The sequence below is a fragment of the Grus americana genome, chromosome 2 (genome assembly GCF_028858705.1).
Source record: "Grus americana isolate bGruAme1 chromosome 2, bGruAme1.mat, whole genome shotgun sequence".
Lineage (NCBI taxonomy): Eukaryota > Metazoa > Chordata > Aves > Gruiformes > Gruidae > Grus > Grus americana.
Genome location: NC_072853.1, coordinates 8757360 through 8901538, shown reverse-complemented (window position 1 = coordinate 8901538; position 144179 = coordinate 8757360). Strand labels below are relative to the sequence as shown.

At 44.1% G+C, this 144179-nt stretch overlaps 1 protein-coding gene across 2 annotated transcripts; it reads right to left on the bottom strand.

Moving 5' to 3' along the window:
* Nucleotides 1-34492: 34492 nt before the first annotated feature.
* Nucleotides 34493-115381, bottom strand: ST3GAL1 (ST3 beta-galactoside alpha-2,3-sialyltransferase 1). 2 transcript variants are annotated; one of them, XM_054815204.1, is made up of 8 exons: nt 115240-115381; nt 90719-90818; nt 60545-61330; nt 51181-51377; nt 47768-47947; nt 43042-43087; nt 39826-39945; nt 34493-38015 (listed from the first exon to the last, which is right to left on the bottom strand). In XM_054815204.1, exons 3-8 carry the CDS (start codon nt 60839-60841, stop codon nt 37842-37844), a joined length of 1014 nt encoding a protein of 337 aa, XP_054671179.1. In that variant the 5' UTR covers nt 60842-61330; nt 90719-90818; nt 115240-115381; the 3' UTR covers nt 34493-37841. The 2 variants fall into 2 exon arrangements, with proteins under 2 accessions (XP_054671179.1, XP_054671178.1); XM_054815203.1 differs by lacking the exon at nt 90719-90818.
* Nucleotides 115382-144179: the final 28798 nt, after the last annotated feature.

The following is a 144179-nucleotide window of genomic DNA, read 5'->3' as shown; positions in this document are numbered from 1 at the left end:
GTTTCTCCACAAGAGGAGAAAAAGATCTGAGGCTGCTTCCCTTTTAAATGCACAGTTCCCACCAAAGACTCGAGAGCCACAGACCAGTTAACTGTCAGTCTAAAAGGCAGCTGTGGTTTGTTAGTAAATGTCTGTGCCTGTGCAAAATACACGTTGTAAAAATAGCACTGTGCACGTGGAGTTTTGTCAGCAGATGCTCTGTACCATAAAAGCACTTGCATGCTGGTGGTCCTCAAGTCTTTCCCATCCTCCATCAAAACAGTCAAATCTCACAGCCTAGGCCAAGATTATGGACTTTTCCCTTATAATGTCCCATACTCCACCATGCATTGCAGCACTCTACCCTGTTCCCATCCTTTTAGCCCACGTGCCGAGCTAATGGATCCTGTCATTAGGCCATCAGCCACCCCAGGGAGTCATACCTGACTAATCAGGTAGGTGGTCACATGCAAGGTGTCATCTCTTCGAGCCGGGAGGGACCAGGGCAGTGTGCTACAGGTGAGACCTACCACTTCTAATCAAGCCCATTGTGTGAGACAACTCTTCACACATCTGCCTTGCCACATGGCTCTGTGTCCCACATGCCGCAGTGGGTCCTGTGGCACCTTCCATCAAACTCTTCTGCATGGTAACTGAGGCTCAGAAAAACTGCTCATTACGGGGACAACCACAAAAAAAGTGGAAGGGTGTGAGGGCTGAGGGCTGAAGAGAAGGATGGAGAGGGCACCAGAGAGGTATGCCAAGCAAAGCACCCCAGACAACATCCATCAATGCTAGAAGATGTCCAGAGATGCTCTGCTCAAAGACATGAGTGGAAGCAGACCTGTGGCTGCTGCAAACACAAGTCCCCTCCTGATGGCATGGATAGCCAGCTCAGCCAGGGCTGGCAGGAGGCTGCTGAATTGGTTGTAAGTAAAAAGGACAATTCAGCATCTCTAATTGTCTACCAGGCTCCTCTTGCCGAATTCTCATTAAGAGTGGCAATGCTTTGACTGCCTGTGTGCTCGGGAAGAGGCAGCTGGTGCTCCGAGCTGGCCAGACCTACTGGGGCATTGCAAACCTGCCATCACATGGAAATCTTCCCTCTGAGGGAGGGCAGGTCTGGTTGCGCCTCTGCTCTCTGATTCCATTCTCCACTCAGCGCTGGTTCCTGAAAAGGGATCACATGTGTGTGAAGGTATTATTATTAGTAAAGCTAACTACATTTTTTCCAATGAAAAGATTCCTTTGAAAAACCTCCTTTGCACACACACCTCCCCCCCTCCGCATATCTTTGATTAAAAATTTTCACTGATTTTCTCTTCTTAAATAGCAGAATGCTTCATTTTCAATTCTGGAATCCCAAAGAGTAATTTTCATTACATTTTTAAAACAAATATGATAGACAATGCAGATAATTTTGGGGGCCGGATCTGCTTGTCAGGATTATGTTGTATTTGTCCTACAATAGCTCATTTATGATCAGCCTGAGGATATCTCTGAAGATTGAAACTGGTGGTCCACTTTTAAGCTCTTTCACAGATGATTACGGCAGTACTGCTGAAAGAAGGATCTCAAGGTCTAAGCTAACAAAACTCATTTGAGCAAAGAAAAGCATAAAGAGCAATGTGACACAGAGATTGCTGTTTATCACTGGCGCTGATCAGGCTAGTCAAGCATACCTGTTGGATTTCCATGATGGATGCAATCAAGACGGTGGATCCCATCAAGCTGTAAACCAGAGTTGTGCAGACTGAGCTGGCTGCTGCCGGCAGGTTGAATCTGTGCAGCCCTTGGAGAGTTACCCACCTTCCTACAACCTTCAGAGCATCAAAGGGGCGCACACATTAGTACAAAATACATTGTCTATGCAAAACTAATAATAATACAAAGAATACAAATGTTGACCTCAGGTTTCAGACACCATGGGGAAAAATACTAGTGTCAATGGGAGATGTAGTGTCTGATCGATATCATTTCAATCACTGTACCAGGGGAGCAAAAATAAATCTATAATATTTGCTTACAGCACAGTTAGTCAGGCACCAAATAATAACCACTTTCAACCTAAAAAAAGCAAATAATCTGTGACTGCAAAGGCACATAGCTGCAACTTTAAGGCTCATGCTTTTGAAATACTTGGTAATTCCAGAAGAAAAGCAGGAGGACTAGCTGATACACACAGACTTAGTTCGTTTAGCCAGTGATGACACAGTTCATATTGGCAAAAACATTTGATCAAATCTCCTTCCATCTTGCATCAGTTATAAATATATATATATATTTATATATATAAAAAAATATATTGCATGTATATCTTGCCTCTCCATGGAGAGCTTTGTGGGTGATATTGCTATGTTAGTTCACACTATGATTCTTTCCCACTCTGCATCAATACAGTGACATCAGCAAATCTGTTCTGGAGACTGGGCGTAGCTCTCAGCTAACATATTGAAATTTCAGGTAAATTTGTGCAGACAGTTTCCGATGGCGTTCTGCGGTGCTGTATGGATCCAGGATGCTGGCCAGACAATGTCCAGCATTGACCAGAAGACCAACTCCTATGCAGTGATCTCATGACTTGAAAGAACTCACTCAAATCTATTTGTTACATGAAGCATCAATATGTAATTCTGTTTCTTTTGGATTTTGCTCCTCACGCTGTTTATAATGAAGATTAAGGAAAGAATATTGTTTTAGCCAGGCCACAAGGAATCTGAGATGCTTATTTTTATCATAGCCCTCCCTACAGGTTTGCAAATATTTTTGCTGGCAAAATTTGATTTAAATTTTCTTTTTAATGAAAGAAGGAAAAAGCCTATTGCACTTCACATTTTTCTTTGGAAAATGTCAAAAGCCCATTATCTTGTTCTACCTTCCTGCTACATGCTGAGAGTTCATGGTGAAAAAGAGTTGTAGAATATCAGATTTCAGGGAGAAAGTGAATTCCAGGTGCCTTAAATACTTTTTGCTCTTTAAAAGTACAAACCTGTCCTCTGATACATCATTTCTCAAAACAGGATAAAAAAGTTTTGGACGTACCATTGAAAAACTTCAGCTATTACCTCATGCTTTTCCATGCATCAATTAGTTTGCTGATGGAAAGAAATTCACTTTTTATGCAAAAACTGTGTCTTGCATAGGGTGTAGAGGTTTCTCAAATAGGCATGAAAAATCAAGGTCCATCACTTTGCCTCCTGTCAAGTGACAGGGTCATTTAAATACAGGAGCAGCACTTGCAGATAGCAGCCAAAGAAGTGGCCCTTATCCGAGCTGAGATGTGATGACGATTGTGTCACTGGCCCATATTCAGGTGTGTTCACTGCGGTTTGCCATGGACTGGCAACGCAGAGCATTGCTTCTTTGGGAGGATGGGTGCTTCCACAGCCTGTGATGTCCCCGATTTTTTCCTTGGTGAACTGATGACATTGTCCGTCTGGCAAACCTCACCTCTCCTCCAGCTGTTCAGCAGTTTAACCATTGCACAATGTCACCTTCTGCTCCAGAAGACCTCATTTGGCTTCCCAAAAGGATTTGCTCCATAGAGTGTAGGAGATAAAATAGCCAAATAGCGGACCAAAGACTACCAAACCAATGAATCACAATGTCAAGCTCTCTCTGTTTTAATGATAATTAATTATTGCATGTACAGTGTTACTGATTAAACATAATTGGAGCAGTTGTACAAGGGAATATCCTGTAGACTACTAATTAAAATACTCTGGGCAAGGGTGAACTCTTCTGAGAAAACAGGGGCACAAGATTAGATCACACTAATCAGTGGGCTTCTGGTTAAAGAGCAATGGCAGTTTGGATGTGATTAATTTCAGCAGTGTTTGACCAGCTTTTTAAGCTGGCATCGAGTTTAAAAAAGCCAAAAGAGAGAGACATTTCAATGTGATGATTCATGCCGAATTGAGGAGAGGAAACAGAGCAGAGAAATGAAGGGGGAGGTAAGAGCAAAACAGAGAGCAAGAAGTGAAAGGGACATCAGGAAAGGGGCAGAGCCAAACCGTAGGAAGCTTTAATGTTCCAAAAATGTCACAGGGCAAAGTAGGAGGATCAACCATGGAGAGGTCAGGGACCCTGGTTGGGCAAGTCCCATTGCAGACTGCCAATGCACGGCATGCATGGTCAAACCCCACAGCTGAGAAAAGCAAAGTGGGTCTTCATGGGGCTTATATTTGAAATGACCCGCTGAGCCCCTTCTGAGCAGAAGTCTAAATGGGACAGCAGGTACATCATGGAAAGCTTCAAGTGCCAGAAGCTCCAGGTGTCTTCAGACACAGAAAAAAAGTTTTTGAGTGTCTCTTGGCACTTGGACTGTGTTTTCTCCTTGTGTTTATAATCAATACATTGAAAGAACATCTAAACTTTAAAAAATATCAGTAGCCACCCTAAACTGTGGTTGCACAATCCTGAAGGCAGGCTTTTACTGTCGATGAAATAAACAGCTTTGCTAACTATAAACCCTCCCTTTACAAAACACTACCAAGAATGAACTGTTTGTGGCAGCCCTCGGGTCAGGTGAATCTATTTAATGAATAACAGCTATAAATATGCACTCAGCAAAATTTCACGTAAAGGCAAAGGGTTTAGCCCTTTCCAGGACAGAGGCAGTGGGGGAGTTGTAATGTTGACAAATGACACAGGGTCAGATGTTTTTCCCATATACTGCTGAGACAGCTGAGCTGCAGTGCAGAGTTGGGAGAAGTGAGAGTAGCTGGGCATTGTCTCTTTTTTGGACCTCATCTGTGTGGTTTAAAAGTGGGATTCGTTTCTACTAAGAGACACATCAGTCATTTGCAGGCAATGCGGAGACACCCATGCAAGGTAATCCATCCCACCCTTAAAGAAGTGTCTAAGAGGGGTTGAACTGTCCTCCCATGTGTTTACTTTCTCCACTGATTACAGAGGGAGAGTACAAGATTAGCTTGTATTAGATATCTCACGTTTAAGTAGGCAAAATTAGGTAATCGCATCCTTGAGAGTCCTTCTATGAACTATGGAGGGAGATAATCTGAACCCCTTTTGTGAGAGCAGATGTTATAGTGAGACCTAGCAGCTAGCTTATAAGAGGTGTGTGGAAAGCCTTTACCCACTCTGGCTTAAAAAGTCTAAGCATCCTACACAGTGAGAACAGAGTGAAGCCCACCAAGTCCTCCTCTGAATGTCCACGGTGAAGAAGCACACTGTGCCAGTCCAAGGGTGCCATCCTTCAGCATTTTCACCACAACTAGGCGAGTCAGATCCTGGGCTGTGGCTGGAACTGTGAGGCGTGACCTCAGTACAAATTAAAAATCAGGATCCAATCAGCCTCAGGCTCCAAGTATCTCATAAAGAAACCAAGCATCCCTTTCGTAAAGTTAGAAAAATAAAGAAAAGCCCAAGTGATGATATTAATACCTGTTTGTGCCTGTATTGCTACTGGCAAGAAAAACCAGAATCTGTCTGAATCAAGCTGCCAGAAGTCAGATTTTTTTGACTTTGCGCAGCAGGGAGTTGCGTGGATTTTTTGTGTCTCTGCATGGAAACTTACTTTCAAAAAACCCAAGCCTATTTCAGTTGCTCTTCTTCAAGTGCAACACTGCCCACCACTCAGGAAAAAGTAGATGAGCTTCTGTGTATTGACCATGGGATAAAAGTCACCATCTAGTTGCCACGGAGGTGCTGGAGTGCAGCACCAGCGCACACCTACGTGTGCCTCCAAGTACCAACCTCACACGCCCACCCGAGCTTGTGGCTACTGCAGGGCCAGGTGTCGCGTGGGACCTAAGGATGAACGTCTGCTAAGAATTTGGTGTGGTACCTCCCGGGAGGGGTCTGTTTGGGAAATCTCCTGCCACAGTCACATCGAGATACGTGGCTAGAATTAGGCTGCTGAAAGTCCTTCAGAAGCATTTTTATGTCCCTCTTTTTTGCAGGGAGTGCAGAATTCCCTTCCCCTCCCACTCTCTTTATGGTATTTGCACAGATGCCTGAGATGAGGGTTTTGTTAGATGCCACCTCTATAAAAAAACCACCCAAGAGTACTTATAAACTCAGTAAAGTTTAAAAAAGAGGAAAAAAAGTAAGCCTTTACCTGGACAAAATTAGAGTAACACATTCCTGCATCTTATCTCAGGTAGTAAATAAACAAGCACTTTCTTAACTTAATACTTTTAAGAAGATGAACAAATTTGAAAAAGAGAGAATGGCAGTTTGTTAATTTGTGATGTGTAATGTTCTAAGAACAGTCTAAAAACAATTGTTATCAAACCCCATTTTTTTACAATAGATTTAGTTTTTTAAATACATTTTGGTTTTATAGTTAATTTGTTTTATTTAAAGTATATTAAACACAGGATTCTGTAGTCCACTGGGGGGGAAAAAAAAAAAAAGTAAAACTAATGCATAGTAAGATTCCAAATGGTTAAATTAAAATTAAAGATGGATATGAACTGAAATCTTGGATCTATATATAATGGGCTGTAAGTAATTATTTTGGCTCCTTTTTTTCAGTAGAGAAACATCAGAGCAAATATCCTGAAATTTGAATTCCTTGATCTAAATATACCTAAAAACCTCTCATAGCTCAGACACTTAGACTGAAGAAAATTTGGATTTAGAATCATAGAATCATTTAGGTTAGAAAAGACCTTTAAGTCCAACCATTAACCTAGCACTGCCAGGTTAAGTCCACCACTAAACCATGTCCCTAAGCACCACATCTACACATCTTTTAAATACCTCCAGGGATGGTGACTCAACCACTTCCCCAGGCAGCCTGTTCCAATGATTGATAGCCCTTTTGGTGAAGAAATTTTTCCTAATATCCTATCTAAACCTTCCCTGGTGAACTTGAGGCCATTTCCTCTTCTCCTACCACTTGTTACTTGGGAGAAGACACCAACACCCGCCTGGTTACAACCTCCTTTCAGGCAGTTGTAGAGAGCGATAAGGTCTCCCCTCAGCCTCCCTTTCTCCAGGCTAAACAACCCCAGTTCCCTCAGCCGCTCCTCATCAGACTTGTGCTCTAGACCCTTCACCAGCTTCGTTGCCCTTCTCTGGACACGCTCCAGCACCAAAATGTTCTTCTTGTAGTGAGGGGCCCAAAACTGAACACAGTGCTCGAGGTGCTCAGGTCATCCTTTAATATTGTAATCCTGAATGGATACCTCCTTGTTTGACCAGTGAATGACCTCCCACTCCACTCTAAACAAGTATGAAGTTTTCATCTCTGTGGCAAGAGCATTTACTATTATTAGTGCCTTAGAAATATTGCTTTTGTTGTGTATTTACTTAGAGGTACAAGCAGAAGGGTGTGAGCAGGTATATGTGGGTATGCATGTGTGTGCATGCAAGAGAACTCAAAATTAATTGCCTTGGCTCACAAAACCTTCTGGATCTATTTACATTCCTGAGGCAACTTCCATAATATATCTATACTTAAACTGTTGCACAGCCTCTAAATGCACGGCTTTGGTATGGTACCCACCTTCCCTACGCAGGGAATTGCCGAGAACATTTAGTGCCTGCTGAGAATAAATGTGCCCCTGATGCAAACACAGCAGCAATGTGTTAATACGCTTTGCTAATGCTGCTTAATCCTTTGGATAATGTATTGGATTTTCTGCATATGATCTTAATATAGCATGGGAAGGGGAAATTGTTTGGTTTGGAGAGTGGAGAGGTGGGCAGGATGAGGAGGAGGGAAAGGAGTCAAAAGTGTTTAAATAGCTTCAGTAATGACCTCAGTGCTGATGGGGGACCCCCACTCACATAAGGAGCTATTCTGAGTGTTTGAATTGAGCAAGATTTGGCCCAACCTGTCAGATAATTTGTAGTGTTATGGGCTGGGCAGTGCTCATTCAAGATAGCGGTTAAGAAGCAGTTGTACTCCTACAGGAGAGCGGGTGGGGGGCTCCTTCCCCAGCCCTTGAGGCCATGTCAGTGCCATTTCCAGCGACCTTTCAAGGACAAAAGTATTAGCTGAAACGTAAAGGTTTGGAAAATAGCAACCAGCCTTGCTCATGCATCCCCAATTTTCTCACAGCAACCTGAGAGCTGACCCTTTTCCATATGGGTTTGCAAATCAGGACAGGGCAGTCCCATGAGGGCCATGATGTCCTACGGCCTTAAATAACTGAAATGGGGACATCCATCTGCATGGCTGTTATATGTGCAGCACAGGACAAAGGTCCGTATAGGTTCTTCTGGGTCTGGTGTATGAAAGAAAACGAAAGTCTGGAGAAGATGAAAGAGAAGCAAATCTACAGCTCCAAACAGTGGCTTGAAGAAAATGCAGGAGACAGATGCTTTTGGCAGAGTGCTGGGCTGGTAATGCAAACATGGGGCTGCATCCCTTCCTTTCTGACTCCTCTTACTTTGATATGTAGGATCACCTCTCAGGAGTACCTTGTTCCATCATCAGTGTGATGGATCACATCCCCCATTTGGCCAAACCTCTCAGGTAAAGCCAGTAGCAACATGTTACAACCTCTCAACAGAATACATATATACATCTGTTTTCTTTTCCAAAGTAAATATCCCATCAAGAGTCAGTTACGCAAGAGATATTTCAAATGTAGTAGCAATGTACTGCTGCAGATTATTGTATTCAGCTTACCAGGCTTCCTGGTGTTGGAGGCTAGAATTTGGAAATGTGATGTTCACCAAGATGGTGAGTCACTGGAGTTTATGCAACAAGTGCTTTACATAACACCTTGCCTGTTTTTTTCATGCAAGGTAAAGAAATGAAGAAATCACTTCAGCATTATGGATTATTTTGGGGAGAAAAGGTCACTTATATCTGAAGGGGTTTTCTGAGCATTTGTGAGACTAAACACGTTTTTACTTGGTATCGGTTATTTTTGTACTGGCAGAGCTCAGAAACTCCCACACTGCTGAGGGCTTCATGGTGCAAACTGCAGGAAGGGCTCTACAGTATCTCTCCAGGCCTTTCTGGTTGCTTCACTCATCATTGCAAATCCATGGTCCCATCTTCAGAAGCAGTGGCAGCCACTGGGGCTTTCGCGTATGATTACAGCTCCAAGCTGCTTCCAGCAGCTCCCTGTGCCTCCTTCACCCCAGCCTAGTGCTCCTTCCACTGCATCATGATGAAAATTGAGACAGATTGAACATTACCTGTTTACAGCAATCACAGCTTGGAATAGCACCATGAGTAGTATGGTTGGTCATAGAAAAAATACCACAGCAGAAAAATAAGCAACCAGGCCTTCAACAGTGATGAAAATCAACAGAACTGATGGACCCTAAATGTACCCCATGCGTACCTAAGGGAGGAAAGCTTCTCTTTCACAAGATGTGTGTTTGTAGCCACAACTTAAAGGACCTGTGCAAAAGGAGGAGGAGTTCACTGAGATCATGAATGAACCTGTGGAGAAGACAATGCTAACTACAGACTTGAGCCTCCTCCTTTTGGGAGCAACGTCTGCACTGCACATCTTCAAAATCAGAGCTGCCATCTTGACACCAACCAGGAGACAAACTACTGTTCCTGCTACTGTTCAGGAGACACTGTTTACTAGCACACTTGGACTCACTTTCTTGCATGTGTTTATTCAGAACAGTCATGTGCTTGAGCAAAGATCAGTGCTGATTTGTGATGTCTGCTGAAAATCCCCTGAAAATCAGTTATTGATTAAATTCTCATTATCGTTTGTAATAGATTGCTGTGCTGAGGGAGCTCTCATGCACTCGATGTGATTTGCCTGGGGATATGGCAAAGCTTGGTCAACACCATCCTGAAGTTAAGTACTGCTTTATTATACTTTGCTTTCTGCTCAGCAGGCATTTATGAGGTTCAAAATGTAAACATGAAATTTTTACTTCAGATAAGAAGAGCTACCCAGAAATACATGGTAACTACTCAGCCATTTGTGTGCATCTGCCATCCTGTTCCTTTGCCACTTTGAAACATATGTCTTTATCTCTCCTTTATGTTTTAATAATGGCCATAATAGTAACCGCTCAGCTCACTTATAGAGCTGTGTGCAAGGAGCACGTCGTTCAGTGCTGAAACACACACAGTTGTGCAACTGCAACACTGAGAGGGATGAACAAGATAGCAGAAAAATTAAACTCTAGGATAGATTTAAAATGCCACAACTCTGCCACTGGTGCTGCAACTTGGACCTGTTACCCCAGGACTCAAGCTGGGAAGAGATGAAGGAGGAAACAAGGTCAGATGGACTCCAATCTGAGCAGAAGCCAGGTTCACATCGGTCAGTGTCCCTGTCACAATGCAAACAAATATCAGCCTGTAGTCAAAAGCCCACGCCGCTTACCCAACCAAACTGCGCTGCTGCACCATTTGCTGGGACAGCGCTGCCTCCAAGGTCTCCATCATCCTGCCCAAACTGTCAGGGTCTGACCAAAGATAATCCTTCCTGAAGGACACTAGTATTTTGAAACCTTAGACAGCTGCTTGGTCTGCCCGCTGACCTTTGCTGAGAGGCCTGTTGGGAGCAGACACACATTTATTGAGACCTTGCACTGCATTTCTCAGAAGCTGCAGTGCCCTGTAGCACCATTCACCATTCTTTAAAAAAGCTGCCTCAGGCTGACTCAGTTAAGGGGAAGTATTGCTTCCCCCATGTTATTTTTAACTAAAACAATGAACATCATTATACCCTGTTCTGGCTCTGGTAAGTATGAGTGGGAGAAAGCAAGTCACAAGTTTTACGTACTAGATGGATTGTTTGATTGCCTCTTAAAAACACCCCTAAAGCTAGGATAGCAAAGCTGCAGCCACAGCTATCTTTCAGGTTTTGCATTCCTCCAGAAGAGGAATTATCACTTGCACTGATGGCAGATGGACAGGTCACCACTGAGACCCCGAGGATTACTCCTTTTGCCTTGTTTCCCACAAAGGCACAGGACTAGGAGGATGCTTTATGTTTTAAAGTGTGCCTCTGCGATTTGATTTCTAAGGTGTATTTTAGAGTTTAGAAAGACAAAAGTAAATAAGTAAATAGATAAACAAACAAATAAATAAATAAAACCAGAATGTGGGAAGCAAACACACCAGCTGAAGACTTCACGTGTGGCCATGCTGGAGCATTCATTTCTAGGTAGGGAAAGTGCTCTTAGGAGTTTCTGTGGCTACAAATGTCAGAGTGTCATTTCAGAAGTGATATGACATCCATGCAGGTCTTTGAATACGAGTGAGACAAAGCTGCTATGAAGAGGTTACATTTCTACCTGGTGCAGTTGGGTAAACCATACCAACCTTTGCAGTCCAGAAGAACCTTCTACCTTTTCCAGCTGTGTCAACTAACCTGATAAAGGCCATCTGTCCTTACACTCCTTGTCTCACAGTCTAGTTTTCTTCTTCCAGCATCCTTCAAAAACAGCTGCAAGACTGATCTTCCCTGTTTACCAGTCCCTGCCCTTTCCCCCATCCCTCACCCCATCTTCACGCTCCTGCCCAGAGATGTCCTGCTTCACAGGGCAGGGCAGGCTGAGACAGGACCTCGCCGTGACAGCTGTGTCAGTCTTGTCTCTGCTCCTCCTCCTCCAGCTGCACACCAATTGCCTGATGATTCATGCTTGTTCTACACTAACAGGCTGCAAAATGCTTCTCTTCCACTCCCTTCCGACAGTTTCTACCCAGAGGTCCCCCAGCCTGGAAAGTCTCTGCTAAAGTCTCAGTGCTGAGACACTGGCCAAAATTCAGCAGAGGAAAATGTCCCTGGATCTCCTGAGACCTGGGTCTCGATCTTTGAGGGCTTCCTGCCCAGGTGTTGCACAAAGCAACCCCAGCTCCACCAAACAAGTCTGAATTATGAGAGAAAAGGCCATTTGGAACTTGGAATCCTGATTTTTTCATTAGAAAATAAAAAAAATCTTTTCATTTGAGGTGATGTGTAAGGGGTCTTTTTCTTGGCACTTCTGTCTGAAATGACAAATTCTTTAATCACCCTTTCCTAGGATACATTTTTGAATTTATTTGCATCGGCATTTTCCCATGAAAGATGAAGATTTCTCAGGAGATTACCAGCAGGCTGTAAGCACAACCACACAGTACCTGAGGTCTGTTGCAGGTGCAGAGTATATGCAAACTTCCCCTAGCATGCATACACATACACACACACTCCCCTCTCCCCCACCGCCCCCCAAAAAAGGATATTTCTCCTATACACTACAAAGAAAGATATTATTAATATAAATTTATTATCAATTATCAGTAATTAATATTTAATGCCATGTCCTTGTGGGGTAGGACTGGCCTTAAAAGAAGCTTTGTAGATGTCTCATGGTAGGCTGGATTAGGAGTTGATGCTGGTGGACACATCCCACCCCAGTGGGATTCTTGGGGAGCAGTCACTGGAGGGAGGCATTACCCTGGGTAATATGGCACCAGCAGCATCTTCCTGGCTGCTTCCAAAGAGTAGGAAATCCCAGATAAGGTACGAGAGGAGAGCATAGATACCATACCCTACAGATACCATACCAGATAACGCTGGAATCCTTTACATATTCAAGCAGCATGGACCCCAGGATAAGTTTGATCCACCCAACAAGTATTTCAGGAATGCACTTGGGATCCTGCAGGGAATAGCCCAGCCCTCAGCAGAGGAGGCCCAACCTGCTTTTAGTGGGAAAAAAACTGAGACAGAGTCCCTGGGTGGGAGGCCAAGGCACTGGAGCCTGAAGAAAACATTGCAATGAATTGCAAAGGATTGCTCTCGGCAAATAAATCCTGTAAGGTCTGATGGAAAATTATACACCTGAAAGGAGGTTTTGAAATGTCTTCTAGGAATTTACCTTCTTGCTATATATTTCACAAGAAGCTGGATAAGATACTGCATTCTTGCCTTGCTGCAGAGAAATGCTCTTGAAGTCTCGGAGTTTTGTCAGGGAGGGCAAAAAGACAGGATTTTGTATCAAGTTATCATTTTTAGTGCACTACACAGTGTCCACAGAAGTGACTTGTTCTGCCACAGCTGGGCTTGGTAGGATGCTCCATGCTCCATGCTAGAAGACGTGGTAGGACCTGCCTGCTGGTGCTGAGTAGGACTGAGATGTCCTCAGACCCTGAATGGAAGGCAAACCTGCAGAGGAGGGTGGGGAAGAAGGATTTTTTTTCCTTCTCTTGACACAGCTTTTCAGTTTCTTTGGGTGGAGCTCTTAGGAGGGATGAAAACAGCATGGCTGCCAGAAAACTTGTGAGAAATCCTGCTGTAGGCTGGATTTACTTGCTAGATAACATCTAGTGTAGGTAACTTGCAGCCTTCCTTACACTGAAGGTTAAACATTTCTCTGTCTGTCACTGAAATTCAATTTACAGGAACACTAATTAATCCTAACTGGGACTCTCAATGCAAGCTGAGAGACTTGGGGCCATATTTTATATCTTTTATGCTCCCAGAGAGTATTTACATTGCAAAAAGGTCAGGCTTCTAACAACTAACACTGAGGAAACTTTGCATTTCTGAAGGATTTGAATAGTGCTATTCTAGCCCATTTGCTGCAGGTTTTGTTTCCACAAAAATGACATAATCATCATAAATAGCGTTTTTTGTATGGTATTGTGCATGCCGTGGATTCATATGGTAATTCCCTGAAGCATCTGTTCCTCCATATTCATAGGTCCTTTAAAGGGTCCCTGTCTACATGTATAGATCTTTGCATCCTAATATTTCCTGAATTCTGCTGTAGCTGAAGAGTATATTTCTCATATGCATATCAGTGAAATATGGAATATATTAAAGACACCTCAGCTAGACATCCTCTGAAAGATCTTCCTAAGTCTGTCCTCTTGAAAGGACTTTTTGGAGGACAGAGTAGAAGGAGTATGTAAAGTACTTTGTGAGGAGCTAGGTGGTATTAAGTCTGCAGCTGTCTTGGGAAAATCTGGCATCCAGAAGCAGTGTTGGCAATGCTGACACGGACTGATGCTCTCCAGAACCTAGTTAAAGTGCTTTTCCTCTCCAACAGACCTTTTTCAGGCACAATTTAGTCTGGAACTACTTGCATATTTAAAAGAAATCAGACTGCTGTGTAACAGTGACTTTCCTAACACCGGCTTCCAGTACAACTGCTGATTTATGACTTTTGGTAGGGTTTGTCTGGTTGGAGGCTTGGTCTGAGCTGGGCCCTGCAGTGCTTTAATGAAGAAACAAAAGGAAAGAAAACACTTGGCAACTGAAAAACTCCTCATACATCAGTTGTTAAAAGATAAGTTTTATGCCAATCGCTGAATTAATACAATTTGTTGTCCTGGGCTTCAACTTGTCTTCAATGGAGTTGGTGCTGTAGTTATGTGTTTGGGCACTTGTAGAGCAAGGGGAAACCTGGGCTTCAGCCTGGGTTCCACTGAGTGCTGTGCCGTTTTACATTGTCATTTCTGAATTACAGTAACAGCCAGTCACCCAACTAGTCTGGTCACAAGGCCAAGACTTCCCACCCCAACTCACACAGGATCTCTGCTTTTCAGTAAAAAAAGATTTTTAGTACAGGCCAGCAGCAGGAGTGATAACAACATGAGTTTCGTCTGGAGAACATCTGCTTTCCTTTCAGTATACAAGGACATAGAGCTGGGGATGTGAGAACAGACACATCCTCTTGCTCCATGTCTGGAGCATCAATAATTTTGTTATGCTCTGTTTGGGGATGGAGCATATTCAAGACTTGGAGAAGCCAAGAAGGTATTTTCTTGGTATGTGGAATCATGGCTGATCCACTCTAAACTCAGAGAGCTCCACTCATTCTACAATCAAATCTACAATGTGCTACTAATTCCTCAGGCTTTTCAGAAATCCCTTACTCCTCTGCCATACTCAGTCTCCCTGCTGCTAAAGCAAGACCCTACTCCTAGTTATGACCAATCAGGAGGCACTGTTTGTGTGGGGGTTCCATGTCTTCACTCTCCATTATCTTCTTTTTGCTGTTCTGTGAAGATGGTGCCAAACAGAACATTTCAGTTTTGGTCAACTGTTTTTCTATCAAGTGGTCAACTGTAATTCTTTGTTGTGAAGCCACAGCAGGGATTTCCCATTCAAATCCTGGGCAGGTCTAAGCTTAGCTTCTAATAGCAAGAGTGTTCAGAGCATTAAAGACAAGCTTTTCTTTCTTTTTTTTTTTTTTTCTTTTATTATAAATAGCAGCAAAAAAGGAGATGGTACTGCTATGTCTATGTGTGAAGGGTGATACTCTCTGTTCACTACTGGCCCCTGTACAATCCCTGAGATGTGGCTAAGAGACCTATATCCTGGTCCACACTCACTTCCTTAAGAAGATGATCACCTCTGTTCCCCTTTGTCATGTACTCAGACAGATTTTTTTCTCTCCTGTCCTCAGACCTGTAGATTTCAAAGAGGGAATTTCAAAAGTGACTTAATCTTGAATAATCCTAACTCTCTTAGTCCGTTAGCTCTGCGTTGCAGTGGGCTGTGCTGTTTTGAGTATCAGTGTATGTGCACCACGTAAATGATATGAATGGTTCTGGTATGAGGAAGCTGATATGTAAATCAAGATTTTTCTCCGTAGCCACCCTTAATGACAAAAGAGTGTCTTGCTTGCCTAGAGGAGCAAGGCGAGTCATTGGATGTGATGACTTGATTCTACACACACATTGTGGACACAGGTCTTGGTCTTTTCCTTTCCTTGTGTGCTGGAAGGCAGCTTGGATGGTGAAATATCTCCCACATAAGTTCAGGGGAATACAGGGAGTTATAAAACGGAAGAGAGAAGGAATTTACAGAGATTCATAGGAATCACTGAGCAGAAGAGGGAAGAGATGAACGTTGTCTTATCAAGACAACAAACTAGTATTAGAGAAGGTGAAAGGCATCTGGGAATTCAGAGAACTCTCATGAAGGACATAACCTGAAGCCACCAATTTTTTATTTCCTTTGAGTCTTAGTTCGCGGTTTTCATCATACCAATACATGAGGAGAAATGATGAATTCAGAAACCTAGTGTGAAAGTCCTGTGTGTTGGTGCACGTGCATGTGTGTGTGTTGCATACTCCCCTTGTGCACCTCCCAGAATGGCAATGGTGGTAAAAGCTATATTGAATGCACAGGGCAATCCGAGGGCTCCTCACCAGGCACAGCGGGTGGTTTATGTACAAATACTGAGATTATATTAGGCCTTTGCAGGTGTGCCTAGAGTCCAAGGCAAGGCTAATGCTGAATTTCTGCTGAGAATCCACTTTAGCCTAAATCAAACTGAAGCTTGGGGATACCTTGGATCTGGTGAGTGTCTGATCTGGGGAAGAGGATGAAAACTGGACCTGGAAATGCCCTTTAGGTTGTTATCAGGAGCATTCATCTCCAGACTCCTGCTCTTGTAGTCCTAGTCCTTGTAGGTGTAAATGCACAGTTGGGAAGTTCTGTGTCCGGCATTGGCAGGAACTGGAAACTTGTTGGTTGATCAGTTTTCCTCATGTCTGTTTTCAGGTTTCCAGAAATAAAGAAATGATTAGTAGCACAGGAGAGGAAGCAAGGAGAAAAGTGCAGGCAAAGTTGAAGGTTAGCAGATTATAAACCTTGCTAGGCTTGGTGAGCTCAGGGCTGAGCTGTGTAGTGTTAGGAAAGTAAAGTAAAATTTTAACCTAGAGAAAAATCCCAGTGGTGAATCAGCAACTCATTCTCCAAAATCACATCCCTGCAAGCACGTCCATCTAAAACGTCCCTGCAAGCACGTCCATCATGTCTCAGAGGTGTGGGTGATACCCTTTCCTGGGACACACACCTTTCATGTGATGTTTCTGAGTTCAGTGCTAAAAGAACAATGCTGCCTGGCGTGTTTCGACCTGCAGGAGCTCTGAGCACATCATTGCCTCTGATGAACTGTTCTGTGTCATTCTCCCTCTTTCCTTGATTGTTTTTGGAAATTGAGGTCTATGACCATAAAAGGTGCTTATGCTCAAGTCCTTTGACTACAGGTCCAGGTGTGATTTGTTTCCATGTGAACATATTGATATATTCTTGGAAGAGAATGCCTTTTCTTGAAATGCAGATAAAAAGAGTACCTGTCTTCAGGCAAGGCAAGCTATGAAACAAAACTTCCCAAACACAGCAGATTAGCTTTCCTGATTTGTAGGGATTGTGTGCATGTAACACCTGGATCTGCCATGAACACTGTTTATCAGATTTCAGAACAAGTTACAGTGTAAGGACATCTATTTGGGAAAACTTAGTGGGAAATCAGTTGGAAAATAAGGCACAGGGAGTTTACTGTCTTGACCCTTGGCTGTTGCAGCCATCCAGCCATTCTCCTATCTCCACTGACAGCATACAGTCCATATGTGCTTATCTCACCTGCAATCACTTGACCCACCAGAAGTAATGACATATCAGCAATTGAGCAGAAAAGATTAATTGGTTGCACAAGCACTAGCTGAATGTAGATAGAAATGTACAAAGTCATTACTAGCTTGTTAACAATCATCAAATAGGGCAACACGGTGGTGGTTTAACCACTGGACTTTCCCAGCCATCAGGAAGGCTGATGCTACATGCTCAGGGTCTGGGCACCTGGAGGGTCCCCATAGTTACAACCTCGAGTTTCTCTGAGTTTCTCTTTGCCCTTGGGCCAGGTTCTCCTCTCAATGCTGGTCCTCTCATTTCCTGCTGCAAGTCTTACTATAGGAAAGGAGAATGAGTGATTGGTTCTTCACCAACCCTGTACAGAAGTGCAGCCTCCTCTTCTCCATCCAAGTCCCCAAGAAGCAAGGAAGCTGCAGCGCTGCAGGGTGGCTTGTGCACTGTCACCCTCTCTTCAGATACTCTGCAGATTTTCTTGCAGTGACTTCTACCTTGGACAAGGAGGACACACCTGGGAGGCTCCACAGTAAACACACCAGCAGCAGCAGCCACTTGGGATATGGGCTGCAAGCAGTCTGCGTTGGGGTGTAGGCAGCACAAAGGATTTCACAAGGGCCTCAGCTTCTGCTGCCAAGCAATTTCTGTTGTCACAGGAATGAGGTGACTGACCCAAACCAGTCAGGGTGCTACCTCCTACCCTACTCCCAGGAGTGCTTGTTGGCCTTAGGTCCTGTCTTGCATTCACCATGCCTTGTTTTCCAGGGACCAGCCCAAAGAGGCAGGCAGTCACTTGCAGCACAATGGTAAGGCAAGAGATCTGCCTTTTGGCATGTTTTTGGGCACATGCAAACAATAAGGTAATTGCCAGTTCAAGCTTGGATGCCTCCATTCAGTGAGGTGCCACCTGGGTATATAATTAGAAAACACATTTCAGCTATATGAGAAACTTTGTGGTGCTGTCACTGACATACAAAATACTGCACTTCAGGTAAATGTGCATGCCCTCACTGTTGTCTCTTACCACTATGAATTCAAATCTGTAGGTAAATATGTGAAGATAGAGGCAGCAACGGTTTTAAGGTTTAACACCTTGGAGAGCCCGTACAGCGTTTTACACCTGGACAATGCGTCGGCAGAGAATACAGTATTTTGCAGTTGAGCACTTTGCACCTGCAGAAGGCTGGTTCCCTTGATTGCCTGAAGCCTCATAGAAAATGCTGAAGAAAACTTTTCAGGCAGGGATGACTTTGGCTTTCATGTGAAGCTTGTTTCTTCTAAGACCAAAGCTCTTCAGCCTGACCAATGACTTTGTGTGGCATTTGGGTGCTCAACAGTAGACACGCTAAGGAAGACCAATCCATGCAACACCATTAGCCTCTCACTGTGGTCACAGGTTTTCTTGGCATGTTCTGTGAAGCCTGATTTCTGCTTATGCTGCAGACTGTGGAGCTTTGCTTATTCTTTATTGTTCTGTTGTCTGTGACCAAATTGCTACTCCACCTCCAGAAAATAACAAATGGAAAATTACTGACCCCCTTTTTTGGTGGGATCTCTTCCTCTTGGTTCCGCTTTTCTTTTGCCTCTTTCACCTCACTGCATATTACTGACAGAATTAAGAAAAAAAATATAACATAAAAATATCGTTCCCTCTTGTCTCACTAAGGAGCTTGGGCTTTGCAGGCAGCTTAATAAATAGCACTATGAACCTAGGGCTGTTTTTGCAATAGGTGGCTTTAATTAGTGTTTAATTTAGGCTGGAAGGAGAGAGGGAAATTTCAGAATCGATGCTAGGAAGCTAATAACATCATTACCAGGTCAAGAGAGTTTCTTCTCTTAAAAGCAACCACAAAATTTGCCCTGTGGAGTTCCAGATTTGTTGTTTCTGGCTGTCTGTGGTCAGACTTTTTCAGTTTACAGGAAGAATATGTCCGTCAATCCATCCTTCGGTACCAGTCCTTTAAACTCTGCCTGGGCTCTTGGCATCCAGCTGTGTGCTTTCAGGCACAGCCGGCATCAGCAGGAGTAAAAACTGCAGAAGCACTGCTGCTCTCATTTCCTTTTATGCCCCTGGATTTTACTTTCAGTGTGCTCAGGCCCATGTTCACAGCCTACTTCTCTGCTGGGGGTGATGTGGGTGAGTGGAGGCTTTGGGGCAAAGACAGCCCTAACTGGGAAGATGGAAGTGAGTTAAAGAGAGCAGCTGTAGCACTTCTGCTGGGCAAAGACGAGTTAAACCCGGTAAGGCATGCGGCTATCAGTAGTGAGAAGAGTGGATTATGCATATGCACAGAATATGAACTTTTTTAGCAGTCACTTTAAGAGCTGCGTTTTGAACACACACAGAGAAAAGTGACCAAACACAATGAGGACTGTGGGAGAAATGAAACACAAGAAGGAATTGGAATGATAGGGTGGGAAGGGGCACGGAGAGGTCAGCACATCCCTTGTACAGGAAGAATTGCATAAAAAGATAGCAATGCTTTATATTGACTTAATAACGGTCTTTTATAGATGTCCAAAAACTTCATACTCAGCTGATTTACCATTGCAGTGCTCAGAGAGAGACCACATTGCTTCAGGTTACTTGTGAACAGGCAGGGCTGTGGACTTGCGCACATTCACACAGGTAGCAATGACAAAATTTTGAACAACAGCACTGTGTCCTCCCCTATAGAAAGTGCCTAGTCCCAAATTCACTGTACAACAAGATTTGTTCACTTCCTTGCTCCTCTCCCAGTAAATAGAAGCAGTGGTATAGAGCAAAGGGAAGATATATGGACCAGGTAACCTCCAGAGATCCCTCCGCTCCAATTTTTTCTGTGGTTCTGTGTGAACAGGTGGAAAGGAAAGGACAACAGCAGGAGATGTTGAGAGAGCATACAAGGCGTAAAGCCATACCAGGGTGTACAAGGAGACGCATGCCTGCAGAACAGCACTGAAGCTGGGAACATGCCAGACTAGGCGATAGTCTGTACTGAACAGGCTGAATTATTTTTTCTCTAGAAACACTTGAATTTTCCTTTCTATGTCTCAATGAATGTGGGATACAGCCGCTTACAGTCAAAATGGCAACCACCAAAAATTCCCAATATGTTGATAGAACAGGTGTATTTAATCCCCTTCCCAGTAGTTACTCATTAAATGAAGGTAAAAAAAAAAACAGGCTGGTATTGCAAGGGAGGAATAAATAGTTAAACATGCAGGTGATAAACATCTGAGTTACTGATTAACTCCTGGCTTTTGTAACCCCAGCAGTTCTTAAGTTGGTTTACCAGGAGACCAAAACACAGAGCTCTGCCAAAAAGGCTTCAACCCTTAATAATAAGTATTACACTTTATCTCTACTTGCAACACGTCCCTGAGCTTGACAGTGAGGACAGCACTGCCCTCTATTGACAGGAAGAATTTAGACCTGTTTAGGATTTAGACGTGCAACATTGGGAGTGGAGAGTCAAAAAAGCAAGATAAATCCATGTAGGACAGTATGGATTCAAATATAACCTCTTCCTTGGAGTGTCAACTGCCAGAGGTTGAGAAAGAAGAGCAGGAATAATTGACTTGCTCTGTGTGCACCTCCTCAGGCATCTGCTCCAGGACGTTCATTACAGATGGGATGCTGGGGCAGCTGAGCCTTTGGGCTGACACTCGGTGGCCAGGCTTATGGTCTCAGGGTAAAGCCTGGTTTGGAAAAGAAAGGGGAGACTTAGACATTTCAGGAGCAATCACAGTTAGTGAAAGCAATTCAGAACGCTTGGCAGGATGGAAAACAGGCTGATGCTCATCTGTGAGTAAGAAAACAGTGATTTCAGATGTCTTCTTCGGCTTCTTCCATCTGGAGTGGCTTGTTTACCCTCCTGTACCCAACCAGCTCCATCCAGTCTGGAGTGTCGCCTCAAGCAATCTCTCTCCCTCACTGTCATTCTTGATGTTGTCACTTGTTATTGCAGTCTGTCACTTGGTTTAACAGAGAACATGCTGGTTGCCATCTGCAGGAAAGACTGAGAAGTAAGGTGGCAATAATCACTGCAATTGGGGGTTCAGTTGAGCCTCCTCAGAAGCTGATTCTCCCTTGTGATGGATGACCAGGACATCCTGAGCTCTTGCAGTGATGTGAGGAAACTCCTGAAGATGTATGTCCCTAAAGAGGGACAGCTTTGGAGCAGAGGAAGTCCTTCCCAAGTTTAATAACTGTGTTTTTAACTAATACAGCTAGTGATTAAGCAAAATTGGTCTGGCAAGGCACTCAGCCTGCAACATTCCAATCTTTGCTTCACTCAGAGGAATTGGTACTACATGTAGGGCTTGATATATCCTCACTACGTAAAGAGGAGGGGAGCAGCTGCAGACTGGGAGTGGGTGATAGACCATGTCGAGCTGAGCCAAGGAGGGCCTGGTTGTGTCTCTGGGGACAAAGGCTACTCTGTGAATGGAGCCTGAAAGGATACAAGTTTGGTTTGGATTCTGTCTTATTTCTGCTCAGTCTTTAATAATACCCCTCATTGCTAAGGCAAAACCAACAACAGCCATTAAAAAATACCAAGTCTTGTTCATCACCATCAGCTGTCACAGAAGGCAAAAAACACCCATTTGCTGGGACCAGCTCACTCTGCTGCTTGACCTGCCTTTGCTATGCTCAGCTTTAATTTTTTCTTTAACAATTTCACAGTAAGGCTCTATTTTCCAGGTCCCAAACAAACAGCAGGGTGCATACTGAACAATAGTGAAGACTTTGGCAGCATGCAAGTTCCTCGGCTGTGCCAGAAAAGCTTCTCTGATGGCCCTGAGTTCCTCTTTATCCCCCTCTGCCAGGGGCTGACATCAGGGAAAGAGAAAATACAATTGAAAGCCATCAAGAGTAATGTCCTGTTTATTTTCCTGCTAACAGAATTATTTTCAGGACATCTCAGAAATGAGAATGGGGGTGGGGGGAGGTGGAAAAATCAGAACAAGCACATGTTGGGATTTCATTAGCTGTTAGAAGAGACCAGAATGAGGACCAAAATGCAGGTCAGGGACAGGATAAATGGAGCTGTGCACATGTCACGTGTCCTTGTTTACCCTCCTGGGAGAAGACCGTAAAGAACTGGAGAGGTTTCTGTGCTGGAAGCAAGACGACGTAATCTGTTAATTATGTTTGTGACCTTACACCAGTTTAGTTATTGCTGGCCCCTTATAACTGCGTGGGATGACCACTCCAGAGCAACGCTAACACCAGCATGGACTTAGCTGGGGAAAAATAAAAGGAGATTTGGGCTCTTCATGAGCAGTGGTTGCTGCTGTTTGCCCTTGTGTCAAATGTTGAGGTTGTGCAGCTGCACAGCCTCTTCCTTGCTATTAGGGTGAAGTTACACAAAATGGGAGAGCCAGTCTAGCATCTCTTGGCTGCTGAAAGAGGCAGGTCTCACGCCCCCTCTTTTCACCTCTCCTTCTTCCCTGTCCATAGTTGCAGCAGCACAGTCCTGCTCTCTTGCACCAGCTCTGGCTCTGCTTGGATGGGAAGGGGAAAAAACCAGCATCAGTGTGGTCAGAGCTCTACCAGCTTCAGTAAAAAAGAGCTTCTTTTTTTGTTCAGTAAGACTTCTGGGTTAAAACCTGCTTCTTTAGCTCTTAACAGTGAAGACCTTAGGCTGTTCTTGTTCAGTAAAACTGTTCTGACTTAAAACTTGCTTCTTTATCCCTTAAAAGGGAGGATCTTAGGATGCTGCGCTTTCTTATCCAGCACAGAGCAGCAGGACACATGGACGACCCAGCTCATCTCAAGGGTTAGTGAGATGTGCTGTGTGACACAAACTTCTTGTGTTAGCAGGGTCTTCTTGTCCAAATGCTATGTGGCTGTCAGACATGCTCAGTCCTGCCTTCCAGGACCTTCAATCAGTCCTTGGGAGTTCAACGGTGTTGTGTGCAGGCCAGGAGAAATGAGGTGGGACACCCATGTGGCAAGGTGTGGGGTGAGGAATATGGGGTGGCCTCTGTCCAGGTATAGTTTGCAAAGTGGAAATCAGAGGCCAAGTATGCTGACCATGCAGTCGGTGGACCACCTCTGCCTACTCCTGTACAGGAGATGTGCCTCTTCTGGCAACCACCACAGGTTACACTGTTCCCACTGGTCTAATTGCAACTCCCATCTCTGCAATTACAACTGCTGTAAGTGACGTGGATCAATAACAAACTGATGAGCATGAGCTTTTCCTGAGGCTACTGCATGGAGCAGGGGACAAGGAATGGAACGGGGGCTTTCCAGCTTTCAGTTCACTACCTCCTATCTAGCCAAGGTCAGTAACAACCCAAAATCAGGCAGAGGGAAGGGCTAACTCAGCAGGGACCTCCTGCTGGGGTTGCTGCCTGCTCCCCTCTGAGCCTGGCAGCAACCCTGCAGGTCTGGTGATGATGGGGAAGAGAAGGTGTGGGTGGACCTTTTACCTCCTCCTGATGTCAGGCTGATATTGGCTATGGACTCAATTGGGGATGGGGTCAGGGGCAGGATGGGAGACTTGACCTCTCTCTTCCACAGGCCAGTTCATGGATGTCTTACCACAGCTAAACGTGCTATGAAATGAACAAGCAATTTTCCAAGAGAAGTAGTCCTTTCCATAGGAAAGAGTGAATGAAGCCATGAAATGACATTTCTGTCCTTTAATACAGCATTGAGACCCACACCTCAACTAACATTTTAACACGGACAAACTGCTTTACTAATCTGTGTACTGTGAACTCCCTTCCCTTGCCCATTCCCATTTTGATAGAGACTGTGTTCACGGTATCTTTTTCTTTCTACAACTACTTCCTAGCATAAATCGCTTTCCATTGTTCCAGTCCAACCACCCAGTGGAAAAGCAAACACACACAGGCTTTGATTTTCATCTCTTGCTAGTGCAGGAGAAATGCAAAACCTGGTCTGTGAGCCAAAGCTAACAGGAGATGGCCAACACCTGCTCTGCAGCAGAGAGGAATGGTGGTGATGATGATGGTGACAAAGAACATGAGGGAAGCTTTACCTTCCTCTAGCAGAGTGGTCTTTCTCATTGCTTAGGAGTGCGTAGGTGGGATTTGGGTTTGAGCTGCCTCAGGTTGGGCCCATACTAATAAATAAAACAAAGCACAGACTGAAGCCCTGTCCCACAGTTGTCCCTTCTGCTTAGTTGCTTGCACATTTGCTGGCCTGGTTTTGGGGGTCATTCCCATGAGGCAGCCGTCTGGGTGGATGTGAGCTCTGCTCCGTCTCGTAGCACCAAAGCCAGGGAAAAGTCCATGACTTCTGTTTGCTGGCATCACCTGCAGTCCTAATCCAAACCCACTAAAGAAAATGGAAAGATCTCCCAGTGACTTCAGTAGCGTCTGTGTCATGTCCTAAACTGAATTCAGGCCAACATGGGATCAGACCAACTTCACATAAGCAGCTTTAGATTGATGTCAGTGAAGCTGTTGATACGAATTTTCAATAGCAGGGTTAGCGTTGAGGGCTGAGGGCTTCCTGGAAGCCAAGTCTGCACGTGTTGTATCAGGTCTATGAATTTATAACCGTGAGCATGACACAGTCCAGTCAAAGCAAGTTTTAGAAATGTGGCCTGGATAATGGTTAATGACTGACCTACAGAGCAAGAATAAATTATTGTAGGATGAAATCTGTTAACCCATGCTTAAAGCAGCCTTGCTGTACTCTCCCTCCACACCTGAGGATCCTTTCAAAAGGAAATGGGACTTCATAAATCATTAATTTTTTCAAGGAAATTTTTCACTTTGCTCCAGTGCTTTTTGCTACATTGTAAAAGCAGGTGCTTTTTACTTTTCTCTAACTTTCGAAATTTTTCTTAACTCCTAAAAATTTGGAATGGGAAAAAAAATTGGGACAACCTGTTAAAAAAAATCCAAACCCAAAAGATAGGTGGACATTTGGTGCGTAAATGCGTGTATATGTTTATATGTGTCATTCTGTATATACATATACATTAAGTGTAAGACAATTTTGAAAATTGTCTTGTTATAAATGCCATTTCTTGATTATTCTTGGAGTGGACATATTCAATACTTACCCTGCCTGTATATCTTGGGGAAAGGAATTAGTTTTGTCCCAAGTTTGTATGTCTCCTGGTACGGAGGACAGATACTACATTACTGAAACTCCTGGAGACTTGTGCTACCGCAACAAAGACTCACTATGTCACTATTATTTTAGTGATGACTTGTGCCCCTGCTGCATGCCATTCAGTGATATGATTTTTAGGAACCTGTTGAGGTGCAGAAAAAAGTTTGACTGGCAGACAGGTCTTGCTGGGCTTTTTTATTTTTCATGACTACTGAGCAGATCAAAACTCTCTGATCAAGGCTCAGACCCTCCCGTGCGAAGCACTAGATAGAGGCGTGACAAAAGACAAGCTCAAAGAGTTGAAGGGTGTGCCAGGGTATGGCATATCTATAAATCCAAGGCATTTACATAAATCCAAAACATAAGAAAGTTAAATTCACAGAGAGAGTGTTCAACTGTGCTTATTTTTTCTTCTGGGATGTAATGGAAAATCCTGCTGAGTGGTGTTAACTGATGTAGCTTTGACTTCTGGGAAGAGGAGCTGATCTACATCCACTGAGAACATGGCCAGGTAATAACATGCTGCCTGTAGAGCTGGTGAGTTTGGTTTGTTTGGGGGGTTGGTTTGGGTGTGCTGTATGATTGCACAGGAGAGGAGGGTCTGAAGGGCACTGTTACCAAAGGAAGTGATTACCTGAATCACAAAGAGCTAAGGCTGTTCGGTACCAGCCATGAGGCAAACCCTTGCTGTTGTAAGAACAGTAACATTTATGCCCTTCCTGAAAAATGCAGCTTCTCCCCAAACAGCTGGATGCCAGGGACTCTTTGCTGATGGGTTTAAAGAAATCTTTCTGTCTTCTTTTCAAAACTCTGCAATTTCAGCTGGCTCACCAGAGCCGGTCCACTCCCAGAAAGGCACACTGCCCAGACATAACCCCAGTCTTGCCAATCAATGGAAAAATACTGCAGAACTGCAGTTCACCAGAGATTCCTAGAAGCTTTGGCTGAAAGGACTCTCAGAAGGTCTCTAATCCAAATAGGAATCCCCAGCACTGGATCAGATCAGCCATAGCTTTTTGTAGCCAAGTCTTGACATCGTCCAAAGACAGAGGTCCCATTTCTTCTCTTGGCTGACCTATTACCTTCTCACCCTCCTAGTGAGAAAGACATCTTTCCTAATGTCCAGTCTGAAGTTCCCCAGCTGCAATGCATGGCTGTTGTTACTTCTACTGCCATTGGACACTACTGAAATGAACTTGTCTCAGCCATCTTTGTCTCTCCTTAACACAAGGGCAAGGACATCAATTCCTTCTCAGCATCTTTATATATTAATTTCTCTTATTGTAGACAAGAAGGGACAGGGTATGCAGACCAGGGACTAACTAGGACCAAGCCATGTCCTGAGATCATCCATGCTGTTTAGTTTGCAGTGTATTCCCTGGCACTCTTTTAGCCCCTGACATCTCACTGACAATCAGAGGGCTGGAGCACCTCTCCTATGAGGACAGGCTGAGAGAGTTGGGGTTGTTCAGCCTGGAGAAGAGAGGGCTCTCTGGGGAGACCTTATAGCAGCCTTCCAGTACCTGAAGGGGCCTACAGGAAAGCTGGAGAGGGACTGTTTACAAGGGCATGTGGTGATAGGACAAGGGGTAATGGGTTTAAACTAAAAGAGGGTAGATTTAGCTTAGATAGAAGGAAAAAAAATCTTCACTGTGAGGGTGGTGAGGCACTGTGGAGCAGGTTTCCCAGGGAAGCTGTGGATGCCCCCTCCCTGGAAGTGTTCAAGGCCAGGTTGGATGGTGCTTTGGGCAACGTGGTCTAGTGGAGGGTGTCCCTGCCCATGGCAGGGGGGTTGGAACTAGATGATCTTTGAGGTCCCTTCCAACCAAACCATTCTGTGATTCTCTGATTCCCTCCCAGAGGAAGCTCAGGCTCAGCATGAGGCATAGCATGAGCTAAACACTGTTCCCTAGAGGTAGTATAGATGAAGCCATCCAGTATTTTTAAGACTCAGAGGTTTAGCTGTACAGGCATACTCCATGGTACATCTGTGCCCTCAGTCACAACAATGAGACTTGACTTATTATATCCTATTTTTATGTTTATATATTTACATATACAAACATCTTCCAGACCATGCCTATTGTTAAATGCCAGCTGCCAGCTTACCCTTTGTGCTCTCCAGCACTCCCTTCATGCCACTTCTGGGGTTACAACATAAAACATTCAGTTTTGCGTCATAGCAATCCCAGTCTGATGGTGCTGCTGCCGCAGTCATGTTATTTCACATACTTTTACTTAAAATACCTATATATTTTAGTAATAATTTTTTTTAGAATACAGGGACAGTACTTGGGGCAGACAAGAGATGCAGGGTTAAGTGCCAAGCAGAATAGATGTGGTCAGTCAGCTGGAGAGTTGTCAGCACTGCGGGTGAGACCACCTCCAGGAGATGATGTACTGGCAGTGCTGATGTAGCCACAGGAATGAATAGTGGGTTATTCATGGACAGGTGTCTAGAATTGGTGAGTTGACCCTTATTGTGCTTTCCATCTTCATGAAGGAATCATTGAGCAAACAGCTCAGCAGGGTCGCCATCATGCATCCTAGGTGCCCTTAAATGCAGGTGACCCAGGGCAGGATTATTCTGAATGAGGTATACACTCAGAAGGGAAAAATCCCATTACAAACCTCAGTGCATCTTACCTGCTCTGTGATTTTGCTACTCATGGGCTACGAGCAAGGATACCACACCACTGAAAACAACTGGAAGCTGAGTAAAACAATAGTGGCTAGAGCATCTGCAAGCTGGGCTGGCCAATTTTGCCCTGGGCTGTAATCCTGCCTCACTCGTGGTCAGTTTTGAGGATCTGGCCAATGAGATGGGAGTTTTTTGTCTTGGTGAAGGACCTCACACCCATCTCAGAGATGGGCAAAGAAGGAGAATAACAAATAAAACCTCTACAGCTCAAAATGATGAGCAGACTGTGGAAGTTAGTTATTCAGCAGAGGACGTGAAGTGGAAAGGTTGTTCACTGTACTGATATCACAATGTTGAAAATCCAAGGCCTAATGAAGTATTTGAATAGGAAATTTTAAACTCAAGGCAGTGGCTGTTTCAATAGCACAATTTTAAACTGGAGGGCTTGCTGCCACAGGCCCCGGGAAGGGCCCAGCGTTGCCATGGGAGGTAAGTCTTTTTCCTATGCGGGCTGAGCGTGCTGCACTGGGTCACTCTCTTTCATCGGTCTCTTGTGCTTGGCACAAGCACCTCCTCCCACAAGGTGGGTGGGAGGCAGCTCTGCATCCATGTGAGGAGTGTGATGGGTGATGCCAATGCAGCCCAGCCAGCATAGTCCCTGGGACTGCCCGGGACGGGTACACTTTCCCCTGCAGCAGACAGGTGATGGGACTTGGTGTGGTCACCCAGAAGAGCCATCATGGAGCCCAAGGCAGGAGCCAGGACCCCTGGGTCACCACCCAATGTTCTGCCAAGTCGTCCCCACGGCTCCCCATGGGGCATTCCACTCTGCGCCGGCTGTGGAGCACGGCTGAGGCATGAACATGCACACTGCTGGCAGTCAGCAACCAGATAGGGCTTCTGCTCGCATTGAACCCAGCTAATTAATTTGCAGCATTGATTGCTTTTCAAAATATATCTACCCCTCATTTAACATCTGGGTGCTGCGGCTGAGAACAAACAAATCCAAAACTACACAAGTCGATTATATTGGTAGCATAACATACAAGTGCTGTTTGAAACAATTGAGTTGCCTTTATGGTCCACTAAGGACATTTTGATCTGCTATAACTAAAGCCTTTTACATCCCCAACTAAAAAGATTTGAGCATTACCACATCGCCAGGACTCCCAAATACTTGTCCCTGGTCAGGAAATTAAGTTTCAAAGGAAGAATAATTTTTTTAAATTTTTTTTTTTTTTTTTTACCCAATTACAACCATTTCTACAGGGTCAGTATAAAAGACAACACATACATAGCTGGGAGTGTCATCCCCTTTCAAAGCAGGAAAGGAACAATGCAAAAATGCACGGATAACAGCACTGATGCAAACCCTCAGGGCGTGAAGCTTTGCAGGACTTCTACCATCTCATGCTCCCCCATCCATTTCATGGCCAGGGGACTCCTGCATTCAGCTCTCATCCAGAGGCCAAAATACATAGATTTGGCAAATAAATCCCAAGCCTTAGAGCTGTGAAGACAGCAGTGTCAGGAGGGAACAAGCTCTGAGCCCGTGATGTGACACACACTGGTATGAGGGAGCTGTGTGCTCCAGAAGCCACTGGATAACTCATGAGAACAGGAAAATAGCACGCTCTAGTGGGGAAATTATTAAAATCTATTAGAAAACAAATCACTGCACTGAGTGCTCCATGTGAAAGCAGCTGTTGCTTAGTATTTCTGTCCAGTGTTTCTTCTCCCTTCCCTGTGCATCTCTGGTCACTTGTCACTCATACTCATTAGCCCAGGGAGGTGGACAACACCTCCAAGGCTGTCCCACCTACTGTCGTCCAGCTTGGGCTGATTTCTTCTCTGGCTAGCTGAGGTGTTTGGCAAATCCCACAGGTACCCATGCCAATGGTTACAAGGGGGCAGGGAGGACAGTTGGGTCAGTGACGGTGATGGCGAGGTGCCCCGTTAGCACAGTAATTAGAGGGCTCCTTCCCTCTCTCTCCCTTTCACCGTCACCCAGTGGAAAACTCCATTTCCATTAAGAAGGAGAACTCATTACTGGTGAAACAGAGCCACTAATCGGATCTTAGTTGTAACTATTAATGAAAAAGCTAATGAGGTGCTGAGATCTCCAGCTCTGACTGAAATGAGTTAATCACATCTCACTGCTCAGAGACCCATTAATCTGCATGCATGCTGATATTTCCCATTCCTTTGCTTATTATAGGAAATAAAAACATTGTTGCAGCTTCATTTACTTGCATCTGCTGAATCGCCCTGCGAAGCTGTAAAGTAGCTGTGGGCCAGACTTGCAACCAGTGACAAGCAGTGAAGTTCCCTTGGCCCCAAGGAGCCACCGTGGAGACAACTACCACTGGTGGGATGGCACACACCTTCAGGGAAGGAAGCATGGTGCTGACCCAGGGAGGCACGCAGCCACACTGAACAGCAATTTCTCATTGCCCCTGGCTGTTTGGAAATGATGGCTTAAAATACTATTCCAGCTCCTACAGTAGCAAGAATTAAACCACCGCCAGTGTCCCTGGCTTCTTCCTCCTGAAGAAGCTCCTGATTTTTTCAGTTTGGATCATGTCATTCCTACCAGTGGTGATTAGTGATCTCATCTGATTCTAGTGGGTTATCTGTGGGAATAACTAGTAACAGAGGAAGTGTGGTGTAAATTTGACCTAAAGATTTATCTCAGGTGTCATTGGTATTACCTGCTCTCACACTTCAGGAAAGGTCTTAGCACCCCTTGAATCCATAGACTTCTTTAAGTCTCTAGTTTATTTTGGTCTGGATGGAATGGAGTTAACTTTCTTCACAGCAGCCCATGTGGTGCTGTGTTTTGGATTGGTGGCTGAAACAACAGTGGTAACACCAAAGTTTTGGCTGTTGCTGAACAGTGTTTGCACAGTTTCAAGGCCTTCTCTGTTTCTCGCTCTGCCCCCCTGCACCCAGCAATGAGGCTGGGATGAGCAAGAAGTTGGGAGGGGACGCAGCCAGGACAGCTGACGTGAATTGGCCAGAGGGTTATTCTATCCCATGTACTGTCAACCTCAGCAATAAACTGGGATGGAAGGAGAAGAGGATGGGAGGTTGTCTTCCAAGGTGGCTGTTGCTTAGACAGTGGCTGGACATTGGTGTGCTGATGGGAGGTGGTGAGTGATCGGTTGCCTTTACATAGCTTGATTTTTTCTTCTTCCTTTACTGATTAAACTGTATCTAGACTCACAAGTTTTCTTGCTTTTGCTCTTCCTATTCTCTCCCCCATCCCATGGGGAGAGGGGGGAATGAACAAGCAGCTGTGTGAGTGCTTCACTGCTGGCTGGGGTCAAATCACAACAATGTGTGGTGCCCAAAAATATCACCAGCCTTATTCACTCCTGGCTCACCTACTTTGACGGACCAAGCAAATGGTTCTATTGACTTTATTTTTATTTAGCTTGTCTTGACCTTTACTTGGCTGGAGCACCTCTCCTATGAGGACAGGCTGAGAGAGTTGGGGTTGTTCAGCCTGGAGAAAAGAAGGCTCCGGGGAGACCTAACTGCAGCCTTACCAGTACCTGAAGGGGCCTACAAGAAAGCTGGAGAGGGACTGTTTATCAGGGAGTGTAGTGACAGGACAAGGGGTAATGGGTTTAAGCTGAAGGAGGGTCGATTTAGATTAGATGTGAGAAAGGAATTCTTTACTGTGAGAGTGGTGAGGCACTGGAACAGGTTGCCCAGAGAGGTTGTGGATGCCCCATCCCTGGAAGTGTTCAAGGCCAGGTTGGATGAGGCTTTGGGCAATGTGGTCTAGTGGAGGTTGTCCCTGCCCATGGCAGGGGGGTTGGAACTAAATGATCTTTGAGGTCCCTTCCAACCCAAACCATTCTATGATTCTGTTTATTTATATTTTGTTATCTACCTGTTGAAATCAAACCCTCTAATGACAGAGCCTGTCAGCTTGCAGAACTTCTTCCCACAGCCAACTCTCTGATGTCTCCAGAGATGAACCATTGGTCAGCAGTTGCTTCCATGACTGTGCCTGTGACTCCACCGCTGCAGGCAGAAGCTTGATGCCTCATCAGCATCTTGGGGATCTTGCTCACACATTCCCACTCTCTGAAATCTGAACATGAGGATGTGTTATACAAAGGAGAAACAGGAGTGGAAATCACTGCGTTATTTTCTACCATATGAAACCCACCAGGCATGTGTGCAGGATCAACACATGAGGTAGCTGCAAACTGGACATGCTTCAAAGCACAGATCAAGTATGGCCAGTCAGTTCAAATATCCAGCCAGTCTGCGGGTTTGGGGTGGGGCTGGGGGAGCAATGTGCAGCTCTCCTGGATGGCGACAACTCTGTGGGGCCAACCCCAGAAAAGCAAGGAGGGGAACAAAACAATCCACATGGGGAGAAACTGCTGTAAGGGATTCCTTGATGTAACACTTGATTTGGAGGCATCCTTGGAGGAAGGCAGGATGCAGCGTTAGTGGTATAAGCCAGGATGCTTTCGTTACTGATTTAGTGTCTCGGTGGCCAGGGAGGCAGCTGGTAGTGCAACTATTGGCATGGTGTGTAACACTGGAGTCTCTGAATATGTGGAGAAAGCAACTATTCTGGGAAATGTCCTGTCTTAGTAGGAGTGTTCATGTCACAGGTCTGGCCAAAATCCCCTATAGATGTATTCATATTCTAGCAGCCAAAAGTTACCTTAGAAACTAAAGAGTAAAGCAGCTTGCTACGTTTCCTATAGGCGAAAATTAAACTGAAAACACAGAGATTTACCTTCACACAGAAGTACCTAACCTTGAAGAACTTTTCACTGTGTGAACCACATTTTATTTCACATTGCCTGAAGATAACGAAATGTAATGACATCTCCTCCCTGAAAGTCTGGAGGAAAGACGAGTGAAAACAGAGATTTTAAAGGTGGCAAGGGACTCCCTTGCCTTTTCATTTGTTGGGTTTAATTGCTGTGCTGAATGTGAGCCATCAGAGGAACCCATGCCATGAACTGCAGCCATATTGTTCCCCTGTGGGTACTTTCTTTCTTCATTTGATGGTATAAGCAAAGTCCTTTGTCCAGCTCCTGTGGTCGGTCCATCTGTCTGGATGTTGCTGTTGTCGCTGCTGCATGTCTTACTGATCTCAGGGGGTCTTCAGATTGTGATTTTATGCAAATTACTTTCCTGACAAAATAATTTCAAACCTGGAAGCTGCATTTCAGTATGCTTCTTGTGAGTGGACATGAAGCAAAATGCAAAATGATTTTCAAGAACAAGCTGTTCCCCAGTATTATTTTGCTTTGCTGAGGATGACAGAGGATCAAATGCTTTGCATCTCCTCTGCACAGTGACAAGTCTGAAGGTACAGAGCCACTGTGAAGCACAGTTCAGTTCCGTAGCCATCCCAGGTTAGCACTCCTACTTTCTCTCTTTGGAACAACCCTGTGACCAGCCTGGTTATAGAAGCTCTGGGCAGAAAGCAGGCTTGGGAACCTGAAGTGACTGGGATAGCTCTTCAGACCTCTGTGCCTCCACTTCCCACTCATTTTCAACAAGTGTGATGTTGGCCGGGCTATATCCATTAATGGTAGTTAATATCTCACTGATGCAGCTTGTTTAGAGCCTAGGTTGAAAAGCAAAGTATGAAGCAACTCCTGAGAGCTTGGTTTTCTGAAGGTTCCACTGGAGAGCAGTTCTTACTGTGACCATCAGGCCTTTGCCTATAACTGAACAGGAGCTTCCTGAGCTGCCCTGTGATAACTCCTTGAGCTCCTACCACTAAGCAACCAGGTTGGTTGCATTTCAATGGGAAATTTGCATCCTTGCTACTCTGCGTACCCCACTCACTCCCTTAAATAACGAATGGAAATGATGCATAAGGAATCTGAGCAGTTTATGAGGTTCACGAGAAGTAGTTAAGGTGGAGTGTCCCCAAGTAAAGCCATGGTCACACAGATGAGGCAGTGTGGCATGCTGAAGTGACACCTGCTGACACCAGCACCCACTAAGGGCTGGGTCTGTAACACCAGAGATGTCTATCTCCTGGACTGGGTTCTTCTAATGGACATCCATGACTACAGTGTTTCTGTGATCATAGCAGATAAATTAGGCATTTAAAATAGGGACCTGGGGTGGATCCTCAGCATCTCTCCTATGGATGGAGCCAGGTCTGTCAGCCCCAGTGAACAGGTAAATTGAATCTCTTCTCAAGTCACTGATTTCTGAGTCTGCCTTAATTTCAGTTATATGTAACCTAAGTACAGAATAGATCCACGAGGAGACCACAGGTATATAAAGTTTAAGTTTGTTCTCCAGAAAGGTCTAGAGCTGCCATAAGCTGAGTAGTGTGATGCCTACAACCACAAGCTTTCCAGCAGCCTGAAGCATGTCGATGTCACCTGAGGGATGGGTGGGAGGGAAGTGGAATAAGGGTTCATTACACTGTTATGTGACAGAGAAGGTTCTGGGACCCAATGGAAATATTCTGTGAAGAAGAAGAAGTATGCAAAGAAACAGCTTTGATTTGATTGCAATAAAAAATTTATTTTGATTCATATCATACTGAAAAATTAAATAAATAAAATGTCAGAGAATGATTGAGTGTAACAACTCCCCACCATCAGAGAAAAAAAAAATTATCATAATTGATCGTGTAGTCAAAGAAAAATAGGAAAAAAACTGGTTATGGGAGAAAAAAGTGCTCAAGAGATTTGGCTTTGGTAAAAAAAAGTAACACACACTCAAGGAGTGCTTCAGAGGCTTTGCAGTGGTGGCAAATACAGTCCAAAGGTTTGAAGCCTTGACATGTTGCTAAATGTTTTCCTTTGTTATCCTTTTAAATAAAACAAACCCAGAAAGTTTCTAGCAGGAACATGGTCAGTCTTCAACACTGGCAGTGGGAATTAATTCTTCCCTCAACATCATCTGTCGGTATCTCCTTGTTCTGAAGGTATCTGAATGAGCAGCAAAATTGTGCAGAAACTGTGCCAAAGATCTAACATGACAACAGTCAGTTGCCTAAAGGACTCTAGAAAAAGTTCCCCTGGAATAGAAATGTGATGGCACAGACTATCCCTCATCCTACAGCTGGCGATGTCCACTCTCTGTTCTCCTCACGCTCTGAAAAATGGACATCAGTGGTACACATTTACTGCTTGCTGTCGGCAAGAAAATTAAATGGGAATTGCAGCTTGTTCCATGATGAAGGCGCTAAATCTATCCACAATAGTATGAGCCACGATGCTTCATATGTGCGGTCAGATGCAGAATATTCAGGGGAAAATTGGAAATTTAATTTGGACAGCAAAAGGAAACTTTCAGAACAACACAGGATGGAAGATAGCTGGGTTTTTTTGCCATTGTCTTTGATCCTAAACTGCCACCCTTGATTAAAAAAAAATAAAAATCAATGGGATTTGGGTACCAAACCACCACAAATTCTCTTCCAAGTCTTTCTAAAATTGACTGGAACAGCAATAAAATGTTTCTGAATTACTGACATTTGTCCATGAGGAAAAAAATTTAAATATTTGAAGCTCATGATGAAAAAAGTATCTCCAAAATCTAGCCACAGGGTGAAGATACCACTGAGGTCTTCCATGGAGGCTTTTTCCTCTTAAAGTTGCTTTGCTTGTATTACTGTGACATGTCACCAGAAGCTTATTGATTAACAACAATTTAAACAGTGGGAATGCTTAAAACAAACAAATAAACACGGTTCAGGTAGAAATGTTTCATTCTTTTACAAAGGACATGTAGAAGACAGTAAGCGCATTGAATTTGCTGCAGGTGAGTTTTGCTGGCCACCATGCTGGGAAAGGGCTTCTTGACATGAGGATCGTGAACAGGTCTCAGCGTGAGGATTTGAAAATCCAGCCCTTTCTGTATTGCGAAACTGAAGGGGCACATGTGTACAGCAAAGGGAGCTCAGTTCCCCGCGCAGACGTTGGGCATCCTCAGCTCTTTATACGCTGCAAGTCCCGTAATACTCGTGGGAAAAGCAGTCCGTGTTGGCGAGCGGTGTTGTGGTCCAAAATAGGGATATTCCACTTGACCGCGCCATTGTGCCGTGAATTGCTGCCTTGGAGGGGAGCTCTCTGGTAACAACTGGCACGGAAAGACAAAGGGATAAATCTTGGACTGAAGCACGTCACTGGTCGAAGGGCTAGGCTTTCTCTGAGCTCAAATGCTTATCTGCTTGGACATGCTGCCACAACTGGTGCATGAAAGAGGAGTAATTTAATGATGATTTCTAAATTGTCACAAACCCCAACCATCGCAATACGTTAAAAATGAAATATGCCTTTTTTTTCAAGCCTGATCTAAAGTCCCTTGAAGTCTGTGACAAGAACTCCATTGGCTTCACCAGAGCTGAAAATGGGTCAATAATCCATGTTTTCATGATATCGGGAAGAAAAAAACACTATTCTCCATTCTTCACTACCTGAACTTTGTTCTTGGATTCATACTTTATCTGTCCTTGAGGATTAAATGCGTTGATTCCAGCAAAAATCTGTGGATATAAAATCTCCACTGTCACTTCCCCTCTCACTGCCTAGAGGTACTGATATTAACACACTCATTCCTCCAGAGATGCACATAATTTTGAAGTCTGGCTTACACTGTAGGATCAGCTTGCGTAGATTGTGTCCTTGTAGATGCTGCTACAGGGCAAAAGATTCCTATTGTATTACTAGATAATATCCCAACCCACGGTATTTCTTCCACTTCAAATAGAGACGTTGTAAAGAGATATCACTTTCTGAATTTGTAAAAAAATAAAAAGAAAAGTTTCCTTGGAACTTTTGGATATTTTCCCATAAAAAAAGGTAAAAGTTACCTTTAAAAATTAGTCGTTTGTGTTGGCTCAAATACAATATAGGAACTTTTATTATTGGTTTTGACTACAAAAGTATACCACATGGAGGCTAAACTTTGGTTAATTTTCCCCCTTTTATAAAAAAGTTTAATTTAGGGTTTATCATCTTAAAAAAAATCACATCTGTTGCACAATTATAAAAGGCACATATAAATGACTGAAAGAAAAAAGTCCACTTTCCAACAGTAAACTGATTAAATAATAATGAGCATTATATTTTCCACCCCAAAAAAAAAATCATATATAACCTAATAACACAAACAAACAAGTGGCTAAAAAGGCCATGTTTTTGCTGGAGTTTTCAGTATTGTTTTCTCTCTCATTATGGCTGTATAGGAAGCAATATTAAATAATATATGATCAGAGATGATTTGATCCATATTTTCTAGACACTATCAATGCAGAATAAGACAATGGTTGAAATATTTACTACTCCAGGCAACATCATCATGTTTGTCCTTAATACAGCATGAAATCAGAAGTAATAGAGGAAACAGAAGAGACAGTTCAAACAGAAGATCAACAGCAGAAGTGAATTCATTTCTTTGAGGTAATCCTTACTACGATGTTCACAGCTGCCCTAATGGGTCTCAAGTCCCAGAAGTTGTTTTCACTCTTCTTCGAGGATCTCCAGACTTATTTGAGGAAAGAATGGACACGCAAACAGCAGTTCCTGTGCCCAGGTTTCCCCTCATTGCAACAGGCAGATCTTTCATCAGTAATTCAAGAATCAAGCCGTAGAGCCTAAGCAGAGATTCATTTATTCCCACAACTGATTGGTAGTTCCCAGCTATCTGTAGATAGGAAATCACGTGCAGCATGGAAGCCGGTCCTTGGCCGAGCTCCCTGCGGTTGAGCATTGCAGCAGTAAGATGCTCCGAATCCACTGCAGATTCACGCATTCAAACCTGGCTGGCGCTCAGATCATCTTCACTGAGCTTTGTTCTGCTGCATGTTGGAAATTGCAGCCCCCACTTCTCCCCGCGGCCAGGGTCATCTGCCCTTGAAAAAATTTATTTTTTCAATGGAGGCAAGAGTCAAAGTTACATTGAACTCAAAATCCCCATCATGGACACCTGTCTTCCGGAAAGCCCCAGCCGAAGCGTTGTTTTCCCAGTAGTGATGCCAGTGTCCTTTGCTGTTTGCTCCAAAACCGTAGACATTTACCTAGGAAGTAAGAGAGAGCTAGTGTTATGGCCTGGAAAGCAATTGGTCTTCATGTGAAATGTTGGAGAAACTCTCTTGGTTCTCAGTTTATCTATAGGCAGCAGCCTCAGTGGTGTGTCAAGCTATTCTGCTCCATGACACGATGCAACCACAGAATAACGGCCCAAGGCCTACTCAAGGGACATTACATCCTAAGCCATGCTGAGACCACCACCATACCTGAACTCAGACAGAAAAGGAAATTTCTATCCATGAATTCTTGTTTAGCAATATGAAAAACACATTCCTGTCTCCTAAGCATGATGTTTGATCTCAGGATGTCAGTGGCTTGGGATGGAAACCTCTTCTTTAGCTGATTAAGGCCATAAAGAATGGAAAAATTTTAGTTTTGCTCCTAGTCTTCCAAATGATGACCCATGTCGACCTCCACTTATATGCTTAATTATATGACATTTGCCGTCACTTCAGAAGCAAAGGGCCATTATGTTCTTTGTCTGTGTATATGCCTACAGCCTTTCCTCCCCCAAAGGCTCATTCATCGATGGCTGGGTCTGTCTCCTCTAGTGGTAAATCAACATCACAGTTGATTTATTTAAACTGTGTGGCAATATGGCTGGGTTTGATTTGGTCATAGCCCAAAAAACAAGCACCCTAACCCACCCACACCTGTACCTACCCAAACACGAGCTGGTTTTAAGTTATTTTTGGTAACGTCAGAGCCTTGCTCATTGCCTGCTTACCAGAAAACAAGCTCCACCCAAGCCGCCCATCCTATCTGCCATGACTATGGTACAGTTTCTGCCAGCATCATTAGGAGTATTTCCATCACCTCTCCAGGCAACACAGGCCTAGGTAACAAAAGGTCTCTTTCATCAGCAGATCTGTGGCCAGGACAGAGATTTTGCCAGCATAGTGATTTTTATCCCCCATGATGACAAGCCCATGTTTGCAGGATTTTGTAGAGCTGACCCGGCCTTACACTAACTAGTGAAGTCTCCAGTCACCTAGGAGCACCTCACATCACTCAAGCCAGGGAATTTCCTCAAGTAACTGCTGGAGCAGAGACATTTACCATAACCTACTGTATAAACCCACAAGCTTGGGTTTGAAAATAGACCATGTGCATTCCCCAAATTAGCTATGGAAGAGATGGTCATTGAAGTTCTTCAGGTGGGATTATGTTTAAGACTTAGATATCCAAATGGAGGTGTCTGTGTAGCCATTACACTCAGTGCCAATTCAGGCAGCACAGTCCCTGGATCTGCTCCTCTCTTGTCTCCACTGATTACACTCAATGCATTTGCTCAAACATAAGTGCCATTTGAGGTGTCCTTGAGTACTCAATACATTGACTCAAGGCAGGCAGATGTCACACAAAGTCAAGAGATCTGTACTTTCCTGGCCTAGCAGCTGGAGGCAGAGGGCACACTCAGGGCAACACCAATGTCTCTTGGTGCCTTAACAGTGAGATAAAATATAATTGGGACTTCCACTAACAAGATGGGCACAGACACCATCCATATTTAGATGTCTTTTGATACCAAGTGGAATCCCACTATTCATGTTTAGTTATATTCCCCTGGAATGCATCTTAAACCCTACCACTTGCTGACATTAAAAAAATCTGTCACTGTCAGTTGAGCATATCTGCAAGTTACTGATGACTCTGCATCTCTTTGAAGAAGCAAATGGCAGAGAAGATGGAAAGGGGGAAATAAAGGCCGAGTGAGTGGCCAGGGCATGTTCCTGACACTTCAGTGTGAAACGTCCTGATTTTTTAGCCATATATCCAAACACAACCAGACTTTACCTCATCGCATACATGGAGTGCAAATATCAAAGTCAGAAGGCCTGTGGAGGGGTATCTCCCATGATTCTGGAGCCAGTTTTCATAGATGTACTTCATAAAAGCTGGATTATAAACCAGGATCTAGGCAAAATTGGAGAGAAAGGCTCATTAGTAAAATACCCTGGGAAAAAACCATCAGTAACATGTTATCCCTAAAGGACACTGGGGTAGGGGAGTAGGGGAGAAAGGAATAATAGTTATTCCCTAGGGCAAGTGAAAGGGGAAAATAAAGCTCCGTAGTTAAGTGCATTCAAAAGTACTTCCCATGTGCAATTACACATGAATATTCCTTCCTTTGTCTTGATACCCCATGTGCTTACGCTAATGTAAATCCTGGGTGATTCCTACTGAAACCAATGGATATGAAATCATAGAATCATAGAATCATAGAATCATAGAATGGTTTGGGTTGGAAGGGACCTTAAAGATCTTCTAGTTCCACCCCCCCTGCCATGGGCAGGGACACCCTCCACTAGACCAGGTTGCCCAAAGCCTCATCCAACCTGGCCTTGAACACTTCCAGGGATGGGGCATCCACAGCTTCTCTGGGAAACCTGTTCCAGTGCCTCACCACTCTGACAGTAAAGAATTTCTTTCTAACATCTAATCTAAATCTACCCTCCTTCAGCTCAAACCCATTACCCCTTGTCCTGTCACTATGCTCCCTGATAAACAGTCCCTCACCAGCTTTCCTGTAGGCCCCTTCAGGTACTGGTAAGCCGCAATTAGATCTCCCCAGAGCCTTCTCTTCTCCAGGCTGAACAAGCCCAACTCTCTCAGCCTGTCCTCACAGGAGAGGTGCTCCAGCCCTCTGATCAGCTTCGTGGCCTCCTCTGGACTCTCTCCAACAGCTCAATGTCTTTCTTGTACTGGGGCCCCCAGAGCTGGACGCAGTACTCCAGGTGGGGTCTCACAAGAGCAGAGTAGAGGGGCAGGATCACCTCCCTCGACCTGCTGGTCACGCCTCTTTTGATGCAGCCCAGGACATGGTTGGCTTTCTGGGCTGCAAGCGCACACTGCTGGCTCATGTTGAGCTTCTCATCAATCAACACCCCCAAGTCCTTCTCCTCAGGGCTGCACAAGTGAGAAGAAAATCAGGCATTCACCTCTCCCTGCAGTGTCCTGCTGTAAGGCAGGTGAGCTCTGGGGAGTTGGAGGCTTGAGCAAGGCAAGCCAAGATGCCATGTCAGATTTCATAGAATCATAGAATCACTTAGGTTGGAAAAGACCCTGAAGATCATCAAGTCTAACCGTAATTTGGGTGGGAAAGTAGGAGCAACTCTATCTTCTGCACAATATGCCAACCGTATCTTGGAATGTCTATAGGTACAGATCTCAGGAAACCAGGGGTCAGGTGTAAACTATCAGGAAGCTTATCAGGTTGTGCCAGCTGTATTTCTCCTATTTACCAAACATGCTGTTTTCATATGCTGCTTTTTTTTTTTTTTCTCACACGACATAAATTGCACTTGGTTATCTCCTGGGGAATTTATTAGGCCATCTAATGGAGACAGAGCACTTAAGATCAGACCTGACTGTACAGTAAATCCAAGGACTGGTGGGAGCCCTTGGTTTCAACCCCCTTCCCTGAATCAGGCAGAGAGGCTTTTCCCTCCATGCTGCGTTTGTAATTAGAGTGACAGTGTTTCAGTGCTATCTGGATAGCTGCAGGGCTTTTCCTTTTACAAAGTCAGAGGTTAATTGCTGATATTGTATCTGTGTGTAATCGCTTCTCACAGGGTGTTTTGCATTGCACGGTGTGGGAAGAAATGCAGGCTTCTCATCTCTCTATCATCAGCCGTACCCTGGGCTGGTGCTACTCAAGTGTGATGTGAGCTTAATACCCTGTGGTAGTGCATCTCACAAGGGCTTTGCAGAAGTTATTGTGTTCCTCACAACAGGTAGGGATGAGCCAAGTGATTATTTAATTCCCCTAGAGGTCCTCGGTTTGAAGCACAGGAATATAAACTGATACTGGTTAAAGGTCTCATCTGAAGCCTTTGGCAAAACCTGGCCTCCTGAATGAAGGATATGTGCTTTAATCTGCAATTTTAATGCTCTGGGACTGTCATACTTTACCAGCCCTTGAGACATCAAAAGCCTGAGCTCCTTTGAAAATCAGCCTCTCCAAAGGCTGAGAGAATGAGACTTTTATTTTGCTGGAAGGTCTATAGAAGAAGAAACATTTTTCCTCTCCCTACATGGTTTGCCTTGGCTATGCCCTCAAACCATGCAACTACAACAACAAAAGTCTTTGCATGGTGGCTAAAGGTCCAACATGGGAATAACTACCCTGTCACATGGGAAATCCTGCCTCCAGCAGTAGGGCAGGTCTGTTAAACCTCAGCATACTTGGGCAATGAGTCAGCATGCATGGGATGGACGCTCTTCTGACTGCTGTAGGATGGGCACCAGGTTTGCCCATCTTTCTTCGACCTTCCCAGAGAAATGAGGTCCTCCTGCCTCCTACACATCCAGGCTATGAAATAAAATGGGTCAGAGGTGTTTTGTTAGCCTTGAGGGAAGTGGAATGGAATGGATCATGTCCACATTGCTCAGTTCTGTCCCTGTGCAAAACGGAATACTCCCTGGTCTGTGCTATCCTCCAAACTTGGCTTGAACATTGCCTGGGAGAGCATTAATACACCTGAGACAAAACCAGCATGGACTTGGTCTGAGCCCAGCTTTATTTGTTCAGAGTTCCCTTAGCTCCTTATTACAAGGAACTGACCCGGGAGTGAGAAACATCCCTGGCATTCAAATAGTCAAATTATTTTAAAAAAACTCCAAAGGCTCTCCACAGCTCAAAGTGTCATTACATCCGAATGACCGCAATGGGTGGGAACAGAGCAACTGCTGTGGAGGGTGAGCACCACTGGCCAATGGTGCACCTTCAATCTCCCTGAGCAGCAGAGGAAGCAATGCAACCTTCAGAACGGCCATACTGCAATGGCATAGTCACAAGAGCAGTTTCTTTCCAACCTCAGTTACTCAGTGGTTGATCTATGGCCTGAATGGCACATAACCTTTAGCTTAGCTGAACCTTGTAAAGTCTGTGTATTTTGGTTGCAGTTTGTATGAATGTCAAGGGGTTCCTTGGATTCTTGCAGTCTCCCAAAGAGGTGAAAGACCTACAAGTGGATTAGCAGAACAAATTCACAAACCAGCATTGCTCACCTTTTCTTTTTTGACTTTGATTTTCCGTGGAACTGGAACATATGTGCTGTTAAAAGAAAAAAAAAAAAACAAACAAAACAAACCAAGACCAAGATTAATAAAAGCCCAACATATTTATATTTTCATGTATTTCCAAAGAAAGAAAGAATATTCTTCATGTACAGTATCAAATTCAAATTATTTGAAAGTAATAAATTCGAGAAGATGTTGGAAAATGAAGCTACAATTAAGCAATACAGCATGAAAAAAGTAAGCTGTCACTGAAGCAAGTTTATAGGAAGTGATTATATTATTAAATTTTAAAGTTAATTATTGACAGTAGGACACCAAAGATTTAGCTGACAATATACTGTAGAGTCAATATTATGTGGAGCCCATGACTTCTAATTCTTGGATCGTGACTGTTGCAGTCTTTGCACTTTGCTAATGGGAAGGGCTACCTGTTTAATTTCATGGCTGAGAAACCTTTTCCCACCAGGGGGAGACTTTTCCCCTCCTAATACTTGTAGCTACTCCATGATTTTCAGAGTAGGCGGTAGTAGAGTTCATAATTTCTGTGGTTATGTGCAACTCGGGCATTCCCAGTACACAGCCCCTCACCAACAAGCTATTCCCCTCCTCCTCAGGGGGATGCTGAAGGCTTCCTGCAGTGCCCAGCATAAAAATTCCAAGTCATACCTTATGACTGGGTTGAAATCACGAGTTATGTCTTGAAAACAAAAAAATCTTTTCTTCCCCATATCTCATGCACGGTGCATGCTGGCATTGCACAGCTCATCACGAGTACTGTAAAAAGAAATGTCCCTGATTTTGTTTCAAGTGAAAAAATTCTGGTGAACTGGCCTCGTAATTGGAATATATCCCAAAATATACCCTGCATACTTTTTAGATGGGCTGTGATAAAACACCAAAGTCTTCCATTAGTTCAATCTAAATATTTTTGCTTGATTTTTGGTAACAACAGGATTTCTGTCATTAGGGATTTATTTCTCTTTGAACCATGGATCATCAACACTTTGAAACATTAGTTTAAGTCTTCCCAAACCAATGGTGACCTGGCAACATCATCAACTCCTTAGGTACTTCTGAGCACCCCTGACCTGCGATCCTTGCTCTGGGCTGGATGCAGTGGGAGAGGTGACAAGTGGGTTCCAGCCCTCCTGAGATGTGACACAAGATGCTAATGGGGAAAGGGACACCCATGCAGACTTCTTAATCTGCTCTCAGCAAATCTGCCCTAGCAGCTGCTTCCCACACCTGACCTTGATTAGCGAAGTCAGTAGAAGTAGGTTTGGTTATCCCATATCCTTTTTGTGGTTACGAAGATAAAAAGGGTTTCTTTGCTAGTAAAATCTCCTCATTATTATATAAATAAACAGCCAATCTTTTCTAAAAAGATGATGTGGAGGAAACAAGGGGGCCATTATTCATGGACATTCAGCTAGGTACAGTAGAAGACCGAAAATAACAGTATGCATTGTTCAAGACAGTGTTTGCAGACAGCTCTGATCCAACCAGGAGACTACCACAGCTCTTGTCAGATGACATGTTAGCCATTTTCATCATGGGATATTTCATTTTTTCAGAAGCAATACCCAAGTCCTGCTGTCAGCCGGCTGCAGAATTGCATGCAACCGCACGGAAAGTATTGGCACGCTGATTAAGACCAAATGGAGACCTACACTGTTATGATCACGTAAAACATGGGCTGCATAGCAGTCAGGGAGTTAGTGACCCAGTAAGTACCACATAGGAGTGGGACAAAGAGTGAAGCCTGTGATGAAGGTAGCGACAGGTGGAATACATATAATTTGGAAAACATCTTCTATGAGCCACTTTGCAGGGCTGTAGTGAAGTCTGCCATTATTACTGGCCACTTTGCACAGGCCATTTACTGGAGCCTTAACCCAAGTGGAAGATGCAAAACACTTGAAGGAATACAAAAATTGCTCTTTGCCAAACCAAGTGGAGATACATGGAGCTTTTTCACTACGGAGATTCCTAAAAGACTTGCAGAAGGCAAGTTAAGGCAACTAGGCTAAATATATGACTGATGAGGGCTGAAGGTTTTTTGTCCCAGAATGCTTTTCTTGTCTTTTTCTGAGATAATGCTCAGCCCTTAGAGAGCCACTTTGAAAAGGGACATCCGTCAGTCAAATGGGACACGTCTGAGAGAATCATTCAGCTATCAATTCAATCTAATATTAAAGCCATCTGCAGTTTGGCTTTTGTTTTGAACCATAAAAATTGCTTGAATAATGCTACTACTGGGAAGAGAATATGATTAATACACAGGTTTTGAGTCTTAGGAAATTATTACTTCATTTGAATGGGATACAGGAAATTAAACATTGTGTAAAATTCTAACCAATAGAGGATGCTTATCATTTTTAACTATGAGTGCACTTAGGTTCTTGTTAACCTAAATTCAGTTTATACTATGCAGCCTGTGCACAAGGCATGATGGCCATGCAGGTCAGGGTAAGGAGGTGAGTATTTCTTCTCTTCTAAAATACTGAATTTCAGATGGGTTATATTTTTATTTCCTGCCTTCTCTCTTCTACAAACGTACAGTCAACAATTTCTTTATACACTGTATCTGACACTGTGTGTTTCATGCATGCTCATAGGTTTATTCTGCTAGCCTAAAATTATGTTACATATATTATTATGCTTTGTGTTCTTATGATTTTCTGGTTTTATTATTTCAGCAAGTACCAGCTTATTAAATGTGCAATTTCTCTGCTTTGAGTATGGCAAAAATCTTAAAATACTGGTATTTTTTCCATGTGGTTAAATACTCACACACTAATTTATACCAGATCCTCACCAAGCCCGTGTATACAGTCTAATTATAAATATATAATATATTCTGTAATTTATTAAGCAAAGATGTTTTTCCTTTCATGTGCTGGGACTGCCTTGTAGTCAACCAGTTATATCTTCCTGATAGGCTGAGGGCTCACTCAACTTTACCACTGCAAGTCATTTGCTGCCACTTCTGGAAGTAAATACTCGACAAGAAGTAGTTAACACCTTTTCAATCTGGGCACAGAGCAGTGACAGTGACGGAAACACGGATGGGTGATGATGGCAGCAACTGGCCCTCTATGGGCTCCTCTTCCTAGTGCAGGCACGGACATGACAAAGATGCAGCAAGGGGCTTCATTCAAAGCTAGGAGCTTTCCATTGCTTCTGATAGGATTTGGATCTTAGCTTAAAGGCAGAGGTTCTCCACCTTTTTTATCTTTTTAGCTTCTAAAAGAAAAAAAAAATCTCAGCCCTGCAAAAAAAGTGATATTTTTTAGCCAGTTTTCTAAGTGGGATGATTTTTCCAAGTTACAAGTGTGTCCTGAAGATGGATTTTTTCAAGACAAGTTATGACTGTATATACTAAGTGCTGGTGACAAAAAAGGTAAAAAGAGACTAAATCAAATTTTTTACAAGTTAAGAGAATCTTAATAAGAAGTGAAAAGAATCTAAAATGCATTTGTAAAGAGAGAAAAGAAAAAGAAAAGAAGAAATAGAACTCCATTTGTTGTCCCATCAAAAAGTTTTCCTTAAAAAAGTGACGCAAGTCTTATCTCCAGTCAATATGGACATACTTTTCCAAGTTTTTAATCTTCTGAAATTGGGAACAAAGTTCAAATGTCTTGAAACGCTTCTCTGGAATAAAGTAATCTGATCTGCTGTTGCAGGGACCACCAAGCAATCCCACCAGGTTGTGGCTTTACATCCAGCAGATAACCTCTCACACAGTACAAATGTCACATATTTCATTCTCTGGATTAGGAAAAGCCAGTTTATAGGAAGGGAGAGAATCTGCTAGCAGACGTCCAGAAGAAACGTGTTTTGTTCACATTTCTAATTTTAGTGCTACCATAAATGTATTAAGCAGGACAACATTTACTTCCAAAAGCACAAGGAAGAAGTGGAGAAAAACTACCAGCATGGCACTTTATTGCCAGGTAAAACATTAATTTAAAGATAAGGCACACAGATGACACACAAAACAACAGTGTCTCCTCTGCATGGCTCTCAATCACCTTCCACCAGGAAAGACGGACAGAACTCCTGACTGACCTGTCCAAGGAAGGATGCTGTGGATGAGGGACTAAGTGTCCCAGTCTGCTTCTGCTCTCACTGCCTTCCGTGAGCAGCCTGTGCGTCCCTCTCTGCCTCCTTGTCCTCTTCCACAAGTGGGATATGTGTTGGAAGACCACTTGGCCACCTAAGTGTCTCAGGTGGGATAATCCAGGTGTCTAGGACCACCACTGAATGAATAACCCGCCAAACACCTGATTCTGCAGATGGCTTTCTGATGGGTACGCCTGGGTACGGGCATGCTGGCTGCACCCACTGTACTTCCAAGGGACTGGAGAGGAGGAAGGATGAGCAGAAGCCCAAAATGAGGCAATGAGCCCCAAAGCCCAGGAAGCCACTGCTCAAACTGGCTGCCTCTAGCAGCAAAAAATCCCCCTTTCATTTCTCTGAGACCATTGTGTGAGGCTGTGAAGAGCTGGATCTGGATCTTCATCTCAAAGACTGCACCATAACATTAAGCTTTTCCTAGAAAGCAAGCGTTCAGGACTGAACCCTCACCTGAGAGGGTCTGTAAAGCCTTATCAGAAGTGGGGATTTGCCCAGTGTGGGCTTTTCTGTCCTACAGCAACATGTGGGGGCTCCCACCCCTTCAGCTTGCCCACTCACCGCTGCCCGTACTCACAAGTTGATGGTGCCTGTGGTGAGAGCGGTGACAACCCAGCGCAGGTCCAGGGTTTTGAAGGGGATCAGGATCATGCTCACATTTTCTGCCAGCTCTTTGTAGCTCTCGGGGTAAACGAAGTGGTGAGTGGTCTTGCTCCCAACATCTGATTCGTAGCCAGTGGTGGGGGCACGGTTCATTCTGCAGCCCAAAAGTAAGAAGTGAGAGAGTGAGTTGGACTTGATGATCTTAAAGGTCTTTTCCAACCAAAACAATTCTATGATTCTGTGAAGTGGGAGAGGAATTAGGTAGGTACAAATATGTGTGATTCTTCCCCAAATCATTTGCTGGAGGTGGCAGGAAAATGCTCCCATGGCTAAGGAGAGTGCTGTGTGCAGGCTCCTCAGACAGCCTTGACAGGGTGTAGTGGTCCTCAAGTAGGCTGAAATGACCATCACCCACAGTGAATAAATCAAAAGTAAATGAAAGCTCAGCTTTAGTGTGAGATTCCTCGGACTGAATGGGAGTTTCTGCCAAGCAAGTGTATCTCCGAGCACATCCCTGGGTTCCCTTTACAGTCAGCGGAAAGCTGGTCAAAAGACCAGCGAGTCCATGAGGACACATCTCCTTTCATCCTAAAGCTGAAGCCTCCAGTAAGTGACAAGAATATTGCCCTGAAGCCCACCAGCATGATTTCTCACAGTTTTAATCCCTCCATCTGTACAGGTGTATTTGGATATCCAGGGTCAAGGTAACAAACCATGTTATATGTGATAAACAGCAACAAATATTTCTTATGTCCTTCCATGAAAAGGCACCAAAGCCACAGTGAGAAATGCAGGACCTACTGCTGACACTTCATTTACTCAAACTTTACTTAGTAGGATGTCACCCAACTTCAATACATCTACTTAGAGTCACTCTGCACACACATGGTGTGATTTCAGTAACCCTGGGGTCAGCGCATGGAGAACTGCCCAGGGCCCACCAGGGCTCAGTCAAAACGTGTTGGCCAAGAGGGCTACCTTACGTTGGGTGTATCGGGGAACAGAGCAGGGGTTTCTGAACTCAGGACTGCAGAAACGCCTCTACGCTTGTGTTCACTTCTGGAAGTAAATTGGGGACACATCAGCAATTCCTTCCCTGATGCATTAGCTCACTGCTCGTACAGATTTGCATATTTCTGTGGTGCAGCGTAATGCACATTAGAGATCCCCAAAGTAGCTGACTGACTTTGCATGAATCCATGGTGCTGTGCAACACCATGGAGAAACCCCCAAGCTGGGTCTGAGCAGAATGGGGATTCTCTGCAACCCACTGGAGTCTCCTGCAGAGACATTAGCTCAGGTCCTGTCTAATTAGCAGAAGTGCAGGGAGGACAAGGAAGGATGTAGCTGACGAGGTGATGAGGAGCCTCGTACGTTACCAGACAACACACTGCCCTGGTCACTGAAAACAGGGGAGATAAAATCTGTTTATCAAGTCTGTGCCAGGCTGTGTTATTGCACTACTCCCCTGGGTGAATTAGTTAAGTTTCTTCTAACTCCCTCAAAGGGAGATATTAGCGTGGGCAGACTATCCCAGCCTGTGTGGATTCGTTGTTGAGCTAAGCTCTTCCCTGCCAGTGACCCACATCGTACTGTGTAGAAATACTCAGTAAAGCATGAGACCATGTTTTATTTTGAGATTACTCAGTCTCAGGTAGAAAATATGGGATTTTCTTTCTGTCAGGACAAAGCATCTTAGTTATCTTACTCACACTCTGCCCTCGGGTCTGTGTACCTTCCCCACCGTCCGTGGTGGGGCTGGCTGTGTGGCATGGCAGAAGATAGCGCTCACACCCAGTCTGAGCAGGAAGGACTGAGCAGGAATTTCCTTCTATCATCAAAGCAGATAGTTAAACAAATAAAAGTGGGCTGGAACACAGTGTTTGGAAGGAAAGGTGTCCCCTCAGAATCCTTGGCTCTTCCCCACGCTTGGCTGTATTGCCAGAGCACGTGCAACTGAGTATCAGTTCACTAGAGATTTTGTTTGTTAGATTGACACACAAAGGGGTCACCTTTTCTGCACAAATTTCTACGGTGAATCCTAAAATCTTGTGCCATCCCTTCAGATACGGCTTGAGATTGCTAATATATAAATCCAAGACTGGAAGGTTCAATTCCAAGTCACAGAGAGTTTCTCCATTGTCAGGGATGCACAGCTATGAGGAGGGTAAGACCTCAGAGCAGAAACACACATCTGAGTGTGTTACTCATTAGTTACTACTCAAAAAAAACAATAGTCTTTGAATCTAGCAAAGCATTTTCTGCATGAATCTGGGAATGCAAGCCAGGCAAGACAAGAAAGTCCCCACAGGAACGGGGCTGTCTCCCCAGTGAGAGACACGGAGTTAAGCATAAACTCACATTTTGAGGCACCTCAGCTGCCTCACATTTGCAACCTGCAGGACTAATGTCGAGGGCTCTTCACTTCCCTTTTTGTATCTGAAGAGCAGGTCGGCTGCTCTGCCCTTGGGGAAGTACTTTTGGCAGAGGGCAAGGCATGCAACTGACAAAGCAACTCCTGAAATGATTGATCATGAACATTTAGATGTCATCTAAAGACTCCACAGCGTGTCCAAGCCACATTGGAGGCTAAGAGGCTTAAGGTGGCTTAACAGTTCAAATAGCGCTCATCTGCTGCTGATTCAGTCTTGACTTCAGCGCACAGCTTCCCACCAAAGGCTATGTTGTTTCTGAGAGTATAATCCCACATGTGGTATTTCCAACAGCAATCCCTCTGACCTGCCCTGCATTGCTCCTCAAATTGTGCTGTACTGGCACCTGCGGTATGAAAGCTGGACAATGCATTAGAGATGAACTTAGTCAGCCCAGATATCTTGGCTGCACTTTGGGTGATTAGCTTACCCAGTTCCCGCTGGTGTTTCAGTGGGACAAAATAGCCAACCTTCATTGCCTCGAAAGGAAGAGGCGATGTGACCCTTCAGAAAGTAGCTGCAGCCAACCAGTTGTCTCCTGTCCATTGCAAAGTGACTTTGGCTTTCCCACCCCACTGTTGCTTAAGAATGAACCAGTGCAAGTAAGTCAAATCTGATACAGTCAATTAAGTGTGTGAAAGATCACTTGTGAGTGAGCTGCAGAAATAACTTTTACTCAAAACTACAGTTTTTTTCAGGGATATTTTTTAACACAAGCAATTATGTATGGTGCAGAACAAGCTACAGTATCAACACCTATTCATTTTTTTTTTCCAAGCTCAAACATGAGGTCGTACCTCCAATGCACATAGTTGACATCCCAGGAACTTAGTTTTGACCTAAGTACCAGATTTCACCAAATAGCCCCTGAAATCTTGTTTACTCACTTGTCCCCCAAAATACATATGGATCTTAAACAACAGAGATGTCTGGAGCCAAGGTAGTGCCTACTCACCGGAGTACAAAGTCATGGGAGTCAATATCTTGGCCATACTGAGACTGCAGAAGGTTCCCAGAGTTGCCCACGACGGCACACCGTCTGCACGTGTAAGTGCCTCGCTCCTGCAGTGGATCCCCATCCCCGGGAATGATCTCAAACAATTCCTTGAGAGTAGCATTAATATTCTTCGGCATTTTCTCTCCTTGCAATTTCTGTTAGAGAGAAAAATCATCCCAAGTTACTGATATAGCTAGCTTGTCGGTGAGCAAGATGTAGCTTCAAATGTCTTCTCAAAGATCATTCTTGCATCTACCTGCAGACGCTGTCTCCTGCAGTATGCATTGCAAAGCTTTGGGTTGGGAGCAGAAGTGTGAAGACGAAAAAAAAAAAGTGGAAAATCCCTTCTCATTAACTTTTTTAACTTGGTTCCCCTTTTCCCTTCCTTTTTCTCAGATTCCCTTACCTCCTCAGTCTATCTAGCCACGGTGGAACAGATCGTATGTTCTCCCCAAGGCTGCCCCTAGCAGAATAAATGTTCCTCTGGTGTCTGTAAGCCTAATCCCACCTTGGGCCAGGTATCTTCTCTTAGGACATCCATACAATTTTTTTTAAAACCTGCTAGGAAGGAGAGAATCTGATGGAACACAGGTGTGGCCAACATCCCTTCCACAAATTTTGGCATATGCCAGAACTGGAAGTGGGAGATCTCATTGCTGCTTTTCTGGACTGTGGAGGAACCAGCCGCTAGTGCACAGGAAACTACGGTAGAGTTAGCCCTGAGGGCTGGAGATGTAAATCCATCCAAAAAATGCTCCAGGATGAATAAAACCACCCGGACCTTGGTCATTGTGTCTGTTGCCATGGAGGGAAACTCTTTTGTAGCAGCTCTGTGGTGCATGGTGGAAACAATGGCTGGATTGGGAAGGTACAGGCGAGGTGCAGGGCAGGTGATGGTGAGACACTCCCTTTCTGGAGTTCTGCTCTCTGAGGGTTACTAAAGAGGTTGGGAGTGCTGGCAGGCTCACAAAAAGCATTGCCCACCCTTTTGGTGCCGGTTGCTTGCAAGTTCACAAAAGGAGTATGACTTCTAACACAAAATCTGCCAAAAGGCTCTGCCCTTGCCCTGCCAGCCCAGGGCAAGGAGACACAGGGAGGGAGGGAGGGAGGGAGGAGAAACACCTTTTCCCACAACTCCCAGCAATGGCCCGAGGTAATTTGGCTTTAGTTTCTGATGCGTTTCCCTTGACTGCACCAGGAACTGTTCATTTGTCCTGCTATCTCTCTCTCTCTCATAGTCAAACACACACACACAGATGTATCACTGTAATTTTTGTTTAAATTTTGTGCTGTCTCTTTGCAGACCTAGGAAAAGCAGCCTTATTTGCACTGAATTGAACAATAAGCCCGTGGAGCTCAGAGCTACAAGACAACAGCGGGGCCAAGGACTTGAAACAAAGATGACAAAGAAATGTTGCATACAAAGGCTTAACCTTACTGCTAATCCTTGCTAGCCTATATACTCAGATATGGACTGCACGAGGTGATTAGGATGTGAGGTAATTAGGATGTGAGGTAATTAGGATGCCCAAACAAGCACTGTCATTATTACCACGTGTGTCACTATTCAGCGGATGGCTCAAAGTGCAAAATGTTATCTTCTTCTAAATTTGTGTGGGATGCTACAAACACATGTTCACATATTTAAACTCTGATATATTAGTTATGAATCCAATCTAACCTGTTTTTAAATCTCTGAGTTTGTGAAAAACATTTAATGTTAGAAAGTCTGCAGCCTTCAAAATGAATGAAGACTTTTAATACATATCATAGAGTGTAGGATCAGGTGTATAATGCAGAGAAATTTAACTATTTTTTTTTTAAAAAGGAACTCAATTTGAATTATTTGAACACTTATGTGCATACACCCATGTGTACCCTCTCTCTATATAGGTTAACTGACATTAACTGTCTTTAAGAAATGAAAGGGAAAACCACCAAACACGCACCAAAATACTTTAAGAACATCATTATTCGGCCGGGGGAGGGGGGGACAAGGGGGGAGAGGGAACTCCAAACAAATCCAAAATCTATTCTGAAACTTATTTTGCCTGAGAAAATTCAGATGAAGAAGGTAAATTTCAGAATATCCTAAGCACTTGAGCCCTCTTTTTAAGTTAAAATAGCCAGAATGAAGGCATACTTATAGGAAAGGGACTGGAGTATTGACTTCTGTTTGATGCATTAAAACGATAAGAAATGTTATCATGGATAGGCACCTCCATTTACCCAGAACAGGGATCTGCCTTTTCTTTCTGTTGTGCTGCTATCAGTCTAGAGTAACTCCATTGCAACCAAGTTAAAACATCGGCACCAACACCAGCCACAGAGCAGGACACCATTGTCCTACAATCCCTCGGCTGTACACAATTTCCACAGCAGAGATTATTACTTACGTTAGAGATTCCTTCAAAGACCTTAAATAGGATGATGACCTTACTGCCCTGCGTGCTGAACATTCATACAATAATACATCCATCTTTAACTCATTAAAAGTGCTCTGTTTTAATTTCCTTAGTGATTATCTGATTGAACTACACTTTTCAGGCCTAATCTTCAATCAGCACTGGTTGGTCTTTGACATTTCAGCAAAACAGAGCAGGGCAGGCAATGAAGCTGGTTAAGTCCAAGGCAGATACAGCTTTTCAAAGTTCAGACATAATGTGCAGCCAGTTCCTTATTGCACAATGTTTACTTGACTTCTTGAAAAAGACCATTTTAATAGCATTACAATTACAAGCCCATTATAGCTCACTTTCCCCCACCAAATTTTTGTCCTTTTTTTTTAGTAATGTTTTCTTTTTGTTTTAACAAGCTCCCACCAGTCTGGCCTTTCCCATAAATCAACAAAAGCACTGGGTGAAAGTCTGTCTGTGCCGTGCAAGGCAGAGCCATGTCAGTGCCATATGGTTCAGCTGGGACAGCATCCTTCCTCCAAGTGCCGTAGCTGTGTGCCAGGGATACGTGTATGGATACAACTGCTAGAAGTGGGCTTAAATACACTGAAATACTTGACCCCTGTGTCCTGAGTGAAGTAGCTGCTTTCCTCAGAAGTCTGTGGAAGCAAGAGTCATGTGTAATGATGCAACTTAACCTCTTGCCCAAGTTCAAAAATCATCTTAGTTCACCTTATGTCCACATATAAAATATCACTAGATCACTTAAAATTCCAGCTCTCCTCCATAAAATATTTGTCTGGCACTTGAGAGAGAATTCTTCACCTTAGGTTGTTAAAAACTATAACTGGGAGTCCAGATTGAGAAATTTCCTAATCATCTTCACAGGGAAGACAAACTACCCTGTCCTCCAAGCCTTAGAAACTCACCACTTCACATACAGAAATTTAATAGCTGGTTTTGCATATTCTTATTTAAAAAAGCAAGAAAAATAAATAGCAAGACAAAAAAAAAACACTCAAAGTTTATGCACTTCCTTTCTTTACCCATGAGTGGTTTTCCAAGGAAGAACTTGTTGCTCCTTCTTTCACGCCTCCATTAAGGATGACAAATGACTTTTTGCTGCTTTTATAAACTTCTTGGAAGGCTTCCCGGGGCCCTCCAGTACCGTTACATCACTAGCGATCACCAAGACGCAATACCCAAAACTCAACTGTAGGATGTGAATTCAGCCAAGGCTGCTCAGAGCTAAGAGCCTGGAGTTGTGAGGACACAGCTACAGTCAGGAGAGCCTCAAAGGAAAGCTCTCCTGATCCCTGTGCATCCCACATCCACGGACAAGTTTGACAGCGTATTAAATACACCTTCAAAATCCCAACTTATTAGCAGGCAGAAAACATGCTGCACAACCTGTAATCACTGGTGTGATGTGGACGCAGATGGAGCGTGGAGCGCGACACAACCGTCGTGGTGGACAGGCAGGTACAGGCGTGGGTCTGGCAGCAGGAGCACTGCTGGGGCAGCCCTCCTGCAAGCACACAGCCAGGCAGCCTGGGGAAGCTGGTGTAGCGATACTGTTTTTCATGGCTTTTCTAATTTTTTTAAACTGTTTTTAAAAGATAAAGAGGGAATAAAGCCCCATGAGAATCTCTTTTGCGCAGCTACTAATTGCCTCGCTGCAGCAGTTCGGAGGCATTAATGCTCATGCAGTGCTTCCCAGCTATAAGACATTGTATAAAGATTAATCCTAGTAACAGCCTGGTGGGGTAAATCCAGGTAATCTCCATTTTGCAGACTGAAGGAGAGGTTAAAAGGAAACCATCAATTTTAAAAATGCCTCCTTGGTCTAGAAAATATGGCATTATTATTGTTATATTTAATGTCCTGCAATTACTATGCATCAAAGAGATTAAGGGGAAGAATATAGGGGCTTTCAAGAGTTCGGGCTTTGTTTAATGATTTGTGCCTGTCAAAAAACATGCATTCTCAAATACGAATGTAATGTGCAAATATTATGTAAATAACACACAATAATACCCGTATGCCAAATTGTATGATTTCTGACTTCCACGGCTGGTACAGGTCATCTCCGCACTACGCTAAGGAGCGAAGACCCTGCCCACCAGCTCTGTGTGCCCTCGTTGCTGGCTGCGGGATGCTTGCAGCTCGGCAGAGCACATCGCAGTGCTTAGAGGGACCCAAGAGCTTGGACCACGTTCAGATCCATCTGTCCTTGCCGTAGGAGACCCTGGAGCTGCCGCCCAGCTAGACACACGCGGGGGCTGCCAGTAGGGATAAGAGGTAGCCCAGGCTCAGGTTCTCTCTCCCAGTATGTCCAAGGTTGGTCTAAATATCACGCTTGCACCCAAGCAGTGCACCACCAGGTGGGACTGGGCATGTGGCGGGCACTGGGACTAAAGCCTGGGACCTGGGCTGGATTTGGTACCACCTTCTGCTGTGAACACGCTACCTTCAGAGCGCTGAGCCCTTTGTATTGCTTTCAAAGTATCACAGACAGTGTCCCAGTTTTAAAGAAGACTTCTGGTGATCAAAGTATTTGGGCAAATTTTCTACAAAGAGCATTCAAAATGCATGACTCGGGTGCCAAGCAGCTCTGCTATTGTCTTAAAAATAAGTGCAGCTTCCACGATTTCCCCAATGGATGTGTTGGGGATGCCCTTTTGTTCACCGTCTGGTTAGCAAATCTTTAAGCCATAAATTTATATTTTTTTTCCTACAAACAGAAGGACTAAAAGCTAACATTTTCTTTTAGATACGCTAATCACACGGCATTAAGAGCTGAGCTTTTTTTTTTAAAAAAAAAGCAAAACCCTCAAATATCATAAGACTCGAGATAAAAATTGTTATAACGTGGTAGTTTATGAACAATGTGCTCCAGATAAGATTGCCAGAGAACTCTGAGCCAGATTTTACTTATCACAGCTTTAATCCATCAACCTCAACAGGGTTATTTTGGATTTAGAACAGCAGGTTCTGATCTTCTATTTCTTATACTTTCTGACCACCAAAAACAATCCCCAAAAACCCTGAGAATAAACCAAGAAAACTATAAATAAATGCTATGCTGTGTTACAGCATATAATTCTTGTCCTGTTTCCTATATACAGGTTACTAAATTTAGTGGAAATATCCACAGCGTTTGTGTCATGGAACAACAATGAAAAACTTGCAGGTGAACCAGCTCAAGGAGGTGGGAAAGAAAATATAAACAGAAAGAAAGGCATCACGTAACATCAAGTGCCAACTTCCAAAACACTGAGATTCTCACAGTCTCTGAGTGTAAGATGAGGGGAGGCAGATGGAGGGAGGGGTGGATGGAAGGAAGGAAGGAAGGAAGGAAGGAAGGAAGGAAGGAAGGAAGGAAGGAAAGTTTTTCTAACAAGCTGGTTACAGTTCGAGGAATTTTTAATGCCCAGATCATCTCAGAGAGGAGGACTCCAATTCAATTTTAAGTCAGAAAAAGCACAGAGCAGCTGCAGGGTTATACCCAGGAGGAGAATCTGGGCCATTATTTGTTACCTAACGTAACCATTGGAGAGTTTATCAACTGGGTAGATTGAAGCAGATGGAAAGCAAGTACCAGCCCTGACACCAGCCCCCTTGTTTCCATGAATACAGAAACAGCCAAGGATGTTTTCAGGTGCCTTCTCCAGAAGCAGTCCTGCCCCGTGCAGCACGTCAAGCTGCTGCAGGGATGGTGGCACTGCCCTTCTCTCAGCTGCTTCTCCCCACCCACACAGGTGGTACTGCTAACTCCAGAATGGACAATGCAATTTTATTCACAGCAGCCAGGAACAGTTCCTTCCAAAAGACTGCATCCTACCAAACTGTAAGAGCTTAAACAATATATTCTCCTAATAAACCATGAAGCAGCCTGGCAGCCATGTGAAGAGCTTCAAGCAAGTGAAACCACCCCACCCTTTGCCCACAAATGTCACTTCATCTCAAATACTGGTCATTAGGCTCTGAAATCAGTCCTCGCCTTCCTAGAAGTGGAGGGACACTAATGCCACGGGACTATTTGGATGAATAATCCTTATTCACATATACAGCAACAGGGTTAATGGGAAGGGAGGGCAGACTGAGCGTGGTAGACAGGCAGCTCTCCGGCAAGGGCTCTGCCTACGTTTAGTCCAAGCATATCACATGTGTCTCCCTGTGACAGGAAAGTCATAGCCTTATAATAAACAGCTCCAGCACCGTTATCGTTGTCTCAGTTACAGCACAATGAAACCACCACGCTGTCTGACATCAGTTCCTGAGACTGAACACACAGTCATTTCTGCCCTGAAATGAAGTTTAAGCAATTTCAGGTCTCCTCATGGCCCATCTTTTAAGTGTAAATATAGTAAAAAGTCACAAATTACTGAGCTGGCAAAGCAAGCAACAGTAAAACATGGTCATGAGTAATGTTTTTTTTTAAGACTGGCAGAAATCTCAGAATCACATTGAAGATGAGCCTAAAAATGAACAGTGAAAAGGCAGTGCAGTCAGGATGCACCTGGGAATTACTTGCTGTAGAAAAGACACGAACTGTCTCGGAAAGGCTTACCCAAAGCAACACGTATATAGGAAACAGTTTTCAAGGCAAACTCGAGGCCATGTCATGCCTGGGTTTAGCCAGAAGCATCTTTCAAAGGAGTCAAGGCACTTTCTCCATCTACCATCGACTAGGGCAAATATTTTCAGTAAGCAACTGGTTTCCAATAAACAATGCAGTTTTGTGGGACACCAAAATATTTCACATGTTCTAGTTGAAGATAAGTTCTGGCTGAAACAAAATATGGTGGAAAAAGTGTAGAAATCTTAGAAGATTTATTTTTACCATCTAAGAAAAAACTGCTTTGATTTTGTGTTCTCAAGTGGTGTATTCCCTTTGAACTTGACCTGAATTCAAAAAATGAATGAAAGCACTAAGATTAGGGTTAGACAGCCCTGAAAATTAATGGACAGCTTTTATTTGGGTGGGGGGAGAAAAAAAAGACTTTTGGGTGTCCTGAAAGTCACTTGGTTTTAATTTAGCTGAAAAAGAAACAACCGTACTGAAAAAAAAAAAAATCTGTTTCAGGTTGAGCTGAAGTGAGATATTAGTGCTTTTTTTTTTTTCAGTTTCACTACAAGAAGGAGAAACAGAATTTCAGACTTCTGTACAGAAAGTTTCAAGCTTTTTTTTTTTTTTTAAGAGAATGCATTGAAAACTCATGTTTACGTCAGAGTGGGGTCTGAGTGCAGAATGCTGCGTGGCTTTGCTCGGGGGTGATGCGCAAGCCCTCGGGGGGGCAGACCCCCATTAGCAGAGGCACCCTGCCCACCCAGCCGTGTCTCGCAGGACTCCTCCTCAGCCTGGATGCTGCAGGAGTGCAGCACCCACACCGATGCCATGATTTAGGATTGATCATCCCACCCTCCCACCGAGTGGTCCTGGTTTTTGTATTATAGGCAATTGGGACGCACTTCACAACCAGCCTCAACACTCGGGTTGTCCGTGACTAACCTCCTCCTCTCATCTGCTGAGCTTGATTTGGGGTATCCCCCTCCTCTGAAAAGTGCCCGTTGTTAGATCAGCTCAGCTCCCTGGTGAGACCTCACCCAAGGGCAAGGGGAACTAGGATCTGAACTTGAGATCTTCCCTTCTCAAAGCCCAGCTAGAAAAAAGTTGGGATGAGAAGAAAAAGTGTCCAGGACTGTAAGAAAACACAGAAGCAATGGGAAATCTAAATCATGGCCAAGGGGCAGGTGAAAAGATGCAACACCTGGAGTATGCGAGCCTCGCGGCCAAAAGGAGGTGTCAGCATAAAATGAGGATATTGCTTATGCAACAGTTAAAGACATTGGAGGTCAGTGGCATCTCTTTTCCACCAGTAAATGTAACAGCCAGCAGAGTGAGATGTGACAAACCAGACACAGGCTCATTCCCACAGCACTTGACACCTCCTCCAAAACCTAAATGCCCCCACTGCAAAAGTGGGTGCTTGCCTGAAGGGGCTTCCCCAGGGCACCAGGGAAGGGCTGAAAGCCCCAAATTCAACATCAAAGGTTGTGCTCGCTGCAGGACACCAAGTTGCAGGATGTTGTGTGTTCAAAGGAAGGCCCAGGAAGACTGTTTTTTCTGAAGAAGGAGAAAGCAAGTCATAACGAAACTGCAATTTGAAGGGGATGCTGCAGGCAGAACCTGTGCTTTAGCAGCAGTTCAGGCCACGAACAATTCATTTAATCAATGTCTTGTTTCAAGAGACCATAAAAGGGGCTTTAATTAGGCAAAATGTCAGGATACACCTTCTTCCCTTCTGTGCTTTTTGAACAAGGTATCCACTAGCTTTCATGACGCTTGGATGGGGCTCGTTGGACCACCTTGCTCAAGGATATGCAGGGGCTGCTCCTTCACAGTGAACTGCGGCCGCCCGTGCGCTTTACAGACCTGTTTTACATCATCGGCCACAATAGAGAATTAATCATTTTTTCCATTTAATCCTGCTAATTATTTACATGTCTTATTGTGGGGAGAGCCCTAGGGGAATTACACGCTTGAGAGCGAGTTTGCTTTGCTACCTCGATGGATGGCAAAAGCCCTTTTTACCATCTGAAGCGAAACAAGCCAGCTTATAAAGTCTAGTCTTTCGAAGAGAAGGGAGAAAAAGGCAATACTGACATTTGCAAATTTTGTATTCACTCTCTAACTCTGCCAGGGACTTTTCTAGCTTGGAGGAAGTGGACCTGCCTTCCGAGTGGCTGCGAGCTAAACAGCAGCGCGAACGCCCACTTTCTTCCACCTCTGCCTGCCTCGTCAGCTGAGACAGGAAGCGCTTTTTGCAGGAACTATATTTCGCTATCTGCTCGGCATCGCTTGAAGCCTGACACCACAACCGTCGCGTGAACCCCGGGCCATATCCACGCCTCCCACTTACCAGCCACCACCTGTAACTGTCTTCAGGGATCAAGGCATTTTGTGAGGTCAGGAAAGGTTGCATAGTTGAATTAAATCTCTGATCGAACCAGAGGGAATGTCCCAGCTCGGAAATGCATGTGCGACAGCTGCAGGGTCTCCTGGGGTACTTGAAGAGTTTTGAAAACTGCATGACGACGTGTCTCAGATCCCAGGTGGTCATGGTCATCTGGTGCGTGTAGTTCAGCAGAAATGACATCACCGTGATGAACAAAAAGGCGAAGGTAAACACTTTCAAGTTCCTCTTCCTTACAATCATCTTTCCTGCTCAGGTTCTGCCGTTGCCGCTCACCAAATATGATGTAGGGTCCAATGTAAGGCAAAAAGGAAAGGGTGCTGCAGGCGCCTGCCAGTTACCACCCCGGGTTTAGGCTGAACAAACCGACTCCACTACCTCCACCTATAAGGGAAGAAGCTTCATTTCCCCCAAATGGGTTTAAAAAAGGCAAAGCTGGGTATTTCCTTTCACCTTCTCGCAGTGCTTCCAAATCTCTCCCACCAAGGATTCAGTGGAGATGGACCCTTGCCCTTCCGTGTACCAGAAGATTCAGAGGGGAGCAGTATCAGTGTTAAAATTTAGGTTTTCTGTGTGCGAGCAAGCCATAAATTAAGGCAAGCAAGCTGTATAAAGAATAGGGTGTTGTGGGTTTTTTTCCTTGGATGTTAGCTCGCGAAGGATCAGATCATCCGGGGATGTACATTCCAGCAGAGAGACGTGCCTTGATGTCCATGGAGAGCAGTTTGCAGCCTGGAGACACGCACACAAAAAGAAAGAAAAATCATTGTCAGAAGTTTTTTTGCATTCCTCCCAGCCTAATTTCTCTGCTTTTCTCTGCCCGCCCTAAAACTTCTGACCAGTTCAGAGCCCTCGACACAGCAGCACCGGCTGCAATTTCTGCTACTGTTTTTGCATACTGGGAAGTTTCAGGCTGAAATATCTGAAAGGTCAGAGCATCAACCTGCGGACATTGAGTCCTTTTGTATTGAATCAGCCCCAGCTCTCTGGCCTTATTTCAATTACAGTTTGTAGCCTTTTGAATGGCAGTGACTCACCTTTCCTTAGGCTGACCTTGATAGCCACAGGAATGCAGCAAAGTATTCATAACTCAAACCAAAAAGCACGCAGCAAAGGAGGGAGGAGCAGGGGAGGAAGAGAAATCAGTTCCATTCTCTTCATCCCCCCCAACCAGCTTTGTTTCTTAAGGATCGGGGCTGGACTCGTGATTCAGAGAAAGCTAAGCAAGAACAGCTGATACATCCTGGGACACATGGGGGAAATCAAAGTATAAATGACCTTTGTTTCGCGTGGATTATTGGTATTTCTCCTGCCAACGAAGGGTAGGTGAGGGCACCCTGTGAGCTCAGAGAGTTCCTGTGAGATCCCGAGCCAGGCGGAGAGGCTGCTTCGCCTCGGCGAGTTGGGGACACCCAGGGACCTGGAGCTGCTCTCTGCTCCCCTCCTGGTGTCCCCTGCCTGGCAGCAGTGATTTAAACGAGTTTTTAAAAGTCAAAAAAAATGGATCCTTTCCTCCCACGATGCCATTGTTTTGTGGGAAGAAAAAAGTGTTGTGGTTTTTAAAACTCTGGATGTTTGCAAAGAGCCTCAAAAGTGCCTTTGCTTAAATAACACTCTTTTGATTTAAAAAAAAAAAAAAAAAAAAGAAAAAAATCAGAGAAGCATCTACGTCAGAATATGTGCAGTTTATGAACAAGCAAAAGCCCAGCAAGAGAAATCTCACTCGCTACTCGGCTGCAGGCTTCAGGCCAGCAAACAAAGAGCAAAACGGAAACTGTTACCTGTCAAAACCCCCTCATTTTAACCCATTCTATGCGCGACATTGATGCAGGATCCCCCCATTTCATCCCCCAAAGCTGAGGTGAACACGGGGGAAGCGTGTCTGGTGGCCGCAGGCCTGGGCTGGGCGCAGCATCCCCGGCTTTCCTGCTGCCTTTTCTCCTGGCAATCCAGGGGGAGCTGCCCAAGGCCAAACCGCTTTTCCAAGGGGTTTGACATGGTGTCTTGGAGATAGCGCAGGCCTGGTTTTTAAAGGCGGCGTGCAAATATTTACCGAGTCCCGTAAAGGCAAAATCCGAAGGCAGGAGCCTCCGACCGCGGTCTTAAGCCTTTGCTCTGCTTCAGGTTTCTCATCGGCAGCACGTGACGGGTGGTGTGTGCCGTTCAATTAGCCGCTGTTTGCCAAATGCCTCCAGATTTATTTTAAGTCTGGCCCCTACAAATGCATTTACAGGAGCTCAAGGGCTGACGAGTGGGTCAGGCTGGATAACAAAAGGCTTTATTAATCCCGGCTGCTCGGGCTCGCCTGCACCAGTAAATTAAACAGCACCAGGGAACAATCCTGGGCTCGCTGGAACTTTTTAGAGGGAAGTTTTGGAGCTAACCAGAAATCTTCCAAACTATTCCCGGGTACAATTTGGGAATTGCAACCCAAAAAGCAGTGGGAATGCTGCCGCTGTGCCTTGGAAAATTAGAAAAGGAGTTTAAGAGCACGGCCCCGTCCACTCCAGCTGGCCTCTGTGCCGGAGAGCGGCCCCAAACACATTTGCTTTACTAGCCTGGATGTAGCTGTTAGTCTAAACAAAAACACAGCCTCTAAATCCCCCCAAAATATGCCAAATCCCAGAAGCAGATTGATTCTCCATTTATGGAGCAGATAACTGAAGGGCTGCGATGCTGGCGGGTCGAACCCCTACTGCTGTTAACACTCGGCCAACTCAGTATTTGTAAACACAGCTCCGGCTCCTTTATTATTTTTTTAAGTGGAGGAGGGAGGGGGATTATCCAGCTTTTCTTGGAAAAGCCTATAAAATGGAGTATTGTTCATAAAAGAAACAGTTCTGGCCTCCAAGACAAACACCCATTTCACCAGATTTTTTTTTTTTTTTTTTGTAACTGGGCTAAGGTTAAACTTATATTTAGAATTTGAAATAAAACCCCAAAGCAGTGCTTATGTAGTGGATTGCAGTGTCTCCAAACTCCTAATCATCCTGTCTTTTATAGCTCATGATGGGAAGGTGAGAAACGAGAGCTCCCAAGGCCCTTTTCCAGTATGGAAATAAACACCGGATACTCTATTTTAATTCTCACTACTTACAGTTTCCTATGAATATTTGTGTTTCCTATGGATACTCATATAAAAAAATAATATATATATATATATATAACCTGACAGAAAGGCTCTGGGGAGTATAAATGTGATTTAGGGACTGAGGAAAAGGAAGGCTGAAATGAATGGAAAATGCTTTCATCGAGTTCACTGTGCCTTGGACCAGGACCATTTTTTTCCTTTCTTAAAACACACGTTAGATCCAACCCAGACATCAGCACTTTCACTCTTCCCAGCACCTTGCACCACATCTCAGACCATCTCTGCATCTCTCTGTGTTCACATACATTCATAACTCTTTGCAAAAGGGTTTCCATAGGATTTGCCAAGGTGCTGGGAAGCGGGAAGGGCAGGGACGATGCTGAAGCAGCAGCTGATGTGGGAAATCACGCAGGGCTGCCAACCCCAGCTGTTGGGATTGTGCTTTACCTCCTGATACTATTTGTGGTAGTTAATTTAAGTCATTAAAAGTACGTTACGTGATACCAGCCACGGTCCTTATCAACATACCTTGGTGCGACCTTGGCATTAGTGCAACTGTGAACAGGATAGTTTGGCCTCAGACCCAGAAATAATTTCTGCAGACTTCACGTATGGAGATTTAAATTATGTGCCCAGCCCTCGACCCAGCTACGGTGCCCTGATAGCTAAACAGAGTTTAAGTACAGTTAAACAGAGTTTAATTACAGTGTGCGTGAGGCTGTGGGCAGCTATCCCAGCTCAGCTCATGCAAGCAGCAGGTTAAGCTACCTTAATTGATTGGGTGTTTAAGGTCTTATTTGTGGTCTGGATTTCTCCTGCTACCTTCCCACCTCCTCCCACTTCCTACACATACCCTTGTCCCCATGTAAGACACCCCTGTACGTGCCAGGATAACTTATATTTATCCTGCCAACTCCCAACGCCCACTGACATGCAATGCAGGGAAAATGTGAGATGCTGCTGCCCTGGCAAGAGCAGAGAGGGGCAGGTTCAGAGCAAGGGGCAGGTTCCTCCAACCTCTGTCCTGAGTGTAGGAGTGGGTCCAGTGTGATTAAATTGTCATAAGGGAGAGCAGAGCTTAGCCTTTTGTCTATGTTTTACATTATAAAATATACCGGGATCGATCCATTGTGATTATATGTCTTCATTGTCTTCTTGCATTTTAGAAAGAAGGAACAGAAAGAGCTTTTCTTTCTCTTTCTTTCTTTCTTTCTTTCTTTCTTTCTTTCTTTCTTTCCGCCTGCCTGCCTGCCTGCCTGCCTGCCTGCCTGCCTGCCTGCCTGCCTTTTGTATTGTAAACTCATGATCTAAAGAATGTCCCTTGTCCCTTGCCAATTTGGCAATTAACAGACATGGATAAAAACACATCAGTTAAATGGACTAATGTAAAGCAATTCTTAACACCTTCAGGAAATATCTTTTTGACAAATCCACCTACAAATGCAATGTATTCTCACTGCACTTGTTGGGTTATGTGATGATAAAAGCTCTTCTGCACACCCACAAAGCAGCACAGAGAGATAATGGCAGGAAGAGGAGCCAAAATAATACCCTGCCCCGAAGGACGAAGGACGCCCAGGTCCATCCCAGGAGCCATCAGCCCATCAAAAGGCCTGTCTGCAGCAGCCTAGAGGAGCACAGGGGCACCAAGGCAGGTGGGAACCTGAATTAAGGACTCAGAAGAAGGGACACCCTGCCCAAGTCCCTCCCAGGGCTGGCCCAGGACAGCCTCGGCCCCAGGCATGAAACTCACCCAGGTGAGTCAACATCAGAGTGCCTTTGGGACCATGATGGGTTGCTGCCTGGGGGCATGGGACCCGTTATAGGATGCAGGAGAAGAGCATCTGGGGATTGCACGAGATCTGTGTAGTCAGCCACACAATATTATCAGTATTCTTGATTTCTTTATTTTTTTTAAATATGGATCTTAAAAAATTTCTTCATTTTTTAAAGATGGGTCTTAAAAAAAAAACATGTAGAAAATAAAGAAAAATATCACTGCATTTCTTCTCATCCCCCCAAGTTGTAGCTGTCCCACTACACTAAGACAGAGTATGATCCCTTTTTGATGCCTACTTTGCTAGCAAAGAAGTACTTAGTACCAGCACCACTTTGAGGAGATCCTTGTTAGCTCATGCTAGATGCTGACGTTTCAGGATCCAGCTTTTGCCTTCTGGTCTGTAACTCACATTAAAACCCTGGTGTGAAACACACTTCTCTACTTTGAAGTTGCCAACATTTTCCAGATGCAGCGTGTCAGGCAGAGCAGCACAAAGGCAAGAGGGAACAGCATCCCTGTACAGAGATATTTCCAGCTTTCCATTCACTGCCTGAAAAGTTCAAAGGTCCCAAAGTCCTTTAGACTCAAAACCCACATACCCACCTGCCCCGGCAGAACCTGGGGAAGGACTACGTGACCTGCTGCAGTTCTCTCATGACTGATGGTGGCCATCGTACAACCCTTCTACAACCCACAGTGTTTTACAGCTGGAAACCGTATACATCAAGGAGTAGAGATTTGCTGCAATTCAACTTCAAGAAACTGTGCTGTGTTAGAAAGGTCTCGGCAGAAGAACTGCAAGTGCCCATTTTCAGCAGCACAGCTCAGTTCCCCCCCCCGCAAAACCTCCAACGATGAATTAGTTTCCCAGCTAAGCCACTGACAGCTATATTGTTATAAAGCCTTTTGGCAACACAAACAGTATGTCCTCAAGCAACCTTCCTGCTGTTTTGGGACTTCCTTCCCATCCACACTCCTCGTGAGTAACAGCTTGAGCAACCCCGGGTCTCAAACCCCTGGCCTGGGAGAGAATGGAAGGTTAAATGTTGCTTTACTGCACCCACGAAGGCCCAGAGCAGCCTCGGAAGATGTCATCTTGGGGCAGCAAAAAGCCTGTCTCTGGAAAGATACACATAAATTTCCGCCCCAGGTCTGTGCTTAGGCCTGGAGAGGAAAAAAGGAGACTGTTTCACTCCAAACCACAGGCTTGTCTACCCTGCCCTGCTCATCGCTGGCTACCTCCCACTGCCCAGAGCTGGCTGACATTTAGAAAGAAACACTTCATCGGTCTGACACCTTGCCAGAGACCTCTGAGCATGAGGCTTTTGCTACATGAGATAGATTGTGCAATTACAAGACTGCCTGGCAACTGTCAGAGTTTAACACAGGGCAGAAACCTGAATCTCCCTTAACCAGACGATTCTGGGACCCCGTGCAAGACCTGTGGTCCATCTCCTCCATCTCCAGGAGATCAGTCTCACCAGGCACTGAAAGCCACACAAGCGCTGGAGACCGGAGGGGATGCTGCCCATGCCCCAGCACTGCCTTTGCAACTTCACCCTGTTTGTGGTGTGACGTCCCACGTGCTGCTGGCCCCACGGTGCTGGCGCGCGAAGGGCAACACCGTCCTTCTCAGACACCAAAATCTACCGCAGGCTGCAATTTTGGAAAAGTACCAGCTGCTACATGACTTTGCTCTTTTCCATCCATAACTTAAAATCAGACTGCATTTTTTTTCTCAAAGCCAAGTGGCTCCTCTCTCCTGTCCATCACAGGGATGACATAGGTGCTGCTGTCCTGTGTGTCCACAGCCATGGAAAAGCAGCCTCAAGGCCCACCTGCCTTTTAATCACGGAGAAAATCATAGAATCATAGAATCATTTAGGTTGGAAAAGACCTTTAAGATCATCTAAAACCTAACACTGCTGGACTCGATGATCTATATAATGATCTGTAACTCTTCTGCCCCATTCCCAACCATGCTGTGAAACATAAATCTGTTTGACTGCCACTGTCAAACAGGGTCACAGCATCCAAGTCAGGCAAACTGGTTCGTATATCACTCTTGAATTTATTAAAATGCTCATCCTGAGCAACTCCAATTAATCATACCAACACTGCCTAGAAAACAAAACCATTCAGGAACATTTAAGCCATGAGAAGAAGCAGCACTAGACAAATTTGAAGGCAGCAACTCTTCCATGCTTCTTGAATTTGGAGCCAGCTCTTGGGCAGTGTTTCATCCATCACAGTGAATAGACGAAAAACTGGAGATGGTTTATGGAGCATAACTGCATGGCATTTTAGGTGCCAGCGATCTGAAAAAAAAATCATTACATACTTGTATCTTATCAGTGAGCAGGTCTGCTGGCAGGCTCGGGCTGACCAGGTAGATAGATCCCCCTGGTACACTAACCCAGCCTGCCCTGTCTCCGTGCATAACAAGTCTGTGCAGTCAGGGTAAGCGAACAGCTTTTTGTGCAAGATGTGTGTAAGATTAACAGAAACTTGGGTGGGGAAGTTGCATTCTGTTGCCTCAAAATAGGTTTTTATCTTGGCTGGCAGACATTATCAGGCATGTTGCTGAGCGATCTGGAAGTGAAAACTCCCCCTCAATGCTTAAGGAAAGGGCTGGACAATCCTGTCCATACCCTTGGGCACTGAGAGCTGCCATCCCTGCCTCCTCCCACCAGGGTGAAGCAGCAAAATCCTCCTCCTCCTCCCTCACATACCAAAAGTTGATTCCTGCAAGGGATGTTTGGTCCAGAGAAATTGCAGTGTTAATATCCAGGTTTAATTGTGCTGTCCTCCATGGGCTACAGTTCCTACTCACGTCTTCAGGCCAAGTGGGAATTTTTGCTCTGAATGTGACTTGATGTGCCATGAAAGATGGTCTGGCTCCAAAATCTCTGCCCTTGCCTGTCCACCATGTCTATGGCAGAAATCATCTTAGGACCTGAGCATGGAAAATGGTGGATGGCCCAACCACCTCTCCTGTGGGGCTACAGGACAACTTCACTCAGCTCCTGGGGAGACAGTGCAGCCATAAATGGGTCTGAAACAAAGTTTGCTCCAACCAACGAAGCTTGCATCACACTCTAAATGAAGAACCTTCAGGGAAAAAGTGAGAACCTGGGCTTAAGTCTTTGCTCTCCTGGTTGATCCCAAAGCTCTCCTAGATTAATCATACAGATAGAGATTGGTAGTGAGTGGTGTCCCTCAGAGGTCAGTACTGGGACCAGTACTGTTTAATATCTTCATCAATGACATAGGCAGTGGGATCGAGTGCACCCTCAGCAAATCTGCAGATGACACCAAGCCGAGTGGTGTGGTTGACCTGCCTGAGGGATGGGATGCCATCCAGACGAACCTGGACAAGCTCAAAAAGTGGGCCCATGTGAACCTCATGAGGTTCAACAAGGCCAAGTGCAAAGTCCTGCACATGGGTTGGGACAACTCCCAGTATCAATACAGGCTGGGAAATGAAGGGATTGAGAGCAGCCTTGAGAAGAAGGCCTTGGGGGTGCTGGTTGATGAAAAGCTCAACATGAGCCAGCAGTGTGCGCTTGCAATCCAGAAAGTCAACCATATCCTGGGCTGCATCAAAAGAAGTGTGACCAGCAGGTCGAGGGAGGTGATTCTGCCCCTCTACTCCGCTTGTGTGAGACCCCACCTGGAGTACTGCATCCTGCTCTGGGGCCCTCAACATAAGAAGGACAGTGAGCTGTTGGAGAGAGTCCAGAGGAAGACCATGAAGCTGATCAGAGGGCTGGAGTACCTCTCCTGTGAAGAAAGGCTGAGAGAGTTGGGGATGTTCAGCCTGGAGAAGAGAAGGCTCCAGGGAGACCTTATTGCGGCTTTTCGGTACTTAAAGGGCCTTATAAAGAAAGATGGGAACAAACTTTTTAGTAGGGCCTGTTGCGACAGGACAAGGGATAATGTTTTTAAACTAAAAGAGGGTGGATTTAGACAAGATATAAGGAAGAAATTTTTTACAGTGAGGGTGGTGAAACACTGGAACAGGTTGCCCAGAGAGGTGGTAGATGCTCCATCCCTGGAAACGTTCAAGGTCATGTTGGATGGGGCTCTGAGCAACATGCTCTAGTTGAAGATGTCCCTGCCTATTGCAGGTGGGGTTGGACTGAATGACCTTTAAAGGTCCCTTCCAACCCAAACTATTCTATGATTCTATGAATAAAAAATGCTGATGCTGCAAATTCATTCCAGGACCTCAATCAAATTGCCACCTTTTTGATAAATGCTGCGTCCTCTACTGCCACCTCTTCATACAGCACCTGATATTCAGCCTTGAAAGAGGAGTGAAACTGGGTTTGGCGTGAAGGGCAAAGGCTGTGGCGAGCCCGGCTCCCTCCCCTGGTGGCACCAGCCATGCAAGGATGACATTCACCTGGGTACCACTTATCACTGGGAAACACCGGGATGATTGTGACTGTGGAGATAAACTCATGATCAATGTATTTCCAGTGGGAGCTATAATGTAAGTCACTGTTTATATAATAGCCCTTTGTTACTGAGGCCAGGCTTGGTATCATGCCAGGCTTGGTGAAAAAGCCAACTGATAATGTACCAAAACTTCCCAATGTAAGCCTAGTCTTAACTTTTCCAGGTTATTACGGTGCCAAGGGAGCTCTCAGCCACGTCTGCAGACCATGAAGCAACCACCCCTTGCAAACTGGTCCCTCCGTGTCTTCTTCATGGGATAAACTGGGAGAGGCCAGTGAAAAGGGTGATTAATTCAAACTTACAGGCAGCTGCACTGCTGACCTGTTTATGGTCCATCCTTTGACTCAACACTCAGCTCAAGTATTTTCAGGACAAAATAGGAGCACCAGAAAAGAAGCACTGTCCAGCTAAGCCGTGAACCATAGTGATGACGGCCGAGACACTGGAGGCTGCCAGGTCTCACCAGGGATGTGCTGAAATCCAACAGTAGAAAAATACGCTGCTGGTAGTACCGTCTTCCTCAGCCTCTGTCTTGCTAGAAAGTGATTTTGGAGGAGCCCTACCTCTTTATACACACTCTACTAATCAAGAAATGGCACCTCTGTTTCCTTGGTAGTACTTAATTTTCTTTCATATATTCCAAATTCCTGTCCCAATAGACACATCAATGTTTTAAATAGGAAATATATCACTACAAGCTCTTAAATCATAGAATCATAGAATGGTTTGGGTTGGAAGGAACCTCAAAGATCATCTAGTTCCAACCCCCCTGCCATCAGCAGGCACACCCTCCACTAGACCAGGTTGCCCAAAGCCCCATCCAACCTGGCCTTGAACACTTCCAGGGAGGGGGCATCCACAGCTTCTCTGGGCAACCTGTTCCAGTGCCTCACCACCCTCACAGTGAAGAATTTCTTCCTTATATCTAATCTAAATCGACCCTCCTTTAGCTTAAACCCATTACCCCTTGTCCTGTCACTATGCTCCCTGATAAACAGTCCCTCACCAGCTTTCCTGTAGGCCCCTTCAGGTACTGGAAGGCCGCAATTAGATCTCCCCAGAGCCTTCTCTTCTCCAGGCTGAACAATCCCAACTCTCTCAGCCTGTCCTCATAGGAGAGGTGCTCCAGCCCTCTGATCAGCTTCGTGGCCTCCTCTGGACTCGCTCCAACAATTGTTGAAAACATTGTTTTCCTTCTTAATCCTGAAGTTTGCAATGTTGGACAGACACATAGGTTTAACCTACTGGGCTATGAGAGCTCTTCTGTGGTGAGCCAATATCTACCAATAGGTTGGGAAGGAACTTCTTGTGTTGTCTTTATATAGGTTGGCACACCAAGAGCGCAAGCTGGGGCAATGAGAACAATAACTCTATGGTGAAAATCCTAAACTAAAATTCATTCACTGAAATTCATTCATTTTATCTCTGTGAATTGTTCTGCTTCAAAGAGTTCTTTAAAAACATCCAGGCAGAGAACCAGATACAAAAAAAAAATTGCTGTTTGATTCCTGATGACATCCTTTGATGGCAGAGTCCATGGAGGACAGAGTGTCCTTGTACACTCAAATCCTTCCTGTGCCATCAGGTGATTTGCAGGCTGGGATCAAAGCTGTGCTACCCTTTGCTTGGGAAAAGTGAGCTATCAAAGGAATTTTCAGGACACCCATGTGTGTTTACACCTAGCATAATTCTTTAATGGTTCATGATAGGACAACCCTAGAGCTGGAGTTTGCAATGAGTTTTTCAAGCACAGTTTCATTTTTTTTTTTTTTTAATCAGTTTGTCAAAATTGAATCTTTCTGTGGATAAAATTATCTTCCATCTTGATTTTCTGTTTCAAGAAACTTTTTTTAAAAAAAGAAGGATCTTTGACATTTTAAATGAAAAAAACTAATTTTCATTTTGCAAAAAAACCTTCATCTAGTAAATGTGTAATTTATGGTAATTAAAGGAAAGCAAAACATTTAGAAGTTCAAAATAAAATAATAATGAAAAGCTCTATTTTCACTCCTGCTAGGAGAAGGCTGAAAAAAAATTATCACCTCTTCTTTTTGGTTTGACTTCATATTGGGCTACGTTTGGGGTTTTTTTTAAAGTCTTGCTAATTCCCCCAAGACAGTCAGAATGCTACTTTCAGGTAATCCAAATACAGGAAGACAAATTAACAGTGGCAACAGCAGCAGTAGAAATAGAGGCAAGCTAAAAGCATTGTAGAAGCAAATTCCTGTAAATGCATTAGTTTCAGTTTTATAGGATTACGGGCGAGGATATAGGATTATTTCAGATTATAGGATACTCTAAACTAAAGGTGGAACTCAATTACATTGACAGCAGGTGTTTTGCTAGCCTGTCTATGAGTATCCACCTCAAAAATATTTACCAATCTATTTCTTGGTTAAAACTGTAGGGAAACGTATGTGACTATAAATACAGTTGTTCACATGGAACAGACTTCAAAGAATATGTTGTGAGGAATCCTGATTTCTGATATTAAAAGAGTGATTAATACACCGCAGGGAGCCTCATGGCATTATAATTCTAAATGCAAAGAAAGATCAGATGATGATGATAATATTGATGGTATTGGCAATAATCCCCAAAATCTAGGAAACATGTTTCGGTGCCCATGTGAGCATCTCACATCTCTTCACTGGGATTCCTGCCTTGAAGCAATACCGAGCAGTTGTTGGCACTGTGAGGTTGTTAACTTGTGTTCACACTGATGGGCTCCTCGTTAAACCAACAGCGTTTCCCTCACAATCAATGACACCAACTGATACAACTCTGCATTAAACATTTATTCATCAGACGGACTGAATTCACTCTGGAGAAGATTTAATGACACCACAGGGATTTTCTCCTTCATTAACCTGGGATTTACATTTAGTCGTCCTAGTGCTAGGAAGGCATAGGTGTCAAGCTGCGCACAATTAAATTCAGAGGTGTTTTAGCATCTGCGCCTATTCTGCACCTGGTAGTCAGTGCAAGAAGACTTTGAGTTTTCCATTTACTGTGGACACTTCTGAGAGTTTGGCAGCCACAGTAAGTTTATAAGAAGTCAATAAATAATACATTAAAAGTATATCACAGATATAAGCAACATATTTGATAACTAATATACTGTGTTAGAAGCCAGAATTGCAATGCCATTAGGCAGCTACTTTAATTGATTGATCATTTATACGTCCCTAATAGGAGTACTTGGCTTACTTGGATCCAAACGCACTGTGTGCTTTTGGTCCCATCCTGGGCATCACCCAGCCCTCGTGCAAATGGTGACACTCCCATTGCAGCTTTTGCCCTACATCTACAATGGTGTTGACAGTCAAGAAAGAAATGAATGATTCAGACTGCTTTTTATCCAGAGAACTGTCAGATCAGAGGTTGTCTCTAATACCTGATGGATAGAAATAGCTGCCCAGAGCAGGCAATATGAATATGGCCCTTTGGCGCTCCATCAGTGGAAGCACTGCTTTGGACTATGTTGTAGCTTGGGTACAGAAGAAACATAGGATTTCAGTGAAGATGATATTTTGTCTTTTTGTCTGGACTTTTAAAGTGGTTTTTTAGAGAAACAAAGATTAGCATACATCAGAGTGGCACAGAAAAGCCTTCCCATAATCCTGAATATGAAAACATGTCAAGAGTTGCATGCAAAATGGATTTGCATACATCAGAGCTGCACATACAGCCACTCAACTGAGCATCCTGAAGTGCATTAAAAATGTTAATACTGAATTATGTGGATGCTGATAATTGAATGCTGGAGAAACACACACAGACATGCACAAAACATGCGTCTTGTCCACTTGTCTTACTTAGATGGTTAAAACATAAATAGGGAGATTGCTAAGGTATCCAGCAATCCTTGAATATTTAAGGGATTTCTGGTTCAAAGAGAAATTCAAAGTAGCACTTATGCATACAGAAATAATTAGTAGAGGAAGATTTAATTTACTTAGTATAAAATTTTGAATTCTAAAATTCTATCCCTACTATAGTCTATGGATTTTGTAAAAGCAGAAATTTTAACACAAGAAAGTGCTGCCAACTACATCCTACCTAGAAATCCAGCCGTAGCAGGCCAGATGCTGGAAACATCAGCCTGGATTTACTCTTTTACCTAAAACAAAGAGTGGAAGAAGGAAGAACTGTGTCCTTGGGCTCTGATTATTGAACTAGGACAGGGAACCCCTGCTACTTACTTTTTCCCAACAATAATTTCCAACATCTGCCCAGTTGGTGGTGCATTAGAAAACCAAGGACTTTTTCTCCTGCCTCAATGAAAGAGAAATACCAGTCCTACACGGGCTGTTTTGGTGCTGGTCAGAAACCTCAGCTTCAGCCCTGGGGTCACTGTCCTTAAGTGACCATAACCGTATCAGCTCTGTGTCAGCACAAACCCCACAGAGGAGCAATGTCTAAAGCTACATCCTGTCTTTGGGTTCAAGATCACGTCTCCCATTCAAACGCGGAGAACAGGATCCCACGTTCATTGTAATATCCTTTTCCCATCTAAAACATCCCCCTGTTTGTAGTGGGACAGGGCAGCTTTTTCTTTTTGTTGCAAGCTTTTGTACATAATACTATTGCAAAGAATGTGGGATCCTGTTCTCACTCCAATTAAACGTTTCATGGTAACGTTTAAAACGGGGCTTACAAAAATGTCACCGCTTGCTCTAGCAATAAAGCTCCTGGCAAGTTTTAATGGGCACAGTGTTAAAAACTAACAGCCCCCAAGGACTGCAGGCAGCAGAGCCCTGGGGCTTTGGGTTTTCTTTTAAATGAGCCACCAATTTGTGTCAAAAAGTTTGCTTTGCAAGTGGGAGCCACAGGATTTTTATTTGTTATTTGCTTTTATTAAGCAAAGGAAAAAAAGAAAAGTCATTTCACCTTTAATTAAAACCTCTCAAGGATTTGCTGGGAACTGTATACCAAGAAATTCTTGAATATATGCTGTTCTGCTTGGCTTGGTTTTAAAGAAGGTAAGATGAGTCTTTAATCTCTTTTATGATGTCTCTCTTGCTCAAAAAAAAAAGCGAATGCTGAAAAATAATGACTGCATCCAAAGGGAAGTCACTACAAATAGGGCTTAAATGTTCCCAGAGAAGAACCGACCTATGACTTCTTATGGAGGAGACATAGCATCGGCTGAAGGGCAGCGTTGGTTTTAAGTTGCTCTAAAAGGGGACAAGAGTCCCCAGCCCCAGAAGCGTTGACACACTCAGCTACAAGGGGTTGATCCAGTATGTGGTAGTTGTTGCTGCTGGGGTGTTCACACCCTTAGGAAATGATAATGGATACCAGGGGATCCTGTGCCTCAGCAGATTGCTGGATCACTCCTAGATCTTTGTTTAAAAGCTGAAGTGACCAGCCTCGCTGCTACAGAGTCATTGCCAAACTTGCAGCTGATAGAAATTGTTCGCATTTGACAGCCTCCTGTATTTCGTACTTCTGAATTTCATCGACCCTGCTCTGATTTACGTGCAAGGCCGATTCGGTGCATCGCTGATTTGTATGAGAATCAGTGAGGAAAGTGTGGGAGACAGACGGCAACGGGGCTCGCAGTGACAGCACACGGCATACGGAGGCAAAATGATCTTGCCTGAGTTTTACAAATATATGCAGTCATTTCTGTTCGTGGAACTATCAGCCAGAAAGGCAGCCGAGAAGAGGATTGCTTATCCCTCGCACCCTCTCAGTGAGGTGCAGCTCCTGGCTGACACCCGAAACTGAGACAGTTTGGCTGTAACTCTGGACATTCGTTCATAGACTCGTAGGAGGCTCAGCTGAGGTGCTGAGAGGCTTCCTCCTCTGCACAGGCGGCACCAACCAATTACACATGACTATTTTAATACAAGTTTGCCTAACTCCTTCTGAAAACATCCAGCAGAGGAAATTCTCCTGCCTCTCTGAGCACTTTGTTACCAGTACAAGATCATCCCTGGCTCAGACAATAGCAAAAAAACCCCTTCCCCAAACTCCCATTTGAGTTAACACTGTTAAAGAAAGAAATTGAAACAAGCCCAGCCTTCAGATGAAACACTATGCTGCGAACCTTCCAGCCCAGAACCCAAACTAAACTCTTTGAGAAGACCACAGAGCATCACCCTGTAGCATCTGTGAGCATCCACCTGCTGATGAAGTTGCACCTCGACTTGCAGAGCGATGCAGGGGGGGCAAGGATCATAGAATCATGGAATCACTTGGGCTGGAAAAGACCTTTAAGGTCATCAAGTCCAATCGTTAGCCTAACACTACCAAGCCCACCACTAAACCAGGTCCCTAAGCACCACATCTACATGTCTTTTAAATACCTCCAGGGATGGTGACTCAACCACTTCCCTGGGCAGCCTGTTCCAGTGATTGACAACCCTTGCAGTGAAGAAATTTTTCCTAATATCCAATCTAAACCTCCCCAGGCACAACTTGAGGCCATTTCCTCTTGTCCTATCACTTGTTACTTGGGAGAAGAGACCAACCCCCACCTGGCTACACCCTCCTTTCAGGTAGCTGTAGAGAGGGATAAGGTCTCCCCTCAGCCTCCTTTTCTCCAGGCTAAACAACCCCAGGAGGAATGTCCCCCTGCTTCCAGATACAGGCGTGCTGGCAAACAGCAAACAGCTTCGGCCTGTGTCCCATCCCTCACGTACAGGACGTGACACTATGCTGGGAACGATAGTAACATTCCCAAGATGCTGTGGGCCAGGTGGCCAAGTGGGGAGGACCATGTAGGTTGAGCAAACCGCACACAGCCATATGCACGTAGCCCATAGGGACAGTGGGGACTACACTGTACCTGGGGGAGATTAATTTTGCTGTCATAAAATGGTTAAAGTGTATTTCCATAACTTTCCTTTGGCCCCACCTTTTTACTCCAAGGTAGTGGGAGAAAGAGGAGAAGGTACAAGGAAAGAGGATTTGCCGGGATTATCTCGGAGCAGGGAGGGTCTGGGAGAGGGTTTTCTGCCTGGCTGGCAGGGCTTACAGCTGGAATTAACCCCCATGTGGGTCACGCCACTGCGTCCAAGGAGGTGGGGAGCATGCAAGGATCTAGCCACTGTTCAAATTTCTGGTGGTTTGAACCAAACCAACCTCCTGTCATGATAAAAAAGGGCTGAAACGAATGAGAGCAACATTACCCCTCTTTCTCCTCATGGCTTGTATTACGGGTACCCTCTCTAACTCATCCTCTGCAAAGCGGGACTGCGGCTAGACAACATCCATGGGGTGAAACATGATTCACAGCTCAACCTGCTCAACACAGGCAGGATAAAAATGGGATTTGCTTTCAAAAACAGCTTTACAAAATACATGAAGGTGAGCTGCATGTTTGGTGGCCAGACTCCCCAACATCATCACAGCAGATGGAGGGAATGAAGAAGTTTTTGCAGCCCCACCAGTGCTACTGGGAAGGAATAAAGCCCCTTTGGTGCCCAGATGCCCATCAGCAGTGTTCTGCATGCAGGTGAGGTTCCTGCGGGTGATACCTGCCCCAAGCCCAGGCAATACGGCTTTGTGAGAGCATCCATGGTGTGTACGTGTTCTCCCAACTCCAGGCTATCTATCCCTAATGTGTAAAGCCCTTGGCTTGACAGGTGTTGCACATCACTTCAAGTTGGCCAGACATCTTTAAATGACTGTAGAAATACCAAGCTAATTAAGAAATGAAAATAGAGCTGTCTTCCTGATGAGCAATCGAAAAAGGAAAAACCCTAATAATCCTAGACACACACACAAAAAAAAAAAATCCTCAGCAATGCCAGACTTGAAGTGACAAAACCTGGGTGGCATTTGTGGCTGCATGACGACAAACAAGTAACGGCCAAAGCACTCACTGATGTCATTTGGGGTACTCCACCTGAGACATTTGGGGGCTGAGTTTCCTGAGATGCTGAGCATCCACCCCTCACTAGTTTCCACAATTTTAGCCACTCAACAACCCCAAGAAGCCAGAGCAGAATCCCTCAGGGTTGCTGTTCCTCAAACTGAGAAACCCCCAATTTACCCCTGTTTTCATAACGTCAGCTTTGGTCTGACAGCAGCTCTTCCTACGTTCATTCGCAGACTCGCACACACCCTAGGTGAGAGAGGGCTCCGCTGCTGGTTTTGAAACTTGTTGGAAAGCTATCATGAAAAAGGATTTATCAATATCATCTCTGTTTTCATTTCCCAACCCACCAAGGCTGGTTTGCTACGGGAGGATTAACCTGGGATCAAACCCTCGGAGGGGTAGGTGGCACACAAGCCGGTTATTCAACCCACATGACAACTCTTCACCACGAGCCTTTTTTTCCATGATCCCTCCCAATACTGCTATGCACAAGATATGCAGCTGCCACCTCTGCTTTACAAATGGGGAAGGGGTGAGCGAGCCTGCAGGCATCCATCTTATTCTCACCCTTACAGAGGTCAAGGCAGAAATGGAACATCCGTCCCCGGTTCCTGACTCTGCCCCTGACTCCGCTCCTTCCCTTTCCCATTGCTGTTCAGCATTTTGAAGGTAAATCATTAGGAGGGGGGAGCTGGAGCAGTAACAGAAACGTTACTTTGCCCTCTGCAGCTCCCTTCACGCTTCCCACCCGCAGCTTTTTCAGGGCTGTGCTTCAGCCTGGGTCCTCTGAGCACTTGTTAGGCAGCCGTCCCTGGCAGGGGTAAAAATTAGTTTTAAGATGGAGTTGGCTGCTGTTCCCATGGCTCTTTGCCAAGTCCGATGCCGCCCTCAGCAAATTTTCTGGCATAATGGGCCACAGTCGGACTGAAAAAAGAAGCACAAGCCATGCAAGGTCTACTGATAAGGGCAATTTAGTTTGCAAATGCATGGCTAGGTATCTTAACACCAAGAAGGTGATAGGAGATTCAAAGTATAAAGATGTATCTTAAGGCTTCTTTGGTCCAATCTACATCCTTGTGCGTGCGTTTGTGCAACTCAAGCTGAGTTTCGTTTACATTCATTGTACCAGGACCGCTGCATCCCATCGGCACTGCCGGCAGTGCACAACCTGCAGTCACCGCGGTCACTCCTCCGTCATTAGTGATGGGAGCTTGGGGATCCACCGGAGAGCCTGTGCCCTCCCTGTGCCCAGCTGCGTCGGGACATTAAGCCCTATCGCCGCTTCCGAAGGCGCTCATTTTGCAGTGGCTGCAATGGCCCCTGCTGCAGAGCTTTCCCATTCCCACCTGCCTTCGCTGCTAATTCGAGTTGCTGCCCCCTGCCCCCCATACAATAATCCCCATCTATACGAACCCTAGAGTTAAGGGGTCACATGCTGCTTTTGATCACTTTACCACCAACTCAGTTTTTAAAAGCCTTTTCTTTCACTGTCCTGGACAAGATTAGCCACTGCAACTTGACTGTGTTGTTAGGGCAGTAATAAGAAAAAAAAAGTAATTTCTTTTTCTTAAAAAAAAAAAAAAATAAAAATCAATAATTGGTATTACTGTGTAAGGTCCCTGACATTAATTATAAATAAATGTTAGACCTACTAAAATAAGAGAGTGAATTTACAGCAGCAGGCTGCATGCTGCTGCTGAAGCCTGTGCGGCTGCCATGATACAGATACAAAATATAAAAAGTATGGGGGACTGCAGTTTGCATTTTATTGCCTAGGAAAATGAATGTGTAAATAGCAATAAAATGCACAATTATTTAGCACAAAGCCAAAATACTCCGCAGCATTTATAGGCTGATGGATGGCTTGCCTGCCTGCTCTAATTTACCATAAAACAAGGAAGACAAGGACGGAGGAAAATAAACAATGGCTCCTGTCAACATGATTAGCTGCAAGACGCCAGGTGAGAGCAGCCGGTCTCTGAAGAGGGTAACACTGCGCTGCTTCAGCTGGCTTTTGCTTCGGTAATTTAGCCCAGATTGCCACGCCGCTTGGTAAAAGCAGCATCGCGGGAGCCGAGCGAGGAGGCAGGGATTGCTGCTCCTGGGGTCTTTACGTGCCCCATCCCTGGTGCCTCCGGCAGAAGGATGGAGCAGCCGCTCGGGGGCCTGCGGCAGGAGATGGGGGTTGTTAGGCAGCCTTGTAACAGATTGGTTTCTGGACAAGAAAAAAAGCTTGTTGGAGCAGAAGTCAGCGGTCAGCTGTCAGGGGCATCACCCGTGGCATGATGAGAGGCAGGGAGAGCCTAAAAAAGACTGGGGGGAGGAAAAGTAAAAGTCCTTCAATGCCATCTGTTAAAAAGCAAGGAGAGAGAGAGAGAGAAAGGAAAAAAAAGCACTCGAAACACTTTATGGGATAAAGTAAACTGCAGACAGAGCGAGCGCTACCAGCTGGCTTGCTGGCTGCGATTCAGCGACCCGTGGCGATGCCTGCAAAGGAGCCGCAGGGTCCCAGGCTGGGTCCCGGCAGCAGGAGCCGGTTTGCCTGGCACCGGCCACCGCAGTTATCTGCTGCCTCCACCTGCATCTAGGAGACACTGTGCTATTGTAACCCACCTTATTCAAGAGCATTTTTGATTGTGACATGGGTATATTAACAGCTCAAGGCGTTTATACATTTATTTTCTAGCTACATATCTCCATGTAGGAATATGAGCCCAAATTTTACATGCTCCCTTTCTTTGGGGCAGGGAAGCCATGTCCATCTACTCACATTTACACAACCCCTTTTAGGTCACCAAGGTTGCAGAGACGCGAATCTGGTGCTTAGCGTGACATTACACACGGGTTCCTTATGCAGACAGCGGTGCTCCTGCAGAGGAGGAAGTCACCTAGGGATGATGGAGTGGGTGAATGGAGGTGGGTAAGCTCCTGGGTCAGACCCCACGAACAGCCAGGACGAGATCCAGGACGTGCAGCTCCAGCCCAGTGCTGGGACACACTCCTCGATCTCACACTTTCAACTCACACTTGCAATTTTGAAGTTAAATTCCTCCACTGAGCGATTGTGGCACAGGGGCTCGCCTTCTCGTTTACTGGCCTCCTAATTTGGACATCAAAACTGATGAGGAGGAGAGGCAGTGTGAATAACCTAGAGTGCAGGGGAAGGATACATCAGCTGACAACGAACACAGAGATTTTGTTTTTCACTGCTGGACTTGTCAGTGTATTTTGAGTCCGCTCCAAGCTCACATAAAGCCAGCTGAATCTTCCAAACGATTTCCACCAGATGTTTTATCCAAAGTCTGTTTTTAAAAAAATTTAGGATGAATTTTAAGACTGCTTCTGTTTACAACAGTGGACATTACCTGCAGGACAAGTCCTATATTCAACCAAATCAGGACAAAAAAATACAAAGTAAGAGAATGAAGACGAGCGCTTTCTATCCAGATCTACTCCATTCACTTCAATGAGAACTCCAGAAACAGGTCCTGCAAGAAGGGTCTTACTTGCTAGAACAAAGGTCCTGTGAAGGACTCCTGATGTGGCTTGTCAGACCTGGTTCAAAGCACAAAGCCAACAGAAAAGCTTCTAGCAACACGTGCCAAGATCTTTCATCAATTAGCAGGCTGCAATGTAGAATCAAAAGTAGAACGCTAAATACTGAGTTCTGCCCTTTGTCACACGTTTTCCTTTATAAGACAAAAAAAAAAAAAATCAGTAATCATCAGTATGACTGCCTACTTAGATTTGCAAGCAGATAATAAATAGTACATCCGTCTTTTAGTTATTAACATAACTAAGCTTATTGCATAATATCTGCTTATTTTTGGGAAACAGCCCTTTCTACCTGTCTCAACGGCACATTAGTCAGTTGACAGGGTGCAGGAGCTTTTGAGTGAATAAGACGATTTCTTCAGATCAAACTCACTTGCCAAAAATTTTGTCTCAAAAGTCTGGGTCACCAATTACACAACTTTTGGAAAGAGTAAGTCACCTTGACTTAAAAATCCCCTTGTTATAGTCCCCTTGACCAGCTTTGCCATAGTTTCCCTTTCATTTGGCTGTGCGCGATGCTTGCAGTTTATCTCACAAAAGATTACAAAGAAAATTTTGGTATGGAAGACTCGTCTCCCAGATCACACACTCAGAGTGGTGAGATGACACATCTCCTCACATCTTTCTTTGCTCAGGACAAAACCTGTTGCTCCAAACCTGGGGTTAGACTCTCCGAAAGTGGTCCACGATGGCTGTCACCCTGCACCCTGTGCCTGTTCTGCTCCCTGGAACTGGAGGCTTGATCTCGGACCATGCAGAGGACGAACCCCCCAGAATACCCTGACTGGGTTTGGGCCCCAGGACACCTCATCCCTGCACCACTGACAGGTCTGCAACATCTGAGGACTTCTTGCAATGTTTTAATGGCTTCTCTCTGCTGTTCTGTGCTGGTTTTCAATAACTGGATAGACTGGTGGTATACTCTGAATAGCCAGCCCCATTGTGCTTGTCATCCAGTGTTTATATTCCCTAGTTTAAGTCTCATAAAAAGCCCAATTGCTGGTCTTGGGATGATAAATCAGCATTTCAGAATTTACTCTTGCTTCCATGCAGTGCTATCAATCACATCCAATATATATTTTATAGTGCTTCCCTTTGACTTAACTTTATCATTGTACAAAGCATAGTGTTGCGGGGGAGAACATCACCAGCACGTATCTGAATACAAACAACTACAAGATTTTAGAGTTTAGAGTGTTGTGCTGGATCTGTATCTCTAAGTGGAGTTCTCAAGTTTTTCTGAAGACAACAAAGCCCCTGCTCCGTGCCTCGGGATGCCTCAGCCCTCTTGTACTCAGAGCCCTGATAGAAAGAAAAGGGCCAAACCCATCGACCTTTCCAGCTCTTCTTAGTCTGGGTTTGTCCCAGCAAGGGAGAGTCAACACTTCAGGAATACATTAGAACAACAAATAAGGCACTAGTTGGCACTTTGAGTGGCTCCTAATGTCCCTCCACAGAAGTGCAATGTGCTGTCATCATGAAAAGGGAAGCACCAGATGCCTTTATTTTTAATGGCGCTGAAGAGATATGGTCTCATCAGTCTCATCACAGGCTTTGCCCAAAGGCAAGACTGCTCCGAGTCCTGTTCCTGCGCACTGAAAAATGTTTCTAGTTCATAAATTCATGGCGTGGGTTCAAATGTCTCCCAGAAGCTCTTTCAGCCACAGCCACAAATATGGTTTCACTCTTCAAATGCTGCATTGGCAGCAGAATCAAAGCTTTGCCACTGCTCGGCCGTTCCAGTTTGGAAACGATTCTTTTGGCTAACGTTTCTCCAGTCAACCTAATTCCCACTGGCCATCAATCGCAACGGTCCGCTTAGATGAAGACAATAGTCCCAATGCTTTGTCTACAGAGCAGTAGCCCTTTGGTTTTGGTGCTCTCTTGAGTTTTTCCTCAAAGATGAATTTCAGTACGTGAATCATTTAGACAGAACAGTTCTCTCTCCTGGCTTGCTATTGAACTGTCTAGGAGACAGCATTGAAATGCAAGAAGGCAAAACAATAGTATTGACTGTCCTTTGTCCGGGTTTATTTAATTCTGTAAAGCAAACAGTTTGTGCGAAATGCACTCCTGGTAATAAAATCGTATTGCACATTTGCTTATAGAGGGTCACCAGGGAGAGCAAATGCGCCCGTACTCAGCAATAAATGTTTGATTCCGTGTTGCACAGCAATTATTCAAAATGAGAGGGACTATTGGATCCGAGACTGCTGCCCTTTAGGACTCAGCCTGTCAAGTTGCATTGCTCTGTACTTTTTATCCAAGCGGATTTCATCTCCACACTGTTATTGCTGGATGATATTCAGATCTTTAAATCGAAGTTGCATCGAGCTTGAAAAACAGCTTTGAAACAGACTTTCAGGCTGCCCTTTCTTTATTAAAAAGAGCATTGCTTTTTTTTAATTATTATTATTATTATTTATCATTACGCCATAGCATATTAAAGGAGTAAAATTTAAAAAGCATGGATGGTTTATTCTGAGGAGACAGGGAAAAACAGAGATTTAATTTAATCACTCCTAAAATTGCATCTTCCCTAGTTTTAAAATGCTGTAGCTTTAGTCATCAAGAGGAAATTATGTTATCATATATTTATTTTCTCAGTTTTTTGTACACACTTTGAAATTTATCAGGAAACAGGTATTTTTCACTCTTCTGAAATTAAACAAGGAGTCATTAATATATTTTACACATACATCTCTCTCTATAGATACTTTCTCAGCATTTATTACCTATCTAGCCTTGTGCTTGATAGACTTTTACATATTGCTCAGCAAAGAGAAATATAATGAAATTCCACAGAGCTTAAGCACACACAGAGATGTGTGCCATTTCCCCTTAAAGTAAGATTTAATCAACGTGGTGCCACCTCAACCCTGACCAGCTGATCAGTCAATGCAGCTCTGAGTAATATCTTGGAAAGTCTGAGACTACAGACAATTACAGACCACTTAATCACAAAATTTAATCAAGATGATAATTAGGCACTGCATCCTGTTTAATGCACAAGGATGTGAGCCTTCCAGCTCCTGCTGCCACATCGGAAGTGAACACAGGAATGGGGGAAAGAATCAGCAAAGTCAACAGACTATATCCTTGATGATAGATGAAAAACTAAACTCAAACATCTTGCCAAATCCTTAAGAAAAACTCCAGAGCGTTGTGCCAGTCGAAAACCCAACCCTACAAGATTCTTTCAAAGATCTATTTCTTCAGAAGACCAACTTATTTTTTATTTGACCAGGCTTGCGAGATAAAGCTCAGGGTTCTGGCACAGTAGGTGCTCTACTGATGCTTAGTAAGCACTTTTTGCTCGGATAAACCTTGCCCTGCTGAATGGACAAGGGTGGAAAGAAAAAGCTCTATTAAGTGGCTTTTTCAAGGTCAAAATGAAGAATATAAACTTGTCAGTCATCCTAGGCACTTACTACGCTGCCTCTGTTGGGTCAGCTTTGTAGGTCTAAGCAGAGTTACAAGACTCTGTAGTTAATAAATTTTTTTGAAGTACCTCATATTTACTGTAAGCTAAGCAAAGTCACTTTCTGGGATAGATGCTATTAAGAGGATTTTTCCGTATTTTCCTATAACTTCAAAGTGCCACGTGAGTCTGCTTGTTAGAGCCGAGTGACATCCACACATCACTGAGCTGGAGACACGGCGGCAGCAGCAATGCATTTGTAAACACGAAAAAGCCCAGAAACACGAAAACTTGGAAGAAAGGGTGGAGTGGTATAGAAAATGGACTAGATAACCCAGCAGGTCACTTCCATTTCTAAATTCTACAAACCCTGTAGGTTAAAAATAGGATGAAAAGCAGATTTTTCTCTTTAAACTAGTGCTGTGTTATTGGTTGAGAGGGTCATGAGTAATTAGAGGGTCACAAGTAACTATAAATGCTCTGTCTGGGACAGGGTGCTAAACACTGCCTTGTCCTCAGAGCAAGGATGGGCATGTTTTAAAGATCCATTGGACAGCTTTATTTATATCAAAGTTCATGTTAGTCACAGAGGCTGGAAAACAGGAGCCAAGTCATTTGAAACAACATCCTAATGTTACCTACATGCTGTCTTTTCTTCTGTCTACGCATGGTTTGCTGTGAAAGGAAGAGGAGCAGAAAAACATAGGAAAGGTGCACACCTTCATCACACGAGTCTCCACCTCTCCCGCTGCGGTGCTGGGACCAGTTTGCACTAGCTGGGGAAACTGGCTAATATTTTAAATTCAAAAAGTGAGTAGCTTCTCCTAGGGGCGAGCAGAAAACAAACTCTACAGACTGATAGGGAAGTGAAATCCTTTCTTTAGACACACACGAGACCTTAAAAAAAAAAAAAAGAAAAGAAAAAAAGAAAAAGTAGAGCTGAATGACAGTAACATTTCAATCTTCAGAGCTGCTGTTAGCTGCGATGAATCCCTTTTGTAAATTCAGTGTCTTGAGCTGCAAATACTTATCAAGAGTGTTATTATCAGCCATTGTGAGCCTGAGAACAAGAATTCCCACTGTATTTTAATGGCTGCTGGCCATTTCCATCAAAAAGAGGACTTTAACAGACATACAGTTATCATTGTTCAAATTTTAATGAATATATGGCATTCCCATTCATTATTTAAGTGACATTCAGATGCAGTTTCAGTCAAAGATGCCTCTTAATAAATGTTATTATCTACAAATACGCCTTTAATAAAATATTTCACTGTGGAAAAATAAAGTGTTGTACTGATAATCAAAGGAAAATGAATGAAGGAACTAAAACCCACAGCGATACAGTCTGAACTCCTTACACACTCAAAAACTTCTTTGATTTTAATGGGCGATTTCTCAGAGCCCAGCACAGGAACGCAAGGTCAGGCCCTCCGGGCACACACAAAGACATGAGAAACACCTTCTCCAAACTCCTGTGACTCACACGCAGACTGCTACCCAATTACTTGAGTCAGAACAGGTCTATCTGTGGTCAGCTTGACCACAACTCAATAATGCTGTCTGCAAATCCAATATACATGGCCCTCTGGACAGCTTTACATTCGTTATCCAGTTGTTTGGACGGCACACTTTGGAAAACACTCTCTAAATTAGTGTTCGACTGTTGAATGCGGTTCAATGCGGTTCTGTTTTTCTCACGGGTGTTTGTATTTTTTGATAAACTTATGTGCTGAGGTATCTCAAGTTAGGCACTCAGGACTGAAACATCTTAAATCTAATCAAGTCGCAAACTTTGGCCCCAGACTGTTTGCTATCCAAGCCAGGAAGCAGCTATTTATTTTCTCTAAATTAATCCCAGCTCAGCAAGACACTTAAGCGCACATCTAACTCTATAAAGACAGAGCGGGTTTCCCACTCGCTTAAATAATACAGATGCAAACGCTCTGCTGAATCAGGTCTATAAAAATCCAATAGCAGTCGGTAATAAATACCGTGACATACAAGAGCAATCTCCGCTCCGCAGGCAGGAGGCTGGAGTGCGCTGCTGGGATCTGTAACGCAGCATCCCCGCTAGTGCCGTGGGATTGCCTCCGCTTCCCCGCTCTGTTCCCCGGGCTGAGAGCCACACACGCTCCTCCTCCTCCTCTCTCTGTCTGGGATTAAGATGTGTCTCTATATAGAAGGCATCTATTATGCAAGATTTATCTTGGATTTCCCTGCCCCACTCTTCTAACCGTGCATTTCAGATGGAAATACTGTCAGCGCCTAGGCTAGATGTCTGAAGCAGGAGGGGCAGAGGTGGTTTATTTGCTAGAGCAGAAGGTTCTTCTTCTGCAGCGACTTTGTGTTAAATTGGGTTTACTTCTACCAGGATCAAAGAGCAAACCGACACTTCACTGGAGCTGGGAACCTGCCCCCACTAACAGTATATATAGAGCATGCCGAAGATGAAGGCAAAACCAGTCCTTGCTAAACCTGGTCAAGCTCTGATAGACTCTGCTCTAGGAAAGGGTCAGAGAGACAACAACAAGGGACTAAAAAGGATGCCTGAGCCCAAACTTGCATATCTAACCCCTTTTGGTTTGCAGCTCTCTTCTCACACCAGCACCTAAACTCTGCAAGGGCTTTGTCTTAATGGTAAATAAATAAATATCATCATCATCATTATCCCGAGGGTAATGTCCCTACACAGATGCCAAACATTCCTGTCAGGAGGCAATATCTCATGGCTGCACACAACAGGCACCTCAAAATCAGGCTTTCCTCAGCTTACACTTCCTTGGGGTCTCCACATTGTACGTGTTATGCCCAACACACATGGACAAGATGGGCTTCTGCAGAAAAGTCAGCCACGAGCAGCAGTTCTGTTGAAAAGGAGATTGAGGGACAACCTCCCTTCCCACCACTGAGCGCTCTGCTCAGGATCTCACCTGCAGGATTACTAATCTGTGCCCCGAAAGAAGATAGCCAGTACTGCTTGTTGGGTTTTTTTGTTTGGAGAGAAGGAAGAGCTTGAGGAGTACTTTTGGGTGAAGGTTCAAGGTGAAGGATCTGGAGCACAAGAAAGGTAGCTAGCCTCCTTGTAGGCTTGAATAAGGCCTTCAAACAGGCCCGACTTCATGCACATACAGGTCCCGCAGAGGATCTGGCCCTGACTGACGTAAGACACGTAAACAATACCGGCTGAAGGCAAAAGCCTAAACCAACCCCCTGGCATTAGCCAATTTAATAGCTTTAAGAGATGGACCATCAACATCGAGAAAGACAGGGCTGTGGAGAGCACAGTTTTATCAGGGTAAATCTGAATTAATTCAGACATTTTGAGTGCATATTCATCCCAGAGAAACACACCTGTTTCTCTATGCATTGATAATGGTTTTTTTCCCTACACTTCAGGTAAGCCCTTCACAGATACCCATCATTTGATCCTGAAAGTTCAACTTCGTAAAGAAGTTGCAGTGGGAGGTGGTTATCCTCCAGCCTGAGTGGAATCTGTCACTGTCGTCATTTTAAAAGGCGATCGTGAGAAGACATCTCCCCCAGGCTGCAAGAAACAGCATCTAAATCTTCAAAGTCCTCCTGTTCTGCAGGCTTATTTCCATGGAGCCAGAGGTACGAAGTACCCTCTCCACTTCTGCTCCTCGGGTAGAGTTAAAATGCTCTCCAAACCATACATTTATAAGCAAGGTAATTTCCCAATGCCTTTGCTAGATTTAAAAATGAAAATTAAAGCATTATTAGGGGCTATGGGTCAAGCATATTCCCAGCCAGCTGGCTGGCAATGGCTCCACCTGGAACAAAGAGATCCCAAAATAAACTTTTTTAATGAGAAGGATGGCAAAAAGCCAAGCAGAAGTTGCAGAGGATACCTCATTAAAGAAATTGATAAGCCTAAGTCAGGTCAATCTGTTTAAGTAACTCGATGGCTTCAGTCAGATAGGAATAGATCTGTTTAATTTGCCTTCAGAAAAGCAGCAGCACAGTGGGAGCGGAGGAGGAGACCTTAGAGGGAGCCATAAGCTTTCCATAAAAGTTGGTAATCATGCGGGAAGTCGCATCTGTGGTTTACTCACTTGGAAGAGAGACATCTCACACAAAGTGAGCTGAAACAGTTGTAGGCAGCGAGAGCAGCCACACACGAGGAGCGGATCTGCATTTGGCAACCTGTGCTAATAGTGTGGGACCTGCCCGGCACAGCCACAGCCCGTACCAGGGAACGCGGGGCCGACTGAAAGAGCCGATCTGGCAAATGGAAAAAGTTAAATTGAAAGCATGAGCCAGAACCTGATTTCTTTTTACACCTTTGCAGCGCTAGCAGAGCTTCAGCAGCAACAAGCGAGCTGATTTTCTGCTGGAACAAAATGCTCAGAATACGGTTCTCGTTTGGAAAGTCAAGCCCAGGGGCCCCAAATGGGAAAATAAATTCTTGCAGTTCAAAAAAATTGCGCTGTGAACTAAACAGCACTGCCTGGCCTCTCTCAGGATGTCCGCTCTGCTTATGCTCGCCCATGCTGATGGCAGGGTTATCACTTACTTCAAGATTTCCGTAACGCTGAGAACAGCACAGCCACCAGTGTGCTGTGCATCCAGGCTGGAAACTGCCAGCAGCCAAACAGCATCTTGCTAATGATTGCTGCTTACAGGGCACCGTATCAGCAGTAATTAGCAAACCGCTGCTAAACTCAGAGACCTCATTTGCAGGTATCCGGTTGACCCCACTGATATGACTTTGGGGCTTATTTCATCAGTAAGCAGAAAAATAATGTCTTTAAGTAATTGCATGGCTCGGTAATAGGTAAATAAGAACTTTGCTTCAAAAAAATTAAAATAAACCTAATGTCGGTTTTATTGGGCAGATCTCAGCAGCAACCCAATAGGAGGTTTTGTCATGCTTGGACTTAATCTACGTTTTAGAGATGATTTATAATAAATTATCATAATGATTAAGAGCCAAACACAGCGTAAATGGAGTCCCTGTCACACAGGCTTCAAACAAACATTAAGCTTTATAATGTATGAGTGTACACAGTAAGGAATAAGTATGTCTCTCACAAGCTTTTGTTCCTTGCAGGCACACTGAGGGGTTTGGTGCATGGCAGCAGCCCCAGCCATTAAACACCCTTCAGTCAGGCCTCAGAAATCATTATTTTAACCCTGGGAAAAGGTACTACATCCTGATTGAAGGCTCTCCTGATTTTCCTGAAGGGGCCATGTTAGGCAGGTACTTGCCCAGGGATGTGGGGATCCCAGGGGTCCCGGACACTTCTTGCTGCACCAACATCACCTGCCCTACTCATGGCATAGAATTATAGAATCACAGAATGGTTTGGGTTGAAAGGGACCCTGAAGATCACTTAGCTCCAACCCCTCTTCCATGGGCAGGGCCACCCTCCAGTAGATCAGGTTGCTCAAAGCCCCACACAGCCTGGCCTTGAACACATAACAAGGACCCTCCAATACACCACACACACGCGTTGTCCCCTTGGGGATGAAAGGGGGCAAACCCAGGAACTACACAGGTTGGAGGAATTAGGATATTTTAGCCAGCATTTTGGCTAGATGATTACTATAGACCATTAAGCTGTTCTCCTCTGGTTGGATTTCTTGTTGACTCAACAAAAGAAAGCGCGAGGGCTGAGTACCTGCCAAGCCTGTGCAGAGCAGTTGCACCAAATGGGGAAAAAAGCCAGTATAAAATCTGAAGGAAGCCACAGACACTTATTTTCTCTTACACCTGCAAAACCCAAGCTAACTTGCCTTTTCTCTCAATGGAAAACCTGCAAATGCAGAGCCTCAGGAGAAAACCACCCCCCACGCTATGAGTACTTAAAACAATGTTTAAAACTCCCGTCCCCATCCCAAACTTCACTTCCTGAAGTTGAGTGTATTTTGATTCACCTTCTCTTAGCAACTTGCAGTGCCTCTTCTAGGGGATCTGAATGATAAAGCAACAAGAAGGGGGAAAAGCAAACCTGACAAATGCCCACATCCCAACGGCAGCCAGCTCCGAGCAGGCGGACACAGCAGGAATCCCTTGCGTCTCAAGAGCTGTGAGAAATGGGTGATCTGGATCTGCAGAGAGCTTGGGTTAGTCAAATGACTTTTTCAGGGCTTTGTACCAGGACGAAACAGAGATAATCCACTGAAAGAATGCCCTATACAGCAGGGGAACAGCCAGATGCTTCCTGCGCATGATATTTCAGGGTAGCAGAAGATACATTGCAGGACACAGGTCCAGCATGGTCAGCAGCAGTAGGTGAGAGGGGAAAAAAGGGTAAAAAAAAATTTGGAATATGACAATGCAAAAGCAGAACTACAGGGCAAGTTCTTTGTGCTGGGAAGTTGTCACTCCCTGAGGTCTGGCGTTGAAAAACATCAGTGGCCAGGGCTGCCACCCCAGTACGAAGCTGCACAGGGGCAGATAGTAATTTGGGGGACTGTCCGAAAGCACATATGGGTCAGCACAAGCCTTGCAAATAAGGAAAGCATCACTGTGAAACAGACTTAGCATTCCCAGCAACCTGAAATGCACCTTTTGATTTAAAAGTTACCAAAAATTTAAAAAACAAACAAACAAAAAAACCCAAAACCAACCAACCAAACGCCAAAAACCCCCAACCCCATCAAACAAAACAGCCTGCTAAAATGGCGTACAGTAGAGGTTGGTTTGATTTTATGGAAGCATCAGTATTTTGAAAGTCTCAGGATCATCCATCCCAGTCATTTTAGACCTCAAAAGAACTGCCCACAACTTAGTTGTTCTTTGTTTTTGTGAGGTGTTTTTGGTTTTGTTTTTTTTTAACATAGTTCCTTAAACGTCCAAAATTAGGTAATTAAGCAAATAGTGCCTCTAACAGACATTTGGGGTTTCTGTGGTGAGACTTTCCAGTTACATCATGTGCTCTTTAGCAACATCTTTCCTTGCCTTCAAGTATTTCAGTGTCTCAGAGGATTTTAGATCACATCATATCTAAGGTTACAGCTGTCCAGCTAGTCACAAATACTCAAAATATTATGAGTTGAACACACAGAGAGACACAGAGTGGAGCAGCAGAGGTGTGATGCAGAATTACAATCCAAAATCTTCTGAATGAGAATCATGTTTTCACATCCCACAGCTGCATTTGCAAGAAAGCGGTCCTTTTACTTCTCTATAGAATGACCAATATTTTTAGCTTTATTCTTTTACATATTCATTTATTAGCAGGGAACAAAAATTATGTTTCTCTACCAAAGAAATTTCACTTCCACTCCCCTCATCCCTTGCTGAGAAAAGCCAACAAAAGTGCTATTTTGCAATGACAACCGTGTAAGAGCAATGGGCTATCAAATTCAAGGCAACCATAACATCAGTGGTGACTTGCATGCACAGCAGAGCTATCCTACTGAAAAAAGAGCTCATGAATCCTCTGCTACGAAACACCAGGCAAAACCATCTGAATGGTGTGAACAAAGGGAAATTACCCCCAAAATTACAACTGATTTCTGTAGGAGAAATTCCTTCCGCAGGTTATCACCAGCAATTGGTGGTTCAGAAGACGACTAGCAGAAAATTGTCAAAGGCTCTTTAATATGGGAAAAGCATCTCCTTCTCAACCTTTTGGAGACAATACAGCCCAAAGCATGAGATTCAACATCTGGCATATCAGAAACCCTGCTTATCTGGCTTACTCAAAACTGTAGCACACTGGCAAGCTTCAGGGTCAACGAGACTTTGACAAAGCAGTAATGCCTCACTGAAACTTAAGTGTTGCTATTCTTTCATTTCAGAAAAAAAATGTCCTATGGCAGAGGGCTCACAGCATCCTTTCAAGCAGAGGACGAGGCCAAGTGTTAAATACTTGAGGAAGTTGCTTTCTCATGTGGAAAACAAACATTTTGCAAAAGGCTTCACTCATTGCACACGTGGGCACCTGAGATCGGGTCGGTCTGGACCTCTCATCTCTGGGATGACACAGGGGGCGTACGCAGTGGAAAGACACCGGCTTGGTTAGTTTTCAGCTAAGCCATGCATCTCAGCATGATTGATTATTTGGGTTTTAACTCTTTGTTTATACGTAGTAAGTTTTCATGAAAAAGAGTCTGGGTCCTGGGGCTGCAGGGCAGCTCTGAGTCAATGAGGACAGTAACATTTTTTTTCCTCCCTACAGAAAGAGGAGCAGATCTTGTTAATTTTGGACCATAAAGAAGCTTCTCCATCTCTCATCTATGAGGGACAACACCTATGTGCTGGATGTTTTTTTCAATAGGTAACACTAACATGTTATTTTTTTTTCAAATGGCATAAAAGGAGCAGGCAGGCATAGCTCTCAGCTTATCTGACGGACACAGCCTTAGGGCTTCAATTCTCCACAGAAGAAAACCTCAAAACCAACGTTAGCTCCTTCAGTTCAGACGCCCCAGCCCCCACCCTATGGCACTTACATCCCTAGCAAAGAGGTCAATGGGATCTCACTCCTAGCTGTGCTGGGGCAGGACCCATCTGATCTAACATTATACAAGTCGTCAGGGCTTCTTCATCTGTCAACAGGGACAAACCCCCACCTCCTATTTTTGAGATGTTTCTCTAGAACGAGATGAATCACATGCTAAAGTATCTATTTCTCTTTGCAACCTATAAAAGGAGGACAGATAAGTGGCTCTGACAGCGGCGCACGCAGTGCAGATGCTTGCACTCTGTCCTATGCATCCCACACACATCTCCTGCACTCTGAGCAAAGTCCCAGCACAGGAAAATGCTCCCTGCTCCACAAGGACCACGAATCGCTTCTCCCCTCCCCATGCCCGTGCTCCATGTACTCCCTTTCATTTCATTAGATGAGCAGTTTTCTCCCAATTAAAAGAAACCAGAGTATTCTTAAAAGAAAATAAAGCTCCAATTCCCTTGGCGATGCCAGAGAACAGACTTCCTTCTGCAAGGTCGTTTCTAAATTACAAGGTCGCAGCAGCGTATTATTCCTAGTATCGATTCTGCCAATAGCGCTATCAGCCAGCGGTGCCGGGACGGGGCAGATCAGCAGAAGCCTTGCCCATGAGGGCCACACATGTGCTAGACCTGGAGAGAGACTTGGAAATCAAGCCCTACCCTCAGCACCGAAGGGCAGGGCTTGTCACCAAAGACAAGCATGGTTTTCCTTCACGTCTTAGTGATCCCACACGTTTTTGCTCCCTGCTGTACCTCCTAAGCAAATGAGTCCCAGAAGCCAGGCTTTTTTCCTAGCTGCTTGTTTTCTCCTCTGAACACTGACTCAGTTTGATGGCTTTCCCTCCCCGCTTTTTGTCCTTATCACTAGTCCAGGACAGCCAGGAGGACAGTGCTCTCAGCGCTTTGTCACCTGAAAAGCCCCAGAAATGAAGAATAAAGACATGTCTGGGAACAAAATGTACTGGAGCTGCCACAGATAGGAAGCCCTGCAAACCCGAAACCACCTTCCCTGGCACAGGTACAACCACGACATCTCCCTCCCCTTTCCCAATGCTGTGACCAAGAGGAGACAGAAATAACACTGTCCTGTTTACATCCTGCCAGAGAAGAAAAGATGAAAGATGTAGTAGCACCTCCCTCCACTCTCCGTCACTGCATGTCAAGTGAAGTAGGAAAGTAATGTCTCTGAGCAGGTACCGCAGTAATTGCGGCCCATACGGCACCTCAGATTACAGAGTTGCCTGGGCAGCAGTAATTTCTCTGCCCACCAAGGTTTTCTGCTTGAAAAGTTGACACCTTTGCAGCTACTTTGGACCCTACGATCCCATGGGGCACTGCTGTGCACCTGGACTGATCCATTCCTGTACCCATGCACCCTTCACTGCTCAAGAGTCATCGTGGCTGGATTTCACCTCTGCTTTCAGGGGCATGCAGCCAGCAGCATCCCACTTTGACGCCCTCTCCAAGAACATTCCACCTCTTTACCAAGCAGAGTCGCCAAACCCTGCTGAGAGATACCTACTCTCAACAGACTGCCAACCACACGCTGCCATTTGCAACCGTGTCTACTACCTATCAAGAGCTATTGATGAGCCACATTCATTCTTCTCACCTTGTATATTAAGGATTACAAGGTCGTAGCTTACAAACCTAAAACCATTTAGTTAATACTCTCATATATTGAGAGCTCAGGTACCATAAACTACCTGTCCAGCAAAAGGAAGCACACTTTTATTTTATAAATAGGTGTAGTAAGCATTAAACTCTCCTTTCCCCATCCACAACAGTGGAGTCTCTAGGAATGTTACTCTGGCACATTTTAATGTCTCATCAGTCATGTTTGCACAACATGGGATATGGAGAACCCTTAAAGAGAGAAAAAAAGAGCCCATAGTCTTATTTATGGTACTGGAGTGTCCTTATACTGCGGATTCAAAGGTTCCCCATATGTCTTCATTACTTTAAACTTCTGGTATCTGTGACTACCATCTGCATTTCAACTCTTCAGCAGTAGATGCCTAAGGACTGTCAATACTTCAGTACACTGTGCAGACCCATCCAGCTCTATTCCAAAAATTCTTAGTGTGATTGCACATTTAAAAAAGGGACAGAAAAGAAATAATAATTAAAACCAGACAAGCTCTGAAAGGGGTGCAAAGTAGCAGTTAGAGTCTGTAGATAGCAAAACCACATCAGCCAAAGTGGAGTTCCCAGATCTTGTATGGCAGAGATCGCAATTAAAGCCTGACTTCAGTCCAGCATCCTATCCAAAGTCTATCCCCTTTTGCTCACTTTTAAAATGAGCAGAGTCTCTATTTACCTAATCTCTACAAATAGGACCCCTTCAAAGGCTGGAATCGGAGATCGTATTACAGACTTTTGTTGGAACAAAGATAAAGTAAATGTTGCCTTGTTTCCCTGAAACTGTAGGTCACCAGTGCTCGGCCTGTGATGATACTGTAGTTAACAATAAGCTCAGATCAATGTTGTCACTGAAACCCATCTTTTCAAAGTAACAGCTATAGCAGCACCGCAGGTAGAGGGGCCAAGTGTTACCAGATGTTGGAAAGTGCAGTTAGGAGGCTGGTGATTCAGGCTCGTAGCAGCACCATGTGTTACAGACATAGTCTGAATATTTCGTGAGCAACAGACTTCAGCCAGCCAGAATTGGTTTCCCCTCGATCAAGGATGGGTAGTTGTCTCTATATATATGTCCTCACCTGCTCCAAGATGTACCTTGTGTAGGGAAAACCTGTGCTCAGTTTGCCCAAACGCTCCATATAAACCTGACTCTATTTTTCTTTCCTGTGCATTAGAAGGCGAGACAGGTGCTCCCATTTTTCTTCTTGCAGTTTGGGACCTCACAATGTAGACCTTGCTAGTTTTTATTATTCCCATATGTGGCATAGTTCCCGTTCCTGTTGTTATCCACTGACACATTGTCACTGCAGGGAAGAAAAGGAAGAAGAAGGTAATGACACACAACACAAGGTTTTAACCTGAAGTTTATACCTCTTTGGCTGTCTGAGGCTAGCTTGAAGCATGAATCCAGTTCTGCTGCTTAAAAAAGGAATTACCCAAGTGACTCACCTCTTGCTGAGAGAGAGACCGCTGGCTTGTTCATCACGAGCCAGTGTTCAGAGCACGCCGCTTGTCCATGCTCACAGCAAGAACCTGATTCCTGCAATTTATTCTTGGGTCTGCCACAGATTGCATGGCTTTGGGGAAATCACAACAAAAACTGGAAAACTTGACAATTTTAAACTGATGCTTCCCTTCCCAACAGACTCTTCCGGTACAGACTTGTTTAAGTTCAAATCCTGAAGCTGAGATTTTAAACTTGTGCTTACATTCCCTTCTCGTTCACACAGTCATTAGCAGCATTAAATTGGGGGAGAATCTGCTATGAAATTTAGTCATCTGGTACCAAGAAAAAGTGCTGGCATGGTTATTTGATGTTCTAAGACAGGCTGGTACTCCAAACCAGGAGATACCAGGGCTTTTCAAGTCCTGCTCATTATTTGCTTTGCAATGACACAGGAAACAGTAAAGGCTTTAATCTGTAAATAATCTTTCCTTCAGGGATCTGGGAACAGTCTACAGGACATAGCAGTTGTATTTTTTTTTTTTTTCCTCCAGGAACTGCTTCATTAAAGTTCTGCTCACTTAACAATTTTGGGGAGAGAAACAAAAAAAAAAAAAAAAAGAAAAATAAGTGATGCAGTTTTATGCAAAGCCAAAACTCCTGCACCTCTTTGCTTTTGTTGTGCTACAAACAGTTTGCTTGAGTTGCAGGAGATTTGGCTTTGCATAAGAATGTTTCACAGAACAAGAGGGAAAAATTATTCTTAAGCACAAGGGAAAAATTAAGAGGGAAAATGCAAGATAAGACAGCCAGATGAATGGTTAAAGGCTCCGACACCTTGATCTTGGCACATCATATAGAATACGTCTGCTTACGTGCAGACTATGCCCTTCTCCTAAAGTACACTCCCTCCTCTGTGCACAGATATCAAACTTCAGATCAAAGCCTTCTCAAGGATTTTTTTTTTTTTTTTTTTTCTTTTTCTTTCAGCTACTTCCAGTCACTCCCTCCAGGTCACCCTCACTCCTTCCTGTGCTCCTGGATACATGGGATACAGGGTAGCACTTCAGATTTGAGTTTTACCACTGTACATCCGCAAAAAAGATTGCGTAATGGTAATTTCAGAGAGAGGGAAGATTAATTTTGGTGCGATACTGCAAATCAATCTTCATTTTAGAATAATTAATTCCAGCAGCTACAAGACTGGCCACACAGACACTACTGCTGCAGGTACCCAGGAAGAGTACTGCCCAGGTACCCCGTCGCAATGCAAGCTACGGGCTTTGTAACTAAGACAGACGTATGATGGGACCCTTCTGCTCAGTAACCCCCACTAGTGAGACAGTATTATTGCAACAGGTTGCCCAGAGAGGTTGTAGATGTTCCATCCCTGGAAACATTCAAGGTCAAGGTCAGGCTAGTTGAAGATGTTCCCGCTCACTGAAGGGGCGTTGGACTAGATGACCTTTAAAGGTCCCTTCCAACCCAAACTATTCTATGATTCTTCTACCCCACCAGCCTACCACCAAGATCAGAGGCAGAGGACTATGCTTGCAGGTTATAAGAGCAGCAAATACAAGAAATACCTAAGGGAGCCACACTGTTCATCCAGGCAAAACAGGGTGAAAGCCTGGCCACAGCAAATTTGGTAAAAGCTGCAGACAGAGGAAGGAACTCAGTAGTTTGATTTGGGGTGGCTGGTCATATTAAGGACACTGGAAGATGCGTTGATGCTCCTGGCTTAATAATTAAGAACATGAAACTAAAACTTTGGGCCAAATTATGTTCCCATTTTAGTTCATTTAGATCTGTGAAAATGAATTGAATTACTCAAGATCTTCATCTACGTAATAAAGCTGGTCATTTTGGCATCACAGTCTGTGAGTACTCATTACAGAAGCTAAACCACAGGCTCACTCCAGATGGCTTGTCTCTACAAAACAGCATACATCCAAGGCATTTCAGAAACTAATCACCTACTGATCATATCCCTTCAATTAAAAATTACTCAATATTTCCAAGTGCTGGCATCCATTTTAGAAATATCAGAAAATTATTAAGTACTTGGCCAATAATATGCAGCTTTTCCTACATTACAGAACTGACAGATAAGCAACATTAACCAGTTCGGTAAGGCAGTATAGTTTATATCTGGCACATGGTGTATTTGGAAGTCTCTCCACCTCTACATCTGCTTTGGCAACAGCCTTAGCGGGACCAGCTGAGAGCAGAGACAAATAGGGAAAAAATGTTTGTTACTCTGCAGTGGGGATACAGATGGAGAGAATTTTTAGAGCAATTTGATTCAATCAAATGGCAAAAACTCCGAAGGAAGCTCCAGCATCGCTCCTTTTCGATGAAGCGGACCCAGGTTGATGCACATGTTGCCGCAGAGGAAGGGTCACAAGAGGGGAGAGCTTTGCTGAGCAGTGCAGAGTTAACCAGAAGGTTTCATTCCCCCAGTAAATCATACATTTGCTCACATGGCTGTGACACTTACTCTAGTTTATATGAAGTGAATCATAGAATCATTTAGGTTGTAAAAGACCTTTAAGATCTTTAAAGTCCAACCGTTAACCTAGCACTGCCAAGTCCACCATTAAACCATGTCTCTAAGCACCACATCTACGCCTCTTCTAAATACCTCCAGGGATGGTGACTCAGCCACTTCCCTGGGCAGCCTGTTCCAATGCTTGATAATCCTTCCTGTGAAGAAATTTTTCCTAACATCCAATCTAAACTTCCCCTGGCGCAACTTGAGTTCCCTCAGCCACTCCTCATAAGACTTGTGCTCTAGACCCTTCACCAGCTTCGTTGCCCTTCTCTGGACACACTCCAGCACCTCAATGTCTTTCTTGTAGTGAGGGGCCCAAAACTGAACACAGGACTCGAGGTGCAGCCTCACCAGTGGCGAGTACAAAGGGATGATCACTTCCCTAGTCCTGCTGGCCACACTATTCCTGATACAAGCCAGGATGCTGTTGGCCTTCTTGGCCACCTGGGCACACTGCTAGCTCAGATTCAGCCAGCTATTGACCAACACGGTCAGGTCCTTTTCCACCAGGCAGCTTTCCAGCCACTCTTCCCCAAGCCTGTAGTCTTGCATGGGGTTGTTGTGACCCAAGTGCAGGACCTGGCACTTGGCCTTGTTAAACCTCATACAGTTGGCCTTGGTCCGTGGACCCAGCCTGTCCAGATCCCTCTGTAGAGCCTTTCTGCCCTCAAGCAGATCAACACTCCCGCACAACTTCATGTTGCCTGCAAATTTACTGAGGGTGTGCTCCATCCCCTTGTCCAGATCGTTGGTAAAGAATATAGAAAAGTAAAGAGTCACGGACCTGCAAAGATGACGATGGTGGGGTTTTTGTGGAAAACAGAAAAATACTGAGAGTTCACTACATGGTTTTCTGGATTCCTTATAAACAAAGGTTTTTATTCTTAATGCAAACTCCTCAGAGCATCGCTCATCAGCTATTTCAGTTTGAATCAATGAAGTCTCTTCTCCAGAAATACAGTCATTAGCTCCTCCAGTCTCAGCTGACAGACAGGCAGAGCTTACATTAGTCATGGCTAACAACTTGGAGCAACTAGCAATAAAGCTAAATTTCGCCTTTGATGAAGTAGCAGACTTCCTGACTCATTGTAAAGAAAATTAAGGGTATTCCCCAGTAAAACAACTATGCACGTCAAATTTGGTTCAATTTATTTAACGCTGTAGACACGCTTTCAGCCAGGAAAAAGTGGCTCAGCTCCACAGCAAAAGCAGATGTTTGTATGGCATTACTTAACCAGTGTGAGTAAAATCTTCCTGCACTGCACCTTTTGGACAAGTGTCCCAAAATTCAGTATTTTTTCCACTACACTGGGTGAATTATGGGCTGTAAGTATCCTACAGTCCATAAACACTGGACCCTCTGCAGTCATCTAAATAACCTTGTGTGTGCCTTGTCATTTCCCTTTGTGAATACACCCTGCTAGTCTGCTGAGACAGTCATTTACCATCTCTTCCCAAAGACAGTAATTAAGATATTTGATTCAGTCACTCATGTCCCCCATGCTTTTAGTGTTTATAAATATTAACAACCCTGATTGCTATATAGCACTACTGTAGTTTAATGCTTGGAGCATCTCAAATAGTCATGGCAAAGAGACAGTTATTGAGAAATGAAAGCTGACAACAGAATTCAAGAATAATATTTTCAATTTTTCAACGGAGGCCATCACATGAGGTCACACATCTTGCTCCCTGACATTACATGGCTGCATTTAGGTAGTTCAAACACTGTGCAAGTGTGTCACCACACCAAAATTGTGCTTTGCAGCAATGACAAATGTGACTTGTTCATTTGAGAATATGCACAAGTATATAACAACATACTAGTTTCCCTTAGAGCAGCCCTATGAAAAGGTATATTCCGCTTTCCTTTTATCACATTACAGGCAGATATGATATCAACAGCCTTAAAAATGATCATGTAGACAATCAAAATGTAAACAAAAAAGCATATAAATTTGAGGCTGTAAAGGAGTTGGCCATGACGCTCTAAAAGCAACCTGTGCTTTCCCACCCAAAATTGTACATTTGCCTTTGGTGCTTGTCTCAGCAAACACTAGCTGAACTTGTGCTAATAAAGATCAATTTTCTTCACAGCAGATACATATGCTGTAGTCTTTATTCCAGAAATCCCAGTATTTTCAGCTAACAGCTTCACCCTGTTCTAGGTTGCAGACCTTTTCTTACAGATGCCACTCAGGACTAGAGACCTAGTGTACTAGCTTATTTTTACTTCACTGCTAGTAACTGGAGTGACTGCAGGTCATTCAAGAGACTCATCTGGTTGAGCAGTTTCCAGAATTGCAATGAAGTAGTTATTTAATACCCTCAGACAAAAGGTATGATGCAAATAACGAGCACTGTGTTGTACCAAAGAGGGTCCTCTGATTACCATCTTAGTCCAACAGAGGTAAATGGATTCTAGTCGGAGTTTTTGCAATACAGTTTCCTGGATAAAGAGTCTTTAGTTTAAAATAAACCCTGCTAAACAAGCTATAGTCCACTTAGCTTGACCAATTTAAACAATTAACCTGCAGGAAGCCAAGCTTCTTTTTCATATTTGCAGGTCAGCAGACATTGTCTCAAGGCAGAAGTACAAAGAGGCCTTCAGGGCCAGATTCTGATTTCATTCAGTATGGTGTAAATCAGGAATAATCCCTTTAGAGATTAGTCAGAGCAAGATCAGATTCAGGCTCTTGGAATTAAGAACAAACCATGTGCTTGCTGGGCTTATTCTAATTCCGCTAAGCACAAAGCGATTCTCCTTCAGTATGTCCCTCTCCCGTTCCATCTAAAGCACTCTGAGCTGAGGAGCAAAGGAAATGCTGCTGATAACACTCAACAGAAGACGTTTGTCATTGCAAGATACTTTTGCCCGCAAAGTTATTTAATAAGCCTTGCAATTAAAAAAAACAACAAAAAACCCCAACCTCATCAAATTACACAGGCAGAGCAAAGTTGCATTTAAAGATCCCTCCTGACCCCTGAACCATGAAATGAACTACAGTAACCATCTTTTACAAGAAATCAACACAATTACATTGACTTACAGCATCTGTCTCTGGTTCTGGGTGTATATCAAAGGAAAATATAAGCAGAGCTTTTGCCAGATGCACATAACATCCGTAGGAAGCATCTCAACAGGAATTCCAGCATTGTTACGAATGAATGCAATGTTATCTGAAAGTCACTTGCGTCCTTCCCCTGTCACCATTTCCTTTGAAGTGTCAGGTAACAAAAGGACAAACATGTTAGTGAGTACCTTGCTTATTTTTAGGTAAGATCAAAAACCAAGTCACCACCTTGATGAAACTGTGCATCACTGTGCAACTATACCAAAAGGTTATTACTCACCTTTCACCACACTTGTGGTACGTCCCTGGGAAGATACCAGTTTGAGTGTGCACATAGAGAATCCTGGTGAAACAGGCTAAGATGTAAGTCTCCATCCTATTTAGATCAAGATACAAATCTCACAAGTGATGGGGAACTATGAAATTACCCTCTGAGAAGGATAGCATGAGTCTGTGTAAATAATATTCTCATTTGATGTGGAGTATTCTCTCTTCCATGATGCTTACATCATTTATGCCTCCCAAAATAGCCTACTGAGCAGACTGAATAGACCTTTAATTCTAGATGCCAGCTGTGTGGCTTTGTTCTGCACCTCCTGAAAAAAAACCCTACAGTTTTAACTCTCCCAACACTGAAGTCATTTTACAGGTTCCCACTACATGCCTTAAAGATCACTTATGGGTTTAAAATGTTTTACCATGCACTGTTGACAAGGATCCCTTAGCCTGTGGCTTTTGAGGAAGAAAAAAGTCTAGTAACAATCTCACAGCACAACAACTTTGGGCAGGAAGTTGAAATTCAATAGGAGCTATAAGTGGACTGTCAAGGGCTGTCACACCTACGAAAGAATTTCCTTTGGGAAGGGGAGGGCAACTTTGTAAGAAAGAAAATTTTATCTTTATTTACCTTCAACTGGACTCTCGGACAGTGATGACAGATGGCTCTAAGAGAAGTACTCTGCTATACAGATTGAAGAGTCCTGTTGGCTTTGTGTAAGGAAACCACCAGCAACAAGCCTGTTCATACAAGTGCCATGTGTTTTAAAGATTATGAGAAGTCTCGAGCTTTGTAAGTCTCATTAAGCAGATGACAGATTCAGCAATGGCTTCGAACACATGTGCTGAGCAGCATCCCTGTGCTGACTCAGAGGGAAGCATGCTACCCACTCTGTCTCCATGAGATATTTTGGTCTAGCCTTCAACAATCTCCAGGTAATGAGCAGATCAAGCCCTAATGAGCTCATTAGATATGACAAGTCTATACTCAAGGTTACTATACACGACCCTATTCTCTCTTGGAGAAAGGTGAAACCGTCACGCAGCATTTGTTCCTGATGGAAGAGAGGATTAAAAACAAAACATAGCACTTGGTCTGAGATGTGCAAACACCTTAATTTCCTTGGAAGTCAATATTGTTGGTGCCAGCCAAAGCGATGCTGTCACGTACCTGCTCAGGAGTAGCAATCAGTTCAGAAGAGAGCATGGCAGCTGGAAGGGAAGATCCGAAAGATTGATTCTGACAGCTATAAAAGCAAGAGGGCTTTTAATATTCAGGAAAGTGTCAGTGCCCTAATAACAGAATTTCCATCTCTAAGAGCTACACTTGTCAAATGAAACCGGATTAGATACAAAAGTGAAAAAGGCATCCAGGCTTTGACAAATTTGCAACAGTTTCCTTTGTAGAGGTGCGACTGTGAAGAAGATGCTTTTAAAAATGAGCAAGTCTTGCCTGGTTGTACCCTCAACTTGACCCTCGGGCACCAATGGCAGAACGGTGCATTTCACAGTTTAAGTGAGGAGGATGTCAGCAGCGCAGGAGCAGGAGGTACCAGTTTCAATGGCACTAACTTCCACCTTGTGGAAGAGCTGTCTTGAAAAGCCAGCTGGTTTCTTCCAAGAGTGGGAAGCATTACACAGCACCCTGGCAATCCTACCCTCGGTGTGCGCACCTCTGCCAAGCAAGCCTGAAACTCCCCTAAGAAGCGCAGCAGGTTGCCTCAGGGTCTCTTGTTCCACCTCCAGTCTGTTCCATGAGAAGCTCCTAAGGACACACACCAACACCTTCTGTGTATCACACTCAGTAAATTTCCAAGCAAGACAGTAAACGCATAAAATTTTTACTGGAAGACATCAGCCAGACTCATAAAATTATTTTCCAAATTCAGAGACATGCCAAAAGTGTGGTTAGTGGCTCTGAGAACAACCTCAGGGGAGAGTTAGACCTTGATGAAATGCCGTTTTCCAAAATCAAGCTGTGCTGGGATTTTTTTCACAAAATACAGAGAACCTCTAAGTTTGCGTGTGATAAGATAAATCAGGGAAATGACATTTTGAGCACAGCTTCTTTAACAATTCACACACACACAAAAGAAGAAAAGTTGGATGTGTGGGTCCCTGATAGCTTGCCTGAGGAAGATCTAAGGATTTCTTTCCGCTACATTAACATCTAACTCTTGGTCAGGCTTGTTCCCACAGGACAACTGTCCTTTTTCTAAAATAACTTTAAATGGGGCAAACTTCTTAAGCTTGTTTGTCAATTATCATGATGACAGTCTCCACAGACAGCACTTGGGTATTTTAAGCTACAGGGACAAAGGGCTACTATCTAAACCAGGGTAGGGGAAGCTCTTCTCCAAGAAACAATAGAGGCAGTGACCACACTGCACACTTCTGGCTTAATCTGGTAAAAATTTAGCATTCTTCATCCAGACCTTTCACAGCTACAGGTAAAGGAAAAGTATGTGCCCTCCTTTTAAGCCGGCAGAAAAAAAGCACAACAAACAAGCCCCTTTCCTGTGCCGACAACGGGCCAGATGGCAGCAAAGGAAGAGCAGCCTCTTCTCCTGGTGCTGCGTGAAATAGAGACATCCCCCTCTGAGCGAGCCGGGATGGCAATTCTAACCTATCGATTCTTTTCTGTCCAAACCTCTCTATTAAAAAAATCCCAAAATGAATTGCAATTACATAGCAACATCCTCTGCCAATACTTACGCTCAACTCAGTATCGACAGAAGACCCTGGCCTTGCAGAGGTGCAACTTACTCTAAACTCATTTGTTTCATTGCTACTAGCAAGTGTTTTAGCCACTTCTGCAATTACTGTATCACCTTGTATTTCTCAGCAACCTTGTATTTTTTCAACAGCCAGCATCAATCTCCTGCTCCTTCGCTCTTTGGCCTCACGACCACTTATGTAGCTGCTCAAGGCTTATTTCTGTTTGAAGCATTGGCCGGTTTACACAGCAGAGTTACGGTGCTTGTGGAGAAGCCTAGGTAGGGCACAAATCAGTGTCTTAACTGGGCACTTACACCCGACTCTTGTTGGTGTAATTTAACTGTCTGGATTGTGAGCATGATGTCAACTCACAGCAACACTTTGAGGACCAATACATATATTGATTATTTTTTTTTTTCCTGAAAACTTCCATGATTTTAAAGGACCATTAAAGAAAATAGAAGTGGCTGTCTCAGTTTCTATCACATTTATTTCCTGTAACTTCAGTGAAATTCCCACTTGCAAGAGACCTAACTCACCCTTTTTCCTCAGTCTGGAATATGCATCACAGTTCTACAGCGTCATCAAATATTTTACAGCGCACATGTCCTAGAGGTGAGTGAAACACTTGCAGTTTCTCAAAGGGGCCAAAAAGCACCTGAATATTGCACACAATCATGTATATAGTTAAACAAGTCCTATCAAACCTTATCTGGTGATCTTGGGCAAAGTTTGTCTGTAATCGGAATGCTTTTTAAAGGGTTTGCTTTATTAGTTTGCCTCAGATTACACATGCATCTTGCTGACCTAGCAAGCTAATGAAGTGGCCATTTGAGATGGCAGGATGGCTATGCTCCGGCATGCCCGCAGTTTTATCACAGAGTTGTGTAGCTGCTGCTATTTCATGCGTCCTGCTACAATGATAGAGGCTTTCCATCTATCGTTTCTGGTCTGAAGCAGTTTTTAATTTTGCATATATAGTTTTGCATGTATTTTTTTGCAATATTCACAGAAAATCTGCTGCGACCACCACAGTGAGTCAATGACACTATGTTCCTCTATAAGGTCTCAGGAACCAGGCGAGCAACAGCAGCACACCAACAGCCACACAGAAAAAGCACCAAATTGCACAATCCTGGCAGCACTATGGTGATAACCTCATTGGAGTAGACAAAGTAGAAATATAGGTGATTTTTGTTGCATCGGCAGTGCTTACGTATATCTCTGATGACTGCACTACTCAATGGAGTGGCAGACAGTGACTCGCTAAAGCCAACATCCCATCTCTAAAGCTCTCCTGTCCATGTGCTTAAAGATTTCCTTTTACTTTCCCTGATTCAAAATCAAGCTGTTGGTCAAAAGGGCAACATTTATCTTTACTGGAGTCTCCATGCATTTCACAGGCTTAACTCAACCTCCAGGAAACCCAAACAACTGTCATTTGCAGTTGATAAGACTGGAGCTGAGATGGGATGGGGCTCCGCTCTCCAAGCCAACTCCATGTTCTCAGCCACAAGTGTGTCCTCCCACCACCACACACTTGTACTCAGATGCAACGTTCAAGTGTCCCTAGATCTCCCAATGTCTTGGTTCGCTCTGACCTTGGCATGCAGAGAACAAAGCACAGCAGAGGAAGGGGAGTGGTGGGAGCCATGGAAGTAGTCTATTCTCCTCTAGCAAGGAGCAGTTGTGGAAAAGGGACTGATAAGAGGGAGAACACATGCAAAAAAAAAGGGACAAAAGGTCCCCACAGAAGGGTACCAGAACAGCAGGACTGAAGGACATTTCAGTGTCTACACAGGACGGAGAGAAACAGAGACGAAACTAGGAAAACTTTCCCTGAAGCTCCAAAGAAGCTCTCAGTGACTCACACACACTTTGTATTTCTGTGGGCACCTCACACCACCACATTGCAACCATCAGAGTAACAGTGGAGGTAAGTTTTTCATCTGGAGATGAGATCTTGAAGCAAAGACGTATCCTCTGGCCCTACAGCTGCACCTCCTGCCCAGGCACTCCCCATGAATCCATTGGAGTCCCCAGTTACACAGGCAAGCCACACCATAGGCATTTCTGGCAGCCAAAAAGGAGCTGGCTTTTGCCAAATTTATAAAGCATCCCCACACTATCCTCCCAAACTGTTTTCCTCCTCTTAGCAACATAAAAGAGGACTTTGATGTCCATATGACACTATGTAAGAGCCAGTTTACATTTGTTTATCGCCTTCCTAAGCAAGAGAAGTTTTTGCAAGGGTCTGTTTAACTATTAACCTTTTAGAAAGGCTAATGCATTTTTCCATGCATTTCTGTGTTGCCATTACAGCATAATCTCCAGAGCATGAGAGAGAACTTCATCACAACTTGCATAACTTCATTGCAAAGGTTATGTCATCCTCAGCTGCTGAACTCAATGTGCCTCCATGCCCTGTCCGCAAACTTCGTTATCTACCTGCTTTGTGTTTCCACTGGTGCTGCTGTTTGATCACCTAGAGATATTAGGTAGCCCTCGGCATTAACATTTAAAGTTTGATGCTGAACATTCATTAACAGGATTCAGGGCAAGCAAAAGTTCATTTTTATTTTTCAGGGTGAATTTTTTGGCTAGAATTAAGCCAACTATTTGGAAAGAGCAGCAGGTCTGTTTGCAAGACAAGGTGAAGCCACAGGAGACCTGATCATACAGTCATCGCTTCTCAACAAGAGCAAATTTTATCTGAAGGGGAAAAGCAGAGGATGCGGGAGGGGGAAAGAAGAGAGATCAAGAAAGAAGATTTCTAATTTTTCTAATAAGCATTAGATCACGAAGCAGGAGAGATCTTTTCTTTACTTGAAATGCACAGAATTGCCCCTGAAGAGAAAAGCTGGGTGAACCTTCTAAAGAACAATAACATCAATACAAAAATAGTTTCAGAGACAGGAAACAAAACCCCACATTCAGGTACAATATCAGTATTGCCATCAGCTGACATAAACCGAGTCGATGCAGGTCACAGCAAATTCAGAGAAATCATTCTGACATTTCTGAAGACAAACTTTCTTCTTGGCTCTTTCAAAATAAGTAATTTTGACTACCTGAGAGTTTGAAAGGGACCTGGTATTAAGACTGAGTGAACCAAAGAGCAAGAGTGCCTCACTTGATCAAAACCATAATTATCTTGACCTGCTTTTGTTTAATTAAGGTTTGCTTCAATTCAATGTAAACCAGTATTTTTCTCAGTTTTGTCACCAAAAAAAAAAAGAAAATCTAAGTCAGATCATCTGCACAAGCTGATTTAAATCAAGATCTAGTAAGAGAAAGCATTAGATACATTAAGCAATCGTGCCAGCAGCTCAAGTCTCGCACTAATGCGGGCTGCAGCCTGTATTCCTGCCCAAGGGCAGGTCCTGTAAAAGGCATCGCCATATCCCATCAGACTAAAGGAATTTAAGATATAGGCATGGATGGCCTTATTGCACCCTGACAGCTTTGGATGTGCTGTAGGTCGTCATAAAAGAGACTGTAAGGTCAGCTCTGATTCAAGTTACATGTTGCCCTATACCATGTTCTTTACATATGACTTTGTAGGAGTCTCAGGGTGAAACAACACAGGTCTCTGCTTCAAGACTAATCCCAAAGAACTGTCTGTAGGACTCAAACTGGTATGTTTCAACCCAAATATTCAGATGACATCTTCCAGTTTGATCTATGGGTTTGCATGCCAGGATGTAAGCAGGCACCTTAAAAAAAAATAATATCTAAATCTGGCTACATGTAGTGTGCATTGAATTTGAGCTGGAGATAGGGAATATGATTCCCACCTAAAAAACCTGGAGGTGACGCCTTATGCTTCCCTGGCAGGGTCATATTAACTGAGCTGGCAGATTTGATAGAATTAGATTTCTTTGTCGCGCTGGTACAGCACTGATGTGTCAGCACACACAGCATTTCAGATATGTAAGATTAAGTCATTGATTGAAGATCCAGTCACCAGAAATAATGTAGTGTCCTTTAAAAGGAACAACCCTTGTTTTGTGTTGGTGTACCACAGCTTTAAAAAAAAATAAAATTAAAAAGTCTACCGATTCTGGGTAAATGTCAGTAGCAATTATCTAGTCCAGAGACATTTTAAAATTGCATCCAATTTAATACCTCAGCTTCACTATGCCAGTTTTTGCTCTGCAGAATGGTCCTCCAAAGGGATGGATAAATACTGACCTGGCTCGGGGGAGTTCTGGGGATACCCAGAGTATGCGTGGTCACCTCCATGCCAGCAGCAGTCCTGTGTCAGACACCAAGGTGGGGAAGGTGATGTTTGGACCCTGTGGGCTCCAACCACAGCCTCCTCCTTCACTCAAACCCTTTGGAGTGGAAAGCTATGGAGGGCCCAGCCTACATTGAAAACTACTGCTGGGAGAAAGGACTTCCAAAGAAACAGAAAAGCTACTACAAAACCCAAAGGCTCTATTGAGATGATGTCCTCAGAGCAAGAAAGCTGCACTTCAAACATTTGTCACCAGACTCAGGGTCCAACCATTTACACTGCGCCCCTTTTGCACTCTGCAATCCCCAGCGATCAGCCGACAGAAACAGCTGTGGGTTTATGAGGTTTACAGATTTCCTGCCTGCCCCTGGAAATAAACCACCCCCTCCTCTCTGCCCAAAGGCTTTGTTGTCTCGCTCGCAGGGCACAAGTCTTCTCCCAGAGGAACGACGTGCACATCAGTGTAGATGAAGCAACTTAATCGAGAGCACTTCAAAGCACAGCAGAGCCAGGAACGAATTGCTTTCCACCCTCCTTCCCCCCAGACTTGCATTTTAACAATTACTACAGTCTTTACAACTGATGACATCCCTAATCTTAACTTGCACTTCAGAGCGAGCTTCTACTGTTGTAATTGGGAGTTTCTTTTAAAAAGAGCCCCTTGTCTCCCAAGGCCCCCATTTTCCGCACTCCACAGCTATTCCACTCTGGGGGTGTTGTGGAGCCCTGACTTACAGGAGCTTTTCAAAGCCTTATAGAACATTTTCCACAAAGTGACTTGAGTTTGCTACTTACAAACCAGAGCATGGGATGCTCAGCACCAGTGGAAAGAGGAGATTGGGGTAAGAGTAGGAAAGGTGACCAGAAGGGTAATGACAGTTCTTTCATGGCTGCTGTTAATGAGTGCCAGAGTGGCCCAGAGCCCTTATCGGAACAAGAGGAATCACATGAGGTAAGAGACAACTCCTCTCTAAAGAACTTAACTCCTAAATAGAGGCCACTTAAGTTGATGTGGTGGGTTGACCCTGGCTGGAGGCCAGGTGCCCCCCAAAGCTGCTCTATCACTGCCCTCCTCCGCTGGACAGGGGAGAGAAAATATAACAAAAGGCTTGTGGGTCAAGAGAAGGACAGGGAGAGATCACTCACCAATTACCGTCATGGGCAAAACCAACTCAATTTGCAGAAGTTAGTTTAATTTATTACCAAGCAAATCAGAGTAGGGCAATGAGAAATCAAATCAAATCTTAAAACACCTTCCCCCCACCCCTCCCTTCTTCCCAGGCTCAACTTCACTCCCAAATTTTCTTAATCCTTCCCCCTCCAGCAGCACAGGGGGACAGGGAATGGGGGTTGTGGTCAGTTCATCACACATTGTCTCTGCTGCTCCTTCCTCCTCAGGGGGAGGACTCCTCACACTCTGCCCCTGCTCCAGCATGGGGTCCCTCCCACAGCAGACAGTCCTCCATGAATTTCTCCAACGTGGGTCCTTCCCACGGGCTGCAGTTCTTCATGAACTGCTTCAGCCTGGGTCCCTTCCATGGGGTGCAGACCTTCAGGACCAGACTGCTCCAGCGTGGGTCCCCCATGGGGTCACAAGTCCTGCCAGAAAACCTGCTCCAGCGTGGGCTCCTCTCTCCACAGGTCCACAGGTCCTGCCAGGAGCTTGCTCCAGCACAGGCTTCCCATGGGGTCACAGCCTCCTTCGGGTGCCTCCACCTGCTCCGGCATGGGGTCCTCCACGGGCTGCAGGTGGAATCTCTACACCCCCTCATCCTTCCTCCATGGGCTGCAGGGGGACAGCCTGCCTCACCACGGTCTTCTCCATGGGCTGCAGGGGGATCTCTGCTCCGGCGCCTGGAGCTCCTCCTCCCTCCCCCTCCTTCACTGACCTTGGTGTCTGCAGAGTTGTTCCTCTCACATATTCTCCCTCCTCTCCCCAGCTGCAGCCCAGTTGTGCAGCAACTTTTTCCCCTTCTTAATTCTGTTATCCCAGAGGTGGTACCACCATCGCTGAGGCTCTATCAGACATGGAGGAAGCTTCTAGCAGCTTCTCACAGAAACCACCCCTGCAGACCCCCTGCTACCAAAACCTTGCCACAAAAACCTAATACAGTTGATAACATTATCTATTTCATAAGCTAAAGGTTAGTGCCCAGATAGCACATTTAGCTCCTGCGGGGTCAATTCATTTGCCAAATACAGGTTTCAGATGCCACTGGAGATGCCCTAGATATCAAAGCCACCTTCCTGGGTTCTCAAACATGACACAAGGAGTCAGAGATTCACATCTTTCTGGACCAGCTCCAGAAGGCCAGGAGAGAGAGTTCAGGGCAGTTCAAACAGCACTAAGTGACTGTGATTAAGAAGCAAAAATCCCCAAAGCCTGATACATGATTCACAGCTCCCTGGAGCAGATACCTGTTGGGCGATACCAAGCAGACACTTGCTGGGCAACAAGTTCAATTAATCTTCAGATACCAGGCTAGCCTAGAGAGGGATGCAGACCTGCTCTGGATGGGCTGCAAAGGCATTTATACATCTCAGCGTACCGTACCTGCCAGGGCTCGAGAGGCAGATGGGAGCTACCACCCTCCTAGGCTAGTGGAAGCCTGTTGTCTGTTGACGCAGGCACTATAGCAATAAGAGCAACACAAGCATTTACAACAGCCATTTGTCTGCAAGTTTACGTCTCTTGCAGTAGTTCAGGAAACATCTGTGTGGAACAAGGAAGTTGCTCACTGTTCTAAGTAATTCCACTCTAAGGTGTGAGCTGACAGATTGTCTTAAAGTTATTTTTGACTTGCATACCTCTGACTTAGATTTTCATTTAGCAGCTAATAGGCATAACATAAACATGACAGACAGGCTTTGATGCAGGACTACATACTTCAGAGAGCGGCAAAGATATCTCAGCCACGCTTTGCCTTATTCAGTGGAATTTACACCCATGTTTTAGGCTATATCAATAATTTCAGATCAGTCAAAAATGCAGCTGCTTCTCTTCTTGCAAGCTTGGTTGTACGCAGGCTGTTTAGCAACTATTTTAATAGAAATATTTATATCAAAATTATTAGTACAAAGCTAACTGAGCTTGCATAGCAAGGTTTCATCAGAGTGTCTTGGAAGAGGGGCTGGCTATTAAAAATGACTTCAACTTAAGAAGTGCTCCTAGGTGAAAACAAATAGCTTCTGGATGCCCAGATTAGAGTCATGTTCTATGCCAGCACCATATTGCCTTTGAGAAAAGAAAAAAAAAAAGAAAAAAGAAAAAAGTGTGCTGCAAGGGAAAGACAAGGACAAGGAGGAAGGAAGTTATTTACAGGAGTGCTGTTTCAGATGAGACACTGACAGTCCTGTGTTGCCTTCTGCAAAGTATAGAATATATAGAGGAAACAGAAAATTAATTAAGTCTGGTATGAGAAAGAAAAAAGTTAAAGAAACTTTATATGTAGCATCTGACAGTGTTGAAACACGACAAAAAAATGCATCCTTATTCAGAGTTCCCTCAGCCAGTGCCATGAAAAGCTCCACCAGGTGGTGGGATTAACAGCACTTTAAATTTACTATGGAGCTGGATTTGCTCTTACTCCTTTGCTTTTTAAAGCACATTTCTGCTTCACCACACTTTTGAAAATACTTCGAAAAGAAGCTCCTAATAAAAACGTATTACTATTATCATTTAACAGCAGCATTTGCAGTGTACTTGGCATAAAAGATGCTGTTATAATCTAAAAGATGGAACGGCCATCTGCATGGCTGTAACTTCCCCTCAAATTACTCCCAGTTTTACTTAAACAAAAAAAGGAAATTGATAAGCAGATACAAAGTCTTAAATAAAATGATGTTTAGTTTTAAAAGCTACCTTCCTCAATTGAGATGCCATCACCATTATTAATATCATCAAGTTTGGAAGAAAAACTGCAAACAAGGCTGCAAGTTCCTTTCTGGTCGGGATGTGTGAAAAAAAATCATACAAACAGGGCAACTCGCTGTCTCCACTGCACAGTCAGGCTGTGCACCAAGTGAGCGAGCCAAAAGAATAAGGAATTGGATTTTTGTCTTCTTTTGCTCTTTCAGAGACTATGCTCTTAGGTGCTACTAGCAGAAAGGTAAAATAAATGTATATTAGACAGAAGTGTACTTTAAAAATCTAGTGGTAGTTTTAAAGCTGGTTTGGCAGGATTGTAGAGCAGGACTTTGTCTTGGTTGAGGTACGGATTTAAACCTGCTGCAGCTGAAACGTTATCCTACAGCAGCACCAAAATAGAGTAAATGAAGTGAGAAATTGGTAGAGGAACAGAGCGCCAAATTCACCATAGACCTATGCTGGTGTTTTGTTGTTTCCAGGATAATCAAGAAAACAGGTACCTTCAACTAATAAACAAATCCACTTTTTTTTATTCACATCCAACTGTTCTCTCCTCCACCCGAACATGTGTTCAAACTGATTAAAAACTGTCAGGTTTTACAGACGAGCCCAAAAGACCTCAGCACAGCCATGTCCTGCAGATAACCAAAGGCAGGAAAGAGGACCCGGGGCCAAGTCCAACTTCTAACATGAGAGCAGCTCTGTCGAGGCATTATGACCAGTGGGTATATCACCACCGGCTTTAGTTCGAGCCAGAAAAATTGAGGAGGGTTGAACATATCGGCTGCAGAAGGCACTGGCTGGCATGGGACGCTATGGATGTAGCAATCCAAGTATTTCAAAGCAGATGCTTCACACAGAGCCACCCCTCCAGCTAAAACCATGTAAATAATATACAGGAGGAGTGCGCTGCTAATTGAGTATCTTCAGAACTGCCAAGAGGCAGGAAGACTCCAGTTAAAGGCTCTTCATTTTAACTTATGTCACTGAAGAGCACCAAGGTAAATGAACTCCTGAGGACAGGATCAAAGTAGAATAGGGACTTTCTTTTTTATATCCTTGAATTTCCTGTCTCTTTTCCACACTGAAATTTAATTTCCTTTTCAAAGAGAGCTTTTGGAGCTTATGAAAATTGACCCAAAAGATTACAAGGGCTTTGTCACCCTTCCAATCTCTCTGAAAGATCCATAATTAGGGAGGTTTTTCCTTTAACATGCGTGCCCAGCAGGCAAATATATAATTCAGACTTACAATTACATGAATGAGTTATTTCAGTGTATTGGATACATACAAACCCAACCTTTACAAAGAGTTGAAAAATCTTGTGTGTCTCAAACAAGTAAATATGCATCAAGGCTTTTTTTTTTTTACCAGTTTGTTTTCATTTATGCCAAAACTAAAATCAATCACAGTAAGGACCTGGGATGTACATTCGCTATAGAGACAAATCTATCAAGTACAATAAAAACACACCTAACAACCAAACTGCTGACCTCAAAGATTAGTTATTTATACTCCACTGGAAATTAATTCTGCAAGCAAAGATGTTCAAGCAGCTACCTAAGCTAGTCTGCTTTTTTTCCCCTCTAACAGAGTAATACTGGCTTTCCTCTCTCACCGCACAGCCTACCCAAGGGCAAAAAAAAAAAAAAAAAAAAAATACAATAAAAAAAATCAGGGTGCAGAACTCCACCAAGCTGCTCCCTCCCGCTGCTCCTCGCCTGCCAGCGCCCACCCTGCACCAGAACCGCTCCTCCACGCAGGACACGGGGCAGGACCGGTCCCCCGTGGACCGGGGGATGCCGTGGGGCAGTCTGCGGGGGGGAGGGGGGGAAGTGTGTCGCGTCCCCCCGCTTTGAGCGCACGGTGCTGCACGGGCATCGCCCGAAGGCGCGCCTTGTTCCGGAGCCCACCTCGGCACCCGCAGCCTCTCCCTCTGCCCCCCTCCACCCGGGAAATCCCGGCTGGATGGGGCGAAGCCTCCCCGCTCCGGAGTGCCGGGGCACCCGCCGGAGGATGCTACAAGCTCCGCCACAGCCAGGGCCACCCCCTGCTTCTAAAGAATAATAATTTAAAAAAAAAAAAACCACACCACAAAACCCCACGAGTTAACAGCCGAATGAGGAGCTGGAAGGGAGGGGGAGGCTCCCACCGTGCCTTTTGCAGCATGGGGGAGCGGGAGGATTTACAGGTAAGCGGGGAGGAAGGCGGAGGAGGAGAGAGGAGGCGGGGGGGGGGTCCCGCGGTACTCACAGCAGGGCGCGGGGGGCCGGCGGGCCGCCAAGCCCCATAGCCAGGGAAGGGCGAGCGGTCGCTGCTGCTGTTGCTGCCTCTCTGCCTGCCTGCGCTGCCCGCGGAGCGTCTCCGGGCGCCCCGTCCCTCCCCTTCCCTCCCCGGCAGGGCTTCCTGCCCGCTCATATAGCGCGCCCCCAGCCACGTGGACGGCGCCGGGGCCCCCGCCAGCTCCTCCTCGGAGCCGGGCAGGGCGGTGCCGGGCGGCCCCCCCCCCCCCCCGTTCCCTCCACCGGCCCCGGGCCGTCTGCGCCGGGCTGCGCGTCCGCGGGGGCTGCGCGACTGCGAGGTGCGCGACGCGCCCGTCCGGGCTGCGGCCGTCCCCGGGGGGCGTTGGGAGGGGTCAGGGCCGCCAACCCAAACTTCCCCCTGAGCTGCGCCGGGATGAGTTCCCTGCTCTCGACATGACCTCCCCAGAGGGCACCGCCCAGAAATACCTGTGTCCTCACCCCCACCCCGAAACTCCTGTCGCTGAAATTGGGCTGTGCGGGTCCCAGAGGTGATCACAGCAGGGAAAGTGAAAAGAAATTCGGTGCTTCTCAGAGGAGAAAACGTATGTTGCATCACTAATAACAATGAAAAACAGCACACGGTAAATAATATCTTCTTTCGGTCCAGCATCAGACATTTTTAAGGTGACTATAAAAAGCTGTAGAATTAAAAAGAATACAGTATCATTAAAGAATACCCCAGACAGATAAATTCAACTGACAAAGAGTCTGCTAAAACTATTTAACAACATAATGCTGGCTTTTTTAGTGTTGATGTGTAAAGACTGGAGCCAACAGGAGAAGTGGGGAGGTTGTAGCACCTCCAAAGCAGCACATGGTCTCTCTGGTCTTCTCTCCAGTCCTCCCGCAGGCAGCGTAACGTGCGCAGCGAACATCCACAGCACATATCAGGGCAGAGAACGTATTCCTGAGCTCTGAAAAACATGCTCCTTAATGCTGGACAGCCGGTGCATAACTCCCTTTGTAGAGCGGATGAGTTTATAGGTTATTAATCTACTTACTGAAACTGCCCACGTTGTTGGTGTGTTACATCCAGCACAAAATACTTCCACTGGAAACTGTAACGCGCTACGTAGGAGCTGTAAGTCATCAATCATCACTGAGCTTGTTTCCATAGAGTTATATTAGTAAAAGCTTAAGTGTGAATTTAGGCCGGTATCACATCGTGTACCGCGCTGTGCAGATATTTGCATTTGGGTGCGAGTACCTGTGACAAGCTGAGCTTTCTGCTTAGGACCATAAACCCATACAAAACCTTCAAGGGACTCACCCCGTCACTAAATCCTGCCCCTGGATACTGCAGAGCAACATAGTATTATATCCTTCATAAACAGGGCTTGGAAGGGATTGAATCTAAAGTAATGAGGGTAAAAAACCCCAGGCTGCTTTTACAAGGAATGTATCAACACAAGGAATTACTGTGTGTGGGAAACAGTGTATTAAATAGCTCCTCACTGCTTTTTCCCGGGAGCTGCTTGTCACCTTGTTGGAGGTGGGATAGGGCCCTTGAGGAGCTCAGATTTGATCACCTGTGACAGTTTCCATAACCCTCTCCACTTGATACTCTCATACCTTCAGGCTAATTGAATTTGCTGCTTCATTTCCTTCCTGATGATTGTGGGTGAGTGGGTCTGTTTATGAAGGAATCACTGAGGAACAGCTCACCAGCAAAAGGCTATGCATCAGGTTTGGAGATCTCTCCCAAGCATTTTTGAGGTGATGAAGGGAGTGAGAGGGTGATGAGGGCTCCGAAGAATATCCTATAAAAGCAACAGTGCCTGGGGAAGGAAATTCTGAGCACTCTGCATTTCACTGCCTGTTGTACCACACCTGGTCTATCCATGAGGTTAAGAGAGAAAAAGGATGATTCTAGTAAAACAGGTCATTTCTCATCATACAGTGTATAAATTTTTACTAGTGTGTCTATAGACTGTATCAGGGAAAGCACCCTGCAGTCAGGAGTGTCCTAATTAATGACAATTAATCAAGATGACACTGGAACAGGTTGCCCAGAGAAGTTGTGGAGGCCCCATCCCTGGAAGTTTTCAAGGTCAGGCTGGATGGGGCTTCGGGCAACCTGGTCTAGTGGAGGGTGTCCCTTCCCATGTCTGGGGGGTTGGAACTAGATGGTCTTTGAGGTCCCTTCCAACCCAAACCATTCTATGATTCTGTGATTCTATGACTGCAGAATAGGAGGGTACTTGCCCTGGGGATGCCTCAGGGAGGTGTGACACAGTGATACGGATGCAGCATGGAGAAGTTACTCAGGTCTCTGCCAGTGCTTGGCTGAGCCAGGAACAGAGAACAAGACCAAATCTTCCTGAAACAGCAAGAATGGAACCTATTTCTCTTCATTATACTAAGGTTACACTCAGTTAACTCCTTTAGATGCTCTCAGCTTCACCGATGCACCCCAATGAGCGTGCAGGTAGCAAGAGCTCTCTGATAATGCCATGGTAATTGCAGCAGGGTCCAACCTGGAGGGTTAGATCTCCTCGCCTTTGTACTGTAGCATTTCCCTAGCAAGTGTCATTTAGATGTTTTTGGGAAGGAATCCAGGATTTGTTTCACAGACAGTATTTCCTCAACAGCTCAGTGAATATGAAATAGTTTGAACTAACCATGCAAATCTCACTTGTCTTCTTATGTAGAAAAACGATATCTATTCTAAACTCTGGGCCAGGGCTTTCAGCTGCTGGTGCGGAATAGCTATGCAGACATCAAAGGAGCTGTATCAGCTTTCACCAAGTGGGGATCCAGCCCTTTATTCCTATTTTAAAATTCAGAAACTCTAAGTAAAGCATTTTTCTCTATATTTTTAAGTAGCCAGTATTTTATTTTACGGCTCTTCGCTCAGTGGTAGAATTGTTTCTTGTAGTCAAAGTTTAAAGGCCCTTCAAGGCTGAAGGAATTAAAAATGAATAATTTAAAGCTGGTCTATGATGCAGAAGTTTTAACATATGTTTTACAGGCCATGCAGAACAATTTCTTTTTGTCTTGTCAGTAGATATTTTACAAACATGCTGTGCTGGAACTGAATCCCTTTTTTATTTAAGACTCAGATTTGAGCCCTCCTATGCATTGACACAGTGGCATGCTGGAGACTACAAGCTGTAACAAAGAAATCATTATCACTGGCACTGATCAGAAAAGAGGAAGAATGAAGCTGTCTCACCGCTTTTTCCTTTTACACACACCAGTACACCAGACATGGGCAGAACTGTGTTTCTCCCATCTCAGAAAGCCTCATCCCAAGGTAGAGACAGAGGAGCTGTAATTTGTTTAACCTAAAGCTACAGAAGACCTGGACTCAGGTGGCGTTGGAGAAGGAGGCGTGAGACTGTGATGCTCACAACGTGTTGGCTTTTGGCTATTTTTGAAGGTTGACTGGAGGTTTTTTTTTTTTTTTTTTTTTTTTGCCAATATCCTGTTAACTTCTTAAACAATGTAGTGTTAGGAATGCCGGCTTAGTCACTCTTGGCAGTTTTAATAGCCAATGATAATTGCTGGAAAATAACCAATGATTCACCTTTTATGGCTTTCATTTCTTGTTCCTTCCTAATGCCTTGCAACAGCAAAGGGAGAAGGCACCTACTGTGCAAATGCTCAAAATCAGCCCGGGTTTCAGCCTTACAGACTGTTTTCCACACTCTTCTTTGTTTTCCTGGATTGTCCAGCTTTTCATTTCTATTTGAAAGTTACTCCAGATTTGCAATTAAAAAGAAATAATTTTGATTATTGTAAAAGCTCTTTGAGTGCCAAACCAATTTCAAGTATTTCAGCCAGACGTAAGGTTAGGCACTGCACTGGGAGAGTGCAGATTTGGGCTTGTGTTTGCTCTCCCCTCATTTGCTCTCCCTTTAGTAGGTAATCTGTCATCTTTCAAACAAGCCAATTGCCATTGTGTCTAGGCCAAGAAGAAGAAGTTAAAATAGAAAATCAGCATTTGGTGTGTATGCGGTTGCCAAGACGCTATTTCTCCTCGCCTGTGTAAATAAATTGTCATTCAGAAATGGTTGGCTTGCTCTAAAAGATGTGCTAAGTTCCACCGTTGCACCGTGCTCCTAATGGGAGGAAAGAGGAGATGATCCAGCAGTGTGGCCAACTAATGGCCCTTCCCCAGCTTCCCCCACTAGTTCTGTCGAAGGGACCCACTCTTTGCACAGGCCAAAATGTCGTTGGGTAATTGCTCTCACAATCGACATAGCGGGAGTGATTTCTGACCTTGCCAGTTATATCCTCAGTCCGGGACCAAGCTCCATGTGGGTGGATCCCTTTAGAGAGTGATTTACTGGTAAGTCTATGTATTTTTATGTAGCTAATCATTCAAGTTTATTATGTATTGTACAGAGACACATTGATGGGCACGACTAGCCGTGAAAGGGATTAAATACTACCAACAAAACTGTATAATCATGAAAATAAGAGTATTGACCACAAGTGGACTCTACACAATTTGTTTATTCTGTTTGATAAGAGAGACGAATGGTCTCCATATATCTTATCTCCACTGAAAAGACAAAAGGTGTTCTCTATTTGAACGTGTAAGAGAGACAGCCCTTATTTTACAGAACTTTAGAAAGCAGTGCATTATACAAAGTAAGAACAAACTTTATAAAGCTGATAAGAACAAATTTTATAAAGCAACTGACATTGCCATAATTGATAGACAGTTTTATCATAGAATCATAGAATCATAGAATGGTTTGGGTTGGAAGGGACCTCAAAGATCATCTAGTTCCAACCCCCCTGCCATGGGCAGGGACACCCTCCACTAGACCAGGTTGCCCAAAGCCCCATCCAACCTGGCCTTGAACACTTCCGGGGATGGGGCATCCACAGCTTCTCTGGGCAACCTCTTCCAGGGCCTCACCACTCTAACAGTAAAGAATTTCTTCCTAGTATCTAATCTAAATCTACTCTCTTTTAGCTTAAGCCCATTATCTTGTCCAGTTTGGTCTTCTTGGATTTTTTTTTTTTGCAGACAACACCCTACACTTCTGACAGATGTTGCAGAACTGTGATAGTCTCCCCTGATCCAAAGCCTACTCAAGGCAACTAGTAAGAGCTCAGAGGTTTAAAACTGGCTTTTAGATCACATCCTCAGCCTCCGTACTTCACAGAATCAGACTCTGGCACTGAGGTGCATTAAAAGCAAAGAGAAAAGAAACAAAAAAGCATACAACATCCATCCCTGGTTCCTCTCAGAGTTCAAACAGCAAGGAGCTGCAAGAACTCGGTGGTACTGACATACAGCCAGCGCTCTCAGCATCTGCTTCGCAGCACCTAGGTGCAGGTTTGCATCTGAGAGAGCTTTGACATCTGAGCAGCATTTCTTTTGAGGCCAAACTATTGCACACAGACATGTTTTTACCTTCTAGGACTCATTAGTGCAGTATACAAGAGTGTCTGCTGTGGATGAAGGTTATGATATGGCACAACCTGCTCTCAAAAAATATCTGAGAAAGTCAGAAAACCTTTCTGTATTGCGGCACATAAAAACTCACAGTAAACACCAAAAGCTCCATTTGCAGAAATATTCAGCAAATCTGGAGCTCAAGCAAACTCACATAAAAACCAATCCAAGCTATGTAATGCTTTTGTACTCTTAGATAAACGCAGTTTTTCTATAAGGACAATATAAAGCCTGAGAGGAATAATAAACACTAAATAAGAATAAAACACGGTGAGGACATTAAAATAGATAAAACCATAGTACCTCTATCAGGATACAGAAAGTTAAATTCACATGAGAACATTCATCAGTGTTGTGGTTTAACCCCAGCTGGTAACTAAGCACCACGCAGCCGCTTGCTCACTCCTCCCCCTGCGGCACCATGGGGGAGACAATCAGAAGAGTAACAGTGAGAAAACTCGTGGGTTGAGATAAAGACAGTTTAATGGGTAAAGCAAAAGCTGCGCACACAAGCAAAGCAAAACAAGGAATTCATTCACCACTTCGCATCGGCAGGCAGGTGTTCAGCCATCTCCAGGAAAGCAGGGCTCCGTCACACTTTACTTGGGAAGACAAACACCATCACTTCAAACGTCCCCCCCTTCCTTCTTCTTCTTCCCCCAGCTTTATATGCTGAACATGACGCCATATGGTATGGCATATCCCTTTGGTCAGTTGGGGTCAGCTGTCCTGACTGTGTCCCCTCCCAACTCCTTGTGCACTCCCAGCTACTCGCTGGTGGGGTGGGGTGAGGACCAGAAAAGGCCTTGGCTCTGTGTAAGCACTGCCCAGCAGTAATGAAAACATCCCTGTGTTATCAACACTGTTTCCAGCACAAATCGAAGACACAGCCCCATACCAGCTGCTATGAAGAAAATTAACTCTATCCCAGCCAGAACCAGCAGATTCTCCACCCCTTATTCCATAGCATTCACGTCATGCTCAGGTACCACACTATCCAATACCACCTCATCAACCACCGCCACCCTCTCCATCCTTTGATATAATACAAAGATATCATTCCCTTTGTCTATGGACCACCACTATGAAATGTCTTTAAAATGTCCATAAATGTCCACAAAATGTCCAATGACTTCATTTAGCCCATGGCTTTGAGCTCCATCTGTTATGGTGGTCACCCAGGACAGGAGAAGTGGTGTGTTGCGTGGAGTTACTGGGCACCAAAGCCAACTCAGGTTGGGTCACTGTTGCACTTGCACTGCTTCTTGTGAGCCTTGTCCTCCATTGGTTCAGGTGGTTCCTGCTGTAATAATTCCTGTAACATGCAACTCAAATTACGGGTTACAACAATTTGAAGGTATTTCCATTACAATCTCCACCCCTGGTCCCTTTGGACCAGACCAATTGGCCCTCAATAATTTCCTGCAGAACAAACAAATGGCATAAGCACATGAAATGAGGATGACAGTAAATAACTATAGTGCAAAGAGAGACAGATATGGTATACTTTCTAGGTGTTTCATACACATGTAGCATGTTCAATCTCCACAACATAAATGATCCTTCTTGACAGTTCAAGCGTCACCTATGACGTCACAACAGTAAAATTCTCTTGATTTACCTTTGTACATCTTGATCCCATAGAGTCTTGAGTACCATCTATTCCCAGCTGCTTCACCTGAAAATCCTCAGCTTTTCCCAAGCAAAGACTTGAATATGCGTGCATTAACTGGTTGCAAAGTTATTAGCATCATTTCATTTTATTGCATTTCAGCTGTCCCCCCAGGATAGTCAGGAATAAACCGGAAGAAGTCAGACTTAGGCTCAGAGAATAAACATTGTTGATTAGGTTGAAGTGTCTATTAGGCTTGTGTTTGAGTTTCCAGCCCACATGAAGAATCGCAAGCATAGCCTGTTAAAGAAACATTTTGACAAGAATGCATTTTTCTGTGGCTCAAACAAAATAAATATAGTAACACAGAAGAACCTTTTCGAAGTCAGGCTTACGTGCTTGTCTGATCAGCACCAGCTAACCGTTTCATCTCTTTTGAATGTCAAAGAAGCACACAAGCTGTGCCACCGTGCAGTTTTCAAGATAAATGTTTTTCCTCAAAGGACATCTCACACATACCAAGGGCTGTACATGCTGCATTAAGTTAAACACACTAACAAAACAAAATACTAATTGCATGTGGAAGTCATCCCTTGGGAAAAATATGAGGAAAATGATGGACCACACCTGGCAGATGTTAGTCATATTGCTTAATTTTGTATGGAAAGGCATTTGTGTCAAATGGTAGAAAAGCAATATAACGAGCTAGATAGGGTAGAAAAGTTTTTTTCTTGCCAGATATAAAGGTTAAAATAATATTGTGCAGTACCTTCCAGCTAGTGGGACTGTCTGGGCAAGGATAAATGGTGTGGGCAGAGTCCCTCCAGGAAGGGATGGTGAGCAGTTGTGCTGGGGTGTCCTGGTTCTGGCAAGGATAGAGTTAATTACACAAGGAGCCAGGACAGGTGAGCCAAGCTGGCCGGGGGCTATTCCATACCATGTGACGTCATGCTTACCATAAAAGGGGGCTAGGCGGGCAGGGGCGGGTTCGGCGTGGCTGTGGGACGGGCTGAGCATCCAATCAGTTGGTCCTGGGATTGGATCGGTAAATTGTTCTCTGTTACCACCCATTGTGAATATCTGTTATCAGTACTGTTGTTGATTGTTTTCTCTCTCCCTTGCTGTCCCAGTAACCTGCCCTTATCCCAACCCTCGAGGCTTTGCCGTTTTTCCGTTCTCCTCCCCATCCCTCCGGGGGAGGGGTGAGCGAGCGGCACGTGGTGCTCAGCTGCTGACTGGGGCTAAACCACGTCATGGGGTAATGCTGAAATCTGCTGTTAACCCACAGCTTGGAGTTTGGTATAGGACAGATTATCTGAGATGTTACTAGATGAAAAAAAAAAAGGTCTAGAAATAAATTTCTTAGATATAGACTGGAAAATACTTAGGTCACATTATTTCTGTGTGCAAAAACTAGCAGAATAATTCACTAAAGCAGAACAAAGTCACCTGTAATGCTGTTTTAGATCTGCTATTAACAAACCCATGGTAAGAGAAGAGCTTGTCATCAAAGATGTCTTTGGAGTAACTGATCATGACTTTTTTTCCACTTAAGTTGCGTGGTGAGATAAAGAAAAGCAAGACTATAGCTACAGTTTCCCAATTTTAGAGGAGCAAAGTTGGGTAAACTAAGGTATTGTCTAAATGACTAGAGACAAGAGCTGGACAAAAGATTTCTAAGACTTGAAAATGGTCTTTCTGTAAACCAGACAGGTGCTACACTCAGAACACAACCTACATCTAAGAAATTAAAAAAAAAAAAAGTTATTTAGAAAACCAGAGAAAAATTAACCTAAGCTTAATACAGTTTGATTTCTTAGTGTAAATTTGGAAAGAGAAATTAAGATCTGGAGATAAATACAAAATGGGATAAAATGCAAACCTATGCTTACCAGAGAGAGATTAAAGAAGATTAATTTGTAAGTTTATTTGAGACAAGAAGTGATTCTCAGAGAAAGATGAATGTAGTAGATTGTATTTGCCTGGTCTTTGATTAAGCAGATGAATGGTGCTACTCAGACAATTGGCTGTTTTCTTGGAAGCTGAGGGTGGTACAAGGCTTGTGGTCCAAAGTCCACGTGTAGTTTCAAATGCTGCATAGCACATGTCCATGCTATCACAGAGGCAGAAGGGTGTCTTGTCATTCAAGTCAAGCTAATGGATAAGCCTGCCACCCAGGAAGACGAGATAGCCAGCCAAGGCATAGCTCTTGGGTGTGTAGGAAGAGTTACCTAGGCTGGGGGATTACCTGCTTCATAGCTGGAAAGCAGTCAGCAAATTTGAGGGAGTTATCAAGGTGCACTTTAGACCAAGGTAAGTGAGGAGAACTTCACCCTTAGGAAAGAATGAAACCATCTGCCTTGAGATAAGAGCTCTTTACTTGCTTGCAGTTGATGAGAGGTGCATTGGGTCTGGCTGAGATAAAGTTAATTTTCCCCACAGCAGCCCCATAGTGCTGTGCATCAGGAGCCAGGAAGGTGTTTTGGCTACTGCTGAGAGTGCTGGCACAGCATCATCAAGGCTGTCTCTCCAACATTTCTGCCCCCCATCAGCAATAGGCTGGGAGTGGGCGAGATCTTGGGAGGGGACGTAGGTGGGACAGCTGACCCAAACTGACCACAGGGATATTCCATATCATATGACGTCTGCTCAGCAATAAAAGCTGAGAGAAAGGAGGAGGAAGGGGGGGCATTTGTTATTTACAACGTTTGTCTTCCAGAGTAACCGCTACATGTACTCAAGCTCTGCTTCCCGGGAAATGGCCAGACATCGCCTGCTGATGGGAAGCAGAGAATACATTTTTTGTTTTCCTTTGCTTCTGTGCATGGCCTTTTGCTTTTGCTTTATTAAACTACCTTTATCTTGACCCATGAGTTTTTCCACCTTTTCTCCCCGCTTGCCCTGCTGAGGAAAGCAGCTTGGTGGGCACCTGGCTTCCAGCCAAGGTAAACCCACCACAATGGGAAATATTGTGGTATATAAGATGACTCTAAGCTGCCAGTAGGATGAAGCCGTGAAATGGGCAAATGAGATTTGCTCAGCCTTGCAAAATGAAAGCTGAGGGGGAATCCGATTGCTGTCAATTGATTGGGAATTAAATGTCAGGGAAGGGGGAAAATATATAGCAGTTAAAGGAGGAATGAATATTAGCTGTGGGTGGATTTATTCAGGCTGTAAATTAAAATAATGTTACTATCATACAAAAATACAAAAAGATGCAAGAAAGCCTCCTGTGGAGAAGGGAGAACAAATCCTCCAATGTTTACATATAGGTCTTGATGCATTCTTGGAGAATATTTTATATGGTTTCCTGTATGAGAAAACAACCTGCCTTAATGAATTAGACCTACACCTCCTTAAATAAGGAAATGTAGCTTGATGTCGCATATGCTTAAAGATATAAATCACTAGCAGGTGGCACCAGTTTTATTGCTCTAAATGGAGTAAGAAACAAAGACATTAAACAGACTGGCAGAGGTTCTGCTGGCCCTAGCAAGGGCCACCATCCAGGACCCATTCTTAACCTCCCTGATGGGCAAGGGGATGCCTGGTTTGGTCCTACAAGAATGTTGAGGTTATAACCAGCCCAAAGAAGGCTGGAAATAGGGAGCTCCTTGTCATGGGAAGTGCTGTTGAGATCTGGTATTATTAATATGTTCACACAATTAGTCACATACTATGCAATGTTAAAGTTTGCCACAGATAAACTGTTCCAAAATGCAGTTTCTAATGATTTGCTTTTGGGTGGAGGAAGGATTTTTCATTAAGAAAAAAAAAGAAGATAGCCAGTATAGCACAATAGTGTTTCCACAGCATAACATGAGCTACTGTTCTGTTTCCTCTGTTACTGGTAGTTTGTGTCATCAAATGTACTTTTGATCTTTTTCCTTACTTAAATCGTACTTTGAGTATTTTGAGAAGTCAAAATAAGTTTTGATCGAGATACATGGGGGAAAAACCTGCTGTGAAACAGGCTGACATCCCAGTTTCATCACTGTTAATTAAATAGGATATATTTCAAAGTAAGTTTCATGAATTCATACAAGGCTGCAATGCTTTTACAATTGTCCCCATCTTCTACTATTTTTCCCTGGTTGAGAACTCTCCCACACGGCGTGTCTGAGCATTGAAAATTGATCTATCGATAACTTCAGACACAAGGGCTCCATTCTCAGCTAGTATAAATCAGCTTTTTGGTGCCTTCCATAGAACTATGATGATTTATATCATCCAGGGATCAACCTTTACCTTTTATTTTGTAGGACAGTTATTGTATCTTTCCTTTCTTCTACCATTCACATCATTAAAAGTTCCATCCATGTATTAACCTTGTGTAAAGTACACATCATAGGAACATAGATCATAGGCTAGGAGCTGAAAATATACAGTTGTCGAAGAAATAAAACACTAGGCTATTACATTCCCTTTTTTTCCCATGGTGTCTTTATAGATCTCAGTGATATACTCTGCCTCTTTACTTCAGAAATACATCCATCCTAATGAATATAAAATGCTGTTTCTCTGTTGTTCCACATCTCTTCTCTATACTGTATTAAAGCCTACGTATTGTCATCATTGGATGATATCTGTATCATTTACACTTCCTAGCAGTCCCCATCATGGATCAAGGACCTATTTAGTACAAACACGCAACATAAACTACTCCAACTGGCTTATACTCCAGCCACTCCTCCCCGACAAGCAGTTGCGTTAGTTGAGATAGCATCTTTCTGGGATGCTCTTATGTCGCTGAGGACTGAGAAGAGAGATGCAGCTTCAGACAGAATTATTTCTTGCTTTAGACCAAGGAAAACAAAGCAGGAAACACCAGGACAGGCCAGAGTCCATACATCACCTCCCAGCTGCCCCCATGATGCATTGTCGGCTCCACAAAGGAGTCAGCAGAGTCGGTTGGCAGCGGTTCACATGAGGCAGTAGAACAAGTTCTACTGAATTCTCTAAGATCCAAGTTGAGCCTGAAATGCAGAGCTCCGGGCAAATATTTCTCTTTATCTCAGAAACTAGAAGGTTATGGACACTGGTAGCACCTGAAAGGGGCTGAACAAACTCGGTCCCTCTGATCTCCATTTGTCATTTGAAGGAGGTATAAGACTGAAGAACTATTGCTTCCAGAGGCAGCAGTTCAGAAGACTTGTCCCATTTTGCTTGCAAAATTGTTCCTATCTGTGCAGACCAAATCTTTGCGATCATTCCCATGACTAATTAGAATGTAGTTATGGTGAAAAAGGACTAGCTGTCTTTTATTTTTAGCAAACAAAATAACCTACTATTTATTTCTTTAACTATTTATTTATTTCACTTGCAGAACAGAGGAGAATGTTGACTATTAGGTACAGAAAAGTATGCAAGCTTTAAAATAAATTTAAGGCAAAGATCGGCCAGAAGACCTGGACAAGTCATCTGATCTGATTTCTGGAGCAACATAGTCCACATGGGTTTATTCAGTTAACCCCTATTAAGTGGCACAAGGAGCATTGGTCTGAACAGGTGTTTCAGAAAGACATTAGAGGCTCTCAGAGACCAAGAAGCCACCTCTTCTAGTGCTACTGTTTGACAAATGGTTTGTTTAATTCATTGTACAAAAAAACCTCACTTCGTATTTTCTTTGCATGTATTAATATGCCTACAGCCTACAGCTGTTAATTCTTGTTTCTCTGTGCTGGATAACAATGCCTGTTGGAAACAGAATTATCTTCGTTTGAAAGTCCTCCATGCTATAATCAAGTTAGCACTGTGATCTGTTTCTGATGAATTAAGTAGATTGAGATTTTTCAATCTCTCACGTGGGATATAGCTGACCAGATGTGAACTTCTACCCAACAGATGGCTATACGGCACTAGTCACCATCCCTTTTGAGTCAGCACAGAGAAAATGAGCCCTTCCAGGGTGAAGTTCATCTCATCTTAGAGTGGACATTTAAAATAGACCAGATAAATGTGCCTCACAGCATTCCTATTTCTCTCTAGTGACAATCAAGGAAGCCTGTGCTGACTACCTCTCATGTCACTACCTGCGTTATAGATCTCTGTATTTAGGAAAGATGAATCTGACTCTCTGGCTAAGTCATTTTCCCAGTGTTGAATCAATTCCTTGGCTTTCTCCTCTACACATCACACTGATGAGACTTTGCAACATCCCCAGAAGATGCACTACTCTAATGCCTATGTATGAGGAGGCCTCACTCTTAAGTGCTGGGAACGCACACTGGGGCAGTTCACTGAAAATCTGGTTAGGGAGATATAGTGGGATTTCAATATATATGTTGTCCATAGTCTGTACTTTCTGTTGATTGTACCTTTTTAATGAGATACATGTGGCATCAGTGAGAAAATGCCTTAATAATTATGGTCCTCCTGGAAAAAGACCATATTATGTAGCTATTAATCTTGATATTTTTTGTTCCATATCTGTTTTCCATTGTTTTGATACTAACATCCACTGCAGCACCACAGACTTCAGTTCCTTCCATCCAGCTTCGTTTTCCAGCATTAGCCATTCAGCTGTATCTAATCATACCAGGCTCAGCCACTAGCCCAGCCAGCCAGCTGCCAGATGTTTTATTTTTAAATAAATACTCACATCTGTTGAGTTATAAAGCAGAGAGCAATGAATCCATTCTTGAAGGCTTTTTTTTTTTTTCCTCTGCCACTTGAAGAAGACAAACTAAAAATTACACAATCTCTGAAACAAAGGACAAAGGATTCATGTATCTGGGTAGGTTCTCTTTAATTTATACAAAGTGTGTTTAAGCATTGGTGTGTTAACAATCACTCCAGAGTGGTTTATTAGGTTTGAAGAAAAAATACAGAATGAAAATCCATTCTCTTGCCCAACACCTTATCCCTGTTTTAAGCATGGCTGGTTGTAATACTCTCATGTGATAAATAAGATTGCTATATTTATATATTGCTTACTCTCCTGGGCAGAAGGCACGGCTGAATAGGAACTTGCATGTGTTTCTGGCTGGGAGAAATGAGAAGGGGTTTTCCAATCACAGTCTTGCTGTTTCCTTTGAGGTCTTCTACCACAAACTGTAGGAACAGCTCAGGCATGCCCTATCCCTGCCTGTCCCTCTCTCCCCTCTGTCTTGCAGGCCATATTAGAGAATGAATTCTCAGCCTACACCTCCTGTATCATCTCACATTGACCTCATCTTTACCTATAAACTGGTCTAATACAGATAATGAAGTCAGATTGTACTGGCTGTTTATGATGTTGCCTTCTCAGGTGCTCATACCGTGGCTTGCTTTGTGGGAAAGCAAGAATGAATCATGATAAAGGAGAGATTCATCCAAAGAATTTGATTTTTCTTGTAAAATTTACAGTCCATGAGCTGAGATGCTTCAGGTGAGACCACAAAATGCCCCTGCAGCTCCTTCCACATTGCTCTAAAAGTGATTTGTATCCATTTAGATTTTTTTGGTAGGAATCAACTTAAGTCAAATCAATATAATGTGGGCTTCCATCATTTTCAGAAGGTTCACACAATGAGTTGTGCTTATTTAAATAATACTTTTCAAAATTTTTGGTACCATTAGTTGAAAAATGGCACATAAGCCGATTTGAGAGCTACAGATAAAACAAGTATTTTTAGAGATGGTTCATCGCAAGGGTAGTAAAGACTAAGCAAAGTTAAAATCTTGTGGGATAAATCTGAAAGTGTTAGAGGCATGAAATAATTCAGTAAGAATTCAAACCATGTCTGGTATTTTGAAACTAATCTTTACTTAGCTAATATAATCCTGCATTAAAAAAAAAAAAAGTAGGGTGTTAATTTCTTCCCTTATTTTTCTGCTATTTATATCAGAAGATTTTTATAATCATCTGTTCACAACATCACACAAACAACCCTGTGACAATTGGAATAATGTTTCCTAGAGGACTAGGGGAATTTGTGGAAAGAATCATTGCTTCATGTGGGAACAATCAAATACTCATTGCAGGCATCTTTGTTCCTTAATTTCTTAATTTGCTGGTACCTTGATTTGTTTCTCAAATTTAACAAAGAAGGGTACAAAGCCACTAAAAATCTAAAATTACAATGTAACCATATGGAAATATTAAGTTTAGGAAGTCTAAGCACTTAAACCAACTGTTCAGGGTATTTTCCTCTTAATGTGCTTACATAAATCACATTAGTTTTTATGAGAGTTATTTTTCAATTTTATAGACTTTTTCAGATGGATCTTCATCTCCCAAGGTAGCATATGTAGAGGCTGAGCATGTTTCTGCAAATTAAAAACTATGGAGCACAAACTTTAACTCTGACACTGGATTTGTGGGTGTCATTGCTTACACCAGTTATGACCGGACCTTTGTAAATAGTTTTTACTTTTTAGTGCTCAGCTTTAGAAAGTTGAATTGTCATTCTGAATACCCACCATTCAAATTATTCATAGAATCATAGAATCAATTAGGTTGGAAAAGACCCTTAAGATCATCAAGTCTAACCGTTAACCTAACACTGCCAAGTCCACCATTAAACCATGTCCCTAAGCACCACAACTACATGTCTTTTAAATACCTCCAGGGATGGTGACTCAACCACTTCCCTGGGCAGCCTGTTCCAGTGATTGACAACCCTTGCAGTGAAGAAATTTTTCCTAATATCCAATCTAAACCTCCCCTGATGTAACTTGAGGCCATTTCCTCTTGTCCTACCACTTGTTACTTGGGAGAAGAGACCAACCCCCGCCTGGCTACAACCTCCTTTCAGGTAGTTACAGAGAGCGATAAGGTCTCCCCTCAGCCTCCTTTTCTCCAGGCTCAACAACCCCAGTTCCCTCAGCCGCTCCTCATAAGACTTGTGCTCTAGACCCTTCACCAGCTTCGTTGCCCTTCTCTGGACACGCTCCAGCACCTCAATGTCTTTCTTGTAGTGAGGGGCCCGAAACTGAACACAGTACTCGAGGTGCGACCTCACCAGTGCCAAGTACAGGGGGACAATCACTTCCCTAGGCTGTTGGCCTTCTTGTCCACCTGGGCACAGTGCTGGCTTATATGACGTAACTTGCAATATTTGCCTGGCAGTTTTAGAACTGGTCTGTGCTATAGCTACATCTATAATGAAAGGTGAAGGGGAAAAAACTCACTGCCACTATTTGAGCAATCATAGTGCATAGAACGGTGGTCTATCTTGGTCTTCCCATCAATGTTTCACTGAAATACCCCGTTTCTGGAAATAGCTGATTTGAGGGTGTCGTTAGGCAGCTCTGCCCAACTTGGTTCTTGCTTGCTTCCCCTCCCCACAGTGGGATGGGGAGAGAATTGGAGATGGGAGAGAAAACTTGTGACTTGTGGGTTGAGATAAAGACAATTTAATAGGTAAAGTAAAAGTTGCACACAAGCAAAGCAAAACAAGGAATTCATTCACCACTTCCCATGGGCTGGCAGGTGTTCTGCCATCTCCAGGAAAGCAGGGCTCTGTCATGCATAACAGTTACTTGGGAAGACAAACGCCACCACTCCAAATGTCCCCCCCTTCCTTCTCCTTCCCCCAGCTTTATATGCTGAGCATGATGTCATATGGTATGGCATATCCCTTTGGTCAGTTGGGGTCAGCTGTCCCAGCTGTGTCCCCTCCCAACTCTTTGTGCACCCCCAGCCTACTCACTGGTGGAGTGGGGTGAGAAGCAGAAAAGGCCTTGACTCTGTGTAAGCACTGCTCAGCAATAAATAAAACATCTCTGTGTTATCAACACTGGTTTAGTCACAAATCCAAAACAGAGCACCATATGAGCTGCTATGAAGAAAATTAACACTATTGCAGCAAAAAACAGTACAGGGGAAAATCTTGTAATTTAGAAAAAGCATATTTCTAGCTTTGATGAGTTATATTAATATTTATGTCTTTAAAATTTTATATTTATGTAATAATACTTATATATAATGTGAATATATATGAATTTTATTTTTATTTATATATACTATTTCTAGTTTTGATAAGAACCTGTATTGAATGTACCTCGAAGGTTCAGAAAGCAGAAGGAAAATCAAAACTTTCCAATATATATTATAAGATTGAATGTAGAGTTATTTTAACATTGATTTGGAGATTTTGGGATGACCTAGTTCACCCGTTTTAAATTTGTCATTATTGTGAAAATCAGTGAGAATATCTTGCATTTGTCTACACTAAACTCAGGAGGAAAACCAGCAGATCTTCGCCCCCACACCGCAGCAAGACTGGCCCAGTGCAGGTTGATCCCCAGCCCTCGGTGCTGCTTTGCAGCCATGTGGGCTGACTGGCAGCCCCGTGCAGTGCTGCAGAGCGCTCAGGTGGAGCAGGCAGTGCTCCATGCCTGCAGATCACAGCATGCTGAGGGTCTAAGGAGAGACTTCAGCTGCTCAGCTTGCAGTCGAGAAGCAGAAAAATGTGTCAGACAAAGCACGGACCTCTGTGCACTTCACGTATCCTGTCAGCCAAACCAAATTTTGCCTTGGAGCTCTCGAGTTCACCTTAACCCACCCTTTTTGCACCACTCCTTATGCAGGTATGCGTGTAGATTTTGGAGGCACAGCTCACCTTATACTTCCTATGTACAATCCCAACTTCACTGTACCCAGTGAGAGCCAGTGTCTGGAAAGCGAATCTGAACACATTTACAACATAAATAAGGTGAAAGTTTGTCACCACAAGGCTAATGAGGAATTATGACAAACCAGGGAGGGATGCCGCTGGCTAGACCTACCTCTGGGACAAAGGCTGGATCCTGACTCATGTCACTCAGTGCTTAAGCATCTTTGCACATTGATTATAGCACTCCATCTTGCCCTGGTGGGATTTGGAAATTCTTTAGAACAAGGAGAGCAAAGTCTCACCAAAAGTTCAAAGTAGTTAGCAATAAAGTTTTGTTCCAATTTTGATATGGACAGTGACCCAAACACTCAACAACTAGCATCTGTGATGGGGTGCCATTAGCTGCTGCCCCTTAGCAAGGCTGATGGATGGAGACCATGCTCCCTTCGCTCCTCTGTTCTGGAACATCCTCCTCAAGGAGGATTAACTCCTGAGGGCTAGGGTGCATTACATACCTGAAGTTTTTTCTCTTGGCTAAGGGGCATCAACTAACAGCATAAATTCTGAAGAAGTTCAAGGCTTGCCATATTCCCTCTGAGACAGGAACCAGGCTGATTTTTGTGCCAAGAAGTGGTTAGTCCTAATTAGGACATGACAGCAATGGGTTGAGAGGTTTTCAGGCAAAAGCCAAGCCCAGTCTCTGACATCTCCTTCCTGAGGGCAGCGGGGTGTTATCTATCACTTGACATCCTTACTCAAGGCTTAGAGTTTAGGCTGGCTCTGTGCTGTCCTAAAGAGACTCATGCTCAGCCATGAGCCATGGGCTTGATGTGAGAAGCATTGGCGAAACGCTGGTGTACCTTATGCAGAAGTTCAGCAGACATGACCACAATGACTCCTGCTGGCCTTACTGCCACTATTACTCTTCTTTTTGCCCTACACAATGCTTGCTACCAGCTAAGCTTTCAGTGACTCAGGACTCCTCAGGCCTTCTTGGTTTCTCAAGCATCACAGTCCTATCAGCCTTGAGAAAGCTTTCAGACTACTTGGATCTGGGTTTTAAATACTTTGCCGTCTAGCTGTAGCCTAGTTCCTACACCTCAAAAATGCAGGATTTCCATTTAATGAAATGAAAATGAGCATTTCCATTTAAATTCAGGCTTTCGTGGCTATGAAATGTTTTGAATAACCAAACCCTCACTTTGTTTTTTCTCTGACGTGGGTGGTTGGACTGGTCAGTGTACAGGAGGAGTCATAGCTACCTAATTTATTGTTTTAGTGACGTGAACTGGTCATTATGCAACTCACACTGAGACAATGTGGACATACAGAGATAAAGGGAGAGGCATTGCCTGGTTACACAGGTTGTTGTTTTGCCTGAAGGTTCACTCTTCTGCTTCTTATCTATTTTGGGGAGCATTTTTTGTCTCTTTCTTTGCTTAAGCAGTTAAATACAGCAGTAACTCCTGATCTGCAGTGTTGGGAGCAGACAGGTACACCCTGAACTGGGCAGTTACCTGTGTTACATTACAGCGAGACAAAAATCACTGCCGTGTGCTAGAGAAAAGAGCAAATTCCTTTCCCATTTTAATGGCAGGTGACACCCCTGTACTGCCAAACGGACTGTCCAATGAGCTTTTTAAAATAATCACCTCTTAGTGTGGCTCAGATCTCACTCTCATCTCCTTTTTGGTTTCTTTTGCTGCCACGGGTGGGGACGGCTGTGCTGCTCTGGGAGGGCAGCAGATTTACAGTACACAGTAACAGCTGCCAGGTTCCTTCAGCTTAAATGGTATTAAAATAAATTCTTTCATTGAAGGAAAAACAAAACAATGAAGGATAAGAGGAAAGTCTGTGTGAAGGAGCACAGCATGTTAACCAGCTGGGTCTGTTCCATCCTGTTCAAGGGGAGGCTTCATGGGACACAGTTCACTTTGAAATGCAGAGGTGTGACAGAGCTGAAAGCTCAGATACATCAGTGTATGTCCCAGCAGGCTTGTTGTTGCATGATCACTGTGCTTCTTCAGACTGGTTAAAACAATCTGCAAATTTATCCTAAAGTTGTTGGCTTGATGTTGCTAGAGAATTTGATGTGTTGAAGCATCCCCTCCTTGCAGGCTTTCCACTGTCTCATCCCTGTCCCATCTCCAGGAAGCACCTTTGCAACTCATTCCTCTTCTTCCCCATAAACGTGGATGAGCACTTTGTCACCCTCACGGGTCTGCATGGAGAACTGTCTCTGCAGCTCACAGCACCATCTTCTCTCTGTACTGGGTGTCACAGAGACCCTGAAGCACTTCAGACTCATTGGGAATTTGAAGGACATCCAAAGATATAACCCTCCATAGATAAAGTCCTCAAAGACATCCATATATCTCATCTGTGGTTTTCAAAGTTACTTAATATCTACAAATGCAGAAAGGAAGTGGGATTTTTAACATCACCAACTGCTCAGGCATCCAACTTCCATTGATCCCCCAGTATCTTTTTTTCCTTTTTTTTTTTTTTTCACCTCTTAATTTTGGCAAGATTTCTGCATGTACAGACACTTTTCAAAATCTACCCATAAATATATTTCCAGAGTGGTAGTCTATATTGGTCTGACACTGATTAGTGCTCCAAGCAGCAGGTAAGGCAGAAGCAGATCTGCTAGGAAGACTCAACATCTCCCCATCACCACTACTGTTACCCAAAGCTATGCTTATGCTTTCTTGCTCTTTTGCAACAGCAACTGTGCAATGGGCCCCACCTCTCTTTCCTCCTCCAGGCAGCATGCAGCTGCAGACAGAAGAGTTTGGGTAACAATAGGGTACTTCTGCAAATAGCCTGCTGTGAGGCGACACATTCTTATCAGCGGAAAGTTCTACAGATGTTCTCTAATCTCTGAGCAGAGTAAACTCCATGCCGCCCTCGCAGGGAAACCATCTTTGTTATATTGTATCAGAGCAACTCTGTTCTTTTTCGTAATACGCTATAGCACAACTCTGTGTGCCATGATGGGCTGCACCAGGCAAGCAGTCTGCTGACTGAGCCATCAGTGGACACAAAGATTTATTTCTAAAGAAACAGTTGAGCAAGATAAAATCGCCATGGCAATGTTGAGGTATCTCAGGCTCCAGAGATTATGAACAAGCAGCCGGGTAAAGCCAAACACCATCAACAGCTGAGTGGGTAACGCACAGCAAATCATGGTTTTGATTAAGTTCACCCTTTTCTTAGCTACAGACAAATCTTTAAAGCTCTTGGAAGTCCTCTACTTGCTTATGGTAATTACAAATTGAGCCCTTTATGCAGAGGACCAATGTAAGTAGGTGTATCTCTTAAATCCCATGAAACCCTGGAGATACAGGGTGTTCCAGCATCCAAGGTATTTCAGAGACTTTGAGGATCTTGTCACTGGGTGAATTCCATCTGCTCTGAAGTCTTGCCTTTTGCTGTCAAGAGAATAACTCAGAAGTATCCTTATGTCCTGTGTTTAAGGCAGGAGCCTGGCAAAATGAAAACAGCATACACTGTTGCACGAACAGTGAGGCTGGGAGACATGGGTTGTGCCACTGCTTTCTTCATAAAGATCACAGGTCATTTGTGTTTGTCCCCTATAGCTACATGGAGTGTATAGGTACATAGAGACACACAAACAAGAGCAAATGTCTCTAAGCTATATTCACATTCCCTGATCATCCAGCCATTCTTACATGTTGACTTGCAGTCTGGTTGTAGTCAGAAGCCAGCAAACTTCAGGCACAGAAAGAACCAGCTCACACATGAGTATGGATGGAGCCTAAGATAGATAGGTAGCCCACATCACCATAGTAACTGCATGCTGTTGCATTAATTTCAGCAAAATAAATGAAGCTTGTAAGTCAAAGGGTATCTGTGCAAAGCAGTGTAATAGCACATAAAGAAACTGCAAGGGTTCTGAATGAGATAGACAAGCTTTCCTGTCTGGTTTATCCCGCTTTTCAGGAGGGCTAATTGCTTGGTTGGAAGACTTCATTAGCGTGGTTAGCCTGCTTTCAATATCTGAGCTGGTATGTTCAGATATGGCTTGGTATATCTGTACAGCACTGCACTGAGCCATATAGGACCAACCAGAAGTATGAAAAAGCCTCTACACTACTGGACAGATTTTCAACTGAAGAATTTAGCAGGTTTTAGTATTCCCCTTCTCACCAGTGAGGTTTGCCTAGCATCTTTTACATATTGATAAAGAAGGGATGCATTGTTTTTTGCGGTGAATATGAGAAGCTAGCTAAGATGGACTGGGATCCTCATTTTGCTGCTGTTGCCAAAATCCCACCCTGTTTTATTTGAAAAAAGTGAAACAAACATACTCACCAAGGGCAAACACAGGTACGAAATCCTGGTTCATCTGAGCCGACTTAAAGGTAGTCTTGCTGGGAGGGGAGCAGGCAAGCACATGGCTTGTTGATCACTCTAACTGCCAAAATGCATTGGTGTCTGGCAGCGTGTTCACTTCTCCTTTAGTCTGAAGTTTGCAGAAGTGGGAACTTTGATGTTAGAAGCAAGAAAAGAGAAAAAAAGAAAAAAAGGAGAAAAAAGGAAAAAAAAAGAAAAAAGAAAAGCAAAAAGAAAAAAGGGGGAAGGAAAAAAGGAAAAAAGGAAAAAAGGAAAAAAGGAAAAAAGGAAAAAAGGAAAAAAGGAAAAAAGGAAAAAAGGAAAAGGGGAAGGAAAAGATTATGAACGAAAGAATTGACATCAGCAATCAACTTGTATCAACTTGTGTGATGGGTAACTTCCACTGTAGTTAATGGAGATCCAGTGGAGCCTGAGGAGCACTTAATCCTACCCAGAGTAGACCGGTTAGCTAATAAGCCATCTTGGCTCCACTGACTTGGTTAATTTGATCTCCAGAAACTACAATGGGAGTTGAAATCTATAGGTTCAACTGTAGAAACCTATAGGCAGACATCTAATTCAACTGTCTTGGCCAGGATTTGAAACAGACCCTCAAAAAAAAGATGAAATTAATCTCTTTCTGTCTAATCTGCAGGATATGGAGAAGGCTGAGGTACTCAACAACTTCTTTGCATCAGTCTTCACCAGCAGGTGCTCTAGCTACACCACGCAAGCCTCAGAAGGCAAAGGCAGGGACTGGGAGAATGAAAAACTGCCCACTGTAGAAGATCAGGTTCAAGACCATCAAAGGAACCTGAAGGTGCACAAGTCCATGGGACCTGATGAGATGCATCTGTGGGTCCTAAGGGAACTGGTGGATGAAGTTGGTAAGCCACTCTCCATCATATTTGAGAAGTCCTGGCAGTCAGGTGAAGTTTCCACTGACTGGAAAAGGGGAAAGATAACCCCCATTTCTAAAAAAGGAAGACCTGGGGAGTTATAGACTGGTCAGTCTCACCGCCGTGCCTGGCAAGATCATGGAGCAGACCCTCCTGGAAACTATGCTCAGGCACACGGAAAATGAGGTGGTGATTGGTGACAGCCAACATGGCTTCACTAAGGGCAAATTTGGCCTCACAAGTTTGGTGGCCTTCTACAATGAGGCTAAAGCATTGGTGGATAAGGGAAGGGCAACTGACATCATCTACCTGGACTTGTGCAAAGCATTTGACACTGTCCCACATGACATCCTTTTCTCTAAATTGGAGAGATATGGATTTGACTGATGGACCACTCGGTGGATAAGGAATTGGCTGGATGGGCGCACTCAAAGTGTTGCAGTCAACGACTCGATGTTCAAGTAGAAGCCAGTGACGAGTGGCGTTCTTCAAGGCTGGGTACTGGGACCAGTGTTGTTTAACATCTTTGTTGGCAACATGGACAGTGGGATTGAGCGCACCCTCAGCAAGTTTGCCAACAACACCAAGCTGTGTGCTGCAGTCCACACACTGGAGGGAAGGGATGCCGTCCAGAGGGACCTTGACAGGCTTGAGAAGTGGGCCTGTGCAAGCCCAAGTGCAAGGCCCTGCACATGGTTTGGGGCAATCCCAAGTACAACTACAGGCTGGGTGGAGAATGGATTGAGAGCAGCCCTGAGGAGAAGGACTTGGGGGTATTGGTGGACAAGAAGCTCAACATGAGCCAGCAGTGTGCTCTTGCAGCCCAGAAAGCCAACCGTGTCCTGGGCTGTATCAAAAGAAGTGTGACCAGCAGGTCGAGGGAGGTGATTCTGCCCCTCTACTCTGCTCTTATGAGATCCCACCTGGAGTACTGCATCCAGCTCTGCAGTCCCCAGTACAAGAAAGACATAGATCTGTTGGAGCAAGTCCAGAGGAGGGCCACGAAGCTGATCAGAGGGCTGGAGCACCTCTCCTATGAGGACAGGCTGAGAGAGTTGGGCTTGTTCAGCCTGGAGAAGAGAAGGCTCTGGGGAGATCTAATTGCGGCTTACCAGTATCTGAAGGGGGCCTACAGGAAAGATGGAGAAGGACATTTTACAAAGGTATGTAGTGATAGGACAGGGGGTAATGGCTTTAAGCTGAAGGAGGGTCGATTTAGATTAGATATTAGGAAGAAATTCTTTACTGTGGGGGTGGTGAGGCATTGGAACAGGTTTCCCAGAGAAGTTGTGGATGCCCTCTCCCTGGAAGTGTTCAAGGCCAAGTTGATGGGGCTTTGGACAACCTGGTCTATTTGGAGGGAGGGCATCCCTGCCCATGTCTGGGGGGTTGGAACTAGATGATTTTTAAGGTCTTTTCCAATCCACACCATTCTATGATTCTATGATTCAGTGATAATTGGTTTTCATTGCAGTATCTGAGTTCATGCAAACTACTGTTTGAAAATTTCTATCTTCCACACACCACAAATGCACTTCATAAGCAGGTTGCTGGAAAAAGAGTTCAGGGCTGGTTCAGCATGTATAAATAATTGACTAATTATGATAAGAGGGAGCAAGGACTCAAACCCAGCTTTGCATGTTCTAGCTACTCCATAGCCAGGCTATTCTATCACATGCTGTTGTGTATGCTGGCACAGTGAATACCTGTCTGAAGAGCTAATCTGTCTCTTCATGCTCATTTTGTATAAGTGTTTTAGATTTTGCTGCAATTCCAAAGATTTAGCAGGATTTTTTTTTAGGCTGTTCTTCACAGAGGGGGAAAATAAAATTAAGGTTCTTCATATAAACACCTTAAAGTTACGGTGTTTAGGACATTTTTTACATGATCCATAAGTATGACAGAAATTCTTAGCCATGTTAAATGTCTTTTATAGTATAATTCTTGGTTGCTGTTGCCATGGGACTAAAATATTTCTTCAAATATTGCTTACTGTCATTTTTAGCACTTATCATCTTAAATTCTCTCCTTATAAATATATTTCAGGAGTGGTCATAGATATACCTGTCAGCATATAGACACAAGAGACTCTACCTAATTATTAAGAAAACAGCTGTGTCCCTGTTCCATCTCTTCTTGATTTATTTTACTTTCTCCAGATTTTATGTCTTCTTCATTTAACAGTATTTGGTATGTCATTAAAATGTCATCACCATTCCTCCTCACAGCATAGCTCCATAAGCTGGAAAACAGACTCTTGCCTGTGGCAACAGGTGAGTACAGGTGATTCACATGGTGCCAAGGGGTTTGTCCTGTGTCTCCAGGATGCTCCGGCAGCTGTATCTCATGAACCTCTTCACTTTCCTCTACTTAATTTTTCTCCCTTTCTCATTTAGTATGAGGTTAATCAACTAAGTTGGTGAAGGATTTAAGAATGGGTTGACAATGGATGACCTGTAGTGATTTACCAGGACATAACACCATCATGGACTTCAAAATGCAGCATGCAGTGTATGAGGAACTGCTCCTCTCGATTCTATGATTCTGTGACTTGACCATGGGCATTATTGCACAGGTTATCCACGAATGTGAAACGTGCGCTGCAATCAAGCAAGTCAAATGGTTAATGACTCTGTGGTATGGAGGGTGATGGCTGAAATATAAATATTGGGAGGCCTGGCAGATTGATTATATCACATCCTGTATCATGCACCAGCCTCCATGAAAATCTAACGATAGAGTGGACTATTAAAGACTACACTGAGAGCGATGGGTGGTGGGACCTTCAAACATTGGGATACACATTTAAGAAAGGCCATCTGGTTACTCAACACTAGGGGATCTACCAACTGAGCTGGCCCTGCCTAATCAAAACTTCCATGTACTGTAGAAGGGGATAGAGTCCCCATAGTGCATATAAAGAATATGTTAGGGAAGACAGTCTGGGCTATTCCTGCCTTGGGCAAAACCAAACACACCCATGGGGTTGCTTTTGCTCAAGGACCTGGGTGCACTTGGTGGGTAATACAGAAGAATGGGATAGTCTGATGTGTGCCTCAAGAGGATTTCATTTAGGGTGAGAATAGTCAATGATTTGAATTGTATGATGTTAATTGTTACATAATACTATATGTCATCACTACTATGGTTGCTATATGCCATATCATTAGTATTACAGCAACAATCACCCAGACTAATGAAGTATGAATTTTGATGAAACTGATCAAAGTGCAGCAATCATGGAACTGGACAAGTGCAGTGGTGATGGAACCAGAACTGGCTTCAGCATGCAATAATCTAACATCACACACCACCTTTCCTGCCCTGAAGGACTGTAATGACAGATGGAGCCCAAAAGTTGTGGACTAAATGAACTCAACGGACATTTTAGAGGGATGCCCCATAGCCTAAGGGAATGATATCTGTGTATGTATATACATCAAAAGACAGGAAATGTGGTAGTTATTAATTGGGATGCATTGGAAAGTGTGGAACCTGGGCATGATGTAGATGGTACAGAATAAAGGGTGGATATTGTCCTGGTTTCAGTTTTTTTCCTAGTAGCTGGTATAGTCCTGTGTTTTGGATTTAGGACGAGAATACTGTTGATAACACACCGATGTTTTAGCTGTTGCTGAGCAGTACTTACACTAAGTAAAGGATGTTTCAGCTTCTGAGACTGCTCTGCCAGTGAGGAGGCTGGGGGTGCACAAGAAGTTGGGAGGGGACACAGCCAGGACAGCTGATCTGAACTGGCCAAAGGGCTGTTCCATATCATATGACATCATGCTGAACAAAAAAAAGTAGAAGTTGACCAGGGTGGTGGCGGCCGTAGCTCGGGGACTGGCTGGGCATCTGTCGGCAGGTGGTGAGCAAATGCATTGTGCATCACTTGTTTTGTTTATTCTTTTATCATTATTATTATCCCCTCCTTTTCTGTCCTATTAAACTGTCTTTATCTCAACCCACAAGCTGTACCTTTTTTTCTGCTGATTCTTTCCCCCATCCCTCTTGGGGGGACTGAGCAAATGGCTGTGTCGTGTTTAGCTGCCTGTTGGGTTATACCACAACACCTCTGAGATACGTTTGGGTAAGGTGACAATTATCATCAGCAGCATTGTAGCTGTTTACTTATTTTACACTCTAACTACCTCATTTCCTATCTCCTCGGGTAAAAAAACCAACATATTAACCATTTTTGCCTATCAAGGGCATTAGTGGACGTGTCAGGTTTAGCTGATACCAACTGTCACTTCCCAATGAAGGGGCCCAAATTGCCTTTTTTTGTGGGTGTTTTTATCTCAGGGGATATATTCAGTGTGACTGTAGCCTGTGCTTGAGTCTCAGTTTTCTTTGTATCTACAGTGAGAGAGTGAAACCATGACTGTGGGTTGCAGGGAGCTGTCAGAAAAACTGAGGCAAGCATCTGCGCCTGTGCAACCCCTCCGTGTGTCCTTCTGGGAGAGAGTCCCAGTCCACCACCTTCCTTTCTGCCAGCATGGCCAGTGACCATTGATGGGCAGAAGAAGTGCCCATGGGGTGCATCGTAGAGTCCTGACCTCATATGGCATGGAGTAGCCTGGATTTCCACAGAGCCTGCAACCTAATGTAAGTCTGCCAATCTACTGTCAGGTGCAATATAAAAAGCCAATTTAAGCAATGTTTTGGGTTTCACCTGCCTCTTGGATCACAGCTCCCAGGACACTGTCGATGCATCCTCAATCTGGTTTTGTCGTATTTTTCTTAATAATATTGTCTTTTGCACTGATAAAGTAATTATTCCTTGAGCTAGAAAACAGAAGGAGAAGCAAGAGAGGCATCAACAGTGTCAGATACTCAGACACTCACCTTGAAGGTAAGCCATCTGGGTTCTTACTGCTGTGCTAGTAAAAATGTAAATATTTTATACAAATTGGAACAACTTCAGCAAAACAGCAAATATAGAACTCTCTGTATTTACAGTTGCTGTGCTATTCTGGAGGATCTGATTTGAACTTAGTTATCCTACAGACTGCAGGGCTGCCATAAGCTATAATTTATAAGACAAAAGGGCAACTTTCTTAGAGTAAATTATTTTTTATATGTTATATACGCATTTAAATACTTTTATATACATATATATATATATATGTTCTGCTGGAACTCTTTGCCAGATTTGACATGAAGACATACGTTTTGGCAAAAATTGCTGGAAGAGAAAAATAATCTTTCTGCCTTAGCTTCCATTTTAGTGTGCTGGCACTTCATTTATTCTCTGTTTCTGCGGATGGGATTTGGTTCAAATGTTTTCCATAGATATAACAAATAGATAATAATGAGGAAAGACGGAGCAGAGGATGAGTGATGATGAAGTGTTTGGTACAGATGTTAGGCTGAGATTTTTTTTTGAAAGAAGATAGTGAAAGAGGGAAAGAGGGACTGAGATACAGAGAGCTTTAAACAAGACTTAGTGGGGGAAGAGGATGGAGTTCTGAGTAACAGAGAAGAGCCAGGGGCTGCTGATGTTTTAGGAACCAACAGGGAAACACTTGTGAAATGCCTTAAAGTAATTAGGGCTTGTTCCTCTACAAAGGTGACAGAGTCCATAGCCCAGCTGGAATGCCTCTACGCCAATATATGCAATATGGGTAACAAACAGGAGGAGCTGGAAGCCACTGTGTAGCTAGAAAGCTACAATCTAATTGCTATTGCTGAAACTTAGTGGGATGAATCACATGACTGAAGCACTGCAATTGATGGCTACAAACTGTGCAGAAAGGACAGGCAAGGAAGGAGGACAGAGGTGTTACCCTCTGTGTAAACAAATTGATTGACTGCATTGAGTTATCTTTGAAAAACAGGGATGAGCAGGTTGAGAGTTTATGGATGAAAATTAGAGGCCAAGCCAACAAAGGAAACCTTGTGGGTTTTACTACAGGCTGTGCGATCAAGGGGAGGATGTTGATGAAGCCTTCTTACTTCTACGACAGGAAGCATCACACTTGCTGGCTCTGATCCTGCTGGGGGACTTCAACCACCCTGACATCTGGTGGGAAAGCAGCACAGCAAGCTGTAAGCAGTCCA

Bases quoted from the DNA above. Each gene is read 5' to 3' on its own strand.
- ST3GAL1 (XM_054815204.1), bottom strand. From the start codon at position 60,841: ATGATTGTAAGGAAGAGGAACTTGAAAGTGTTTACCTTCGCCTTTTTG. The intron at 39,946-43,041 runs GTGAGCAATGCT...AATTTTGCCTAG, and splicing joins TCAAAGTCAAAAAAGAAAAG to ATCCTGGTTTATAATCCAGC. The intron at 38,016-39,825 runs GTAAAGTCTGGT...CTTACTTCCTAG, and splicing joins CACTCCATGTATGCGATGAG to GTAAATGTCTACGGTTTTGG.